Source organism: Perognathus longimembris, chromosome 16 (genome assembly GCF_023159225.1).
Source record: "Perognathus longimembris pacificus isolate PPM17 chromosome 16, ASM2315922v1, whole genome shotgun sequence".
Lineage (NCBI taxonomy): Eukaryota > Metazoa > Chordata > Mammalia > Rodentia > Heteromyidae > Perognathus > Perognathus longimembris.
In genome coordinates this window covers 2,039,146-2,183,324 of record NC_063176.1, presented here as the reverse complement: position 1 = coordinate 2,183,324, position 144,179 = coordinate 2,039,146, and the positions used below count along the sequence as shown (strand labels likewise).

The 144,179-nt window shown below is 45.9% G+C and overlaps 4 protein-coding genes across 4 annotated transcripts; 3 read left to right on the top strand and 1 right to left on the bottom strand.

The window, feature by feature from the left end:
* The first annotated feature begins 402 nt into the window (after nt 1-402).
* On the top strand, nt 403-16,490 carry LOC125364583 (albumin-like). The gene is given in 17 exon segments (XM_048364179.1): nt 403-484; nt 1,136-1,193; nt 2,095-2,227; nt 2,926-3,137; nt 3,772-3,904; nt 5,149-5,246; nt 7,275-7,404; nt 8,681-8,895; nt 9,980-10,088; nt 10,090-10,113; nt 10,837-10,934; nt 12,291-12,429; nt 13,138-13,236; nt 13,238-13,362; nt 14,603-14,735; nt 15,385-15,451; nt 16,315-16,490. Coding segments are annotated over 16 exon segments (1,830 nt in total). The 3' UTR covers nt 15,427-15,451; nt 16,315-16,490.
* A 9,404-nt stretch (nt 16,491-25,894) lies between these two features.
* Nucleotides 25,895-53,949, top strand: LOC125365003 (alpha fetoprotein). The gene is made up of 17 exons (XM_048364857.1): nt 25,895-25,967; nt 26,673-26,712; nt 27,720-27,846; nt 28,484-28,611; nt 29,542-30,130; nt 30,195-30,358; nt 32,020-32,152; nt 32,912-33,000; nt 35,257-35,386; nt 36,454-36,668; nt 38,049-38,181; nt 39,139-39,236; nt 39,742-39,880; nt 41,614-41,837; nt 44,209-44,341; nt 45,405-45,459; nt 53,897-53,949. The coding sequence occupies exons 1-16, from the start codon at nt 25,895-25,897 to the stop codon at nt 45,447-45,449; spliced, it is 2,460 nt and encodes an 819-aa protein (XP_048220814.1). The 3' UTR covers nt 45,450-45,459; nt 53,897-53,949.
* LOC125365002 (afamin-like) lies at nt 51,314-60,820 on the top strand. Its single transcript, XM_048364856.1, is given in 12 exon segments — nt 51,314-51,349; nt 51,352-51,403; nt 53,897-53,945; nt 54,243-54,308; nt 54,310-54,373; nt 54,856-54,917; nt 55,058-55,222; nt 56,063-56,100; nt 56,103-56,194; nt 56,783-56,880; nt 59,666-59,792; nt 60,577-60,820. Coding segments are annotated over 12 exon segments (978 nt in total). The 3' UTR covers nt 60,706-60,820.
* Nucleotides 60,821-69,529: 8,709 nt separating this feature from the next.
* Nucleotides 69,530-97,801, bottom strand: Rassf6 (Ras association domain family member 6). Its single transcript, XM_048364178.1, has 10 exons — nt 97,258-97,801; nt 83,152-83,230; nt 81,057-81,199; nt 76,972-77,069; nt 74,112-74,296; nt 70,776-70,877; nt 70,503-70,554; nt 70,148-70,266; nt 69,963-70,060; nt 69,530-69,867 (listed from the first exon to the last, which is right to left on the bottom strand). The coding sequence occupies exons 1-10, from the start codon at nt 97,320-97,322 to the stop codon at nt 69,792-69,794; spliced, it is 1,017 nt and encodes a 338-aa protein (XP_048220135.1). The 5' UTR covers nt 97,323-97,801; the 3' UTR covers nt 69,530-69,791.
* Between the last annotated feature and the right edge of the window lie 46,378 nt (nt 97,802-144,179).

Below are 144,179 nucleotides of genomic sequence, written 5' to 3'. Positions count from 1 at the left end.
GCCACCAAAGATATCTGTTGAGTTGCATTTTTATGAACCTCAAAACTTCAACTCTTTCAGACTCCACATACCACCTGAAGAATATGGTGATGAATAATTGATACAAAGCATTTAAACTCTTATGTGAAGTTTGATAAGGTGTTTTACGTAACTTCCATAAATTGACTAAGCCTTGTGGAGGGAAAAACAGGTCCAAGTGGCAAACTTACGCAAGGATTTAGTTAAACATATTTTTCTGTTTTGGCAAGAATATGTTGGTTTTGCAATCAGTAGGGAGCCAATGAAGGGCAAGCAGAATCTAGTTAATAATCTATAATTATTGGTTAAAGAAGTATATTAGTGCAAATTTCTCCGCATCCATCCTGCCTTCCTCTCCTGTCAGCCCCACGAGCCTTTGGCACAATGAAGTGGGTAACTTGTACCTCCCTCCTCCTCCTGCTCCTCAGCTCCGCCGACTCCAGGGGTGTGTTCCGCCGGGATGCACGTAAGACACCACGGTTTTATTTTCCTGATGAAAGAGCACCAGTAAATGATGCATCTTTACAGAATGACATTTCCCTTGGGTATTGTTTCTAGGATGTGGTGTTTGGTATTTGTGAATGCTTACGTGGTTATGGGATTAGTTTATTCCAAATGCCTTAGCATGTGAGGGGTGAGAATTGCTTGCTGACCACAAATGGCTTCTGCCTATGGAGGAAAGCTGTACAGAATGACTTAAACTTCCCAAACTAGGCTTGAAGATAGAATTCGTCTGTATCTCAAAGACCTGTGTACAATTCCATGCTTTATTTTAAAAAGCCTGTTGTTAGCATAAATAGAACTTGCATTTATGCTTAATTTTATTTTGGTGTCTTCCTTTAGCCGTTTGTTGGCATTATAAGATCATTAGATCTCATTCAGGTCTTAGGATACAGCTATAATATTTCTTATTTAAAAATCATTTCATTGGTGATTAACATTCATTTTGGTGCAGAAGGCATAGTTCACTATCATCTTAAGATTTTTCTACAGGAATCAGAGCTCAATATTCCAATGGTAATGAATAACCTGAGTTAATAGAAAGATATAGAAAAAGTAGCACCATAACTAGTTGCTGTTTTCAGTGTTTCATCTATTCTTTCTTCTCTCCCTCCAGACAAGAGTGAGGTTGCTCATCGATTCAACGATCTGGGAGAACAGTATTTCAAAGGCCTGTAAGTTCAACTACGGAAGAGTCAGACTTAGGGTTTCTTCTGGCATAGGTTACTACTTTAAAGCGCTGGCAGAGATTCATCTTCAGTGACTAAACTGGATAGATTGCATTGACGGAACTGTTCTGCCTGTGTGCTGACCAACATGGAAGCCACTGGCCATATGTAGCAATCAAATACTTGAACCATTGTGAGTGCAGTTGCGGAAAATAAGATCAGGCTGTGTTTAATTTCAATTGAATGGTGGGAAGGACAGCAATGTATGGCTCTTTTAGCAGGTTACCCTCTGGCTTTCACAGAGGGAGAAATCTTGTGGTTTCTTGAGAACATTTTAATTGTGTGTGATTTTAAGTGTGTGTGTGTGTGTGTGTGTGTGTGTGTGTGTGTGCTGTTGGGGTTATAATTCAGGGCCTAACATATGCTAATAAAGTATGCTGTCATAGAACCACATTTCCAGCTTTAATATATGTGGTGCTGGGGAATCGAACCCAGGGCTTCATGTATAGGAGGGCAAGCGCTCTTGCCACTAGGCCATATTCCCAGCCCTTCTGAGTAGTTCTTTGGAGATAAGATTCTCATGGGCTGTCCTGCCTGCGCTGCCTTGGAACTGTGATCCTCACAGCTCAGCCTCCAGAATAGCTCGGATTATTAGGTGTGAGCCAGCAGCACCCTGCTTACATGGACAGATTTAAAAGTGGTAGAAATACGTACGGCTCACATGCCTGGCCAGGCCTGAGAAAACACTGCCTCCATATAGGCCTTTTATAGTTATAAGAAATTAATAGATAATTATAAGAAAGAGACAGAAAACATGCTGTGCACACACACATTTGTTCTCTAGACCAGTAACCTGTTTTGCATCAAATTTTCCTGATGCGACGTCCTTCTCTGCTTCTTCTTTCAGCGTCCTGATCGCATTCTCTCAGTTTCTTCAGAAGTGCCCCTTCGAACATCACGTAGAATTAGTCAAAGAAGTAACGGAGTTTGCCAAGACCTGTGCTGCCGACGAGTCCGCTCCCAACTGTGATAAACCAGTTGTAAGTCCATCCGGGTTTGGAGGAGTCTTTCTTCTATCTAAGTAATTCTGAATAGTTCACAGGAAGATTCTTTTTCACTTTAAATTTTTTATTAAGTGTTTGCATTCATAACCAATGTTTCATGTTGTTTAGAGACTAAACGATTTGTTTCTTCTGGGACAGATTCATGGTACCCGTGTCTACAATTTAAAAAATACCTTTCGAGACCACACCCTCAACAGCCATAGTTTATTTTTTTTTAATGGCAATTGACCTCTTGCAACAAACTCTCTTCAAGAATGTAAAATTTGGCTTTTTTTTTTATTCGTAGAGATTATTTTGTCCATATGAGTAACAATGTCAGTTGACTGTCATGAAAATTATACAGCTTCCAGGAAAACTAAACACAGCCTGGCAAATAGATTTCCCTTTATGATTTTTCTTGGTGGGTGTTAAATGTTTTATTTAGTCCATCACATTTTTTTGAAAAAAAAATTCTGAGTTTACTTGTAATTGATACTTAAAACATACAGTCATCTCTGTTTCTGGGGCACCGTGTGATGTTTGAATGCATAGATACTTCATGTATGTATAAGCATGCCATGTAGATGATTTCGGATCATCAGTATATTAGGGCTTTCTTGCCCCTCAGCTGCTCGCTGGCTATGAAGAAAGCAAGGTGATCCTCATTCATCTCAAGACTTCTTTCTCCTACCCAGGCCACTCTTTTTGGAGATAAGGTGTGTGGCCTTCCATCTCTTTCTGATCACTATCCTGAGCTAGCCGGATGCTGTGGGAAACAGGAACCCGAGAGACACGAATGCTTCTTGCAACACAAGGACGACAGCCCGGACCTTCCGCCCTTAGTGAGACCGGAGCCCGATGCCATGTGTAACGCTTTCCAGCAAAACGAGCAGGAGCTCATGGGGCAGTAAGTAACGGAAGGTCTATGCTCCAAAAGCATAGCGTGAAGAATAACCCTGCAGGGGCACACTTTGATAGCAATGATCACACCTCAAAGCTTCCGTAACATGAGGAGTTAGAAGGTACAGCTTTAGATTGATTGTTTTTAAGGACTATTTGATCCCATAAATTTCTATACAACAAACACATGATCAAAGATTTTGTTTTTAATTTAAAAACCGGATAGGATGTGCTGCATAAGAGCAGCATGTTTTGAAATATTCTGTATGCATACATATATATGTATATATGCACACACGTATATTGTATATACATACATTACGTATGTACATACACACATATTTATATGTGTATGCATGCAGCCTACAGGTATTTTCAGAATTGGTTTCATTATAGTCAGCCACATTAAGTCATTTACACATCAGAATATTGCTCTATTTACTTATACTCCAGTTATATATGTGCACACATACACATCGAAATTTAGTCTCCATTTTAACTGAGAATGACAAATTGAGTGTGATCAATGACAAGTCCGTGGCACTTGAACAGTTTGGGGAAGGATGTTGACTTTAATTGTCCCTGTGACGTTGTGTTGCTACACAACCACGAATGTCTGTTTTCTTTTTCACAAAACGTAGGTATTTGCACGAGGTGGCCAGAAGACATCCTTACTTCAACGGCCCAGAGCTCCTCTACTATGCGGAGAAGTACAAGGAAGTGATGACAGAATGCTGCAAAGCTGAGGACAAAGCCGCCTGCCTCACCCCAAAGGTGGTGCTCCAGGAGGAGGAGGAGGGGGGAGGAGGGGGAGGGGGGGAGGGGGAGGAGGGGGAGGGGGAGGAGGAGGAGGGGGAGGAGGAGGAGGGAGAGGAGGAGGCTCTCAGTGCAGCCTCGATGCTCACCATTTTATACTAGATTAGGGAATCCTGGTTCTCCATTAGAAAGTTCCTGCATGGCCACAAGAACCTTTCCGTGTGTGTGTGTGTGTGTGTGTGTGTGTGTGTGTGTGTGTGTGTGTGTGTGTGTGTACGAGACCACAACTTGAACCCCCTATCTGGTGCTTGCTTTCCCTCCTGGGTTGGTGCTCTACGACCTCAGCCACACCTGGGAGCTTAAGTCTTGGTTATCTCTTCCCTCTCCCCACTCTTACGTGTCCCCCAAGATCTTCCCTTTTCTCTGCCGCGTCTAGTTTCCCTCTGAAGAGACCCTGTGCTGACCTGACATGACAGAAGCAAACCTTCCACTCCTAATGGGGGCCACAGGTTTTGTGCATCTTCTCAGGAGACCTTTTTTTTTTTCTTTCTTTTAACGGAGGGCAGTCAGCGTGGAGAATTTGCTGCACCAGAAAGCCAGAGGTCATTTAGTCTTTCCATGCAGGCCCCTGTGTTTCAGTCCCTTTTGGGAGAACTCATTGATTTCTTTTTGGTGGTGCTGGGGCTTGAATTGGGGGCCTGGGCGCTGTCCGCTGAGCTCTTTTGCTTTGCTACTTTGAGCCCCAGCACCCCTGGCTGTTTTCTGGTGGCTCATTGGAGAGGAAGACCTTTCTGCCCAGACTGTCTTTGAACCACGAGCCTCAGATCTCAGCCTCCTGAGTAGCTAGGAGGACAGGCGTTGAGTCACTAGCTCCGGGCCAAATTCATTGATTCGCATGGGCGCTGGTAGAGGTTGGACTGGAGTGAACGGCACTGCACTGTGATGTCGACACAGTTCACTCCTGCGGTATCGGCACACTCTCCCAGCAGAGTGCCCCCGCCCAGTGTCTCTACCTTGGTTTTTGTTCTTTTTCTTTTTCTTTTGTGCCATGAAGGGCTTCCACTACGATCACAGTGATTTCCCCCCCCACCCCCCACTCGTCTTACAGAAGGAAGTAATTTCTTGACAAAGGGAGTCCTTGGGAATTCAGGTGTCAATTCTCTCTGCAAAATCTGCTCTGGCAAATTTCGTTGGACTTGGTGGAGGTCCGTTTGGTACAGGAGTTTCCTTTTCTAACTTTTCCCGATGGCTTGGTTTTGCAGCTAGATGCAGTGAAGGAGAAGGCTCTGATTGCTTCCGCCCAGCAGAGACTGCAGTGTGCTACTTTTCAGAAATTCGGAGACAGAGCTTTCAAAGCATGGTAAGTGTGTGTGTGTGTGTGTGTGTGTGTGTGTGTGTGTGTGTGTAATTATAGGAAATGTCATCTTTTTAACGATGCATTGTTCAGTTGGCAAAATTATATTTATTTGGCAATTTACATAATATTTTCAAGTCATTATTTCGTTTGTGTAAAACACAGCTGAGAGGAGCAAACCAGAATGAAGAAATAATTGGACTGTATTTTTATATTTTTCTTCTTCTAAGTTGTCAAACAAACTCAAAGTCATTGGCTTTTTTTGTCCTCAAAAGACAGACATTTTAGTCGATCACCGGTGGCTTATGCCTGTAATTCTAGCTACTCAGTAGTCTGATCTGAGGATAGTAGTTTGAAGCAAGCCCAGGCAGAAAAAAACCAGCTTGGGACTTTGATCTACAATTAACCACTCAAGAGCTGAGGGCGGAGTGATGGCTTAGGTGGTAGGTAGATCATCCACCCCTGAGTGAATAAAGCTAAGGGACAGTGCCCAGGCCCCGAGTTAAATCTATTACCAGCACAAGAAAGAAAGAAAGAAAGAAAGAACGAAAGAAAGAAAGAAAGAAAGAAAGAAGGAAGGAAGGAAGGAAGGAAGGAAGGAGAAAAGGAAGGAAGGAGAAAAGGAAAGAAAGAAAGGAAGAGAATAGATACTTCAGTGAGTTTAACTTATAAACTCTAGGGATCTTACTTTAATGGTTATTATTATTATTTTGCAACCAGTAGTCAGGCTCTTTCATTTTATTTTTCTACCCAGTTTGACAGTGTCTATTTCTTTATGTTATGGTCATTAAGTTAATCCATTTATTAAGAATTTCCTTCAAACGCTCTCACAGATCACACTGCTGTTAGTCCCAAGCCTTTGTGGGGGGCCACCGATTTTGTATTACTTAATTGGTTCTGAGAACATCCTTCAATACTTGGATCAAGAAAATTACTATTTGTCCCTCTGATTCCTTGTCTGTTAGTCAAGAGTGCATTCATCGCAGGGAATAAACTGAACATGACAGACCTTCCATGCTCTTTAGAAATGACCAATTGAGTTAGTTCTGGCCACAAATCCTCCTATCCAAATCACCAAATCAAACCAACCAATGCACAGAGCAGACCCAGCTGAAACAAGTGGTAGTTACACAGGTTATGATTTATTCTGGGGAGGAAATCTACTTTATCCGATTTAGATAACCTGAAATGATTTTGGAAAGGAGAACCTTAGTCTATTATATCTTGCCGCAGAGTATAAAGCCTGGAACAAGAACAACAACAACAAATTGCTGGAATAAGTTTTTGTTTTAGAAGTAGGCTTAATAAAAACTTCCCCATTCTGTAGAACTTGTAGAATTTGTATTTTCAGAGCTCTTTGGAAGTCAGAATGAATGTGTTATTTAAAGAAAAGGTAGTGTATGTGTGTGTGTGTGTGTGTGTGTGACACTTTTCAGAGCTCCTATTTAACCCTTAGCAGAGACCTTTGATGTAATATATTGTATTGAAACTGCCAAGGCTGACGCTCAGAGAGGCTGAGCACTGGCTACAGTCACACTGCTAAGAAGTGAAAGCAGATCTAGCTCCAAATTTGGTACAGCTTAGACCTTTGCTGATCTTTGAATTTTGATTTTTTTTTTTTTTCCAGTCCTGGGCCTTGGACTCAGGGCCTGAGCACTGTCCCTGGCTTCTTTTTGCTCAAGGCCAGCACTCTGCCACTTGAGCCACAGCGCCCCTTCTGGCCGTTTTCTGTCTATGTGGTGCTGGGGAATCGAACCCAGGGCTTCATGTATACGAGGCGAGCATATTCCCAGCCCTGAATTTTGATCTTGTGAATCACTGGTTTTCAATCCACCACACACTCTGTGACAATGCCTAGTTCTGCCCAATGAACAAACAAAGATAACATTAAAATAAACAATAAGTTAACAGAATTTCTGTATCTAGGAGGTGCATCTTGAATCTTCTTGCTTATGTGGTATTTTCCTAGTGCTTTCACATAAAATGTTACCAGGTACTAATCTTTCATTGGGACTTTTTTTTTTTTTATTTTAGGACACTATCTCTTCTGAGCCAGAAATTTCCTAAAGCTGACTTTGCAGAAATTTCCAAGGTTGTTACAGATCTGACTAAAGTCACCAAGGAGTGTTGCCACGGTGACCTGCTTGAATGCGCGGATGACAGGGTGAGAGGCCACGGCTGTCGCTTTGGGTGTTCACAGCCTTCAGCAGTAGAACGGATGGCGGATGGTGGGGCGCGTGGTGGCCAATGGCGGCTGACGGGGCCGTCTGCCTCATTCGCTCTGTCTCCTAGCTTTTCCTCTTTGTGGTGACATTTTAAACCTGCAACCTAATTACTTAGTCACCTGAAAGGGTGCTCACGGTTACATAGCTCCTATCAGTAAGATTAATGGAGGATACAAGCTTAACCTGAAGGGAGAGGGCGGTGAAGGTAGATTTCTAGGGTACGCTGCGATAGAAGGAAAGGGGTAAGAGCAACATTGTAAGAGAAATGATGTATTTTGCCCACCCAGTGTTAATTATACTAATATTTAGCGTAGTCTACTTTTCCCTCAACTTGTAATTTGTCTCTCCTTCAAACATTAAAAATGTGTGAGCAAATCAGAATCCTCATCTATCGTAACAATTCCTTGAAAATCTAAGACAGAGATGTCATAAGGCAGGGGGGAGATCTTGACTCGTTTTCCAAATATTCGTTACACTTTACCTAGTTGCTTGGTTTCAAAACCGCAGTGAATAGTTGGAAGAATGGCACTGAATTTTAATACAAGAAAGCTTTTAAACACTCCATAAATAAGCATGTAAAATTAATTGAAAACGAAACCAAATTAAGCAAAGATTTTAAATAGGTAATAACTTGGGCTTGACCAGTCTTTGGGATTCTGACAAGCTCAGAGCCTCCCTCTCGCTAGGCGTATATAATCTACAGCTGAGGTACACTGCAGGACTTTGGCTTTTAGGATGTTTCTCAAATAGAGCCTCCTGATTTTGCCTGGCTCACCCTCTAGTGTCAATCTCTTGCCTTTGTTCTTTAGTATCGGGAATTTCAGACGTAATCCACTATTCAATGCTTCTTTGTTGAGATAGAGTCTCACTAACTTGTTGCCTGTTGTGGACTCAAATGTTGATTACCCAACCTGTTTTTGAGTATCACCACTGTGTGTGTGTGTGTGTGTGTGTGTGTGTGTGTGTGTGTGACACACAGAGTATCAGAGGGGTAGAGAAAGAGAGAGAGAAAACGGGGGAGTGTTTGAGTGGGAATATTTAAGGTACCCTATCTGCATCTCAGGTTTAGGAACAGTGACAAAGACCATGTTTATAAAAGTCATATAGTTTGTGTATGGCCTTAGGACATGAAGAAACTGTTATGCATACCCAGAAAATGCCTGGGGAAAATATAGCACTGTCTGCTTCCAACCAACGTTTTCATCTTGCTGACAGGCGGACCTCGTCAAGTACATGTGTGAAAATCAGGATTCGATCTCCAGCAAGCTGCAGCGCTGCTGCGAGAAGCCTCTGCTGCAAAAGGCCCACTGCCTTTCTGAGGTGGAAAAGGACGACATGCCGGCCGACCTTCCCCCCTTGGAGGTCGATTTCGTGCAGGACGCTGACGTTTGCAAGAACTACGCTGAGGCCAAAGACGTTTTCCTGGGCACGTAAGTAGACAAGGAGTCATCCGCGCGTAGGTTTAATATAGCTGCATTGCTTGGGAGAAGAGAGGGGCTAAGAGAATTCGGTGCCGCCCGGATTGCTTCTTCAACTTCCTTTGTCCAGTCCTTGAAGTTTGCATGAAAAAAGTAATTAGTTCAAAACTTGGTGATGAAATAGTACATTCTCCAAGCACAAGATCCGTGGTCTTCGAGATATCAGTGCCTTAGAGATATTCCTGCAAATATCACTATCAGTATTTTGCTTGTATGTCAATTATGTGTATAAATGGCTCGTTCCTTCAATCACTTCTTCTAAGAGTATCACCCAGACATCTAAAGTTGTATATGTGAATGGGCGGTGCTTATCAGTCGCCCATTGGTATCTACATATATCTGTCCGTCATTATGAAGGCAGCAACCTTAATAGAAAAGTATGGAATCTGGCCCCAGAGGATACACATTTGGTTGAAAGAACAGAATTTGAGTAGTATGGTGAAGGCAGTATGAAATTAAATAACAAATAAATATATATCTTCATTCAACATGGTGATACAATTTATACTTCTGTTGTTGAATGATTTTGACTAAATATGATGTAATGATATTCTTACTGTGCTCTTACTATGTGTCTCACAGGAGAAAAAGGGAACATATATTAAATATGTTAGGTGTATGCATATACATGTGATATCCATATATACTCATCTACATAACTTTCAGAGTTCTTGTTAGATGTCGTCAAGTGAAACTATGCGGAGAAAGAGAAGTTACCATTTGTCAAACATGTAATATATGTCTGACAGTGTATTTCTTTTGCATAGATTATGCCATGTATTTCTCACAACCCATCTTATGAGATCAATAAGGGTCTATCGACATTGGTTACAGGAGAAAGGTGAACGGAACCTTCTTGTACATGAGACTTAACTCTGTTCCCCAAGTCTCTCCCCACTGAATTTTACTACAGAGGGATTAGGCAGACGCAGGCGTTTGGGATATGACCGACTCTGCCATGTGAGCTGCACCGAGGCTGGCAAACGTCCTGCTCGTTGCTCATTCGTTCCGCTAACTCGGCGTCCACTCCCATTAGGTTTCTGTACGAGTATTCTAGAAGGCGCCCTGACTACGCTGTCAGCATGCTGTTGAGGCTCGCCCAGAAATACGAAGCCGTGCTGGAGAGGTGCTGCGCCCAGGCCGACCCCCCCCGCGTGCTACGGCAAGGCGGTAGGTCCTCGGGAAAGCCAAGTGTAACTGTCAGCTGACCCCACCTCGAGAGAAAGAAACCACAGCCACTACGAAACGAGCTGTCATGCGATTTGGGTGTTTTCTCGAGATCTGTTCGGTCTCTTCACCTTGCCGGGAATTTTGTCTTAACTGGAATGCAGTCAGAATAGTCAGAGAACAGTGAGGGGTGGAGACGGGAGGGCTGGGGAGGAACGACGGAGGGGAAGACCTCGACCAAGGTGCACTGATCGTACTAACGGGTTTGGTGAATGGGCCTTCCTTTGTCCTACCACTTAAAGATAATAAAATATCATAACCCCACCCCCCAAAAAAGAAACATCAAATAGGCACAGAACGGTTGGTCTGAAACAGAAAGGTTTGAAGACAGCGGTGTCTAATTTCACAACACTTCATCTCTCTTTCCATATTTATCTCCCTCTCCATATTCCTGAGAACAAAGCAAGGTAAGGTGAATTTAAATGTAAACGAAGAGATTTGACGTCGATTTAACAGAACTTAACAGACCCCCAAGGTTAGCAAGTACTGGAAATAGTATCTGAAGCAAGACAGTCTCGACACAGCGAGTTAACACGTTGAGTGTAATCGGTAGCTGTGGTTCTTGGGCTCTCCTCCGAGGTCTGTGGGCAGAAAGGATGAAGGGATGAAACTGTGGCCTCGCAGGTCCTCAGGGCTTATGGTAAACAGAGTTTTTCCATGTTCCAGTTTGATGAACTGAAACCTCTCGTGGAGGAGCCTCAGAATTTAGTGGAGCAAGCTTGTCACCAGTTTGAGCAGCTTGGAGAGTATAAATTTCAAAATCAGTAAGTGCTTTGGATTCTTTTTTTTGTAAAAATTGTTTAAGACAACAGAAGCCACCTACTGTATACCTTATAGGAATGAAAATACATTATCTGGGATGTAGCATGGAGGGGAATCTACCTGTGTCTGGCTTTAAAGCAGGATCTCTTTGGATGGGGAATTATTGGACTAGGAGGTTTAATAAAAAGCGTGGTGGTTATACTGAGGATGTCCCTAGAAGGTTAGGGGATGATAGGTCACAGGCAAGTCACCTAGAGCAATATTTTCTAGTGTAGGAAGATACTCAAGATGTGATATAAAAACTGAACACAAAATATAATAAGACAAATTCAGAAGGCATATGCGAATGTTACCTTTGCAGTGATTCGTTTAGGAAAAAATTGGAGGTGTAGGAGATATCGCTAAACTTGAATGGCTAGGGCCTTGTTTCCTTACGCAGCTAGTTCCTCTATGGAACAGACAGAAGGTCCTGCGAGAATACCGTCCCCATTCAGCACAGCCTTGCGAACAGGGAGTGAGATGTTTGAGATGTTTGACGGGGCACATCTTTCAATGTGAGGGTCACCAACACAAAGCTCTTCTAACTACAGACAGTAGGGGAGCACAGTTAGGAGCCAGACATGGTCGGTTCAGTGAGTGGAATACAGACATACATTGACTTTCATGATGGTTGGCATTCTTTGTGAGTGAACAGTGGGCGCGGTTAATTACATTCTCTATTTCTTTGAATTGAATCCTTGTGCCTTCTCTATGGAGTGAGATATACTTTCTTTCTATTTTCACTCACGTATTTCAAGTTTCAGAGGATACTGATGTGTAGGAAGTTCACGAGAGGATTTATTAAAAGAAAGAAGCAACGTCAAATACATCAGTTCCATTGAACTTTAATAAGATAGCTCACTTTCCTGAGCGTATAAGAGAGATCTAAGGCATTACCTGTTGCCATATGAATTCAAAGCAATGTTTAATGAGTTGTGAAATGTAAGGATTTCTTGCAACTGTGCCATTACCCTGGAGATGAATATAATTTGGTGAATGGAAAATAGCAGCATCTCAGTTGATATTGCAAAAGTTTCTCTTCTTGATTAAATCATGACAGTGTTTTTACCTATGTAAAACCCTAAGGACTTTTTTTTTTGTTTCATTTTATTTTGCCAGTCCTGAGGCTTGAACTCAGGGCCTGAGCACTGTCCCGGGCTTCTTTTTGCTCAAGGCTAGCGCTCTACCACTTGAGTGTCTGGCTTTATTCTGAGTATGTGGTGCTGAGGAATCGAACCCAGGGCTTCATGCATGCTAGGCGAGCACTCTACTGCTAAGCTACATTCCTAGCCCGGGGACTATTTTTTTTTTTTAAACAGGCTTGTCGTTCGTTACACCAAGAAAACGCCCCAGGTAGCAACTTCAACTCTTGTGGAGGCTGCAAGAACTCTAGGGAAAGTGGGCACCCAGTGCTGTGGTCTTCCTGAGGCCGAGAGACTGCGCTGCTTTGAAGACTACGTGAGTCTCTTCCGTGATAAATTCCTGCTAATGATCTTTTTGTCTTTAGATATTGACAAATCTAATTTTAGGAGCACTAGTGTGTGTGTGCGTGCGCGTGTGTGTGTATGCTAGTGACAGCCAGGGCTTGTTCACCTATATTATCAGGAATTCCTAAGTTAGGACTAAGAGTGAAAGAAGTCGTGAGTGGTTACGGATTGTTCCGGGCACGTTCTCAGTCTTTTCTTCAGGTGTGTGTTTCACTGTGTCAGTGTAAGACTGTTTCTTCCTCCTCCAGGAAACATTTTAGGATATATAACCTCAAATGACTTTTTAAGTGAGTTATTTTTTTTTTTAACATCTCAATATACCCACTTGGCAAGAGGTAGAGCATTTGCGACGCCTTCCTGTTCAGGTGTGAAGGTTAAAGAGATTGCTTCCTCGGTCGATTTTGGATTTGGAGTTGCGAGTTTTTATGTGGCACCACGTTTGGGAAATGAGTGTGTGTGGAACATTTTTGGCTGTGTGTGTGTGTGTGCGTGTGCGTGTGTGTGTGCGTGTCTATGCTCTCGTCCCTGCTGTTCAGTGGGCGCTGGTGTGTGCTCTCGTCCCTGCCGTTCAGTGGGCGCTGGTGTGTGCTCTCGGTGTGCGTGTGCGTGTGCGTGTCTATGCTCTCGTCCCTGCCGTTCAGTGGGCGCTGGTGTGTGTGCTCTCGTCCCTGCTGTTTAGTTGGCCCTGGCGGTGAACCGGTTCTGTGTGCTGCACGAGAAGAACCCCGTGAGCGCGCGCGTCACGGAGTGCTGCACCAAGTCCCTGGTGAACCGGCGGGCCGTGCTTCACCGCGCTGCCCGTGGATGAGACCTACGTTCCCAAGGAGTTCAACGCCGAGACCTTCACCTTCCACGCCGACTACTGCACACTTCCAGAGGCGGAGCAGCAGCACAAGAAGCAAATGTGAGGAGCGTTGCCTTATTGCCTGATATCAGAGTTGGTAAATGACAGCTGAAAAGGAGAATGAAGGCAAATATCGCCTTTGGGGGAAAGCATGCAAGCGTTGCCTTTATTAAGTTGATAAAATCGTCAGGAAGTAAGGAATGGCTTTTTTTCCCCCCTTAACAACATAGACTAACACACAATATGTAGTTATGTAACAAAATACCTATTTTAAAAATACAAATATCTATTTTTGTGTTACATATATATAAAACAAATAGGTATTTTATTATACTACTACATATTTTGTTATATTAATAGAAGGTTGTCTGCAAATTATTCAGTGATATTTTGGACAAAAACTACTTTAGAATAAAATCTCAGGCTGTCCCAGTAGACAAAGGTAGACTGCCTGCTAGTGCTTTTTTCTTTTTTTTTTTTGCCAGTCCTGGGCCTTGGACTCAGGGCCTGAGCACTGTCCCTGGCTTCTTCCCGCTCAAGGCTAGCACTCTGCCACTTGAGCCACAGCGCCCCTTCTGGCCGTTTTCTATATATGTGGTGCTGGGGAATCGAACCCAGGGCTTCGTGTCTAGGAGGCAAGCGCTCTAGCACGAGGGCCCCATCCCCAGCCCCTGTCAGTGGTTGTTGTAGACGTTTACTAAGGACGCGGGGAGCCGGGCGCGGGTCTTCTCCTGCGCCCCCAGCGCCCAGGCTGGTGCGGCGGGTGGCGGGGTGAGCGCGCGCACCTCATCGGCGCCTCGGGGTGCGCGACCCCCGCCCCTCCGCTCCCCGCCCCCCCCCCAGCCTGGCCAGCCGCCCGGCCCCGCCCCCCTCCCCGCCCCCTCCCCGCCCCCTCCCCAGCCTGGCCAGCGTCCAGGCCCCGCCCCCGCCCCGCCCCACCCCCGCCCCGCCCCCGCCCCCCGCCCCCAGCCTGGCCAGCCGCCCGGCCCCGCCCCCGCCCCGCCCCCCGCCCCAGCCTGGCCAGCCGCCCGGCCCCGCCCCCGCCCCGCCCCCCCGCCCCAGCCTGGCCAGCCGCCCGGCCCCGCCCCCGCCCGCCCCCGCCCCGCCCCCGCCCCGCCCCCCGCCCCAGCCTCCAGGCCCCCGCCCCCGCCCCGCCCCCGCCCCGCCCCCCGCCCCCCCGCCCCCGCCCCGCCCCCCGGCCCCCGCCCGCGCCCTCGGCCCTCTCCCCCGCGAGCCGGCCTCATCCAGCCCTCCCTCCCTCCCTCCCCCCCTCCCTTCCTCCCTCTCCGCCCCCGCGCAGGACCCTGGCCGAGCTGGTGAAGCACAAGCCCGCGGCCACCGAGGAGCAGCTGGCCGCCGTGGCGGGGAAGGTGTCGGCCTTCCTGGCCCGGTGCTGCGAGGCCGCCGACAGGGAGGCCTGCTTCGCGGCGGAGGTGCGGCCCGGCCCGGGCGCTCCCGGGGAGGGGGGGGCGGGGTGTCCCCGCGGGGCGGGGGGGGGGTGGGGGGGACGGGGGGGGGGGCCGGGTGTCCCCGCGGGGCGGGGGGGTTGGGGGGGGAGGGGAGGGGAGGCCGGGTGTCCCCGCGGGGCGGGGGGGGGAGGTGGGGGGGAGGGGAGGGGAGGCCGGGTGTCCCCGCGGGACGGGGGGGGGTTGGGGGGGAGGGGAGGGGGGCCGGGTGTCCCCGCGGGGCGGGGAGGGGGTGGGGGGGCGGGGGGGGGGGAGGCCCCGGTGTCCCCGCGGGGCGGGGGGGGGGGGGGACAGACACCGTTTATTTATATAACCGTGTGTTTACAAATAAATGTATATTGTGTGCATCCATACGCATGTACACACACATTATATATATATTATATGTACACACACATATATATACATATACATATACATATATAAATATACATGTATATAAATATACATATACATATAAATATATAAATATATAAATATAAATATATATATAAATATACATATACATATATATACATATATAAACTTGTAGCTCATGGGAGATCACTTTGTAACCACCAAGGAGCATAAGGTTGCGATTTAAAAATCCTGACCGCAGTGCTGCCCCTTCCCTCAGGGTCCAAAGACTGTTGCTGAAAGTCAAGCTGTCTTTGCTTGAAACATCACAGCCGCAGCTACCTCAGGTAACTATGCCTTCACGGAAGGAAAAACTAATGACGGTCATCATGATTAGAAAATCAAGTTGACCCTTTGTCAGGAACCATAGAGACAGGCAGGCGCCCACTCTTGTCCTTACCTTTATATGTGTGTACATGGCTATGTGTACATGCGTACGCATAAGTATACATGGATCATGATCCTAATAGTGGGTAAATTGGGAACCATTATTATTCCTGTTTTGTTATGAGACAATGAACTCATCGATTAGGGTGGTGGCTATGAAAAGGGAAGCTAAATTCACAATTTACCCCCCAGCGTATGAGTTGCCTGGAGTCCTATTCTGACTCTTAGGACGTAGGGCACAGCGTGATTCACTGTCGTGATGGCCAGCGTGGACACAGTCTAGGTATTAGGCTGATTCCGTTTGGAAACACTTGGGGGCATTTTCCCATTGTGTCAGCATGCTAAGCTTTAATAATTTTTTTTTCTTCTAATGGCAGTAAGTTCTACTTTAAATACTTAAATAGAATCGTGTCTGACCTGTTGCTTTTTAATAATTTATACGGGATTTTGAAAACAGAATGGGAAGTGGTTGAAAAGCACGCTCTTCGGACGGGGGATCACAGCTGTTTCCCAGGAGACCCCGCGTCTCACAACCTTTGGCCATGTCAAAATGCGCCGAGTCCCAGCCTCCTACGTTGAGAAGATAGCTTTGTGCGCAGTTGCTGCGGCAAGCAGCGGCTAGAGAATAGCTCTGAGGAGACACGAGGCCCTGGTTGGCCTTGAGGAGTCAGAGAGCTCCGGAGCCCAGGAGACCACATCACATTTGTTCTAACAGGTGTTGGAAATACAAATAGCCCTTAACATTTCTCCTTTGGTTTTTCAGTCTGCTGTGAACAAAAGGAGGGAAGAGAAACGAAGACTCAGAGCTTATCATCTGCTCTTCTTTGCTGTTGGTGTAAAATCAGCACTACCAGAGAAACACACATTCATGAAATATTTGACTTCATTTCTCTATACTTCAATTAATAAAAATAAAAACAAGCTTATATTGTTGTCCAGGACTCTTATTTTCCTAAGGCATATTATCATCTTGGAAATGTGGTGGGTTCTGTGGGAATCTCAGTTTTATGTCCTATTCTGCCTCTCATATCATCCTAGAGGATTTCTAGTTCCTTGTGAGCAAGCTCATGAAGATAAATACTGGTACGCTGCTGAGTGACGGATAGTAATCATTCAAAGTAACATTTTAACATCACAACAATGATTCCAAATGAAGGAATAAAAACTGGGGCCTTGGTGTGACGTGGAAACCACAGCTTGCGTTACCACTGGGTGGAAAGGGACTCTGGAGCTCTCTCAAGTCTTGCAGTCTTCTTTTCAGTATGATGTTTGCAAAACGTTCTGGTACTGGTTGGGTGCAAAAGACTCAAGGCCTTTAACCCTATGCATTCAGCAGGCTAAGATCTCTTCAGCCTAAGCCGAGAAGTCTGGAGACTCCATCTTTAGTTCAGCAGTAAAAACCCAGGAGGGAGTCGTGACTCAAATGCCAGACGTGAGCAAGAAGCTGAGCAAGTGTAAGGAGCGGAGGTTCAAGCCCTGGAATCCAAAATAAATAAATATGCATAGATAACTAGCCCTGGTACTAGGTTAAAACAAGCTCTTAATTCCTCCAGTATCCCATGTTTCCGTTCTCCTATGGGATCAGGGGCACAGGCCGCGGCGTAGACATCACTCATCACTGACCGCGCGGTGGAGGCGGAATCGCCAGCTTCTCGAGCGAGTTGTTAAACCTAACTCCATCGAAAAGCGAGGATGAGATCCATGTATTTGTTTTTGGGAAGATAAGGGGCAGCACGGAAATGGAGGACAAAGGGTGAACAAACGCAGCCGTGGTGCTCAGCTCGCTAGACACCGCGTGGGAAACGAACTCGACAACTTGGGGGAGGGGAGGGGAAAAACTAGGAGAGAGCGAGGGAAGGGTGACACTGCCCAAAAAGAAACGTCCCCTTTACGTGATTTACGCACCTGTGACCCCTCTGTACCTCACTCTTACAATAACCATGAAAAAAGAACAGGGATGATAAGTCGAAATAAGCTTCTGGAAGAGAAAGCATCTACATGTTCTACTTAGAATTCCTCCTCAAGTCTTCATTTATTATGTATTTGTTTAATTGTTTTTATTAATATGAACTCACTTTTTTGCCTTATACCATGGCCTATAATTGATTCATTGCTAAATTATATATAGTCTGTTGTTCAAACTATCCCCATTGTTGGCGGTTGGAATTTCTTTTAGGTTAGCTTCTGCAGCCTTTTGAGTAGCTACTACGCTGGCACGACTGGATGCTACCAGCCCGTCTTGTCTTTTCCTTTCCTCAGCCCTTACAACATCCATTCCTTCAAGCAGGCCTGTTTCCTCTCATTAGAGAATGGCATTACGAAGGCTAGAGCACCGATGGTGTTCATTGCCAATGCGGTTTCAATAAAAGTTAAGAACTGTGTATACATAAGTAGGCATATATAAATTTATATATGTATATATATGTATGTATGTATAGTATGTACACCTATAAATACATATGGGTATATATATGTACACATATATGTGCCATACATAATGCAGACATATTGATACTCTTTTCTGTATCTGTTACAATACACCAATACACCAGTCACCTAGGCAATAGTGTAAACATATTGTGTACAAGTGATAGACCATTTTTCAATATTTATTCTTTAGATAACTTAGATTTTGTTTTTACTTCAAATTTCTTTATCATCTACTTAGTTGATATTTAGACCCCAGGGAGTAGCTCCTTAAAACGTTGGCCTTGGAATCTCAAGAGACTAGAATCAAGGAACAGTATCATGGGGGAATAAGGGTGCTGTGTATGTGTGTGCCTGGGGTGCTATAAGTAACACAAAGAAGGGAGTTCCTCCTGCCGGGGGTTGGGGGGAGGAGTCTCTCCATCTTAACTGGAGTAGTTTGGGGACTTGAGGAGTCAGCAGGCTGAGCCACGGTGGAGCAGACCCTGCCACTCCCTTTCATGTCTGCTTCAGGTGAGGTGACTCTGTTATGTTTTCCGAGTGGCAGAGCCGAGGCTTCAAGGCACAGAGCGCCAAGCGCAGCCCCCATGGCTGCCAAGAAGAATACGTGCAGAAGTTAGGACCCCTGTTCTGTGGGGAAGATGAACCCTTGATGTTTAAATGTTTATTTTTATTTATTTTTTTGCTGGCATTAGGGCTTGAATTCAGGGCCTGGGCACCATCCCGGAGCCTCTCTGTGCTCAAGGCTAGCGCTCTGCCACTTGAGCCACAGAGCCACTTCTGGGCTTTCTTTTTCTGAGTAGTTTATTGGAGACAAGAGTCTCATGAATTTTTCTGCCTGGGCTGGCTTTGAACCCTGAGCCCCTATCTCGGGCTGCTGAGTGGCTAGGATTAGAGGCATGAGCCACTGGTGTCTGGCATAACGGATGAAATCTCATTTTGAATATCTATGCACTTTTTTTTTTGTGCCAGTCGTGGCTTGAACTCAGGGCCTGGGCACTGTCCCTGAGCTTTTGTGCTTAAGGCTAGCGCTCTCCCACTTGAGCCACAGCGCCCTTCCCTTGATTTTTAAATACTACTAAGCACTACTAGATATTTGCTACGCTGCTCTCTTTCCCACTTACTTCAGCTTTGGATCTTCAATCTCATCTTGGATGAGAGAGTTGGCCTTTTTTCTTTCCTTTCAGGAGTACTGGGTTGTGAAGTTAGGACCTTGTCTTTCTATGCAGGGCCTCAGCTGTTTGCGTCTCCTCTGCAGACTTCTCCTTGCTTTGCATTGAAGATGGACGGCAGCTGCCCTGCCCCAAGTCCAAACCGACTGTGAAGAGGAGAACGCAATGTTGACGGCAGGAGCAGTGATGTGTTCGGGCCCCGTTGATTGCTCCTTGTGTCATAAAATTAAGCGGTCATGACAAAGGAAAGCTCATAAATTTCTTCCCTCCCACAGGATGTTGAAGAACCTGTACATGGCCTTTCAGAGACGAGTATATTTTTCTCAATCTGCAAAATGCAGGTATCTTCTTGGAAGTAACACCATTTGCTGAATAGTCATAGGCAGCGATTCTAGCTTTTCCCAGTGTGTATTTACTACAAGAATAGTGTATGGTTATGTGTGCATGTGCGTGCGTGTGTGTGTGCGTGCACGCATGTGCAAGTGTATCTTGGTCTTCTCAAGCCGTAGCACAATCCGCCATGGCCTGGCTTACCTACAATCTCCTTCTTAGGAATTCCCTATAAAAAATTGGAAGAGAGCTAAACGTTTAGTCTGTATGTGAAGCTGAGAGTTTCGAAGTTACATTTAACAACTGGCCACCATTCAGTTCTGCTAAGGTCTGGCTGTCTGTGTTCCTTTAAAATGAATATACAGTGACCTAACACCAACGTGGTCTAAGAGGCGGGACCCACGGGAGATGATGACATCACAAGGTCTCTGCTTTCATCACACCTCGGGGGCTGTTCCGGAAGAGATCCGAAGGCAGCATCCTCGGCCCCTTTGCGTTCACGGGATGGCACCATCCTGCGGAATGTCTCTTCACCAGGCATCTGATCTCATGGCACTTTCTTCTCGAAAGTTCTAATTCCCCATTAGAGAAGTACATTGGCACGGCTTGTTTCTTAGTTTCAGTTGTTTTGTCACAGTAGCACTAAGAAAGATATGGAGGAGAAGAAATGCTCGACCACTAGACTGCAGCTAGCACAAGGCCGGTACGCTAACCCGTTCGTGAGAGCACAGTTCTTGGGTCTTAACCACAACCTGAGTGTCCGGCCTGTCATGGGCACATTTCTATGAGGTCCTGACCTGTGAATTGGGGTCACTTGTTTCATTGTTTCTTGTACTCTTACATCGGCTTGGGAGCTGAGAAGGGATGGATTCCACGTGGAAAATAATCACCAGTGCTTAGGATGGGTATGTGCTTCTCTTAGGCGTTTGAGGTTTGCGGTTCCCTCGGACAGCAGACGTTGATTTGAGTGTGTGAACCAGCTCAGCTGTTTGAAGGACCCGTGCTCGGGTTTCATTCTCAGCTAACACACGCAAGGGCAGCTACTGTTAACGCACACACATCGCTGATTTGGGGCTGCGTCTCTGCTTGACCCGTATGGATCCCGGATTTGCCTTGTGGACAGTGAGATGCTTTTCTCCTTTTCTGTGTGGCACGCAGACTGCTTGCCGAATCTGTTTGGACCCTTCTTGCTTTGCTTCTGATCTGGAGAGATTAAAAAGGCTCCCTTCCTCTAAACCCCAAATGCAAAATCTCCTTGATGAAATAAAACATTAACTTTTTCTTCATTTCTTTCTTTTGAGAAAAATATGTGGACAACACATGTGAAATGTGGAATCTCCTTCTCCAGATTGTAATCTAGAGGAGTGCAGATCTAACAAGAGAGAGAGTGCGTGTGTGTTCCGTCTAAAGCCAGTTAAAATGAGGAGTGTGAAAGAGGAGGGGAAGAGATTTAGAAAGGAAATCAGATTTTAGGGTTAGAGATGGGTCAGGGCTGGCCATGAAAGCCTCACAGTGTTAACAGAAGCTGAGATGGCCCATTCACGCTCAAATTCTAGCTCCTCAATACAGATTTGTGTGAGTGGTTCTATGCACATTTACCTGAATTGGGGAAGGGAAGGGGAACATCGAAATGGTGAGACAAAGGATGAAGGATGAGCCAATGCAACAGTGACACTCACAAGACAATATGTTGGAAATGAACTGTACAACTGAGCAGTGGGGGGGGGGTGAGGAAGAGGGAAGGAGGGAGAAAAAACAAGGGCAGGGGTTACACGTATGACCAGAAAGAAATGTACTCAATACTTTACCTATGTAACCCCTCTGTATATCCCCTTGACAATAAAATTAAATTTTAAAAAACTACAAAAAAGAAAAAGTGATGGGGGTTTAGGTTCCTAGGAAGCATGTAAGGAAGAGGTGAGAAGAATTCAACTTCTTGGGGACCGAGGAATTATTTGATACAGACCTCAAACTAGAGTACAGCTTTGACAAGCATTGATGGGAAAGAGGGATTCAGATGAAAACGTTCAAAAAACCCAACCAGCTGATTCTAGCGAAATCCAGTGTTCCAGGCCCTATTGCCTCTGAGCAGTTCCATGGATTTATGAAAAATCACCCAGCACCAGGACTGAAGCAATGGGAATGTATTCAGGATGTGTGTATTAGTATTCCAGACTTAGGACTCAGCCTTGCGCTATAGCACTGTTTGCAGTTAGAATCCTAACCCCAGTTCAGGGCTTCCCTTTATCTCCTCTGGTAACATCTGGTGTTTCTTTAGGTTCTTCCTTCCCCCCACTCAAGTCTCTTATCTGCTCCCATGGCTTTAACCTTGTACAAGCTGAGGATTTCAAAACCTCCGCCTTCACCATCTGTTTCCAGAGACAAGAAGCGGTGGGCAAATGCCCACGAATGCTAAAGGTACCCCAACATGCGAACCTAAGGTGCTGGACCTGACACTTGTGGGGTGAGAAGGGAGTCTGGCTTACACTAAGTCCATAGGCGCAAGCCAGGACTGTTTGGAAAAACTTGTTGGCACTTGAATGCAATATACTCCAAATTAGACACGCACCTGGCTTCCTCATGCCTTTTTTTTTTTTTTGGCCAGTCCTGGGGCTTGAACTCAGGGCCTGAGCACTGTCCCTGGCTTCTTTTTGCTCAAGGCTAGCACTCTACCACTTGAACCACAGCGCCACTTCTGGCTTTTTCTGTATATGTGGTGCTGGGGAATGGAACCCAGGGCTTCATGCATGGTAGGCAAGCGCTCTGCCACTAGGCCATATTCCCAGCCCTGATGCCTTTTTCATTTACCTTTGTTGGTTGTGGGGATCCTCAGGACTTGGCGGGGGGGGGGGGGGGGGGAGGCTGACTCTGAGCCTCTTGGTGCTCAAGGCTAGTGCTCTACCATTTTGAGCCACGGCGCCACTTCCCGTTTTTGAGAGGCTAATTGGAGAGGAGTATCACCGGGGTTCTTCTGCCCATACTGACTTCAAACCACCATCCTCAGCCCTCAGCCTCCCGAGCTGCTAGCGTTACAGGCATGAGCCATGGCACCTGGCTACGAATGCCTGCTGGCTTTATTTTGTTCTTACTACTGAACGACGCCCACCCCTGCCACTTTCCACTCCGATCACCACTGTCCAGGCTGCTGCCCAGGCCACGGGATTCCAACAGCTTTCTAACTGGTCCTGCTCTCTTCAGTGACAATGGAGATAGTCTCAAAATGCAAACCTCATCGCTACTGGCTTCCTTTCGGGGTTCACCAGTGTCCTAGGGCGAGGTATTAACTGGATTTAAAAGGCCCCTGAAATGTGGCCCCTGACAGCCATCCTGTCACTTCTCTCCCGAGAGCGACTTCCGTGGTTCTTGAACCCTGTGACTCATCCACACCGCCTGTCTTCCCATTTCTAGAGTCCAGCTGGCTCTCCCATGCCCTCCGGCCCCGCCCGGACTTGGGGACACTCAGAGACACCCTCCCCCCTCCTTATGTAGCCGACACCCATTTGATCTCGTCTCTCCTTACCTGTCACTCCCTCCACAAAGCCGGACCGCCCTATCCATCTGTCCCCTGCTGCCAGCATTCCCTGTGCAAGAACCATGCTGGAGGCAGAGCTAAATAACCAAAGAAACCCCGCACCCGGTGACGTTTACTCTGTGCCAGCTCTGTTCGGAGCCGCTTACAACAGATAATTTATTACAGACGCAGTCACGAAGTGGGTACTCTTACTATCATTATTTTCTACATCATCAACACAAAGCCTGGGTTTTGTGTGTTCAACCATTTGCACAATATCATATGGCTTACATCGGCGAAGCCAACACAAAGACCTTTGCGGCTTCTGGCAAAATCTGGTGTGCTGTGGCATGCCGCCCCTGAGTGGATGGTTCCACGGGCTTACGAGAAAGCGAACAGCTCCGGAGCGCCGGAGACGCGTGTGATGCACACTCTGTGCTTGGGATGACCGGGTGTGCAAGGACACAGCTGGATTTCGGGCTGTTTGCTGTTGGTATCAAATCACCCCACCAAAGGCATGCCGTGACGAGACAAGCATGCCAGCCTGGTCCCCAAAGCCCCGCGCTTCACTGACTCTGCCCTCGGCCTCTGGTCACATGGATGGGACAGCGGAGATGGCTAAGGGAGGGTGTGCAAAGGGGGCACAGGTGACGTCAATCCAGGGCCATACCAGAGACAAGGAGGATCCAGGCGGACAGGAAGCTCTTGCGTTATCACCTCCCAATGGATTAGCGCTCCATGCAACGCGGCGGTGCTCCTGTGTACATGGGATTTGAAGTTAGGCTTGTGTCTTAGTCGGATTTAAAGAACCACAACTGGGTAGAAGCTTTCTGTTTTCCAGGCATTACTACAGATGGCTACTTTGATTTATTTTATTTTGTTGTTGTTGTTGCTCTTCCTGGGGCTTGGACTCCGAGCCTGGGTGCTGTCCCTGAAGGTTTTTTTCTTTTTCTCTTCTTCTTTTTATTTTTTCTGCGTAGACTAATGACCTACCACTTGAGCCACAGCTCCACTTCTGGATTCTTTTTTACTAGTTAGTTGAAGATAGGAGACTCACGGACTTTCCTACCCAGGCTGACTTTTAACTGTGATTCTCAGATCTCAGCCTCCCAAATAGCTAGGATTATAGACGTGATGTACTGGTACCTGGCTTCCTTCGATTTTTGTTTTTTTGAAACATGATGAATTTAGATTATTCAGCCTTGGAGATTATGCATTGATTATCAGGAGAAATGAAACCGAATTGTAAAGTCACAATCGTGCTAAGGCTTTGGCATATTCTTCCTGTGCTTAACCAAACTGTATAGAGTTTGCTTCATAAAAGAGTACTTTTTTTTTTTTTTGCCAGTCCTGGGGCTTGAACTCAGGGCCTGAGCACTGTCCCTGGCTTCTTTTTGCTCAAGGCTAGCACTCTACCACTTGAGCCACAGCGCCACTTCTGGCTTTTTCTATATATGTGGTGCTGAGGAATCGAACCTAGGGCTTCGTGTATAGGAGATGAGCATTCTACCACTAGGCCATATTCCCAGCCCAAAGAGTACTTTTTGAATTGAAAAATGAGTTGCCTTTGACTTTTAGTTATTTCTTCATTACTAATAGGCTTGTTTTCATAAACTTGAGTAATATTCCTCTACAGGGATAATGAGGTAGCTAACTGTACCTCAGGCTAGCCATACCTAGCAGAAAAGGAACAAAAACTACAACCTATGAATGTGAGTTGTATTGGTCTAGTAATGAAGACCTTATTCTGGTGCAATATATTTCAAAGATCTTTCCATTTCATTAAATATTATTCTCTCCAATTTTAGATGACTATCACTGTACTTTGATGAACCAATACACTTATTTACACACACACACACACACACATTAGGTCATTTGGCTTTACAATCTTTTAGAATAATGACTCATCTGTGAAGCTATAAAAACTTACTGACCTGACACCTGAGCCTCTACTCCATGAAGTCTGATGTAATTAATTGGTCTGGATTACAGTTTGGGCGATAGGAATTCGACAATCTCCCCCAATAATTCTAATGTATAGTTAAGATTGAGGACCTCTAAAGGGAAGGATGTTATGAGATGAACCAGCCCTAGAATTAAGGGGGTATCAGCATAATTATCAACATAACTATCAACATAGTTTAGTGTCAACCTTGTTACCTTGAGGTGCCCAGGGCACAGCGAAGCTGAGCCCTTGCCTCTGACACTCACAAAATCACTTTGCAACAATAAAGTTATTCCAGGACTTTGTCATTAGGGTTCTGCTCTACATTTTTGTATATGCTATATATATGCTATATATATATATATATATGTATATGCTATAGTAAATACTTTAAAGTGTACTTTGTTGATGTACAAATAAAGTGAAAAACATTTTTGAGCTGAAACAGTAATGACATAATGATTAAGAAATGTATTTTTAATAAGTCTTAATTGGACAATGTGTTCAATACTTGACACAGGAAAAGATTGACTTAGTATTTTTAAAGTGTTCATGCATGTGGTCGAGTTTCATAAGAAGTTCTGCCTTTTTTTTCTTTATGGTCATGTTGATTTTTCATTGGAATGGAATCATTTTGCAATTTAGAGGAAAATTCCTATTTGAATACTTTGTGCTTTGAGAAGACTATTCATTTGCAAAATAGAATGAATTTGCAAGTTAAAATTTTTTTTTTTTACTTTTTCCAACCTGAGTAGGTCTGTGGCCTTGAATACAAAATAAAAGCAACGCCTGTGCTATTAATTATTGGCAAATAGTCCCGGTTTCAACATATGGAATAAAGTAATGCATGTGCCAACAAAAAGTTACTGGATAACAGGGCTTGCTTGTGAAGACTATAAATGGATCTCAGCATCCTCTCTGGTGACAGTCACCACCAGTGAAAGAACTGGTCACCATGAAGTGGGAGACACTCATTCTTTTGCTTTTCCTACTCAGTTCGGCGGAATCCACACCACTGCATCGAAATGGTGAGACGCCTCCGTATTTTCTTTTAAAAATTCTGTGTATTACAATTCTTAAATTTGCTCTCCTCCATTTACCTTGATACCCATTTCGTATTTAGTATTCCACACAGAGGAAAAAGATTTAACTTATGGACATATTTACATGAAAGATACAACTTTACAAGAGGTTTAGAAAATTAGAGCAGAGTTTACTATGACTAAGAATGGGGTTTGCTGTATTAACTTATGTGTATTAATTTACATGCACATTTATTTGGAAATGTCTGTCTGACTGTCTTTCTGTCTATCTCCTGGCTGCTTCCCCAAACTAGTGAGAATGATGAATGACATGCTTGTTTGTGCTTAATTCAGAAAATGGCTCATTGTTTCTATCTAAAGAAGCAGTAGTGTGATTACTTCATAACTGAGCAACGTATGGTGTAATGATGTTCAAACGATGACTGCAATAAGCCAGTTGGAGCATTACCATACAGAGGGAAACTGACAAATTGGAAAACTCGTAGTCTGGAGTTTAGTGTGAGGTCTACTACACATTATTCATTGCTTCCTAGTTTTCTCAAGGTCAAAATGAAGATCTTTGGGAAGTAATGTCTAGTGCCTTCTTAGTTCTGAAATCACACAGTTTTAACTTAAATACAAAAGGAGGTGACGGCGATTCTTCAGATGGCAGTAGAAAGCATCTCTTCATTAGTTCCTTTTGTTTTCCAGATTCTTCACCGTGTTCTACAGAGAAGCACTTGGTTAACCTGTAAGTTTTGCTTGTATACATGTGCTTTAAATATGCAGAGCAAAGATTTCAGTTAAGTAATTAAACGAAATTGCAAAGCCTCATGATTTATTAAGTTATAGAGGGAAATTAGGCAATTCCAAGGAAAGTTATCTATTCTGAATACCAAACATGCTGAAGAGGTGAGCCTTAATAAACGCTTGGGTATTAAAATTTTGTTACTTGGAATTCCATGAAGCACATCAAATCAGATTTAAAAAGTTTTTAATGTTATCGCTGAGGTGATGTGCAGAGGGTTTACAGTTACATAAGTCAGGTAATGAGGACATTTCTCTTTGAACTATGTCACCCAAACCAGAGTTTTAGCCCTAAACTTCAGATTTTGTTTAGCAACAACTATGTGTGAGCTCAGGAATTATTCCATTAGTAACAGTAGGATGATGTTACAAAGTTCTTTCTTTGCTTACTATTTAAATCTTAGACACAAGTCATAGGAGGTAAAGTATCCCAGGGTTTGTTCTTTGTGGAAAATACAATGTTTGCATGAATGCTATCTCTCTGTTTCACACTTCTGAAAGTTCTCTACTTGAAGACAGAGTTTTGAATCAGACTTTGGGTCTGCTGGGGACAGACAGAAGCAGACATCTAAAGCCGAGGTTTTTCTTAAACAAGGGAACTGCAAGGAATGTAGACGTCCTCAATTACAGGTGCAGATCATCAGTGGTTGATCGGAAGACACGCTTAGGGAATACCCAGTTACTTTGACCTTTTAACAACTTTGTGTCTATTTGTGGGGAAGGTGACAAACAAACAAACAAAACCCCAGTATTTCTCTTGGGAAGGCTAGAAATATATATGATCGTCCTCCAAATACATCAGGACACAAATAGAAAATACAGTCAAGGGAAACAGACAGACAACCTCCCCAGAGAAAACAGAAAACAAACAACCTCCCCGCCACCCCAAAGAAGTCAGTACTGGAGAAAAGTAAGATTTCTAGAAGCCTATCATTTGCATATTTTTTGCAGAGCCACCATATTTGTTGCCCAGTTTGCCCAGGAAGCCACTTTCGAGGAAGTCAATAAAATGGTAGCTGATGCGTTGGCTGCAAGGAAGAATCACACGGAGCAGCCGGCAGGCTGTTTGGAAGGTCAGGTACGTGAATAACTCAAAGCCCTGGAGCAGAGGCCTAGCGTGGAAAAGGTGTGGAGGGATTTGGGTAAGGATCAATAAAGGTTAGTCAGTACTGTAAAGACACTGTGTAAACACGGATGGCAGGCGCTAAGGTTCTGCACTCCGACTCTTGGGCGACCATGGGCATATGACTTATCTTCTTCGGACTTCTGTTTTCTTATTTTTTTAACGTAAGGGCCGACATTGGGCCCAACTCAGAGTTGTCATGGAGATTATTTCATAAGAATCGTAGGTAACTGTGACTAAGCACACAACGTGGCTCGCCTTATTCCAGGGAAAGCTACGAACATATTAACAATCAGAATATCTTATAGTACACCACGGGCGATTCAGAGCGGTTATTTGGTAAGCCAAGGCACCTTCGCTGAAGCTTATGCATCGCGTATCATCTTTGTTCTCAAGGAGTAATTTATTAAATCTTTATAATGATCCTAGGAGATTGGTGATAATGTTCCAGTCAGAGAAACTGAGTTACAGAGCAATTTAGCAAATTCCTTGACAGAACCACAAAATGCCAGAGCCGGGATTTAAATTAGACTACCTGGCCCCGGCACGAACATCCTTGGGTAGCTTTATCATGTTATATACTACACAATAGTACACGTGGGGTTCACAGGACAACATTAGTATTGCCAGACTTAGCAGGCAAACAATGATCGACTCAATCGATCAGAACAATGTTACTGTAAAGGTGTTGTACAGAGAGGTCACAGTGACCTACGTCAGGTAACGAGTACATTTCCCTCCCTGATGCAATTCATTTCTGATGACTTTTATGTAGTACTAAGTTGCTCCCTGTGCAGAAGCTCAGTAGATCTCTTTCCATCTCCACGTAGAAATGAACTTTGCATTGGTTAGAGATATCCAAGCAGGGTGCAGTAGGCCTACGGAAGCCTGTGTTGTGGTGGGGTTGGAATGGCCAGCAGACAGTGTGGGATGCCCTTCAGTCCAACAAAGCACTTCACGATGCTGGGAAAAAATTACTATCTGGGAACGCATCCGAGGTCCTGCTTTGCATCTCTGCTTTCGGCTTGTCCCGATCATCTTGTTAAGAACTGTGTGTGCACACGACGCGGCACTCTCTTCCTCTTACAGTTTCGTATTCAGTTAGGGGTTCGAGGTCACCTTACAGATTGATTTTGTGTGTAGTGACAGGGGCGGGAAATCTGAGAAGATTGGCAAGGTTCCTTACCCACCAGCAGTTCTAAGAGCTAAAGGAACCGGTTCCCCAAAAGCACCAGAGCAGGTTTCTTGTGCGCACACACAGGGCCTGTCACTTGGCTCTGGTACAATGCGGACTCCCAAGCAGGCCGCCTGTGCAGTGCAGGACACTCTGGTGACATCCACAGTGATGACCAAGGCTTCTCCTTGTATTCCGCTTGGGAGTCGTCTCCAACTGAAAATAAGATCTGATTTTCAGTTCACAAGGAGGCCAGGTGGAGTGAGTATCTATTTCTGACACAGGATTAAATACAGAGAGCACGGTATATATTCTAGGGCTAAACTATTAATTACAAAAGAGAAGCAAAGCTATAGCTTGAAGTAAACTGTAATGTCGAATTCAGGGGACAAGGCGAGCATGCTTGTTTTTTTTTTTTTTTTTAATGCAATGGTTTCGGCTGCTGGCCGTGTGTTTTACCGACCCTTGGGAGGTAGAATTGCACGTTCCAGAAGCCAGAGAGGGAAGGCGCTGGATCCCCGCGGAGGAGAGGGGGTGCACGGGGATCTGCACGGGGATCTGCATGGGGATCTGCACTGGGATCTGCACTGGGATCTGCCTGGGGATCTGCACTGGGATCTGCACTGGGATCTGCACGGGGATCTGCACGGGGATCTGCACTGGGATCTGCACTGGGATCTGCACGGGGATCTGCCTGGGGATCTGCACTGGGATCTGCACGGGGATCTGCACGGGGATCTGCACTGGGATCTGCACTGGGATTCTCACTGGGATCTGCACTGGGATTCTCACTGGGATCTGCAGTGGGCTCTGCAGTGGGCTTTGCATTGGGATCTGCAGTGGGATCTGCAGTGGGCTCTGCAGTGGGCTCTGCAGTGGGATCTGCACTGGGATCTGCAGTGGGATTCTCACTGGGAATGCACGGGGATCTGCACGGGGATCTGCACTGGGATTCTCACTGGGATCTGCACGGGGATTCTCACTGGGATCTGCACTGGGCCCTGCAGTGGGATTCTCACTGGGATCTGCACTGGGATCTGCACAGGTTCTTTCCTGGAGGGCCGGGTGGGGCGCTTTGGGACGCGTGTGGCTTGGTGATCTTAGGGCTCTGTCCCCCCCTCTCTCCCAGCTGGCCGTGTTTCTGGACGAGGTCTGCCTCCCGAAGGACGCGGGTGCGCGGGACGCCCAGGAGAGGCTGCGCTGCTTCCCGGGGCGCGGGAGGACCCTGCCCGCCCAGGACCCCGACCCCGGCTGCCTGGCCTTCGAGGAGAGCCGGGACGCGCCCCGCAACCGGTGAGGGGCGCGGGGGGAGAGGGGAGGGGGGAGGGGGGAAGCCTGGGGGGCGGGATGAGTCCCCCTCCCCCCCCCCCCAGCACCCCAGCACCCTCACGCGCGGACCCCGCAGCAGCTCCCCGAGTTTCAGGAGCCGCCCGGGTTTTCCTCTAGCGCAGCACGCCGGGTACCCGCTCCCCTGCTCCCCGTTCCCCGCTCCCCTGCTCCCCGCGCCCCGCGCCCCGCGCCCCGCGCCCCGCTCCCCGCTCCCCGCTCCTTGGCTCCCCGGCTCCCCGGCTCCCCGGCTCCCCGGCTCCCCGCTCCTCTCCCCGATTCCTGGACCCCAGGCAACCCCTTCCTCGTGTGCCCTCCAAGTTACAGAGGGGGGGGAGGGAGAGAGACAGGGAGAAAGAGAGGGAGGGAGGGAGGGAGGGAGAGGGGAAGGGGAGAGGAAGAGGCAGGGGGGTGGAGGGTTCCCGGGCCACAGTTCCCTCGTCCTTGGCAGAGATCGCCCTTGGTGAATCAGCAAGCACGTCTGAGTAGACTTCGGGAGAAGTCTCACTGGAAGATTCTAGTATCCCAGCTCCATCTGAGGATTGACTTTGAGGCCAGCCCTGGCAGCAGAGCCCCTGAGACCTTCAGCTCCAAGAACCAAAGCAAAGCAAAGCAGCCCCAGCCCAAAGCAAAGCAAAGCAAAGCAAAGCAGCCCCAGACCAAAGCAAAGCAAAGCAAACCAGCCCCAAAGCAAAGCAAAGCAAAGCAAACCAGCCCCAGACCAAAGCAAAGCAAAGCAAAGCAGCCCCAAAGCAAAGCAAAGCAAAGCAGCCCCAGACCAAAGCAAAGCAAAGCAAACCAGCCCCAAAGCAAAGCAAAGCAAAGCAAACCAGCCCCAAAGCAAAGCAAAGCAACCGCAGAGCCGCAGCTCACATGGCCTGTAACAAAACCAACCAACCAACAGAGCCCCGAGTGTCCATCAATAAGCACAAGACACAGTGGCAGACAGGAGGAATGGTGGCCTTGGACAAGGAAAGCTCAGGGACAGTGCCCCAAGCCCGGAGTTCAAGTCCTAGGACCGGCACAATGACATTAAAAAGTCCTTTTATTAAGGTTTACAGCATTTCTACCGATTTGTTTTGGCAGTAGGATCTGGTATCTGTTGTTGCAATAGAATTTGGTGTCACCCCTTAGGTCTGTTCCGCCTCTGAGCATCTTAAGGAGGAAAAACTTTGTCAGTATCTGGAAAGAAAAATGATCATTTTCTTCTCGGAATACCGTTCAAAGCACTTTGTTGCTGCTGTTTAAAATTTTTTTTTGTATTGAAATTTATTTATTTGTTGCCAGTACCCAGGAGCTCAGGGCTCTCGTGGTCTGTTTTTTTTTTTTTGGCTTCCTAACTCAAGACTGGGCTCTGGACCATTTGTGCCGCCCCTCCACATTGGGCATTTTGATGGCTCATTGGAGAGAAGAGTCTCAAAGACTTTTTTTTTTTTTTTTTGCCTGGGCTAGCTTTGAACTGTGATCTTCAGATCGCAGCCTCCTGAGTAGCCAGGAGGCCCGAGGCACCAGTGCGCAGTGTTATTGTTGCCCTAACCTTAATCTTTTAGCAAACCCACTGTCAGTTCAGTAGCAACCGTCCTGCTCTTTGTGCCTCTGTAGATCTTCCAGTTCTCTTGCTTTTACAGATCCATCGATCACACCGCCGGAAGTCACCCCTTCCTGTACATTCCTGCCGCCCTCCATTCGGCTGCTAGCCGTGCCCTAGCAATGCCCCTGTGCTGCGAAGCCGACGATACAGCAGAGTGCTTTCAAGTCAAGGTAATGTCCGCGAGCGGGTCTCTGAATCAATGTGTGGTGCTCCTGTAGCCCTTGGAAGCCAGAGTCCAAAGGGAAACGGGATTCGTGGGAACAGTCATCGTGGTCAGGATAGAGCAGTCTCTGGGATCGTGCTACGTGTGTGAAAAATAGATGTGTTGTTATTCATCCATCCGTTCAGACAGTCAGCAGTATGACTGAGGAAGTGAACTCTGGTGAGATGAAGAAATATAGAAAAGAAATTGGGAGAAAGAAGGAGCAGAAGGGGAGAAAGGCAAATGAGAGCTGTGATACACGTTTTATGTTCATTAGCCCTTTTTGTCCTTAGAATACATTCGAGGTGCATTATTGTAATTTTACAAACCTGGGGTTCACAGAGACAGAATAATAACCACAACTAACCTTTCTGCCACCGGAGTTCTTCGGAAGTGCCTAAGGATTGTGACTTGTTTGTTTGTTTGGTAACGGAGCAGAATCTTAACAGTTTTAGTCTCCTTTTCAGTGGCATAAAAGCATGATCATTCTTTTGCGATCCCTAATATCAAAATTAGGGTGTTTCTATGTTGAGCTGTTTTTAATACTTATCTAGCATGGATGCATATAAACTAAATAAGTAAATCAGTAGAAGTGTAAAAAATGTTTGACATTTCTAATATTGTAATTTAAAAATCCTACAGACTTTCATGTCTTATACCTGTTTTGCTAATTATTGTAGCAAACCAAAGAAGCTTCCTTATAACATCTTATTTCTTCTCCCTCTAGACTGAATCCATTACAAAAGAATTAAGAGAAAGAAGCTGGGTAAATCAGCATATATGCGCAATATTGAACCAGTATGGGCCCCTAGACGTGTAAGTTTAAGCTCTACCGAGGGAGACACTGAGGATCTGTGGAATTACTATGTTGCAATCCAGGTTTATTTTCCTTGTTGCTGACACTGTTTTTTGTTTTTGTTTTTGTTTTTTTTTTAATAAGTGAAGACACTTTTGATGAGGGCTACTGTGATTAGCGTCATGAAAGCTCAGGAACTGGAAGAACGTTAACAAGCTGCTAAGGTAGCACATCAACTAGCTGAATGCTGTGGGCGTGGCTTACACGATAAAGCACCTGCCTATAAAGCATGAGGGTTTTAGTTCAATCCTCAATACTGCCAGAACCCAAACAAATCTCACTGGCATCATACTTACAGAAGAATGTTAAGATTTGTAAGATTTGCTAATTCCTCTAGACAGCTAAGTACCAAAACCAAATCATATCTCCTCAGTAGACTTATGTTTCCCTCTCTGTTTCCTCCTCTACAAAGCAGGTCAATATACCCACAGAATTATTGAAACTTGTGGCTGGGCAAGAAATATTGATTATGTTGGTACTTTCTATGAAAACATTCCCTTGATTAGAATCCAACATTAAGTGAAAAGGAAAACTTTAATTTCATAACTGGTTTAAAGTCATCTTTTACAAAATTTATTGCCTTTAAGTAATGGCACAAAGGAATTACCACTCAACAGATCTGTTTTTAAGTACAATGCATATTAATTCATCATTCTCCCATGTTGCTCCCAACTCAATCTCAATCCACAGAGATTTATCCCAGAGAAGCAAGGCTGGCTCAATATACATAAATCAATAAATGTAATAAAGCACAGTACCAGAGCCAGAGACAAGAACCATATTATCATCTTAATAGATGCAGAAACAGCCTTAGACAAGATCCAGCACCCTTTTTATGGTAAAAGCTCTGGAGAAGCTAGGAACAGCGGAAACGTTTCTCGCATAATAAAAGCTGTTTATGAGAAACTCGAGAGCTAACATCATACCAAATGGTAAAAAAAAAAGAAAGTACTCTTTAACTCCATTTAAATGAAACCTTTCCAGTATTGTGAAACATCTGAGCTCCTAGCTAAATAGAAAACAAGTATTTACTTATTTTTAAAATGGCGTATCACAGACTACGGCACATGGGGAAAACCTAGATGAAAGTTTTTAGTGGTAGAGTTAGTTCCAAAGACTACAATGTCTTTCTCAAAAAGGTCAGATTGTTCCTTTCACGACCCTTCAATTCTATTAGGAATTTAAAGATTGATTTGCATACTGCTTTATTGAAACTTGCCTTCGGAATGAAGGAACATTTGTCTACAATGTTCAACCAACGTACTTCCTTCCGTCCCTCTAGAGATTCTCAGAAGAGTCTCTCTCTGTCTCTGTCTGTCTGTCTGTCTGTCTGTCTCTCTCTCGTGAAAACCACGCATCCTTTTTATGGAATTTTCCACTTCTTAATTCGTTACACTTTTTACACTTCCTGCCTGTTTCCGACAGTGATTTCACAGGTTCAGCATCAGGGTTGAACAACAAAGACCGAGTTCATCTTGATTCCTAAGGAAGGTTTTTAGGAAGAGATGAACTACCAGCAAACTAATTTTCTTTTGGTGGGGAGAATCACAGTTGTGGAGCTACTGGCTTATAAAAATTGAACTGAGGGCTGGGGATATGGCCTAGTGGCAAGAGTGCCTGCCTCATATACATGAGGCCCTGGGTTCGATTCCCCAGCACCACATATACAGAAAATGGCCAGAAGTGGCGCTGTGACTCAAGTGGCAGAGTGCTAGCCTTGAGCAAAAAAAAGAAGCCAGGGACAGTGCTCAGGCCCTGAGTCCAAGGCCCAGGACTGGCCAAAAAAAAAAAAAAACACACCAAAAAACAAAAATTGAACTGAAGTTGACAGAACTTAGGATACACGTCCTTTTCTCTGTAAACAACAATGTATTTCAGTTCTTTCTCTTTGGAGCTTTAACTATGATGATATTTTATGTACTATTTGATTTTTTTTTCTATTGGTTGTGGGGCTTGAACTCTGGGTGCTGTCCCTGAGCCCTTCAGCTCAAGGTTAGCGCTCTATCACTTTGAGCCACAGCACCACTTCCAGTTTTCTGGAGGTTAATTGGAGATACAGACTTTCCTACCCAGGCTGGTTTGAACTGTGATCCTCAGATCTCAGCCTCCTAAGTACGTAGGATTACAGGAGTGAGCCACCAGCATCTGGCTACTATTGATTTTGATAGACCAACCAAGATTGATGTTTTCAATTCTTCCCTCTCTTCTTCCCACAGCCTTACTACCAAGCTGAGTCAAAAACTTCCCAAACTCAATTTTACTGAAATTCAGAAGTTGGTCCAGGAAGTGGCCCTCCTACACCAGAAATGTTGCCAAGAAGGCGTGATGGAGTGTCTTCAGTTTATTGTGAGGAGCCTTGCTTCCTGAAAGAGATCTCTAGTTCTCTTCCTCTTTCTTGATCTCATTCTAAAGCAGTTGTTTGGGCTTGACTTGGTCACAAGTGGAATTAGGTGAATTTAGAGTAGAACGCACACTCTTATTCTGAGCCTGGTTTTTACCTTGACAGACACTTGTAAGCGTGGGGCAGGACCGCATCTGTTTCTTTCTGAAACAGATGACACCTCTACATATGGTCTTCTTGGCCAAGTTTTTTTTTCTTTTAGTATATTCGTTTTCTCATCCATTTATTTCTTGATTTGACAAATGCATTTTGAGGACTTTTTATTTGTCGGCCGTAGTAGTGGACACTTGTTTATAAAGGCCTACATCGATTTCAAGTCTGTTAGGAGAAGGCCAATGGCCTCCTTGGGGTTCGGGGCTATCTTTTGTTTCCCCTTGTCACTGTTGGATCAGGCCTGGCCCATGGAAGACTCTCTCTCCGAGTTTGCCGAAGCAGTGAAGGCAACAAAGAGAACACAAGCCGCCCAGGCGAGACAGAAAGCGATGCGTACTGAAGGGAAGTGTGAATAAAGGGCAGTGTGAGACTTCAACACCCAGACTGAGCAGCCGTGGCCACAGATCCTTTGAGTGGATCGTAGTCAGTGGGGACAGGAGCCTTGTGGCTGGACTTCCTACATGGTGTATGCATAAGAGGCTTGCCTACCTGTAGAGGTCCCTCTAGTGGGCACCCAGGAGCACTGCAGGTTGTTCTGGTCAAGATGGCACCCACCCACTGTGAGCTTGCTCTCCGTACTCCAGTGTCGCAAGGAGGCAAATGTGAACACTAACAAGGAAAGGCGCTCCTGGGTCAGAAACGTTACACGTTTTCCTTTGGTTTTGAAGCCTTCTTGGTGCAACCAAGACTCGTGTTTAGTGAGGAGGAGAAAATACTAAAGTGAGAGACAACGTAAAAGTCTTTTTTATTCTTCTTTCCTCACCCTCTGTTCCTGCTTTTCTTTCTTTCTTTCCTGCAACGGGTTGTGACGTTCTTTCAAACCTATTAAGGCTTGTTTCTTTTTCTTTCCCTGTTATAGTATAAATTTAGAGCATCTCTATGTTCCCGAGAAGATATTCTGTCAAGCAAACTAGGACGGTGCTGCAAAGTGTCCATGTTTGAACTTGGTAATTGCCTAATCCATGGAGACACTGACGGCAAGCCCGGAGATCTTTCTCCAAACCCCAACCGGTTTTTAGGAGGTAGAAATTTCAGCCAATTTTCTTCAGAGGAGAAGAACAAGTTCTTGGCAAGGTAAACGACTCTCTAAATGTATGTTCACACAAGTAAAGATTTTATGTGGCTGACCGCTTTGCGTTGTTGAAATGTGGGGGGAGGGCTATGATTTTTGAGCTCGGTATTTGAGGATATTCGGCTAGAATCTTCTGAGCCAAAAATAGATATTAGCAGCCAACAAGGCATCTACCTCATGGCAGTGAGGCTCTTACCATTACTGATCCGAATGGCTTGCTGATGAAGCCCTATTTTATTTCATATGCCTTTCTGTGGAATGAGAAACATTGTCATCCTGTCTGAACTGCTTGTATGAAGGCCACTATTGTACTTTCAATTGAGATATGGTTATTTTTCTAATAAAAATTGCTGATGGTTGCTCTGTATATTTAAGAACATTTCCTCCAAACTATAACTCAACAGGTAATACTCGACAGGCCTTTATTAGAACATTTTGTTATTTGTTGATCATTCTCTTAAGAAAATCTAAACATGCTTGGAGACATTTATGGAATATTAGTTTATTGCATAATATAATCAATGGGCATGTTCCCATTCTATTTGCCTTAAGGAAAACAAGCAGTCAAGTTAGTGCAATTTTCTTTATTGTATGTGTCCATCAACAATTATAGGAGGGACCTGTCTGCTCTTCGGGCATTACGCTTACTGGTCTCTAGGGATCTTTCTAAATTTAAGAGTCTTATTCTAATGCGGCAAGTAAAATAATGATTCCATTTTCTTTCTAATAGCCCCCGGAGATATGACTCATGTTGTGTTAAAATTAGACACAAACACATTGCTTGCCTGCTAAATGAAATTGTGCAAACTAGAACGCAGATCAGACTTCAGAGGCCCCTCATGACGCTGGGACTTGACAGATCTATAAGCTCTGTCTCATATGAGCTGCCAGCGAAGCTCTTCTTGACTACGGGGTCAATCAGCCGCCCAGCCTCTTCACGCATCCCTTCTTTGTCTCTCTCCCATCCTTCTTCACTTCTCTTCATGAGTTCATCACTAGATGACAGACAGGAACTATTTCTCGTTTACTTGTACTTGTGACCGGGCAGGCATTTTATCTTCTACAACCATGGCTCCTTCTTGCTTAAAATAATCAGAGAGAAAGTGGGCAAACTTAAAAACACATTTGTTGAATGAATGAGAGCAAATCCCACAATGAAAAACCTAAAGTGAGATGCAGAAGAAAATAAAACACCGGCTTATAGGACAATTTGAAGGACTGTTGTCTGAGTGAATAGTTTTGTCACTCATGGGATTTGAATCGTGTTTGAGATCCAGCTTTGTTTACGTACATTTCCATTTATGATATAAGAATGATTGTGGAAGAAATGGTTTCATTTTGTCTTAATTACAACGCTATGGTATTTCCCCTCCACGCTATAGCTTTCTTCACGAATATTCACGAAGACATACCAAACTTCCTGTCACAGTAATCCTAAGAGTTGCTACGGGATATGAGGAAGTGGTAAAGAAGTGTTTGCAATCTGAAAATCCTTCTGAATGTCAGGACAAGGGGGTAAGTTGTTCTAGAATTTTATAAGAATCTCAAAAAGTGATTGAGGGCAGGAGGTGCGGTTCTAGTGGTAGAGCATTTACCCAGCCTGGGGGCGGGGGGGGCGGGACCCTGCGGCCTAGGTCTGCCAGAAGACTGGCTTAATAAGTTACATTAAATATGCCATATGTTTAAAAGCATCTAGTTAGCCGAGTGCCAGTGGCTCGTGTCTGTAATCCTGGCAACTTCAGGACCTTGCGATCTGAGGCTGGTGGTTCCAAGCCAGCCTGGGCAGGAAAGTGCGCGAGACTCTAATCTTCACTTAAGTACCAAAAAATCAGGAGTGGAGATGTGGCTGAAGTCTCAAGTGGTAGTGTGCTAACCTTGAGGAAATAAAAAAAAAAAGAAGAAGAAAGCTCATGGGCAGCACCCGGATTCTGTGTTCAAGCTCCAGGACTGGTACACACACACACACACACACACACACACACACACACGCACGCACACACACACACACACACGCACCCCCCAGAGCATCTAGTTATTAATTAGTAGCTACCTACTTATATCTAAGAGATAGTATTCTCATTCTTAAATACTTATTAGCTAGTAGTCAGAAATGAACAGCTTTCTTAGGATATAAAATATAAACCAAATTTCTTTGCTGCTCAAAATAAAGGGAAAAGTTACTTTTGGTTAGCTCCAGAAAGGTAAGAATTTTGACCAGGAAAAAACCATCATCCTTTCCCTGAAGACTGAATTCTGCTCTCCGTGGCTTGTGATTCACGATGTTTTCACTCACCCGTCCCCATCCAAAGGCCATTTACTTTAGTCTTGAAATTCAACCTGGCCGTCTTTCACATTTAAAAACTTCTAAAGTGGGGTTTCAAAATACAGTAAAAGCCTGGAGAACGTTACATACAAAGTTAACATGTCTTGGGAGGGAGAATAAAATGTCTGTCATCCTGCTTGTGCTTTCAGGAAGAAGAATTGCAAAAGTCCGTGCAGGAGAGTCAAGCACTGGCTCACCAGAGCTGTGGCCTCTTCCATGAACTGGGGGACTATCGCTTACAGAACGTGTATGCTCGTTTCTCATGACTTGTTGCCAGTGACTTCAAATCGCTAGCACATGAAAGAATTTCGAACCTCCGTTAGTGATCCTTAGCTCCAGCCCCACTCCCAATTTTGGATTCGAGTCAGTAGAAATAAACACCACCACCCCGTTCTCCCAAGAGAAGGGACCTTCGGCCAGTTTCCCCCCACGCAGGCGCTGCAAGCCTAAGTCTGTGCTGTAGAGCTGGCTTCAGCCCCCAGCCCTGCAAAGTGCTGCAGACGCGCTATCCACCCTGACCCTGCCACCGTGCGTCCAAGGCAGGGGAGCCAAGGGAAGCCAGCCGTCTGCAGCGCTGGCCTCGGAGCTGCGACGCCTTGGGAAGAGGGGGATGGACGGACGGTGGTGTCACGAGGAACCCCTGTCACAGCCGGCCTGTCCCCAAGGCTTCCTGTCTCCTGGCCCCAGAGGAGGCCTCTGAGAAGGAGGAGCCAGGGGTCTAGCAACAGCGGGGGGACTGTGCTTCTTTTCAGGCTCCTGGTGGCGTACACCAAGAAGGCCCCTCAGCTGAGCCCGGCCGAGCTGATGGAGCTGTCGGGGAAGATGGTGCAGGCGGCCGCCACCTGCTGCGCGCTCCCTGAGGACAAGTGGCTGGCGTGCGGCGAGCATGCGGTGAGTGGCCGGTGCTGCCCGCGCCCTCCTCGGTGCTCTCCTCTCCGCGGGCGGCCGTCCCTGCCCTCCTCGGTGCTCTCCTCTCCGCGGGCGGCCGTCCCTGCCCTCCTCGGTGCTCTCCTCTCCAGGGGCGGCCGTCCCTGCCCTCCTCGGTGCTCTCCTCTCTGCGGGCGGCCGTCCCTGCCCTCCTTGGTGCTCTCCTCTCTGCGGGCGGCCGTCCCTGCCCTCCTCGGTGCTCTCCTCTCTGCGGGCGGCTGTCCCTGCTCTCCTCGGTGCTCTCCTCTCCGCGGGTGGCTTGCGTGGACTCGCGGTGGCCTCTGCGTTTCCTTCCGGGGGGAGTGCGGAGACCGAGGTGCCTGTCCCTAGGCCTGGCCGGTCTGGGAGGGCTGGGCACGGTGCGCACCAACAGCTGGCAGCAGCTGGCGAGGCCGCTCCCCCTGCCCTTTCAGAATGGCTCGCGGACACATGGCCACTGCCTTCAGGAACGGGGAAAGCGGATGCACAGGAGAGGGACCAGCCATTGTGTCAGCTCAGTGTTTTTTTTAAATGACTAGGATTTGAAAAAAGTATTAAAATAGAAATAGCTTCACCCTTGATAAATTACAATGGCCAATCGCGTGGACTCTGTCGTATAACCTCTCGTGACGGAGCAGGGGCCATTGGCATTTCTCTGTACAGAGTACAGACTAGGGTCAGCTCCAGGCTGGACTAGCACAAGAACACTCGGGTACGTGACGCGACTGGCTGCTCCCTCGCCTAGGCGGGGTTAGACGTGGGATGACTTTTCATTTGGTCTGCCTGCCCTGGAATTGTTTTCTTTGTTTACCCAATGTTAAGAGCAAAGAGAATTCCCTGGACTTCATTTTATCTTTACTCTTGCTTGGACTTTTTCTTCACTTAGGCCGCAAGGATGCAGATGGGGAAATGATGGACAGTGTAGGTCCTAGACAGGAAGAGATTCTAGAACCTGCTTTCACCACTCAGCATTCACGAAAAGCTGGAACTTTTCCAAGCCGGCACCTCGCAATGCAAACGGGACTGCTGTCGTGGAAACGCAGCGTTCCACTAGGCATTCCGCATTCGCCCGAGAGTAAGCCCACGGTTATGTTAACACCTGTGACAAGTTACTGTGCGGGGTTAAGAAGTATCTCTGAAACGCAGAAGGTAGAACATTCCACCTTAGGAAAGCCTTGAACACACACAAGCGCAGCCACGCAGCTACTTAGTACACACCGGCCCGAGTTCTTTCCCGTGGGCTGTACGTGGCTAGTCGTGGCTAGAGGGATCTGACAGGCTCAGGCTTAGGCTAGTCTTACGTTTAGGAAGTAAGTCTCGGCATCTCAACAGGACATTTTAACTAGTTATGGCTGGTTTCCTAACAAGCCATTTATTTATCCTCATGGGGCAGGGCAGAGATTGTCCCCCCCCCCCGCCCCGTACCTTTGGAGTATATTTCAAATAGCTGGCACCAGAGTTACAGGATTTCAAAGCTATCCGATTCCCTTAACATGCTGAGGGCAGCAGGGGCGGCGCTCGCCTGCTAAGGGCTCTCTCTAACGAAGGGGCAAATTCCGCCATCTGTACCGCGGCCGCTCGCCGTCAGCCCCCTTCCCTGTAACATTCGCTGCACGCTGCTGGGTATTGAAAATGGCTGCATGATCCTCTGGAAAGCGCAAGGGTCTTGTGGCCGGTGGGAGCCCGGCTTGCGTTCTTCTGCTGCTCCTCCTCTCCAGGCCGACCTCATCATCGGACAGCTGTGCATCAGACACGCAGCGGCTCCCGTTAACCCCGGCGTCGGCCGATGCTGCAACGCCTCCTATGCCAACAGGAGGCCCTGCTTGACCAACATGACGGCGGACGACACTTACGTCCCCCCTCCGTTCTCGGAGGACAAATTCATCTTCCACAAGGATCTGTGCCAAGCTCAGGGCAGCCAGGTGCACACCGTGAAGCAAGAGTAAGTGCTGTGCGAAGAAGCTCAGTAAGAACGGCACCAAGGGGCCGGTGTCCACCTCACACATCTAACACCTCGGGGCTATCAGAACATGCCTGTCCCCCAAAGACGTGAGGTGCCTTTGGAGCCAGGCCCTCGTGGTGGCTTCTACTGGTAATCCTTGTTCCTTAGGAGGCTGAGATCTGAGGATATTGGTGTGAAGCTAGCTTGGACAGGAAAATCTAGGAGACTGTTATCTGTAATTCATCACCCAAAAAGGGGCGATCTCTTTTTAAAATAGTTCTACTTACATATCCTCACAGCTTGTTTGGAAAGTACATTTGGGAACATTCTTGAGGGCAGGCAACTTCCTGTTTATAAAGTTGTTTATTGTTAAGATGCATTTGTGATTGAAGGAAAAATGGAAATCTCATTTTGGAGTAGTAGGGTATTTTCAGCAGGTCTGGTTGCCTCCTTTGCAAGCACAGGGACCACAGTGAGTCCTTTTATTTAAACACTACGCTAAGAAGAGAATAATCATATTTGTTCCAGTCATGAAGCCTGGGGGCGGGGGCGGGGGTCGAGACATGAAATACACATTTCAATCCAAAGTGCAATGAAATACGCGCTTCATTATGCCATTGTGCAATGGCGATGGTCGTACAAGTGGATGGTGCATTTCCACCCGCACTTGCTCTGCACGTGGGCTCCCTTCATTGGAGCAACCTGTGCCTACCCAGCCGAATCTGAGACATGTTTGCAGGCACGGTGGCAATGAGGCCTTCTTTGGCAAGACCCGTCCCCCCTGCTATCCTGCCAATATTAGCTCACTGTCTAGCATGTACAAAGTCTCAGGTTTGTGCTCCAACTTCCATACTCCTTTATCTCCCCTCCCCTCCCCCCAAGACTAATGTAGGCAGTTGGTGCTGCCATGTCTAGAGAAAGGTGTGGTCATGGTGGTGTGGAACTCTGGGCCTTGGAGAAGAGCGAACAGGAAAGACTCTTCTAGATAAGTAAGGAAAGGCTGTAGCGGGATGCCCGAGCTTGTCTAGAAGCTGCACGAGTCCATCCCGGCCAATGGGGAGCCTGGCATACCTCCCTGCCTCCGACTTGCTGTTGGAAGTTCTTTAGGCAAGCAGAAAGTGCTAATAATCCTGGAAGAGTGATGCTTCAGGATGGAGGGTGCCAGTGCTCTGGAAACGCTCTACTCAGAAGGTTCCGGAAGAATATCACTGTGTAATAGACTTCTCTTGTGTGACTTTTTTTTTTTTTTTTTTTTTTTTTTTGGCCAGTCCTGGGCCTTGGACTCAGGGCCTGAACACCATCCCTGGCTTCTTCCTGCTCAAGGCTAGCACTCTGCCACCTGAGTCACAGCGCCCCTTCTGGCCGTTTTCCATATATGGGTGCTGGGGAATCGAACCCAGGGCTTCATGTGTAGGAGGCAAGCGCTCTTGCCACTAGGCCATATTCCCAGCCCTTTTTTTTTCTTTATTGTCAAAGTGATGTATAGAGGGGTTAGAGTTTCATATGTAAGGCAGTGAGTACATTTCTTATCCAACTTGTTACTTCCTCCCTCATTTTCCCCCCTCCCCCCTCCTTTTTCCCTCCCCCCCATGAGTTGTACAGTTGGTTTACACCATATGGTTTTGTAAATATTGCTGTTGCATTGGTTTGTCTTTTTATCCTTTGTCTCTCGATTTTGGTATTCCCTTTCCCTTCCCTAGTTATAATACCAGTATATACAGTATCCAGGGTACTAGGATGAGGTACAGTGATAGCAGGGGTAAAACCACAGGAAGGGAATACAAGAGGGAAAACAAAGGGTACGGTTTCACATTGTATGTTGAAAATAATTACAACAATGATATACCACTTGTTTCCATAACATGGAGTTCATTTCACTTAGCATCATCTTAGGTGTTCATAATGGTATAGCTATTGGGCTCTTGTGATCCTCTGCTGTGACTAGCCTAAACCTGTGCTAATTATTCCCTATGAGGGAGACCACAGAGTCCATGTTTCTTTGGGTCTGGCTCACTTCACTTAGTATGTTTTTTTCCAAGTCCTTCCATTTCCTTACAAATGGGGCAATGTCATTCTTTCTGATAGAGGCATAAAATTCCATTGTGTATATGTACCACATTTTCCTGATCCACTCGTCTACTGAGGGGCATCTGGGTTGGCTCCATGTTTTAGCAACGACACGTTGTGCTGCGATTAACATAGTTGTGCTGGTGGCTTTAGTGTGGTCTTGATTGTGGTCTTTTGGGGAGATGCCCCAAAGTGGGGTTGCTAGGTCGTAGGGGAGCTCCATGTTTAGCCTTCTGAGGAACCTCCACACTGTTTTCCGGAGTGGGTTGAGCAAGGTGTCTCATTTTGTTTTAAAAAAACACAGGCTTCTCATTAACCTCGTGAAGCAAAAGCCACAAATAACGGAGGAGCAGCTCAAGGCCGTCACTGCCGATTTCTCAGGCCTTCTGGAGAAGTGCTGTCAAGACCGGGATCCGGAAGTCTGTTTCTCAAAAGAGGTGGGTGCAGCACACTCCAGTGCTCAAACTAAGTGCTGCAGCCAGCCATGTTTCAGAAGCTCACAGAGGTAATCCTAGCTACTCAGGAGGCTGAGGTCTGTGGTTCCTGGTTCAAAGCCAGCCTGGACAGAAAAGCCTGTGAGACTCTTTCTCCGATTTACTAGCAAAAAACTAGGCAGGGATTCCATCTCCAATTAACTAACAAAAAGCCAAGCTGGAGGCATGGTTCAAATGGTAGAGCACCTACCTTGAGCCAGAAAGCTGAGCAGAAGCCAGAGTGTGAGGTCTTTCTGAAAATTAAAAATTGCATATATTTAAGACATAGAATGTGTTTAAAAAAACAGGTACCTACTGTAAAATTATTACCACAATCAAGCGAATTGCCTACATTTTGTAAACCTTAAGCTTGTATTGCATTTGGACATAGCATTTCTTTGTTTTTAAAAGACACTCTATGAAGTCAGTTTTCTTGTCAATTTTATTTAAATTTATCGTCATGTTAAAGTCTGGATGCTTTGTTATATGCAAACTAAAACTAGCTCATATTTAGAAATGAATTTTCTCCCCTGTCAATTATGTAGTTAGGTGTTTCGGGCTGGGTGACCTTATCAGTACAAGCGTGGTTGGTGGGGTAGAGGGGGAACTGGCCACAGACAGACAACTGGATAGAACAAAGCAGGTTACTGATAAGTATGATGCAAAAAGATCCCGTCTCTGATTGGAGGACTCACTGAGGTGTAGGAGACATTAGCGGGTAGTGGTGATGCTCTCTCTGCAAACCTTTTAATTGCCAGTGACTGACTGGTGAGCCAGGGAGAAGCAGACGAGGGCAGATACAGATTTGATGCCTGGCATAGAAACCACATCTGTTGATCTGAGTAGACATAAGTGTCCCATCTGACTCCCACTGTCCTGGAATGCAGTTAGGAGGGACACATTTCTTGAACTTATTGAGTTATTTTCATTTATCTACTAGAGTTCACCTCAGATTGTGGGGAATTACCTCTAGATCTAATACAGTCATCCATTGTCTGATTATTTTTTATGTGTTCTTAATTTCCAGGGTCCAAAACTGATTTCAAAAACTCGTGCAAGGTTGGGAGTTTAACATACTTCAGGTAACAAGCAAATTCAGACAAAATTAAATATAATGTTGATTCTTCACAAGTATTGATCTGTAGTGAGCTAGATCCTAAGAAGCACCCTTAATTTTCCCAAAAATAAAGCGATGGAATAAGGAAGTTTTAGTTTTAATATATTGGAACAAAACTTTAGGTGAATTCAAAGATCTCTTTGATTTATCTCACATTTTTCTAATATAAAATCATAGGCCCATTACCTCTACACATATTCATTTGATTAGTACTTAATACAAAGTTTTCTTTACATTGCAGGGGGAGGAGACGGCTAGACCAGTGTCTGTGGCCTGGTGGGCTCTTCTGTTTAAGTATAACTGACAACACTGTAATGAGATAATTTAAGACTGTAGAAATAAAGAATTTCTAAACATTTCTTTTTTTCCTAACCCTTCTTACTTGTGAAAGACATAACTTTCTTAAATAGTTTTATGTACCATTATTGGAAGAAGATTCTATTAAAATACGCCGTTGCGTCGTGGTTGTTATAGGAGAGAGAGCTACCAAGAGGGGATGTAGAGCCCTGAGACTTCATCCCTCGAAGGCCCCAGGAAACAGTCCCAGGTGAAGCTTTCTTTGGAGCTGCCAGGGACAAATCGTCCCTTCCAAGACTACTTAAGTATTCCAGCAGATAATCTGGCAGTGAGAAAAGACATTACTATGCTTTTCTTGGACTCACGGAGATTGAGAATGTGGCTTTTTTTGCTTCCATCTTGTTCAGCTCTCTATTCCCAGACACTTTAACACGTGTGTGCACTGGGTTGCAGCTGTTTTGGTTGGCTGGGATGATTTTCCAACGTCTTGTTCTGGGTGTAGTCACTGTTCCCCAGTTTGCTTCTGTAGAGAAGGACGTGAGTAAAGTAAATACGATGCCAAAAATATGAACCATAAAGAAATAAATTGATAGGCTTAAACAACAACAACAACCCCCCCCCCTTTCCCTCTGTCCTAGAAGGCATCATTAGTAAAAGATGAATCTAAGACTGGGAAGAAGTCTTTCCAAGTGATAAATTCATAGAATTTACGAGTATACAGACTACATTTTCAAGGTTTTCCAGACTGAACAAAGGCAAAGCAAAGAAGAATATAAAAATGGAGAAAGAATAAGGGACCTGTGGCTTGCACTTGCTTTCCTAGTTACTGGGAAGCGGGGATTTGGAGTAGCGTGGCAGACTAAAACCAGCCAAGGCAGAAAAGTTCACGAGACCCTGTCTCTCAAATAACCAGCAAAAAGTAGCGCTAGAAATGTGGCTCAGAGGGTCAGATCACCAACCTTGACCACTGACAAGGTTCTGAATTCAGACTCCAGTAGATCTCATCTTCCAAAGAGAGAAAGATTTGAGCAAACACTATCCCAAAGATGTCTCAAACAAGCACTGATAGGACATAGGAACATGGGAACATGTTTAACATTATTTATTAAAAATGAAAGGTGATATCTGTACATGACTAATAAATGACTATCGTTAGAAAATACTGCCGGGCACCGGTGGCTCACGCCTATAATCCTAGCTGCTCAGAAGGCTGAGATCTGAGGATCTCGGTTCAAAGCCAGACCAGGCAGAAAAGTCCTCATGAGACTCTTGTCTCCAATTAACCACCAAAAACTGGAAATGGTGTTGAGGCTCGAGTGGTAGAGGGTTAAGCTTGAGCACCAAGAGGCTCAGGGACAGTGTCCACACCTTTAGTTCAACTACTGCCAAAACTATTATGCATAGACCATCCTAATTGTCAAAGAGAATATTTAAAGTCCATCTTATACATTGGTCATGGGAGTGCAAAATGGTTTAATTTGAAAACTTCTCATTCATTTTATTGTATATCCATTATATAGCCACAGATGCCCACTGTTATTTATCACAAAGAAAGAGAATATGCATGTTAATAAAAAGATGCACAAACATTCACAAAAGCTTTATTTGTAAGAATTTCCCCTTAGAAATATAAATTGGATATCAGTGGGTGAATATAAACAAATTATGGTTTAGCCACACAGTGGGATATTACTAATTAGGTTAGTAATTAGATTAGTAGACTTCCCTGCAGAAATTTTACAGGCTGGAAGATAATGGGATAATGCAAGTGCTAAGAGCAAAAAGAATCCTATCAATCGAGAGTCCTTTATTCAGAATCACAGTCTTTCCAAAACAAAGAATAAAGGTTTTTCTTCTTACAAATTATGGCTGACTAACATAGGAAATGCTAAGCAGGTTCTTCAGGCTGAAGAAAAGACAACTATAACAGTATAGAACTTAATGTTTTATATAAGCCTCACAGTAATCACAAAACAAGAAAACATATAGTCGATACACAAAAAAATGAAAGGAAAAGATTCAAAGCCTGCAACTTCAGACAACTTTTAGAACAGAGTAAAACAGAAAGATAGGAGCAAAAATCACCATAAAATAGTGAACAAAAAGGTCTTCGTATTCAAGTTGTTGTTTCAAATATAAGTGGATTAAATTCATTCTATAAACATAGACTGACTGGGTTTTTTTTTAAAGAGACAATTATGAGGCTTACTTCACTTTTAAGACTATACATAGAAAGTAAAGAGATGAAAAATAACATTTTATGCAAATGAAAAACAAAAGAGCAGTGTTGCTATGCTTCTATCAGTTAAAATAAACGTTAAGTAAAAAACTGTTAAAAAGAGACAAAAGTGTGAAGTGTGATAAGGCATCCCTGGACCAGCTAGGCAAATGTAGCTCCATCTTTAAAATAAACGGCGCCCCCACCCATGGAATGAGTTTCTAATGTTTTGAGATGTTCAAGTACACTACCGCTTTAGTAGCTAAGTAACGGTCATGCTGACCAGGCTGTGTTTTGCTTCTGTAACTCCCCGCTTGGCTTGCATCTGCAGAAAAGAACCATACATGGGTGTTGGGTATAGAAGGAGCTGACATCTGGCTGGGGACTGCACCTAGGAGGTGTCCCCGAAGCCCAGCGGAGTGGCTGGCCAGCTCATGAAGACTTTCTACTGGCTGTGCTCTGTGTCCCTCTGGTCTCTCCTAGCCGGTCACCTCATAAGAAAAGAAATTACTAGAAATAATGAAAGGGCAAGTAAGCAAGAAGATGCTGTGTGTGTGTGTGTGTGTGTGTGTGTGTGTGTGCGCGCGTGCGCATACATCATTACATATATGTATATGTCACTTCAATTGGAGCATCTCAGTATAGAAAGCAGAATTAATAAATCTGAAGGGAGAGATGGACTATAGTACGATATTAGAAGGGCAATTTGATTTCCCGCTTGCGACAACACAGACTATTTAGTCAGAAAATAAGCAAAGAAAATGTAGACTTTGCTTATGTTTTGGACCCATGACCCTAACAACTATCCAGAGACTATTCCATGCTACAAAATATACATCCTTTGTTGGATGCCTTTATAGCTGAATTTTACCAAGCATTTAAAGAACTATAAAAAAAAATCAAGGTCCAGCAAATATTTTTCAGATCATTTTATGAGTCCAGCATTTAGCTGATAATAAAACCAGACAAAGCCATTGTAAGATAAAAGTTATAGCTGGGCACTGGTGGCTCATGTCTGTAATCCTAGCGACTCAGTAGGCTGAGATTTGAGAATCACGGTTTGAAGGCAGCCCCTGCAGAAATGTCCCCTTGAAACTCTTCTCTCCAATTAACCACACAATACAAGCAAGCAAGCAAACAAAAGCTGGAAGTGGTGCTGTGGCTCAAGTGGTAGAGCTCTAGTCTTGAGCTGAAGAGTGCAGGGACAGCGCCCAGGCTCCTAGTTCAAGCCCCACAACCAGAAAAAAAAAAAAGATTAAAGATTATAGTTATTATCCCACTAATTGCTAAAGCAGACATGCTCATACCAGGAATGCCAATAATTTATACACACACACACACACACACACACACACACACACACACACACACAAAGAAATCTAAGAACACAAAATTAAAATACATGAGTTTCCAGAAACAGAGAAACAACAACAAAAAATCCTTTAAACTCTCTATTGATCAGCATTTAAATATTAGTCCCCAGCTTGAACATCAGTGTTTGTTAAGTCTGCTTGATCAGTTTGTACCGGTTTTGTCTACAATGATGCGTTTAACTGCATGACAAATACTTGTTTTTGTTCTTGATGGAGATTAAATTGCCTTGAAGTTTCTAGGGTATTTTGAACCTACAAAGTAACAGATCTAAGTAGCTTTCTACATTTTCTCTTTTATTATTATTAAACAGATGTCTTCAGTTCAATGCAAGAAAACATTTCACTGTTGTACAGTCATGTTTTGGTGGTTTGATTGTTTACAGTATATTCCACAATAAAGGAATCTGGCAGGCTTTCACTGAAAATAAGTTGCTGTACTACGATGTATCCTCTGCTTCTCTATCATACTTTTGATGCTGAGGTTCTTCTGGTCGGGCCAGACTATATAATATTGTAATTTAGTCTAAGACAGTTGGCCTTGTTTTGGATACTTCCATTGCTTGAAGACACACATGGAAAATAGACAACATATATCTCACAGTGCATCTAGAGCTTTTAATAACAACCACTTTTAGGTTTGTTTTGGATTTTTGACCTATATGGCATTTCCATTTAGTGTCCTTATTAGCTAGAGTCTGATTAGTGCTTCATTTTTACAAAAACACTTTATATGTCTATACGATATATAATACATATATACATCTTTCCTTTGTTAGGAATAACAAGGAAACTTGCCTTTGACTCCTTTTTACACTTTATGGCAAGTAGAAGGGAAGAAGTGAATTTTTAGATCATTCCTAGGCAAATTGTAAAGCTGATGAGAAACCTGTTTCTAACTATATGAAATTTCTATTTTACTAGAAATGGGAACTGTAGCCTCTTGAAAGAGAAAAAAAGTCATCAATCTACTTTTAGATGTATCCATATATTACATTTCTGTAACTTTTGTTTGTACAATAAAAATTCACATAATAAACAATGTTGTGATGTAAAAATTTATAGTCTAATATTCCAAATGACCAAAGATGCAAAAAGAAAATCTTCAAAACAATTCCTCAGTAAATTGAATCAACAGCACATGAGAGGGATCATTCATTATTATCAAGTGGAATTTACTCTAGGAATGAAAGAATGGTTCAAAAAACTAAATCAATAAATATGGTATATACTACATTATAGAACAATGAACAAAACCCATACAGTCATCTTTATAAATATGGAACATATTTCACAAAATTTGGCCTTTGATCAAAATTTTCAGCAAGTTAGGCATAGAAAGAACATAGCAAAAGTTTTATATGACATGTTTGTAACTAAAACCAAGTATTAAAAAATATTTCCATATACACACAATCCTATTATTAGTATAGATTCTCAGAATTTGAGTGATTGGTTCAAGTGATGAGGCTATTTTTAAAAACTATTTATTGTTATTATAAACTTATTTTTTGAAAGCTTTGTTTATATGAGTTCCTTTTGCTATATATTTATAGAATCTGATGTTTTCATTGTTTTATTTGTTATGCTTCTACCACATAAGATTTATTATTTTCAAGTGTAAATCTCTTTGATTATACTGGAATACAAGGTTGCATTTTCTTTTTGGAAAATTTTCCTAGTCCTTTTTCATTTAATGTTTGAAATTTTCAAGATTTTTTTTTTGGCTATTTAATAAGGTGTTGTGCATACTTAGTCTGTGGACCCATTTTCTCAATAGATACTTTCCTAGTAATAATTACCAAAAAATTATGCAATAGGTGCAGGTGAAATGTGTGATATTTCAGAAGTAGGCTAAGCAGGTTATTTTTTAACTAATACTGTCCAGGAATCGTATAAAAGTTGATTTTCCTTAACTATATTCTTTTGTAAAAATGAAGCTGTTCAAGCTTACAGCTTTGATTTTTTTTCCTTGTTCTTTTGGATTGAATCCCTAGCTCCACCTACAAAGCCTCAAGATGTAGGTAAGGAAATCTGTTCGTCTATCAAGAAGGAGTGACTAGATTAGGGTAATTATTCCTTAGCTTCTTCTTTTCTTTCCAATTTCATTCTTTACCAAGTTCTTTCTCCCTTTTCAAATTAGTCAAACTACCCGCTCCAGACCTTGCATTGTAACAGGCCTGTTCTCCAATCTACAGACAGATACAGTCTTCACACTCAAAAAATGACCAGCAATCGGTGACAGGAAATGGTTGCTTATTGACAGGATTTAGCCTTCAAAATATTACTACTTCTTGCAAGTGTGTCTATATTGTTCATGCTAACAGCAGAACAACTGATATTCAGATGTTTGCTTTGCATCTTTGGTCGTCCATTGTATCTTCCAATTAGATGGTATATACTTTTGCTTCAACTATTCATTTTGCATATTTCCCCAAGACTGCCTCAAGCAGCGTAAGCTTGGGGGTGGGCATAGATTTGGGGTTTCTGAGATCCAAAGGGAGAAACCTTTGAAGGCTTTGTGTTCAGAGGAGGCTCTTTCTGCCTTCTCTCTGGTCTGGGAATGACATCTTTCTGTAATTTTCCCAGAAGTGCCCTTCAAGGCACTGGAGACGTGGAGTGTTTTCCTCCATCTGATAACCCCTCCACGTGCCTGCCAAGGTGGCCAGCCCCAGGGCTTGCTGAGAATGATCATTGTTTGTGCTGTTGCTGTCCTTTCGGTAATGGAGCTTCAGGTCCGGGCTGGGGCACTTTTTACTCAAGGTTAGCGCTCTCCCACTTTGAGCCGCAGCACCACTTCTGTTTTTTGAGTGGTTAATTGGAGGTAAGAGGCTCGTGGGGACTTTCCTGCACAAGCTGGCTTTGAACCGTGATGCTCAGATCTCAGCCTCCTTCAGTAGCTAGGATGACGGGCGCGAGCCACTGACACCAGGTTAGAATCACCATTCTCATGCTCTGCTTCTCCTTTCCTCTTGTAACAACTTACTTCCCAATCCTTCTGGTTTCTTTCATAACTTTTATACCTATATTTTCTTCCCCCATTCTTATTATTGTTACCAAAATTAAGGTCTTGCCTATTTTACAGCGGGGTAAAACTCCTTAATAACTATCTTTCCCCCATTCTTCCATCCACCTACTTGATAAATAGTTCTCACCACTTAGCATCTGTTATGCCCTGTGAGAGGGCTTAAGCATACAAGGTAGATCATTGCTTGAACGATATGCAGAGTACAGAAATGGTCATAAACCTATTTATAAACCTAATCATTGGCTTTCTGTGATTTCCAACTCCTCAGCTTTATATATAAGACACTCATGATTTGAACCTAGGCCATTTCTATCTGGAGTATGTCCTATTACTCCTCTGGAGGACTTACTTTCTCATCAAAATGGACCATCTTTCTTAAACTACATTTCAAGATTTCTCATCTTATGTATTCTTTACACCGTTTCTCCACACAGAAAGACAGGACTCCTTATTTTTCTCCCAGAGGAACTTTTTGTTGTTGTTGGTGGTGGTATTTTTTTGTGCTTTTTTTTTTTTTTTTGCCAGTCCTGGGGCTTGAACTCAGGGCCTGAGCACTGTCCCTGGCTTCTTTTTGCTCAAGGCTAGCACTCTGCCACTTGAGCCACAGCACCACTTCTGGCTTTTTCTATATATGTGGTGCTGAGGAATCGAACCCAGGGCTTCATGTATACGAGGCAAGCACTTGGCCATATTCCCAGCCCCCCGGGGGAAATTTTTACAATTTTTTTTTAGACTCAACTCATAGGATATTCCTCCAATAACCTTTTTCTGGTTCCTGGCTTGGGAAACAAAGGAAACATAAAGTATTCTTGACAAATGCTTAACCGTCTTAAATTGGCTTACAGTCATAGAATCCCTCTGCTTCCGTGAGGTGCAGGGGAGATGTCTTTCTTGATCATTGTTATTGCTTCATAATGATCAGCACAATACTGTGTAAAGAATAAGGACTCCATAAATGTAATCTCTGTGGACACACAGAAATGTTTTCTAATTTGTATACGTGCATTGGGAGAGAAATTGTGACTTTAAATGAGTCTGGAGATCATCGAATATGAGTGTGACTGGCATTATAATGACATCAAGTATCACTATGTTGTAGCATCTCTTGTCTGACCCTGCCCTGGAATTATATAACTTATTAGTTATTTTTCCCTGCTACTTCTCTAGGATTAAATGGTAGACATCTGGATAGAAATGATGCTTACAATTGAGATTTATATCAGGGGATCCGTCAGCCTTCAATCTAAAATCTGATCAGTTTGAAATCAACTCAAATAAATTCAATGTAGTGTGAATATTCCCTGAGCACAAAATCATAATGATTACGACCTGATGTTGATTTTCATGAATTTTCTCTTCTACATTAAATATATAAAATTATTTTATACCCTAAATATTTTATTTTATATTTTGTAGATTAGCTGTCACCTATAGTTTATTGGATAAATGTGAAAATATTACCATATACAGTAATATTCTTGCTTTGCAGGTGGCTTCAACATTACCCAGAAATTTATAGAAGAGAACAGTGGATCCTTGTGAGTTGTGCTAGACTCCTTTGAATAATGAAGTTTGATGCTATTTATCGGAAACATTCTAGAACTGTGCATGCTTCTCAACCATGACTTAGTTAAATAAAAGCCATGAAAAACAAACACAACACTAATTACAAAATGTCAGTAAAGCCGTTGAGCTGTCGGGAGGCTGTAAGATTAACAGGCTGTGTCCTCAGATAATTTCTGGGCTATTCAGCAGGTGAATGTTCCTGTAAGATTTTGTTAGACATCACTGGAAATTCCGCAGATGCTCATTAGGGGCTGTGTGGACTGTTGCAGGGCTGTCATCGCAGGTTCCCAGTATGCTCAGGAAGCCACCGTTGACGAAACTGAAATGCCCGTTGAAAATGACACATTGTAAGGACAGATGCCTGGCCAACCCGAAACTTCCAGAATGCTTAGAGATGGCTGTAAGTAAACAACTTTCAATTATTATAAACACTACACTTCAGAAAGATACTCTACACTCTACACTATTTTTCATACTTAAAGGGCTTTGCTCAAGAGAAAAGCAATTCTGTATATGATGTACAAGAGGACTTACCTATATACTTTCAATACGTAATATACATGCCTCTTGGGTATATAGCATGCCATCTGGCATCCATCCATCCATCCATCCATCCATCCATCCATCCATCCATCCAGGCTAGCTAGCTGGTCAGAGAAAGTGGTTAGTATTCTGCAAATGCACCACGTGCTTGTTTCAATCTATGCTCTATTATCACACACTCTTTTCTGGGCCTCCTGCAAATAAACTCCTAAGCACCATTGTTAAACCCACACTGACCTTGTTACCTTAGGAGATGAGAACAGCAACAACAAAAAGGCTGAAGGGAAAGGGAATACAGTCACTAAGGAGAGAGTGACAGGTCATGTCCTTTTGTGGCAGGATGCAGAGCATTTCCCAGAGTGTAAGATGATGCTCAAGGGTAGGGGTCAAGAGGTTCTACTGCAAGAGCCTCATCTCTTTCCTGAAGGTAATACTTACCATTTAAATAACTTTGTCATGAGTAAAAACTACCCCTTCTCCCCACCTCCTCCAGGAGAATGCTCTACAGGAGAGGATGAGTGCCCAGAAAGTGTTTTCTCAGAAGTATAACTTGTCACAATGTTGCAGTCAAGTTGACAGCTGAAGGAAGACTCTGTTTCTTATATAAAAAGAAAGCCACTGTGGGATTTCTGCCTCCTTTTTCTAGGCTGGATCCTGAAGAGAAATGCCAGGCTTATAAAAATAACAGTGACTCTTTCATAAACAGGTAAGTTTCATTTTAGTACAAAAATGATTTCATTGAATAATTATTCTTAGGCTAAATCCAATATGTATCCGAGAGGAGCATGGTTGGGTTTTGTGGATTGCACGCATTGCGTCTTCTGCTTGCACCTGGGCCTGGTTTTGGGCTGTGTTGAGGGTGTAACTAGGGATGGGACATTCACACCTCTTTTAAGACCTTTACACTAGTCATGTGCATCTTCTAATGTGATAAACCCTACAATAGAGGTGTGTTCCCATTGTTACCTTGGGGGGAAATACAGTAGTGGGAACACTATTTGCTTCCCATTGGAAAACCACAGCTTTTACTTTGGGGAGAACGTTTTCAGCACCACAGTCATAACAAAGCAGAGACCGTTGCTTTCATGTCTTTATTTTTTCTCCTGGAAAGCACATGTGCACTGTAGCCTGTCCCACGATCGTTTGGACTTGCCTCTGGAATGAGATGTGTGTGGAAAGCCATCTTCGAATGTGGAAGGGAGATTTGTCCACGTGGCAGAGTCAGAGGAGAGGAGACAGCATGTTCTTAGAGCTCAGTGTTCTGGGTTAGAAGGGCAATCGTTTCCCTTATCTGAAGTTAGGAACTCCAGTAAGAAGGGCTTTAAAGAATTCTTCCTGGGGATTGGGCAGCGCTGTCTTGTATTTGATTTTTCTGTAATGGGAAAGAAACCTTTCTCTCTATTATCTTCCTTTTAATTTGCCTTCTGTCCTCCTTTTCCCCTTTCTCCTGTCCTTACTTGCTCTTCTTCATTATTTCTTTCCTGTGTCTTCCTTCTCCCTTTGCCTCCTTTTTTATCTAAACAAAAGCATTTTATTGTTCTTATAGCTACACTCTTGAACTTGCTAGAAGAAATCCCTTTGTCTTTTCCCAGTGCTTCTAACGGTCGCTGCTGGTTTTGAAGAGATGGCAAAGAGGTGTCGTGAGGAACAGCAGAAAGCCAACTCCTTTCCAGCAGAGGTGGGCATTTCTTCCATTTGCGTCACGAGAAGGCTAAGGAGTCACCAGGGCCGCAGCTCCAGGTTCCGCCCTCCGTTGCTGGAAATGATTTTTAAAAATTGCACTATCTGTTATTGTCTTGCCACATCCACTGCTTGTCCCCCCGCTGGTCACCAACCAAGGCTGTTAGGAGCGTTCTCTTTCTCTGAGACCTTAGGGACCAGTCGACATCTGCCGGATTTCTCTTCTTTGTTTTCCTCGCGAACTGTGAGATAGTGAATGAAAGTCCAGGATGAAAGGTAACGTTTCTCTTCTGTCCTTGGCAAGCCTTCCTTCGCTACTGCCCACACAATCCACCCTATCCCAGAAGAGAGAGCTGCGTTCACAGAGTTCTTCCCATTAGGCTTTCTATCAAATACACCATCAAGAACGATGCTGGCCTTGCCTTTATAATGAACCACAGATGTATATTCCTCTCCGTAGGTAAAATTACTAAAATGAAAATTCTACGGATGACTTGTCTGTGATACACTTTGGTAGTTTAAAGAAATTTAAAAAATCAAGAGTGAATTTTTTTTGCTGTTTTCAACGGAATTTTTCTCTTTTCAGGAAGCACCCACCATGCAGTACTTGAAAGCATTATCTTCTTATCAAAAAACTGCTTGTGAGGCGCTTTGGAAGTTTGGACTGCGCGTCTTACGTTCTGTGTGAATTCATTCTGCACTCGCCCCTTGCCTCAGATATATTTTCTTGTCTGTGTCCCGATTCTGTGTGAGCAGTTGATGGCTTTGTGTTTAGGTTCTTTCTCGTTCCCCGGGGATGGCTGAGGTGGGGGGGTTCACAGGAATGGTTCACAGTCGTTAGGACAGGATGGATAAAGAGTTGGGAGGTGGGTGACCCCCCAGGAGGAACGCAGCTCCTTCTGAGGTACACGGTGGGCAGTCTGCGGTGGGTTATTCACGCTGCCGCGCTCTCACAACAGGATGCTGTCCCCTCTACACAACGTGCGGTGCCATAACAGGACAGAGCTGCCCACGTCTTTCTTGGTATGCAGCACAAGGACAGCAGCAGCATGGGTGAGCAGGACGTCAGCCCTGCGCGTTCAAGGTGACCCCGGGCTGCCACACGCCACGCCGTCTGTGGAGCCAGCGGCTTTCGAGCTGGTCCTGTTGTATCGGCAAGGAGCGCCATCATGGTTCGCTCGATGCTCTTATGATGTTAGTGGCTCCTCCGTTGTCTTTCCAGAGACGGCGCTGTTTTCCGTCCCCAATCTCCCGAGATGAAATGTGATGAACTCACTCTCTCTCCTCACAATGATGCTCCCGACACACACGATGGACGTTGCACGGGGGACTTTGCGAACCGCGCCCGTGCCCAGGTGATGTTCCTCAAAACCGGGCCACAAAGCGCGGGGCTTTTGACGCTTGCTCGAACATTTTTGTTCCCAATTAACGTAAACAAGGCACACATGAATGGGGTTCGTTATGATTATTTAAAACTTATTTTGCCATCTTTAAGTCGTTGTACGAAGGAGGTGCCACTTCACTAAACCGCTTACGGATGCACTGCGTCTTGATCAGTGTCGGCCTTGCACATCGCCCACCCCTTCCCACCCAGCCTTATTCTTCTTAATTTTGTGGTGTATACAATGAATTCTTAACTGTATTATTTTAATCATTCACACAGTGTGTCCTGGTCAAATGATGATAATTAGTATCTCCAGGCCCTGATCATTTCTCTATGCATTGAAACCTATAGTGAGTATTTCTCTTTTTAACTGTTTAGAAAATACATGATTTTTTGGGAACTAAAATTACTGCACTGCAGGATTCTAGGACTTACTTTTATCTGTCTCTAACCTACTTCTATTTCCTGCCCCTTCCTAATCTCTGATACAATTTGATGCCCTCCTACTTTAAAATTAATGTTTTAAACTCTTATAGATGAGAGGAAAAACATGTACAATTTGATTTTAAGTGCCCGGCTTATTTCACTTAACACAATACCCTCAAGTTTAAGCCATTTTGACATAAATGATAGGATTCTATTGTTTTATGGCTGAATTATATTCCATAGTGTGTAATACATACATGTAGGTAAACATATGTTTTCTTTATCCATTAGTGTATTTATCAACTGACAGTTTGAGTTCAGATCTTAGCTTTTTGTGAATAGTGCTGTGGTAAATACAGGAGTTCAAGCCTCTCTTGGATACGCCAATTTCATTTCATTTGGGTATATGCCAGATGAAATATATCTGCATCATATACTTTGAGAAATATTCATTTTGTTGTCCATAATGGTTATACCAAATTACATTTCCAATAGTTGTTTAAAGGACTTCTCTTTCTTCTATATTCTTATCAGCATTTATTGTTATTTTTTTGCAGTACTGTGGATTACATTCAGCACCTTGAGCTTACTAAGACAGAGTTCTACCCCTTGAGCCATGCCCTCAGCACCATTTAATATTGGTTATTTTCATGATAGGGTTACACTTTATACCCGATCAGGCAGGACAATCCTTGAGAATCTTATCTCCAATTAACCACTGGAAAACTGAAGGTAGAGCTGTGACTCAAAGAGGTGAAGCTAGCCTTGCACAGAAGAGCTCAGGGTCGGCACTTAGACTCCAAGTTCAAGCCCCACACGGTTGGTAAAATAAAAATTAATGACATTATTTTAATTTTAAAGAGATCACACATGCGAAGTTGTGGCTCACGTGGAAAAGCATTAGCCTTGAACAACAACAAGAAAAGCTACAGGGCAGCACCCAGGCGCTGAGTTCAAGTTCCATTACCAGCACACACACATAGAAACTCAATCATATGAAAAACAAGCACACTTTCTCCGCGTTTACCGGATGAGCAAACAGAGATGCAGAGAAGTTAGGTGGCCTGACAAAGATTCACAGCTGAAATATGGCAGGGCAAAGACTTGCTCTTAGGATGTCAGACGTATGAGGTTGTCCTGCTGAACTGCTTCCCATGGGTCAAGAGAAAGTTAGGAGGCTGGGAGCAAGCAGAGCTAAATCAGAGTCCTGTCTATGGCCATCCCACCCTGAACGCACCCGATCTCGTCTAAGTCACAGTCCTGGCTCACTCCCTGGGACCAGTTACACTTCCCGTGCTTTATTTGACCATGTCTCAAATTAATAGACAAACATTTATTCCAAGTTTATGGATTAGGAAACAATCCAAGAGCTTTCCTGTGTTTCTACCTCCAGAAAGCCTTTCTCTATAGGGAATGCGATGGGGGAAAAGGGAGACTTACAATTGAATAAATGCAAAAAAAAATAAAATGTTCTTTTAAGTGTGAGGGCGCTAGGTGCTGAGAGCTGGAGGAGGATTGTGGACAGTTGAATCTGGGGACTCAGACCCAATATGGAGGTGAAGAAATTTTGGTAGTTGAAAGTAGTTGAAGAAGGATGGGCAATGTAGACAGAGAATGAACAGAATAGACGGAAGTAGTAAGTGCTTGGGGGGTTTACAGCTGTGAGGAAGGCGAGCTGCGGCCCCAGCTCCCCGCAGAGGAGCTGATCTTCCTTGGCGAGGAAATGGTGGCAGCGTTTACGACCTGCTGCTCACAGAGCAAAGCGTTTGCCCGTGGTGGTAGTTTGGTGAGTATGGACCACAGACCTGACAACCCCTCAGGGGTGGAAGGGTATCTCCACTCACTGACTTACGGTGATTGTCCACCTTTTTCTCATCATTGCTTTCACGTTTGTCAAACGAGGAATGTGGTTTGCCTTTTGGCTTGTGCTGTAAAACTACTAAGAAGCAGAGGAGAATAGCCTACATATTTTTTAAAGGGTTCTCTAAGTTGACGTTTTTATGTCTTCTCTACATTAGAATTGATTTGTTCGGTGATACGATTGAGAAGTTACGATCACCTTTCAGAATGAGAAAAGAAACCCTTCTATTTATTTTGTGGTATCTTTCGTGCATTCTAGGTGGTACCCCTAATTTAGAAACTTATACCTTACGTATGTTAAAGTGTTATAAAATTTCCTTCTTTCCCCAAGAGTGGAAACTCAGTAAGAGAATTGTGATTTCCAGTGTAATCTTTTTTTTTTTAGGGGCTGGTGGAGGCAGGTAGAGAGTCTCAGGAAAGAAATGCACCCTAAGACCAAGGTGCTTGTTGGATAATTCGAGTTGGCTATTTGCATCTCTCTGCTGACAATTATAAATGTGCGTACTGGATACCCAGAAGTTAATCGGTGGCCGTTCACGTTGCTATAGGTTGCACTTGGTTGTATTTCCATTTAGGGCCTTGCCCTTTGATTTCTTTGTACATTGTGCAGCCCTGTGAGTATACTTTAGCACATTCTCGCTATTCATCTAATACTTAAAACAATCTAAGTTAAGAAAATCACATCTGACTTCTGTTTCTCCCTGGGATAGGCAGCCTCCATCCTTGGAGACTTACGTGGGATACATGAAGCCCGAACCATCACCCCCGCCGTGGGCCCCTGCTGGAAAGCAAACGTCGCCTTCCGAAGGCCCTGCCCTGAGGGCCTGAGAGCTGACTAAATGCATGAGCCTCCACCAGCCTCTCAGGATTCATTTGCTTTCCATGCGGACTGGTGTCTGGCTCCGGATGAGGAACTACAGAGCAAGAAAAGCAGGTGGGAACAACCTCTTGCGTGTCCTTCTTTTCCTCAGTCGGAAGGCAGGAGGCTTGCTTTCACAGGTGTGTGCCTTCGTTGCCCTGATCCTGCTCCTTCCATGCAATTGTCTGCTCTCCTATTCATCGCAATCACAGTTGCACATGGATATTGCTGTTCCTAAGTAGAAGCACAACTTGTCTTTTGCCAGGTTCAAGGGCAGACTCAGAACACACTGGGTTCTCTTGAGAGGACGGCATGGACGTCTGTCCTGAGGATCCCGTTCGTTGTTTCAAAGCTGGAAAGGCGTAATGGGATAAGAATGGTGTTCCTCTTTTTTCAAGCAACACTTCAGATGTCAGGACAGGAGACTTGCTTTGGGGGAGTAGCTGTGTCTCTGACAAGCGCAGTAGAACCGGCCTCCCGCGGCTGGGGAAGGGGCTGGGGCGTGAATGGAGTGCTTTGCACTACTCACCCCTTCCAAGCCTAGCAGGTGTTTGGGTGACAAGGCTCTGGAGCAGAGGAGCTTCGGAAAGGAGCCCGGGCCTGCTTCAGACAAGCCGTTCGGCTTTGCCACTGAAATTCCACCCGTGCTGCAGTTAAATAACAAACTAGCGCTCCCGCGTGGCCCTATCCGCCGTGTGTGTGTGTGTGTGTGTGTGTGTGTGTGTGTGTGTGTGTGTGCGCACTTGCTGCACAAATGGGAGGCAGCTCACCTGCCGTGTGTCAGGTGCCTTCCATGCAACTTCAACCGAAGCAGCTGACAACAGGGCACGCGAGTCACCCCAAAGCCGACATCTCTGGGTTTTCAGTGACTTGTCATCCTAATGAAGCGGTCAGAGTGACTCCCAGAGGACATGCCGATAAAATGGCCCAGGCGTATGTAAGAGGAATAGCAAAGAGAGAGGTGAATTTATTTGCAATTCATGACATGTCTGTTTTCCTGCTTATAGTAAGCAAGGCCGTCCCATGTCGCCGTCTATAGAGATAACAGCTTTGTACGGATGTGTTCTGGGTCTCCTCCCCCTCCTCCTTCCCCTTCCCCTGACCTTTCTCCTTCTCTCACCTGCTTGTCCAGACAAGATTGATACCCTCCATTCACAAGAGGAGAGCAGGCATTTCCTACTCTCTCTGGTGTGTGTGTGTGTGTGTGTGTGTGTGTGTGTGTGTGTGTGTGTGTGTGTGTGTGTGATTCCTGGGGCTTGAACTCAAGGCCTGGGCTCTGTCTCCGAGTCCTTTTGCTCAACCACTTGAGCCACAGCTCCCCTTCCAGCTTTTGGAAGTAAACTGGAGGGGGATAAGAGTATCAGGGACTTCAATGCGCAGGCTGGCTCCACACTCTGACCCTTAGGTCATGGACTCCTGAGCAGCTACGATTAATTACAGGCACCACGAGCCCCTAGGGCCCAGCTATTCTCCTGCCTTTCTTAAAAATGGGTAGGGTCGGTTGCCTGAGTTCTCCTCATTTGTAGTTTTGTCTTCTTGAGGTCTAGCCCACCACAGATAGAAGATAACTAAGCTTCTTTCATCCTGTTCCCAGAGCTCCTGCTTGGAGGAGAAATGACCTCTCTCCCGATAGCCTTTTTTTTTTCTCTTCTAATTTTAATTTTGGCATATTTGTGTGCATGACACGTGATTTTTTTCCAGAAGATGGTAAGCAACCTAAATTGCTGACACTCTTTTGGTAGGGTATGTCACAGCCAGTTCATGTGAAGTCGCCAAAGGGAATCGGCAAGAGAGCCCTTGAATGGACTGCTTGCCCTACCAGCGATACGCCCGGCGCTGCAATACAGCAGGATGGGAGGTAAGAGGAGAACGAGGTAGAGTCTAAAACGACCATCTGTGCTTTGTCAAGGCCAGGAAAGGCTGGCGAGGCCTGAGGCTAAGTGAGCAATGGCGCTGGGAACTATTTTTACAGACAAGAATTGTTTGGGCCCCAGTAGTTTGCAATAGATCTCTGCTCCCCGTTCAGCCACCGTTCACACAGACGTCCTTCGCAAGTCGTTGCTCCTCGGATTGCAGTCGCAGCCCGTGGGCCCGTCAGAAGTGGAGCGTGCCGTGAGTCAAATGCATGAGTACACCGCACCCACCCAGCGCCACGACCGTCCTCGCGGGAGAGGCAATGGCAGGCCCCCCCCCGCAGACCTCCTGTCTCATGATGTCAATGAGGGGGCTCTTGCACGCGGAGGGCTGTGCTTTGGGTATGGCTTGAACGTGTCGCCTAGAGACTCAGACGTTGTAAACGGAGTCCATTGGGGGGCAGCGTGGAGGCCACAGGACATTTAGGAAACAGGCCAAGTAGACACAGTTGCGGCCTACCATACTGTCATTGTCGTTGTCACTGTCATTGGGCCGCTTGGCTTCCGTGAGCGCTGCTGGGTAGGTAAAGGGCAGCACTGACGGAGGCTGGGCTCTCCCTCATTGCCCCTTGCCGGGGGCAAACACGACACTGTATCCAGAGCTTTGAGTCAAGGAAACTTGTTTTTCTCTTCATACAGTCCCCAGCCACAGGAATTCTGTTCTCACAGCAGTGAAGCAGACGAAAACATACACACAGCCCGCGTGTTTACACAGTGTCTACCACTGCTTCTGGAAACAGTAGTCGCTGGGAGTGGCTGCCATAGAGAATGTCTGGACGGTAAAGCCCCAAATATTTACCGTCTGGCTCTTCACAGAAAGTGTTTGTTGATCAACTTATTTATTTTAAATTCCTTTTTTGGGGGGGGGTAACACATTTAGAACACATGTCCCCAACCCGAGTAGACAGCTCACTCAGGTCAACACTTGTGCTGAAAACCCTAGGCCCGCAGATGCTCCAAGGGCACTAGCGTTCTCCAGTGCACCTGCTCCCGAATTTGAACACTAAGTTCTTAAGATATTTCATGCACAGGATTACAGGAAGATTCCTGTGTGCTTTCTCTTACACCTTTTTCATAGCAACAATTTTCAACCTAATAGTGAAAAGCCCGAATAATAGTGGTCCATTCTTTCTTTCCCCCTCTTCCTTCCTTCCTTTTAGGATGTCTTCCCAAATTAAAGGGAATTACACACCCCCCCACCCCCAGCAATTTCGATTAGGCTAAAGTAAAATTGGCTAGGATTTTCAGATAAAAAGATTATCATGTATAATCATGTGTCAACTCTAACGTTGGGTCAAGTTTGCCTTGGTGTGATTATTCTGAGGCAATGATGCTGAAATTTTAATGTGTAGCAGAATCACCTCCAACATTTGTTAACGTGAAATGGAAGCGCTCCACGCAGAGGTTCTGGTTCAGAGAGTCGAGGATGGTGACTGGTCATTAATTTTTCTAATGAGTTCCCAGGTGATGTTGCTCTGCTGATTTGGGGAGCACAATCCCTGATAATCACGGTTCCCTACTTCCTCTGCTGTTATTTCCTTGGGTCTGACTCTTGGCAAGAAGTTGGAGCAAAGGATGGTAACAAAAGTAATGAAAGAATTGCAAAAGAACAAAATAATGAAAGAATCTGGCAATGTTAAATTTGAGTGCAACAAGACTGGAATGTTTAAAGCTATCCTTCTATGAAAAGGCTGCACAGGGAAGGAAGAGATGATGAAATGTTTTGGGGGTTTCTAAAGTGCTGGTGCTTGCAAGAGGACTCATTAGCAAAAGGATGACTATCTCAGAGCCCCCGGAAGTCTCCATGGAACCCACATCTCAGCATGAGGAAGCTCAGCCAGGGGGGGCTCTGGGGGCCCTGAGCCCTAAGAAGGATTAGCTGCTCTGGACACCTTCCAGACTTTCCCTCCGCTCTCTTTTCTGAGACAATGAACAGGTATGTAAACTTGCTCTACTTGGTAAATAAGAAAGTAGGCAGTCTTGAAACCCGCCTTTTGATTATAGATATTTGGAAAGGAGAGCATTTCTTTTTCTTACACAAGACAGAAGATGTATATTAAGAAGTCAGCTCACAATGGAGGAGAAAAAAGGAGAACCAAAGGCAGTGCTGGAATGTTGGGAAGAGTGAAGAGGAAACAGGAGCTTAGCAAGAGTGAAAGGTCCTGGGGTCAAGCCCTAGTACAGGCACAGAAAAGGAAGGAAGGAAGGGAAGAAGAGAAGCGAAGGAAGAAGGAAGAAAGGAGGAGAAAACGGAAGGAAGAATCTGCCATAAGTAACATACAGAGCTTATAATTTCGACTTACTGTATTTTTTAAAGATTATTTTGTACAATAAAGCAAGTAGTAGCTGGGATAATGGTGCTCACACCTATAATCCTAGCTACTCAGGAGGCTGAGGTCTGAGGATTGCAGTTAGAAGCCAAGCCGGGCAGGTAAGTCCATGCGACTCCTGTCTCCAATTAATCACTCCAAGCCAGAAGTAGAGCTGTGGCTCAAGCAGTAGATCACTAGCCAGTCTTGAGCAAAAAGGCTAACAGACAGTGCCCAGGCCCTGAGTTTAAACTACACACCCACACCCACACCCACCCACACACACACACAGCATGTGAGCATGTAGAAGATGTCAGTGGGTTATAATGCAATATTTGTTCCTTATATTACATAAGGTACATTGAATCTGGACATCCAATGAGGTCCTGGAATCAATCTTCCAGAATCCACGCTAAGGATGTTAGGAACATGGATGTTGGAGCCCTGTGTTCAAATCCCACCTACTTCTTTTATTTAAGGCCTTAGCAAATCTCCTAACCTTGTGATGGCGTACCTTCACATCTGTATAAGGAGGTTGAGAGAATAGCTTCTTCATGGGACTACAATGCTCACTGTACGTCAAATATTGACACTTTATTGCACACGATTACTTGCACGTGCAAGTGGCCGTGGGCTCTCTCCGTTGCTCCATACTCCTTGCACAGGTACCTCAGCTTACCAATAACTGCTGCCTTCTGTTCTTCATCAACTGCCTTGTAAGTGGAATTTTTCCCATTCAGTTCCTGCAAACAGTGCAGATATTCTTAACTCTGCCTATGAATATCTCATAGAGCCATGAGATAGCAAAATATATCTTCATATTAGGGAAAACCAAATAGCAATGTTTTATATTTTTTTAGCCAGTAGATCAGACTTGTGGAGAAATGGAGTATTTATTATTTCAGGTAATTCACTCATTCTCTTACATGTTTACTAATTCCTTAGTGCAATTAATTTTATTGAGCATATCATATGCACAAGACATAATCTGAGGCACAATAAGGTATACATAAATGAATGTGATGGTTTTCCACCATTAGTAATCATAATATGTTATCTAGAATTTAATTTTAATGAATGTGTAAGTGGAATTAAACATCGAGACCATTTAAATCAAGGATGACATTTTCTGACAGAAGTTTGTGATCCTGTATTATGCAAAAATAACTTTAAAGACAACTCTTTTCCTCAGAAATTGTTATTAGTTCTTCACCGCGGTGGGACAAGTTACACACAGCACAGCGGAGCACAGCCAAGGCTGCTTCTCCCGTGCGTCTGAGGATGAGGAGTGCTTCCACTGTTTCCCTGGTTCAGAATCTCCCAGAAAGCTGCAGGGCAGCGATGAGGGATACAAAGGACTTGACCAAGACGAGATGATCCACTTCCAAGACGGCTGGTGATGTGGCACCCTGCGGGAAGCCCAGGTCCCCGCTGGTTTTCGCAAAGGATCTCCGAGCCTCGTGGTTTGGGCCTTTGCTCTGGCTGCTTGGCCTTCACAGATGGAGTGAGCCCAAGGAGGCAAAACAAGGAGGAAGCCACAGGAACTTCCGTGATCTCGTCTCCAAAGCCCCTTGCTCTCCCTTTTGCTTTTTTTCTATTTAGTAGAAGTCGCCAATTACTAAAGGAATAGACTTAGATTCTGACAACCACAAAGAAATGATAGAGGTGAGAGGTGGTACGTATTAGTTAGCTTGATTTACTTATCCCACGATGTGTGCATACATCACATTGAACCCCGTAGACGTGTCATTGTTTCTTTTCAATTAATAATAACATAAAAAGCAATCTCAAGTCTGGCAGTCTAAAAGTGAGAGAGATTAAGTGCCATATTTTGGAAGGAAAAGTATCAAAGCTTTTACGGACATGTATTCAAACTCTCACAGAAGCAAAATGTGAACGGTCCTTTGACTCATTACATGGTTCTTGGTTTCTTTTGCATGTACTTGCTACATTTTGTTGGTAAGTTTTGAATCTATTTCCTAATTTAAAAGCAACACACATTTATTATGTAACACTTACTAAATACAGAGATATCAAAAAAGCATGAATTTTCCATATTTCTATGGAAGATGGAAAAGTTACTTTTTAGTTTGTGAGTGTAAGTATAAGTGTCAATGTGTACATACACAAGACATACATGCCTAATGTATGATAATTATTTTCTAGTACGTATGTATATATTCTTATTTAGATGTATAAGGATAACTTAGTTCTACAATTAACTTACATATGTAATTTTAATAATAACATAATATTCTGTGAGTAGATTTTTAAAATCACTTTTTTTTTGTTTTTACTATTTTAGGCTATTTTGTGACAATAAATAATGGTATAATAAATAGCTGCAGAATGTTTTCATATGATAAGATCACATAAAATAAGGTCACTACTAACTTATCTTGCAGAAAAATCGCGTTCATTTGTGTTTGCCACTTGCTAAGTTGCCTTCCTGTGATTTGCTGTTTTGATCATTTCCAGTGTAAGGTTTGCTGTGCTGACATGATACGATTTTGTTGTCTTGCTGTTTCCTCCGCGGTCTGCACGAGGCTGTTTGGTGCCAGCAGAGGGCGGTAGAGATCCACACGTGGGTGCAGTGTCGCCTTCCTTTCTGCTACCCAAGGAACAAAGCCCTGAGTCTTGGCACATCTGCCTTCCACAGTCTGCTTGACCAGTGGGGACCCACAGTGGCCAGGGGAGCCCCGAGAACAGCCTGACCTTCCCCTGCGAATTCTGAAGCCTTGTTTGTTTCTTGTTCCCAAGTGTCACCTTTGAGCGTTAGGAGCCTCCTATTTCCATTTCACTGCTACTGTCCTAACGTAGCTTAATAATGTAAGCAATATGCAACACTCTCTCAGGTCAACGACTGCATGGTTTCTGACTACTCATGGAGCACCGATCAGTCAAACCAACCACAAGGTATTAGGCACTATCGAGACAATTCTTATACTTAAGAAATGATTCCTATTTTTCTCTAATTGATCATTTTTGCATACCATCTACTTCCCCCCCTCCCCCACAGTGCAAGCCTTTGTGCATTTCTTAGACATTTATAAAGTAAGGTTGCTCTTTTGTCATGTTTATGAAGGGCACCTGATACTACCTTATAATTTTTCTAAGTACTCTGAACTTTAATGATCCTTCCTACCTGCCTTATTTTAGTGAGATGAGTATTTTCTTGTTCATCAGTAGGAGAAAGATAAAGGTTCAAGTCTGTGTTTTACTCAGTGAGACATTTCTGAGGACAGCAAAGGTTCACTTTCGCTTTCATCAAGTTCAGGTTTTCGTGATACTGAGAAGTAATATGGTTATCTTAAAACGTTTCATATTTCTAATATTGACAACTCATCTGGCTGGGTTCATTACACACGTAGTTATTCCTTCATACAGGTCATGAGATCCAACAACTTCATGCTAAAGAAAAATGCAAGTAGAAGCAGCATAGGGAATGGAAGACAGTTACATGGAACCCCATTTTAGTATAGAGTTCATACATACAGTTGCTCAGTGTTTTGTCCAAATGGGTTTAGCAGACTTGAGAACACCTTGCAGAACAACAAGAATTCAGCAGAGATGGAGAGCACACCCCGCCCCCCCCCCGCCCGCCTAGCCTAGTGAGACAATTTTGGTTTATCCACCATAATCCTTCAGCAACAAACAAGTATCTGCCACCATCTGGTTGTAACCAGTGCAATGCATTGAATCTCTGTGCTGTATTTATTCGCAAAAATAGAGAAGATTAACTCAACTAACCTTTCTTCATTCCTATTTCTTTACAGTAACGGGATCTGAATTCAGGGTCTGGTACTTGCCAGGCAGTAACCCTATCACTGAGCCTGGCTCCACCTTTTTTTGTGTGTTGGTGTTTCTGTGGTTTTGGTTTTATTTATTTCCCTGGTTCTGGGCTTGAACTCAGGGGCTGGGTGCTGTCCCTGAGCTCTTTTTGCTCAAGGCTAGCAGTCTACCACTCTGAGCCACAGCACCACTTCTGGTTTCCTGGTGGTTAATTGGAGATAAGAATCTCACAGACTTTCCTGCCTAGGCTGGCTTTGAACCACCATCCTCAGATCTCAGCCTCCTGAGCAGCTAGGATCACAGGCGTAAGTCACTAGTGCCCAGCATTGTGTCAATGCTTTGTTTTGCACTCTGCTCTCCATGGAGAAGGGGTCTTTTGAGCTGCAATCTCTAGATTGACCTCAACACGCAGTCCTCCCAACTGCAGCCTCCCAAGTATCAGGGGTTACAGGTGTGAACCACCACCATATGACTTTAGAATTTGGATTTCTTAAGAGTCCAAAATATTCCCCCTCCTTAAAGGCAGACTGCTCACATATTACTGAAAGTCAAAGTCATAAACCCACTTAAATATATTTCCAATTTTTATGAAAATGCCGGTAGATCTAAGGAGGTGTGAGACACCATCCGTATAAGATGGCCGACGGCTTAAGAATGTGCTTCTCATTTATTTCAAGAGCTAGAGGTTTTCCTCCCAGTCATTTTTGAGTCTGTTGATAACAGTTGGTTACCTTAAATTCCGTTTAGAAGGAATTTAAAAACTGAACCGTACCAGAGGAGGCTACTGAAATTCACGACTGCCACATGTTTTACTGTAAGAGGCATTTGGAATACACAGTATTCAAGCTTATTTCAGTGACTGAAATGCCACCAACCTCATCTTAGACCAGCTGTGAACCTTAGGTCGTCCCCTTCCTTGAAAGAGAAACAAGCTTTTCCGGCAGTTTCCTACAGATTAGGCCAGTACACATTCCAAGGCAAGCACAGACGTGATGAATTCATCACATGGTAACCTCCCTGTCGAAGTGTTTTAACCCTAGAGACTTGCTCTGCTAAACCGTTGTCTCTGTTTTGACTGTCTGTTTACTCTGTAGATATGTCAGTATAATGGCTTTTTCAGTATTGAATCTGAAAATAAGAAGAAGACATATTAAACGTTGGACACCCTTCGTCCATTGAACTCACGAAAGGTCTACGTACACAAGGGCATCCTCTTGACTCACTTCATTCGTGTCCTTTGAATCTCTCTTTTCTCTTCTTCCTTTAGTCTTTGGAGAATGGATTCCAGGAGAGAAAAATGAAAGTTAATGTACTGAGCCACCTGAGGAAAAAGCAGAACGTTCGTGTGAGAGAGGGCTGGGCCATGAGGAAAGGAGCGAAGACGGGGCGAGGGCGAAGCAGGCCATACGTCACTGCTGATTTCTTCCGCGTCTTTGTCCATGAGGAAAAGCCGAGCGTTGTGCTTGGAGGGGCCTTGCAGGAGTCTCTGCAGCAGTGGGATATCTGTCCTCTTCAGCCGCCTCTGCTCTACACACAAACGAGAATCAGCCACAGTGAGAAATGGCAGCCTAGAGAAGAAGGAAGAAAGGCCTGTTTGGCCCCCAGTAACTCCCCCTCTCCGAAGAAAACCCCAATGATGTCCCCTTTCTCCTCCCCGTCCTAGCTCCCCCCCCCCACACACCATGAAGTAACCGATCTGACCTCTCCACGAGCAGAAATGAACACCCTGGGCTTGGGTAGCAAACGTGCGCAAGCTTTCCTACCTCCGGTGGCAAAAATCATGTAAAGAGCGAAGTCCCGGGGGCTGTTCTCAATCTGTGGAGGGAAAGAAGGCACGACACGGTGGTTTGTTCCTAAGCCGCTCATGCACCTGTGTCCCTACCGCCCCCTTTCTCGGCACCCCCAGGAGCCCTGTGGTTTCTCAGGCGTGGCTGGATTTACGGGCTCCTTGGTCTTTTCTCAGAAGGGCTCATCTATGTGGCTGCTGATAAATACCTTTGATGCTATGGCCAGTTCTGCTTGGTGAGGAAGATTACCTTAAATTTTTGCAGTAGCTGCTTTATTACTTCTTCAGTTCGCATGCTACTGTTGATTCTGACCTTTGTTTCAGATCCAAAGGCTGGGGTGAAAATGGATGTCTGGGGAAAGAGAAAGGCATGAAAAGTTACATGGAGGGGGTGACAATCCTATCTTCAAGGGGCGCAGGCAGGATGTGCAGCTCCTGAACGTGAATGTACTACTCCAGATGACATCGAAGAATGCTCGCTGAGTGAGAACCGCTGGTCCACGTGCCAAGAAATCATCGGAGATCTTTCCCGCAGGTTACCTGACTCAAGGCTCATAACAAGCAAGCCAAGTGCACGTTACGTTCCGTGAAACCAACGTCGTGTATTGAAATGTAAAAGAGAACCGGGACAACCCGGAGTGCAGACTCCGAGGCTGGTCGTCGGTGGTGCCTGCGTGTCCCGTGACACTCACTTTGGAGGGAAAACAACCGTATGTGTGCTGAGCAAGCACAAAAGGCCAAAAGATCACTGGAGTAGCCGGGAGAGAGGGATAGCCAGAAATCACAAAGGCTGCGAGCTAAAGGCTTGCTTCCTCGCGTTGCATTCACGTGTGACACCTCCATGTGCTGCACGCTCGATGGACGTGTAAATGGCCCAGAGGTAGGGGGAGTGGCTTTGGGGGGGCTCACTGCAACGCGAGGTGAACCCCAAACAGGAAGATCAGTGAATGAGCGTCGCTCTCTCTCTCTCACACACACACACGCATGTGCATGCGTACACGCACATGTACGTACATACATGCGCACATGCGCATTTCCTTTTTCTCCCTCGACGCTCAGCAGTACACGCGCACATGGCGTCTGTGAAGGTATGAACTCTGCCGTGTGAATACGCTTCCCGGGAAGACATGCAGAGGAGCCTGGGACAAAGCCGTGTCAGAAGATGCCACGTCTGTGGGCCCTGTAGACGTGGCTGATCACCCCGCTCCCAGAGTCTCTGCGGCCCGGGGGGCATGATGCTCATTCTGCACAGCGGGGCGTCGGGGTGCTGCGTGTGTGAACAGCTATCGTGCGCACGAGCGCAGCGAGGAGAGGCACTGGGGGGCCCTGGCTTCTCCAGCACGGGGCGCAGCGTGGAGAGGCACTGGGGGCCCCGGCTTCTCCAGCACGGGGCGCAGCGTGGAGAGGGGCTCGGAGGCCCCGGCTTCTCCAGCACGGGGCGCAGCGTGGAGAGGCACTGGGGGCCCCGGCTTCTCCAGCACGGGGCGCAGCGTGGAGAGGGGCTCGGAGGCCCCGGCTTCTCCAGCACGGGGCGCAGCGTGGAGAGGCACTGGGGGCCCCGGCTTCTCCAGCACGGGGCGCAGCGTGGAGAGGGGCTCGGAGGCCCCGGCTTCTCCAGCACGGGGCGCAGCGTGGAGAGGGGCTCGGAGGCCCCGGCTTCTCCAGCACGGGGCGCAGCGTGGAGAGGTGCTCGGAGGCCCCGGCTTCTCCAGCACGGGGCGCAGCGTGGAGAGGGGCTCGGAGGCCCCGGCTTCTCCAGCACGGGGCGCAGCGTGGAGAGGGGCTCGGAGGCCCCGGCTTCTCCAGCACGGGGCGCAGCGTGGAGAGGGGCTCGGAGGCCCTGGCTTCTCCAGCACCGCTCTCGCGCCATCGGCTCACTCCGCATCTCCCGCCTCCACGGGCTTTGTTTAGAAAATAACAGAGAACAGCCAGGAATTGTCAAGGAAACCTCTAGCACGCCCGTGTGCAATGGATTTGGAAGCATGTTCTTCAGAACCGTATCTTAAAACCACCTGTTCGTCCTCCTATCAATCATGTTGGCCATGACTCACAACAAATACGACTGTGAAGTCACAGTTACCGCAGGGATAGGAATATCCCCCGCGGGGAGTTACAGTCATCATAACTTACCCCAAGAAATCACAGTGGGAGCCGTTACTAGGGAATCAATTCGCTAACTGAACACGGGCCTTGTCCGTGGCTTGCCGATAGTTGCACCTCATGATTCAAGTGCATCTTAGGAAAGACGTCCACTTGAGAAACGTACGCGGCGAAATGCTCGGCGCCCACCCTCGCGGGCAGACGCGGTGGGCCTGGGCTTTGTGATGTGTGTCCGGTCGCTGTGGAACGGCAGTGCACGGCTCGAGCGTGGACCGTCTCGAGTGTCGCTCGAGCCCTTTGAGTTGACCCGTGGCGGCTCGGGTCACCTGGCGTTTTCCCCTGGCGCTGAGGACAGCGTGCCGTGCTCCCCCTCCTCCCTCCCTGGAGCCCCACGGGCCGCGGTGTCGGGGAGCAGGCCTGGGGTGGCTTTGTGGCTGCCCTCAGCAGGAATGTGAATGGGGGGGGGGGTCCTGCTCCAGAGGCCGAGTGCCCCCCACCCCCCCACCCGGGGCGGCCAGGGGAGGGCCGAGGTCTTTCTCAGAGCCAGACATCCCTTCAGATGCCACCCACTTAGGGCAGTGTGTGCGTGTCCTTCTTTAAAACCCACCAGCCCACCAACGAGGACCCCCAGCCAGGACCACGGACGGCAGAACACCCAGGCCATATCACCCTCCTGCGTGCAGGAGCCGGAACAACCAGCGCGGGTGGAGAAAGAACTGGGGAGTGACAGCATCCCTGCCGGGCGCCCACGCCGCGGGGCTCCTCTGCGAGAGCCCAGTCCTCCGCGCAGTGGCTCAGTCGGCGGTGCTTCTTCAGCACACTTGTTAATCATTTGGGTTCTGGAGTCAGAGACATCCGGGTTCCAGGGCGGGATTACTGCTGAAAAGCACTGCGCTCTGAGACAAGTTGCTTCACTTCCGCCAACCTCAAATCGGACATTACCAAGGAGAGAAAAGTAACGAGTAGCTATTCAGAGACGTGTTCACTGATTCGTGGAATGATTCCTTAGAATTCTAGGGCCCAGGCATGACGGAACCCAAGCTAAATGGGAGGGAGCGGCAGGAGGGTCATTCGTTTGAGGCTGATCTAGGCAAAAAGTATACGATCCCGTCTGAAAAATAAGCGAAAGGGGGTTGAGGTCGTGGCTCGTGTGACAGAGTACTTGCTCAGCAAGCCAACATCCTGAGCGCAAACTTCAGTATTACAAGAAAAACCATTCTATTTAAAGTGAGGCTCGCTGAGCGGGAAGTAGAAGGACCGGAGGTTCAAGGCCAGCCTACGCTACGTAGCAAGGTTCAAGCGAGTATGGACTATGTAAGAAGAATCTCCCTCAGAAGAAAAAAATTACAAGCCTAGGTAGTTCACTGGGAGTCAGCACTAAGTGTCAGGCATAGCAATAGCATTGTTGTTACTGTTATTGCTGTGGATTGAGTGGTACCGGAGCGGACGGCGCGACTGTGAGCCGCGGGAAGGACGGGTAACTCACCTCGTGGTTGTAGAAGTGTCCGTTAATGGAGGCCCTGTGGCTCCGCCTGTCCCTGCTGTCCATCGCCGGCAGCCGCGTCCGTCTCCCCACCAGGACGGCCTCGCTCATGGTTCTGTAGAGCACTGGGGAGCCGGGGTCCTCCCCTGAGTAGGGCTTCAGGGTGCCGCGGCGGTAAGGCAGATCGTCTAGGAGGGACAGAGAGGATGGCCGCGCGTCACTCGCCCGCCCGCTGGCCAGCTCGGTAGGTGCGCGTGGGCTTCCTGGGCACCGCCACGCCCCGGCCGTTTCAAACGCCTTACGGGGGAACCGTAGCCGGATGGCGTCTGGGATTGCTCGCACAGCGGATCCCGCCGGTGCGTGTGTCCTAAAGGAAACGGCCGCAGTGGTGGCATCTGGGAGGCGGGAGCACGCTTTCCGCCTTCATTTGCTGGAGGGGGTGGCTGGGGTAAACTGCGCGAAGCTTCAGCGATGCGACCTCGTCCAGGGATGAAGAGAGTGCTGGTCGCAAACTGCCGTTTAACGTGGCACTCACAGGTGACAGGATCGGGTCTGAGTCCTTCTTTCCCTGGGTCCCAGGTTTACTGGAGCTTTACTAAGATGAACACGGGGCCTTCGCTTCTTTACAGAACGATAAAAGGGTTCTTGAGAAGGCATTTCAGTCGCATATAAAGCCTTAATTTTGGGGAGGGGGGATTGTCGGTTGTGGGGCTTGAACTCTGGGCCTGGGCGCTGCCCTGGGCTCCTCAGCTCAAGGCTGGCGCTCTGCCACTTGAGCCACAGCGCCACTCCCGTTTTCTGGTGGTTCATTGGAGATAAGAGTCTCACGGACTTTCCTGCCCCGGCTGGCTTCAAACCGCCATCCTCAGATCTCAGCCTCTCGGGTCGCTAGGATCAGAGGCGTGAGCCACCGGCGCCTGGCTTGTTTCTAACTCTTAGAAAAGCAGCAGTAGGCTTATGCTTTAGACTCGTGCCTACAGGAATAGATCACAGGGACGGTCCACCTCGTGCTCTTCTCAGAGTTCCGGGAGGAGATATGACTTTTCCCTGGCTAGACGATTATCCTAACATTCCTTCTCTTTAGCACCTGTGCACTCAGTGATGACCTAGAGTCTAATAATCCAAATTTGGTCGCTGTTTTATTCTCACTTCTTCCTCTCTCTCTTTCTTTTAGCAGTACTGGGTTTTGAACTCAGGGCCTCATGCTTGCTAGGAAGTGCTATACCACTTGACCCATGACTCCAGAGCTTTGCGCACTAAGTTATTTTTCAGATAAGCTCTCACTTTTTTTTTTCTTTTTTCTTTTTCCTCCCAGATCAGCCTCAGACTGCTATCCTCCTACCTCAGCCTCGGTGTAGTTGGGTCGCCGAGGTAGCCTCCAAACCTAGCTTATGAGTAAAATACCAGGGTGGGATCTCTTTTTTTTTTTTTTGTCTGAGCTTGCCTCGAACTATAATCTTCATGATCTCTACATCCTGCCTCACGACATTCAGCCTCGTTATTCTAATCTTTGCCAGTCCATATTAGGACACAAAAATCATCCCAGAGGACTGAACTGACCTGGTGTCTTGTGTGTGTAAAGAATGTCCACATGGAAATAGATGTAGCAACAGTGCATTCCGTGAGGAAGAATACTCAGCACTTCCATTGACGTCTTCTCTAATTTCCAAAATTAAGCATGTTCTTATATAAATGGGGCTACCTGAGTGTTCACTTGGGAATTTAAAATGATTTTTATTGTAATTAGAACACCATCAAATAGATGGGAGCTAGTTCATTTCCCCCCCACACACACACTGGTGTTTAAATACAAATAGAGTTTGATGTTATTGGTGGGGGGCAAGGATATTTAAATTCCTTTTCATCAAGTGGATATTCTGAAGGAATAATTGGAAAGGACTGTCTATAATGAGATGTTAAGATCATATAAGACAAACGCAAGGGAGCCCTGGTAGAAACAGCGCATGTGTTACAGGATCTGGATTCTTACAGAAACAGCAGTGGAGGAAGAATCGAGAAGGATCTGAGAATAAAAATCCAAAGCTCACCATAAGAAGGCGCTGGGGGGACGCCTATGAGGTTAATGAGTGTGTCATCATCTCAACCAGGCATATGAACCCGGCCTACTTTCTCTACATGTAACCAGCAGTGTGCCTCAGGGCTCCGTATATGAGGACTCCATTAAAAAAAATACGCAGAGTACAAAATATCAGACCAGACACGCGACGGTCTCCTTAAATTACTGCTGTCAATGTTATTATTACCACTGTCATTTCCTCATCACAACCACTAATGTCACGTGTCACAAGAACTGGCCTTTCCCTTGGATGTCAAATGTGACAGGAGAAGACTGCATGTTAAGTAGATTCTGTTTATAAAGCTGAAAAAAGTTATTAAAGTTCACTGTGGCCTCATTAGATGTGTCTGCCTCTGAGCAGCAAGGTTATCCAAATATCCGTTAACTAATGCAATCAACTTCTACAAAGATGTGGAATTAAGTTTGGGGGTTTGGCTTAACAAATGAAGTGAATGATAATCTCACATGGTTCCTCATCATTGAGGTAAATATTGAACAATTGTAGGAACACAAACTTTATTCAAATAATTAGCTCTGTCTCATCGAATGGAGCAAAGTGACGGGCTTCGAACCAACATACTTTTAAGTAGCCAGGTAAGATGCTTAATGCTTACACGAGCACTGTAAAGACTGAAGTTCCTCTGCTTCTTGGGAAATTTTTAGCAAATACGCACATACAACAAGAGTTTACTGAATCATGGCATCTAAGAGGCAAACATTTAGGGTTTCTGCTTCCCATTGGTTAAAAAAAATAAGTCTCCATATTAATAAGACATCGATACTGACCTTCCAGGGAATTCTCTGTTTCAGACATGGGGATCTGAGTTCTGTCCAGTTCACCAATGTGATAAAGGTCATCAAATTCTCCCCAGCGTGTCATTCTCCTAAAAAGTAATGAATCTCTCGGTAAGGCCATTCCATTTGCACTGAGCCTATGACCATTTTCAGATTCACAACAGTAATTGACAAGCTGTGGATCACAGTCGGTAGATTAATAATCCAAACATAACAATTTGACCGTGTTACCAAATTTAGTACTACCAGAGTGGTCAGTCACCTTGTGTTCTAAATATTTCTCATACTTTTTATTTGGCATATTAACAAAATAATTCAGTTTTGTTCTGAAACATAGGTTATACAGATACAGTGATAGTATATGCAAATAGAAACTAATATGATCCATTGTTTGTAAAGAATCTCACTAAGTTGCTAAGAGAGTGTAGATAGAAAGTGCTTATTCCACCCATGTGTACGGAGTATCTACCATATTAAAAGTATTATTATGTGAAGTTGCTCTAAAGTAATAAGATATAGAACTATCTTTAAAGTCTTGACTACTATGAGACACACAATTTACAAAAGAAGAAAGTGCACAGACCATCTCACTAGAAAGTTATGATGTTGTGTTTAATACTATTCATGTTCAAAGTGTTATAATTCCCAGACTGAATAAAACCTGACCACCGCTTACTATGACGGCAGGCTGACACTCACTGTTATGGTATTTACCTGTACATAAACAGTTGCCCATTTTGCCCTCATCTGTAAGAGGGGAATCACAGTAGTATGACGTAGAATAACATTGGAAGGATTAAAGGAATGCATTTGTGTGAAATTTTTGAAACGGTGCCCTGAATAGCACTCGGCATGTATCCAGAAATATCATCATAATTATCCTCATCGTCACCCACAACTTCTTCATCGTCATCATTGCCAGCAACATCTGTATCTGTTTTATGCTGGCTCAGGCCCAAGAGGTGGTGGCTAAAGGCATTCTTGGGCCTCTTTAGATAGAGAAAGGGACACCACTGTACTGGAGAATGGCCTTAATCCCCGGGGCTCTTCCATAAAACCCACTGTATTATGACCTAAAATATATACTTCAAGGGAAATTCTGACATTAACTCTACCAGATGTCACTGGTAGGAAAAAAAAGCATTAATATTAATGGAAGGTAAAGATGAAAATAGACAAATTTTCTCTTGACCTTTGACTTCTTTTGAGGTCTTTCACAGCTAGTATATTATTTGATAATCACAATAGTTGTAGGAAGTACGTCACATGATCTAATATATCAGGTGGTTTTTATTCCCAGCGAGCTCCACTATTCAGAATTACAAGCCAAATATATTTCATAGCTCAAGAACATAGGTAAAACTTAAACAAAGAATGATTTAATACCCTAAATTATTTAATAACTTAGATCCAAGATGAATGACTCAGATCCCAACTAATAATGTAATTCTTTTTATTTTGTATAAAATGATGCAGTCAGATTAGGCTAGATTTAATTAACAGAAAGAGAGTTAGAAATAGAAAAGACAATGCCAATGAACGCGGGGACCAGCCAGGCGACACGGCTTGCCTACTGTTCCATACGGGGGAAATAGGAGAGTTCTCACGAAGGCCAGGTGACTGACGAACAGCATAAAATCTTGATGAGTGACGAGCTTGACAGCTGCTCTCCCTTGCTGTGCTACAGTTCGCGTTCTATCTGGCAAACCTGAGGCTCAACCACGCGTGACTGAACACATTCAGTATTTGGCCTTTTTGTCTCTCTACCATCTACAGCCAAAGAAAATTGCTCTATCACGCTGGGTTTCTAGTTGAGGGTCTCTCTGCTCAGCCCTGTATATGACGAAGCCTAAGTGCAGTTATGTAGCGTTTTCAAGAGAGAACGAGTTGGAACGTGGCTACCAAGTAGTTTACTTTGCTCAGACACAAGACTGTGTGTGTTGCTCTGACCAAACTTCAAGATGCAGGTCGCTTGCGAATTTCATCTCTAAACGAGATGCAAAATCTAATGGAGGTAGACATTTGATAGACAAATTGAATACAGTCCCTTCCATCGACCGGTCTACCGTAAGGAAAAACAAATCGAAATGAAACATCATTGATGTTACTCAAATGCACACCTGTCCAGTTTCAACTCTTTACCTCATTTTGCCCCAAATATGCAAATGCTGACCTTCAGTAGATATTTAAAATGAAATAGCGCAAGCAAAAACAACCTCAATGAAGCTGGGTGTTTTTTTAAGTAAAAAAATCTCCAAGAACAAACATTTAGCCAAATACAGAGATCCAAGTATCATCCCTAAAATCATTTCATAAATCACAAGGGGTCAAAACTCAACGTGGTTTGCTGTTAAGCATCTATCATTTTCATTCGGCTGATACTTCCTCTTTGTGACTCTTCTCACATAATGAAAGCAAGCTAGCATGGCACGGACAGGACATCCCCAGCTGTCAGAGAATGGTCACCCGCTGCAGACCTGACATTCTGTGCGGGCTCAAGAGCAGAGATGTCCACAGACGCCGATGTAGGAAAGGAAACACAGGATGCATTTCAGACTGGGGAAAGGGACTATGTAGTCAACCTCTTTACACCATTTAATTGAGGCTCCGAATTCACATTCTCCTCTTGATGGGGGACGAGCAGAGTAAGAGTGAATCAGAAGAGTCCTCAGGCTGTCCATGGACCCCATTAGAGAACCAGAAGCCAGGGAAACGCCATTCCAGATTGTGACGCCCCTTCCTGCCTGGCGTTCACCTAGCTGAGTCACAACCCAATGCTATCTTGATGTTGTGTGGAAGTGTGTAACGAGTGGGATATTTCTCTAAGAATTCTTGTCAACCCAGAAAAGAGCTTGACACACTGCCAGAGTGTCTTCTTGCAGTCTAGTAAGTCTTGTCCCTGTGACAAAGAGGAAGCAAGTGTTGTTTCCTCCTTAATTTCCAGTTTCAAACAATACCAGACCACTTCTGCCACTAGGCTGTTGTTTTATAATCTTTTGCACTATATTAGGGGCCATCAATATCATCTTGTCTCAGAACTCATCCAAATTTTCAGGATTGCCAGAGACAATGTTTGGAATTTGAGAAATTAAAAATAGGTCTTGGAGTAGTAATGACAGTTGGGCATCGTGGCTCACACCTAGAATCCTAGTTATTCAGGAGGCTGATACCTGAGGATCCACGTCCAAAGTCAGCCTTACAACTTGGGCAGACAAACCAACTGGAGGTGTGTCTTAAGTGTTACAGCACCAGCCATGAGCAAAAACAAAAATAAAAATGAAACAAAGGGGGGGAAAAAGCTGAATGAAAGGAATAGGCCCCAAGAGTTCAAGCCCTTATACCAGAAAAAATACAAATAAATAAAAGAGTGATAGCTTGGCATCTCCTTGATGTCTTCCTTTTATGCCTCATACTTACTAAGTTTCCACGAGCCAAAAGCTCAAATAAAATAAAGTGTTCCAGAAGCAGCGGGCTGGTCAAAGAAAACTGGCCCTGAATTCTTAGGTCATATGAAGTGTGACAGCTAATTTTTGTGAATTTTTATGCAGTTGTATTTCTTTGTTTTTTTGAGTCAAGTTTAATCACTCCTTTAAGTGCTACTCCTTCGCTGATCAAGCGGTAGAACCTTAAGCCAAAAAGCTGGGCGCGCCCTGGCCCTGAGTTCAAGCCCCAGTACTGACTAAATCAGCACATAAAAATAACACAAATAAACTGAAAAAGAAAGAAGAGAGAGTCCTTCATTCCGAGGAGAGTAAAATGTGCCATGTTCTCCCCTGCTCTTTGAAGATGAGGCCGGGACTAACCAACGCCCGCCTTTACGTCTCGCCTTTTCCAGGAGCAAGCCAGGTCGCAGAGGGCTGCAAAGCCCAGACCCGAGCCCTCGGTGCGAGCCTCCAGTTCGGCTCTCACCCACGGGAGCTGCGGAGCCCCGGCTCGCATCACAGACGCCTGGCTTCAGAACTCTCCACTCCTGGAGATACTGTGGCCTCGTGTGACACTGAGCTCCACACGCGAGCCTACACCCTCACCTTTGAGGAAGATCACGTGTGAACTTACGACCGTGGAGGGGAGCTTACCCTCTACTGGAAAAGGCATCGGGCGGCTTCGACAGAGTCAAACAAGAGATCTGCTTGTCATCCTGTATTTTCAGCTGGATGGGCCGCTTTACACCCCAGGAAACGTCCAGCATCCCTTCCACGATGACGTTCCCGTCGTCACTCTAGGGAAGACACCGGTAACCCCCACCGTCATTTTGTGTTATTTATAGAAGACACACGCTCCTGCTGAAGCTGAGGACATGAGGCCACGAGACCTCCTCATGGGGTTTGAAACCTTTCCCGGGTGGAGTGCGTGGATTTTCAGCTCTCTGCAATTCGGTTTGCGGTTGGGGAACACAGCGCTATCCCAAGTCACGCGGAACAGCGACAGCACGGCCGCCAGAGGGCGCAACATGCTAAACGCTTGCTACCGTGGCTGGGGGTTAAGTGGAATTCGGGTGTTTCCATACTGTTTAATTTAGAATTAACGCCGGTTTAAACACTGTACTGAATGAGACGTCTGAATGAATATCTACTCCCTCATCTCTAGCTGCTGGTCACTTCTCTCTAAACTCACAAAGTTATGCAAAAGGAGGGAAACCAGGGCTCTGGAAATACTATAAAATTCACAACACATAAATGATACCTAAGGAAACCAATAGCATTGGAAGAATTCACGTTAAATTAGAAATGGCGTAACGAAAGAAGGAGCCACGGTGCCTACAACAAACAATGAGGAAATGAAACATGGATGTCTAAATGTATATTTACACGATACATTTCCCAAAGAACTGATTTTGTAATCTATTTTTTCTTTTATATATGTACATACACTTCTATTGTTACGTTAATGTATTACTGTTATGTAACTAAGAAAAGCCATAACCCAATAACATAAACCTGCTAACTTAGTAAGCTGGCTTTGATGACCCTTTGCTTCTTTGAAAACACACAGGAGAGCTAGAATCACACTAGAATCACACTGTTTTGTGTTGAAAGCCCGACTGTCCCCTCGCTAGCTGCGAGGCTTCGGAACACCGCTGACCAGCTTGAAGTCTGGGCTTCTTCTTCTGATAAATGGACATTGCAATACTTCTTTATTCATGTGACCTGGCTTCAGTATTACTGTTCACTATTTCTATGGCTCATAGCCTTAAGTTTTTGTTTTTTTTAAATTAGGGACATTTCTTTATCTAGAGATTAATTAGTGCCATGAGCGTATTATGAAGTTTCTGAAGTCATTGAACTAAACCACTAACGTGAGCTTAGTAGTAAATGCTAAAATGCTATGTAAATTTTCTTTCCAAATTGTAGATTTAAGCTAAATCATGGTGTCCCAATGTCACGTGTGCCTTCACACTTGACGATTTAAATCAGGAGGACACAAACCTAAAGTTTTCTGGGGCCAGAAAGGCGTTGTCAATGTGTAAAGTGAGGCCCATTGGACTAGGAATTGGAGGGGAAGGTGGAAAAGAAACACCGAACTCAAATCAGAGAAAAGAACCAGATCAGGGAAGGAAATCTAAGTTTACTTTGACGAGTATGCCAATGCACCCTTAAACATGTTTTTCCTAGCTTCAGGACTTTCCTGAACTCTTTCTTTAACAGTTTGAAATGTGTTATTTTTATGGTATAGAAAACACTTACTAGAATCTATTTTATTTCATTTATCAATCAAATGAAATTAGGTGTGGCGTGATTTGTTTGACTAATTCTTCATTGGTAGAGATTTAACATCATGTTCACATTTTCTCTATTATAAACGATGTCACAAAAAATCTTTCTACACACAGCACTGTGTATTGGTGAGAAAGTGCTAGGATAGGTTTCTGGTGAAAATACTGTTCAAGACATTTTTTTCCCTTAATAAATGCTGTGTTTATAAAATAGGAAAAAACATTAAAATTAGTTTAAAATGCTTTTCTATGCCAAAAGTGCTTAGAAAGTCACAGATGGTTCTAGGACTGACATTGACTAGTGATAAAAATCAGAATTAAGTTAAAGATTATTAAGATTCTCTTTTTTTCTCTTGAACCACCTGTGGTACTGAATTATACACTCTAAGTCATCCTCATTCTTTTTTATTTTTATAGAATTATTTTTTTCAGTGAATCAAACCATTTCAAGGGCTTACCTGTCCATATAAAATATGCAGACTTTTCTGGTTCTCATAGAAAATGTTGTAGGTCTTCAATAAAGTATTTAGTTGTTCCCTAAAACAAAAGAAAAATAAGAAACAAACAGTCACATCCAGTTACAATCAGGCTGAGAGCCATTTCAACGGTAAAAGGCAAAAGCACTTTCACTTCATAAAGGTATGGTAAGGTGTACAAAATGGGCAATAGGATATTGACAAATACTGAAGACGATACTTATACTCAGAGAAGGGAAGATAATTCAGGGTGAGAGCTCAGTAGCAAGCAACAGCCCTTGAGCACGTGAGGGTTGCTGGGTCTTGTTGCTTTATAACATTTCACCAATCTAAATGAAGCCCCTCCTTTGTCTCCAGGCACTGGAGGCTCACAGCTGTCATCCTAGCTACTCAGGAGGCTGAGTTCAAAGCCAGCCTGGGCAGGAAAGTCCGAGAGACTCTTATCTCCAATGAGCCACCAGAAAACTGGAAGTGGCGCTGTGGTTCCAGTGGTAGAGAGCTAGCCTTGCGCTGAAGAGCTCAGGGACAACAACAGCAACAACAAATCTCTGAGACTCATATTTCTAATTAACTAGAAAAAAGCCAGAAGTGGGATTTTCTTTAGTGTTTTTTTTTTAATTGTGGTTGTTGCTATTTGCTTCGTTTTTAATTGTTTAGAGCCTTTCTATGCCGCTCAAGGTGGCCTGCCACTTGCTTTGTAGCCCAGGCTGGCCTTCAATACTCCTTCAGCCTCAGCCTCCACCATGGGCATGGGCTACTATGGGTATTACGGGCATGCACTCCCAGCGGGGCAGAGTTTCAAGAAATTTTTCTTGACCACCCAATCTAAAAGTGCATTCTCCCAGCATTTGAGATCCTGCTTTCTTCCTCCACCCCTCAGCTCTCACCTAACCTTCTACACATTTTCCTTATCTAGCTCATGCTCTGGCTTCACGGGAGAGCAGAGTGTTGGCAGGTTGTGTTCACGTTATACCTGGGCCTGGTAGGGTTTTTGACAAATAGACGGATCAACCATTTCTGAATAACATTATCCCAATAGGCTCATCCTAAAAACCAGTATCAACAAACCAAAAGAAAAGGATGGAGAAGGGGCGTGTGTGTGTGTGTGTGTGTGTGTGCATGTGTGTGTGTGCGTGTGTGTGTGTTGCTTCAGTGTCTTGAACTCAGGGCTTGGGCTCTGTACCTGGGGTTTGTTTGTTTGTTTTCTTCTCAAGGCTGGTGCTCTACCACTTTGAGCCACATCTCAATTTCCAGCTTTTTGATGACTAATTGGAAAGAAGAGTGTCAAGGACTTTCCTGCCCTCGCTGGCTTTGAACTGAGGTCCTCAGGACCCAAGCACCTGAGCAGCTGGGATTACAGGTGTGAGCCACTGGTGCCAGCCAGAGGAACTATTTTATATAAGCATTCTATGAGTGACATGGAAATTCCAAGTATTTCCACAGCAAAGCTTCCTGGAACCTCAGCCATCTGTGTCCTCCTCACAAGAATACTGGCTCTCTGAGGGTAGGCAGGAAGTCCGGTTCTCCGGGCTTAGTGCATATCCATGTTCATGGTGTGCTCTTTTAAAACACATTGAATATTGAGTGGCAACGTTGGTATGTCCTGATTTTTCCTTCTTGTGTGGGTGTGTGCTAATCCTGAGCCTTGAACTCTGGGCCTGGGCGCTATCCCTCAGCTCACATTGCTCAGGGTTAGCACTCTACCACTTGGAGCCACGGCACCACTTCCAGTTTTCTGGTGGTTGTTGGAGATAAGAGTCTCATGGACTTCCCTGCCTGGGTTGGCTTCGAACTGCAGTCCTCAGATCTCAGCCTCCCGAGTAGCTAGGTTGATAGGCGTGAGCCACTGGCGCTTGGCTTGATTTTTCCATGTTTAAAATCACTCAACTATGCGGGTCATTTCTCACTTGCAACTTTTAATGTGTGCATTTCCGTGGAACAATTACCATGCAATTGCCATACAAAAATATTCTACGGAAGTTTTCCACTTTACTGGTCAATTTCCAAATGGGTTGTTTAATTATTAATGAATATTTATAATCTAGACATTATTCAGCACACTGTTTTTGTTCCCCTTTGCAGTCATTGCGATAGCTCCATAAAATTATACCTCTGGTAATGTGACAACAGTTCCACTTTTATAGCTCTCATTATGGACTGCCAAACACTCCAGACAGAAATTTCAGTTTTACTTGGGACCCAACTCTTGATATGCTGAGCTGTGACAGTTGAAAGCAAATGAAGCTTTATATAATCTTATTCCCTCAATTTCTGATAAAATCATATTGCACAATAGAGTACAAGTAATTTTCAACACGTTTATTCCAGAACTACACTTAGTTGGAAAATGTTTCTGTATCTGAACAACATTTTTTTTTTTACTTTTACTGAAAAACAAGTCACCCAATGATTCAGGGAGTAAGGCAAATTATGGTCCTGAAATACCTGCTTTTGTAAATTAAGTTTTATTGAAATATACCAGTACTAAGTTGGCTGCTTGCTGTCTAAGGCTGATTTCCTGCTATAACTGTAGAGCTGAGTGGTTGTGACAGCAAGTGTATGGTACACAAAGACTAAAATATTTATAATCTGGCACTTAACAGAGAAAGCCTCCCGCTCTATACTCCACTGTATAGCCCTGTCCAGGGTAAGTGGAATGCCCTGAAGTCTTCCATAGTGTTCCGCGGTGTTCTCAGGAACAGGAACTTGCTGAGTATTATGTCACCTCGATGGACTTTGGAAAATGGAAGATTACAGCCCAGTAAGCGGAAGTATAGAAACAAAATTAGCTCAGTTAATGGTGTCAGAGAATGTGAAGAATCAGAAAACTCAGAAGTTGGGTGAGTGACCATAGCAATGGTGAATACAGCCTCAGAGTGTCTTTTAGTTGTGTCTATCTACCATACAAAGGAACTTTGAAAGATGATTCATTTATGCACCCAGCCAAAAAATAAAAAATCGACTTACCGTAGTACTGGAAATAAAATGGTAACCTAGAGCATCCTGACTTGCCAGCTTGGAGATTAGAGGCACACGATGCTAAAGAAATACGGTCCAGCTGGCCATCTGGGTCTGCTGACTAATTCACATTACTCCTGCTCACAAAAGGCCCACTCAAAGGGTCATTTATTCATGCACACCAGAGTCACTCTCTGAGCATCCTCACTTAGACGTGGAAGGAGGGTAAGAGCGTTAGGAAACAGAGGCTACTCATGGCAAACCCTGGCATTCAGCAATTGTCTGGAAAGGCTTCCTGGCGAGATCCTTGTTCATGTTAATTATCTGTTCTCCACTCTCATGTTTACTGATCTCTTGTTTAATATTTCAGATAACTCTTGTATAGTATATGGTATCGAGTTTTCTTTTCCTTGCTTCCTTCTTAGTCTTACGGTCATAATTTTTTATTATATGTTACTTGTTTCTTGAAAAAGGAGTAGTTTGGAGTTGAGCTTGAGATATTCTTTAAAAGAATGATTGGTTATGTATGTACTCAAGAAGCTGGAGTAAAAAGAAAACTCTAGGGCTGGGAATGTGGTAGAGTGCTTGCCTTGCATACATGAAGCCCTGGGTTCGATTCCTCAGCACCACATAAGCAGAAAAAGCCGGAAGTGGTGCTGTGGCTCAAGTGGCAGAGTGCTAGCTTTGAGCACAGAGAAGCCAGGGACAGTCAGTGCTCAGGCCCTGAGTTCAAGCCCCAGGACTGGGAAACAAACCAAACAGCGTAACTAAGTGAATATCCAACCCCTTCCCTGGAAAGCAAGCCAGCCTTCCCATTCTTAATCTTTCAACTTGGACCCAACGTGAGCAAAGCACAAGCACTGTCACATGCTGCCCATGAACACTCGCGTCACAGACTGCCACGTGGCACCAATGTGCTTGAGGGGAATACACCCGACAGCCGCCAGAGACGCTTTTGGCCGCACAAATGGCTGCCTGTCCTGCACTTGTGTTTCTGCGGCCGCTGGGGATTCGTTGGGAAAGGGCCATGGTTCGTCAGGAAGCCAGCGCCCTGCACCTGACAGCAGCATCGGGGACCAGTCCTCGCGTGCGGTGCCGTGCTCAAGGGCGAGGACCTGGGACATTTGACAGAGGCGTCTCGAGGTTCCGTGGGAAATAAAAGCACCTGCTTTCTCGCCCATTTAGTTCTCTTTCCCTCAGTGATTTTGTTCATTGTTGTTACATTTTAGTAATGAGATGGCTTCACAATTTCGTGTGTCAGGTTCAAACACTTTTAAACTTTCTGTATACATTAAAAAAAAAAACAACAATAAAACAACTACATTAAACCCGTAAAGGGAACCAACTGAATTATTGTCTGAGATTAAATTTATAATTTTCATTTGATATGGTGCTGTGTACTTTTCAAACTACAAGAATATATGGACTATGTTCTCTCTCTCTCTCTCTCTATATATATATCCCTAAAACACAGCACTAACGACTGTCTGCTGTTTGAAAAGGTGGACTTTGGAATTACAGGGTGACAGGAAAGAACGGATAATGAGAGACTGATGGGAGGAATGACTGATCAAGATGCCTTGCACGGGTGGATGAACGCGTTCCATTGAAACCCTTCTGCACAGCTATTTGAAGATAATCATAACAGTAAAGAGAAAAGAGAGACTAAGTGAAGACTTGGTGCTCACAAGCACTGGCAGGGTTCTCTTAACGCACTTCATTCTTCACTTATTGTGCGCTCGAATCCTGGAATTAAAGTTGCGAAGGTCAGCGGGCCTCTGCTCCCCACACTGCCCCGGTGCCGGTCTCCTCCTCCCCACACTGCCCCGGTGCCGGTCTCCTCCTCCCCACACTGCCCCGGTGCCGGTCTCCTCCTCCCCACACTGCCCCGGTGCCGGTCTCCTCCTCCCCACACTGCCCCGGTGCCGGTCTCCTCCTCCCCACACTGCCCCGGTGCCGGGTCTCCTCCTCCCCACACTGCCCCGGTGCCGGGTCTCCTCCTCCCCACACTGCCCCGGTGCCGGTCTCTTTGCCTTTGGTCTCATCTCCTGGCTCAAATGACAAAAGAGGAAGGCATGCCTTTCAGCCTGAGCAGGGCGGCTTCCCTCAGCTGCCAGGTAGGCTATTCACATTTCCCTTGCAAATGAAGGGGCTCAGTTCCCAAACAGTCTGAAAACTGAGAAGGTGGGGGAGGAGGGCTCTTGTGACTGCAGCGGGAATGCAAATCTTAAACGATCAAGGAACCCAACAACTCGTCCACCAGTCCTCACCTCAAAGTCCTGGGGAGGGGCACTTGGATCCAAGGGACATTTTTTTTTTTTCCATTCCTGGGTCTTGAACTCAGGGCCTGAGCGCTGTCCCTGAGCTTCTTTTTGCTCAAGGCTAGCACTCTACCTCTTCAGCTACAGAGACACTTCTGGCTTTTTCTGTGTGTGTGGTGCTGGGGAATCGAACCCAGGGGCTCCATGCATGATAGGCAAACACTCTACCGCTAAGCCACCTTCCCAGCCTGGGTCTCCTTTTTGAAGAGGAAAAATGTCTATCTTTTCCAACAACTCTTTGAGTGTTATTTATTAAGGGTAGTGCTCGGCAGGGCACGATTATTTTTATTGCTAATGCTTGTAAAGCAGACGTGTACTCCAGTTCTAATATACGGCCATATGGCCGAATGGTTTGCTGGAGCCCAGGCTGGCCTCAAACTCACAATTCTCTAGTCTCTGCTTACCTAGTACTAAGTTTACACGCATATGCTACTATACTTGACCCTATCTTGACAATGCCTTTGTAAGAATATATCGACAATGGCTGGGAATATGGCTTAGGGGTAGCACGCGTGAAACCCTGGGTTCGATTCCTCAGCACCACATAAACAGAGAAAGCCGGAAGTGACGCTGTGGCTCAAGTGGTAGAGCGCTAGCCTCGAGCAAAAGAAACTCAGGGACAGTGCTCAGGCCCTGAGTTCAAGGCCCAGGACTGTCAAAACACCACCACCACCTTAGCCTTCTATATTGAGCCATACATTTAATTAGCTAGAACTGCTTCTCTTTGGTGAGGCGCGTGATGTTCGCTGGCACTGATGTTCACGTTGATGTGTAAGAACCTCCTAGAATCCCTTGGCGGGGTCAGACTCCTGTGGGCCTTCCGTGGCGAGGGCTTCATCTCGTTCTTAGGCCAGATCTCCCCCACCCCGTGAGATAAGCACCCGCCTGTCAGGAAGACAGTATCTCTGGGTAGCACAGATGACGCCAGAGCCACGTCTCCACTGAGTCCTTCAGGGGCTCCTCGGCCTCCTCATTCATGTTCCATCCCTACCGAGTGATTATCAGAAAACTGAAGACGTAATTGACAAAGAGGGAGCATCGAGACCCCGTCATGAGGAGACTTATGTTCTAGTCCAGGGCAATAAAGAAACACCAAAAGTTAAAAAAAAAAAAAGGAAACACGGAAATTCTACGGATGGACAAGTTTTATGAGCATAATAAAACAAGGTTGTGCAATACGGCGCTTAGGAAGAGGAAGAAAGTAGGCAAGGAGCCGAATATTCAATGGACACCCCAAAAACAGGACGGTGACAGGCCCAGGAGGCCCAGAGAGCTTCCAGGCAGACGCCGCCGACGGCATCCGATGCATGCAAGCCCCAGCAGGGGCCGCGTGGAGGAGAGAGGGAGAACGTGCTGCCCCACGCGTGGAGGAGAGAGGGAGGACGTGCTGCCCCACGCGTGGAGGAGAGAGGGAGAACGTGCTGCCCCACGCGTGGAGGAGAGAGGGAGAACGTGCTGCCCCACCGCGTGGAGGAGAGAGGGAGAACGTGCTGCCCCACCGCGTGGAGGAGAGAGGGAGAACGTGCTGCCCCACGCGTGGAGGAGAGAGGGAGAACGTGCTGCCCCACGCGTGGAGGAGAGAGGGAGAACGTGCTGCCCCACGCGTGGAGGAGAGAGGGAGAACGTGCTGCCCCACCGCGTGGAGGAGAGAGGGAGAACGTGCTGCCCCACGCGTGGAGGAGAGAGGGAGGACGTGCTGCCCCACGCGTCAGACGGGACTCCACTTGGCATCTGCGTCTCAGCGCGAGCACAGCGGAAAACCGCTGAGGAGTTTCGATGACGCGGCTCGGGTTCGAGAGGGCCGGCGGGGCTGCCCAGCGGGAATGGACGGGAGGGGCAGGGAACAGAAGCATGGAGCCCGAGTAGGAAGAGGCCGGGGAGTTGTTCAGGCAGAGGAACATGGCAGCGTGGACTGGAGGTCCACACGTGGGTAGCCTTGGAGCTGCTAGCTCACCCTTGTCATCTTAGCGACTCAGGAGGCTGAGGTCAGGATCCTGGTTCGAAGCCAGCCTGGGAAGGAAACTCGATGACGCTTATTTCCAATTAACCCTCCCCCCCCCCCGGAAAAAAAAGCCCAAAGTGCAGCTGTGGCTCAAGTGGTAGAGCACCAGCCTTTCCAGTACAAAAGCTAGGGCTCTGAGTTCAAGCCCCTGTGCTGGAGTGCGCACACGCGTGCACACGCATCCTGTCCCTCTCCTCACACACACGCACGCGCGCGCACACGCACGTTGGATTTGGAAGCGAAGCTGACTCGTGCGCTCTGAGGCTGGACGTGGAGGCGATGGGGACGCAGCGATGGGGTCGCCCCCGCCCTTCGTCGCCTGCTCCCCGCTCACCCCCGCCCCCCGCCCAACAGCATCGGCCTGTGGACGGCGGAGCGTCCGTGGCGGGCTTGCGGGCCTCGGGGAGAGAGTGCTCCATCTCTGCTCCCGAACGAATTCCCCGACGCCGGCCCCTGGCCTCGCCCGCTGGGACGCGGCCATGCCTGAGGCCCTGGCTTGCCTTGCCTTCCGCAGAAGAAATGATGTGTGTAACTGAGTCGTCTATCCCCAGTCCCCATCCTCTGCTGCCCTGTTGGGGTTCCTCTCAGTAGAGGCTTTGCCTGCACCCTGTACCTCCCTTCCTCACCTCTTACTGGCTTTCCCCCCCACACCCGCGAGCCTCGTTCGCTCAGATCAAAGCTCCTTTCCGGAGGAGCCCCCCCGCCCCCCCGCCCGGGCTCTGCTTCTCAGGCTCCGTCTGGACTCTGTTCATGGAAGGAGGTTGCTTTGCATCCGTAGTGGTCCAGGTGGGACCCACGGACCAGCTGGGAACGGACAGGCAAGTGCCCCCCCCCTCCCCAGACCTACTGACAGGGAGTGGAGACCCGCCAGCCCTCCAGGAGACTCGGCCGGAGGGAGGATCCGCGGCTGTCTGCGCTCCAAATCGAGTATTTGAGATCCTTTCTACCGGCGCGTTCTTCATTTGGGAACTAAAATCCAGGAAGTGGAGCCCTGAGCTGCTCTACTGGGGTTAGGGGCAGAAGAGACGTTTCGCCATTGGAGCTCACATGCCCAGAGATCCAGGAATAACCCACCAACGTGCTGCTCTTCTGGAGTCTTTGGATTCTGAGTTCGTTAGACTTTCTATGGAAATATTTTCACTAGGTTGGGGAAAGGTCTTACTGTTTTGAAGCGGACTCGGTGATAAAGCAGGTCACTGTACAGTAAATGTTTATCAGAAATAAGAGAATATTTTCATATCAACATGTTTACTGACTTTTCACAATATATACTTGTGGGAAAATATAGGATTTTTTTCCCCAATAAATATCCTGTTTTTAGGATATTGACTTTGTGACTTAGTAACATGTCTGTCGTGCAGCTTTTTATAATATTTTTTCTTATTTTCACTGGACCATCAGACATAAATCATGTAATTTTTTAATAATCTCTAATGTAGAAAACAGTCCTAACGTTTAAAAGAGATTATTCTAAGCAAGTATTTCAAACTCTTCTCCTCTGGCTTCCTAAAAGCTCTTAAAAAAAAAACTGTTATTGTCAAGGTGGTTTGCAGAGGGATTACAGTTATGTAAGCCAGGGACCGAGTCCACTTCCTCTTTAACAGTGTCACCCTTTCCCTCGCTTTCCCCCAGCTTTAACCTCCTGTCCCCTGCCCAGGACGTAGCGTCAAGTGAGTCCCACTGCTGCGTGTGCTCACCCTCTGTCCCACCATTTCTGTGCTTTCCCCCGTCCCCTCCCCCAAACAGATCAACTCGCAAATGAAAGGTAGGGCAAACAAAACCAGCAACAGAGGGAAAGAAAAAACTTCCTTTCCACTTCTCGGAGTTCACTCTGATAAATATCATCTTATACGGCCATACGCACATAGCTATTGATGCATAAAAACACCCTTCAGAGAGGGTGTGTCTCTCCTTCGTGAACACAAGGTGCAGGGCCTTCAGGAGAGCTGCCGTGTCTTGGTGTAAACCTATCTTCAGGACTGGCTGAGGAGTCAGTGTTGGCGCTTGTTCCTTGGATCACGGAGGGGAAGACCCTGGACTCAGAGCCTGGATAAACACTGCCCGCTGGCTCTACTGGCCAGGTAGTAGGCCACTCTGAAACACTGGTTCTTTGTGTTTAATTTGTGTCTAATGGCGCGGGCGGCTGCTGCCTTTGTTTCTATGACGGTGCGGGCCAATACACTTCAGTGGAAGAAATTACCTGGAGTAAAAATACTTTTTGCTAAAAAAATATTACATCATACCAATTAAATTTCTTTGCCAAGGACAAGAACACACATGTGTCTTTGGACTGCTCCTAGAGGAGCAGAAAACCACTGACAGACGATTCTCTACGGCGAAATCTGAACTGCGATGGAAGCTGAACTTGAACTTCTTTCTACTTGCTGGTTTGCTAAATTCAGGGTTGGCATTTGCTCACTTCTCAGCGTGCCCTGATTCCATCCTCCAAGCTGACATGAAAGCCCTTGGAAAGCAACCCCACAGAACTGACTTTGAGTTTAGCGTATTTACCAGGCAGAGCAGCAGAGAGGCAATGCCTACAGGCAGCCAACCAGCAACGAGAGCCTAATCATCCCGCATGAAGCTCATCTTGGCCAACACCTTTTGGCCAGGAAGTTTCTAATCTCTGAGAATTCCCATCCTCCGGTGCCATCAGGACCAGCACCTCTTGTACTACTGATCACATGAGTTCTCATGAAATGTGTTGAAACCAAGTTGTCAATTGTGTAGATTTTCTTAAGGTGACTTTCTATTGTTTTCACGAATTTATGTATAGGGAAATTAAAATCTCTTAGTAATTGGTCGGTTGTCTTGCTTACTTCAAAGCTTAGTGAAGATGGGGTAGACAAGGGGAATGTATTTTCCACCCTTGTGGTCTGCTCAGTATCATGGTTGGCCAGTGAGCATTGCTATAATTTCTGGTAACCGTTTTGTAGAGATTAGCTCCGGCCCCAGGAATTTTGTTTCTACCAAGAGGCCAGAAGTTCTCAGAACTTGAATCCCTTCTTCGTCTAGGCAGTTCTCAGGTTTTAGTACATTTCATCGTCACTTGGGTGGTTATGGGGTGGAGCCCGGGTCTGTACTGCTAAGAAGAACAGGATTCAGGATGAGGGATGCAGACAGTCCGTCAACCACACATCAAGAAATTCTATCTGGTAGTGTGGTGCTTGTGGAATTATGCTGTTTAGTTCATCATTTAGAGCTCTAAGTAACACTTAGAGACCAGGGTCTAAAAGAGGCACTGGATTATAGGTGTTAAGGTTACTTGTAAAGAAAATGAATGTGCTCTGACTGCAGATCATTGCCCTGTTGCTCAAGTAATTATTCATGGACCCTTTCCTCATTTAGGTCAGTTAAAAGAATTATCTGTGGGGCTGGGGATATAGCCTAGTGGCAAGAGTGCCTGCCTCAGATACACGAGGCCCTAGGTTCGATTCCCCAGCACCACATATACAGAAAACGGCCAGAAGCGGCGCTGTGGCTCAAGTGGCAGAGTGCTAGCCTTGAGCGGGAAGAAGCCAGGGACAGTGCTCAGGCCCTGAGTCCAAGGCCCAGGACTGGCCAAAAAAAAAAAAAAAAAAAAAAAGAATTATCTGTGGTCAATTTTCCAATCGGCATCATTTAGATGTATTTTTATTCTAAGCCAATAATGTTTATGAAATCAAAGATCACATGTACTAGTTATATTTTCTTAATACGTTTCATAAATGTTCAAATAAAAAGTGCTCACCTATGTGTCACTTAAAAAAGGGAAGTCACCAAGTATACCTAACTCACTTTGTTGTCCCACTTTGGGAAACAGACCAAAGGGGCTGCCGGTCCCATCTGCTAGGGGAGGGAGGAACCTGTGCCCGCAGCCACTGAGTTTCACTAGGTAGTTAGAGATCACCACACTAGGTAGTTAGAGATCACCACCATGGGTGTGCAGTACATGAACAGGGTAGATTCTGTGGGACTTGAACTCAGAGCCTGGGCACTGTCCCTGAGCTTTTTGTGCTCAAGGCTGGCGCTCTACCACTTGGAGCCGCAGCGCCACTTCTGGTTTTCTGGTGGTTAGTTGGAGATCAGAGTCTCCTGGACTTTCCTGCTGCAGTGGGCTTCAAACCGTGATCCTCCGATCTCAGCCTCCTGAGTAGCTGGGATCACGGGCGTGAGCCGCCGGTGCCTGCCCGCTTCTCACTTCTCATATTCCATCAAGAGTTCTCCTGACCTCTCAAATGGAATCTTCTACCTGCACGTTTCCTTCTCTAACCTCCTTTCCTCTCTGCCCAGTCTCCACGTTCATTCCCCCACTTTCCACCACTCAATGTATTTGTACCTTGCCTTGTACCTCTTGTGTCTGCCTTTGCCTAGTTTGTTTCAGCCTTTTCTCACCTTAACTCTTGAATTACACTCATTCTTTGATGATGTTGTTCATTCTCAGATATCGCATGTCCAGGACTGAATTCCCAATCTTCTAACCCATACCTATTCTTCATATACTCTTCATAATAGAAAACAACATTTCCTCCACTCATCCAGATCAATATCATTAGAATTTTCCTTGATTAGTTTTGTCTTTCACACCTTACATCAGATCCTTCCAGCAATCCCAAAGTCTCTTCCTTCAAATGTATCCTGCTCTTTGGTATCTGTGAGCTGAGAGCTTACGCAGACAGCAAAGTCAGCAGACACTCCAGTGTCTCCAATAAAGTGACATAGTATTTGCATGTAACCAAGCAAATCCCCGGGCAGACATTATCTCTAGATCCCTCATAATGCAGAATATGATGTAAATATTGTGAAAATAGTTGTTACACCGCGTTGCTTAGAGAAGGGTGCCAAGGGAAAGGTCTGAATCTAATCAGCATACACACCATTTGCTTCTGATACACAGATGTAGAGCTCGTGGATCAACTAAACTTGGAAATGAGGACGAACGACCTGCAACCTATTTTGTTTTCCTACCTCCCTGCCTCCAGCTTGGTCCAGGCCGTCATCTTTTCTATCTCAAACCATCAGTTCCATGGTCACTTTACTGATTCCTTTCTTGTCCCTTCTTGAATAGGTTCCTAAGAGAGTGGCCAGACTGATGTAAATCGCATGCTTAATATCTTTTCGCGACTTCTCCCCATCTAATGTAATAGGCAAGGCCGAGTCTCGGAATAACTGATGGCACCTTACCTGATGGGCGCCATCTTGTCTCTAACCGCACCTCCTCTCTCCCGTCTTTCCACCTTAGCTCCTCCTTTCCGCTGACCTCCTCCGCGGACACAGATGTCCACCCACCTCAGGCTGTGCACTTGCTGTCCGCTCTTTCTAGAATGTTCACAGCCGCAGGGCTGCAGGGATTTTTTTCCCCTCAAATACGGTCTCTTCACTGAGGCCTTCCCTACACGTCTTATATCGGACCTTTCCCACTCTACCTACGATATGGCTTACTCTCTCTTCTTCCTTAGCTTCACTCTTCCTATCGTTCAGCACTTATCTTGCGTATGGCTATGTCTTCCTCCTGCTACAGGACATGATCCTGAGAAACGGAGGGTTTTCTTGGGTTCATTATCGAATGCTCAGGGCCCGGGTCAGTTCCTGTCCACAGCCACAGGCAGGAAGTCTATGAGGAAGGAATACGGCATCTTCTCTCGAAGCCCACTTACCACTATTTTTACTAGAGCCTCTACCTTTGTGGTGTTTCCATACACATACACCGAGCACGCCGTCCAGACCTTCCTATCACCCTCTAAGACCCACGCGGACGTTTCCGTTCCCCCTTGCGTGTCATCCTGATCTCCAGTTGCGGCTTTAGTTCACGTTTGACTATGTCTCTCTCTCTCTGTGCTTCTCAATCGTCCAACCTGGCTTCTTCTTTATTAATTGGCTTTATTTCTTATGTGACTTAGGTCATGTGCTAGTACCATCCATTTCTTTACTATCCTACTTTCCCTTCCTCTGTCGGTGTTCTGGCTCAGCCATGTTTGATTCTAACCTTTGAGTTTCCCTTTTTCCAGTTCTAGGGTTTGAACTCAGGACCTTGTAGTTGCTAGGCAGGTGCGCGATCACTTGAGCCACGCTCAGGCTCGGTTTGACTCTCGTTCTATTTCACACGGAGTCTATCCTTTTTGCCTGGGGCCAGCCTTGGCCTGGGACCCTTCTGCCTGTGCCTCTTGCGTAGTTGGGATCACAAGCACTGTGCTATACGGCTTTTTTGGGGGTGGGGAGGGGGGAGGAATCCTGCTAACTTTTTGCCTGGGTTTGTGTCAACTGCCATCCTCTCCGTCTCTACCTCCTGAGTAGCTGGGATTAGAGTGTGTGCCATAGTGCCCGGTCTTCCGCATCTTCACAACGTATAAACCCTTACACTATTATTTCCAAGCAACAGAAGATTCATCTTTGTATATAAGACAGTTACAGATGTGGATCTTACATTACATAACTACCGTTAACGAGGAAACCACCGAAGAGGACACGTGTCGTGAGGAACGGGAAAGGGAGAGGCCAGGACAGAACGCACACTGGCCCCTGAGCTAACTCTTCGGGTGTGCCACGTAGGAGGAGGCTTAGCGCCTTCATCTAATCTCATTCTTCACGGTTGTTTCAACGATTCAGACAGAAGCGTAGCTTTTAATGACACTGAACCACTGTTTGTGAACGAGGAGGGACTGTCCTAGGAGAGGGTATGGCTCGGCAGTCTCCTAGCGAGTGTGTCTTCTGGTGAGTCATTTCACTGATCTTGTTGATCGAATACCATGCTTAGAAACCTTTGCGCCATGCCTCCTGCAGGTGACTGGCTAGCAGGATGACTAACGCACCGCAGAGGGGTGTGGTTACCTGGTTATGAACGTCCTCTCATTGATGAAGATCCAACAGGGATACTGGTGAGTCGTGGCAGTCATCCTTCACCCCTTCACAAGACGGTCTGAGGTCCCCCTAAAACATCAGAATAACGTTAACCACGCGCTCCTGGGATCCATTCATACATAAGTTCATGTACATTGACTATTTTGTGGCACCTGTACAGTGTATAAGAATATTTAAGGGACCTTCAAGGTGATGTTTTAAGTGGAAGAGAGATAAGAAAAATATATCAGATAAATTTTTTTAAAAAGTAAATTACAGATACAGTAGCTCAAAGCGAGGAAGGATTGTGCCATTTGGCAAGGCTGTTTCTGATGCATGTCTAAGAAAGAGTTCTCTCATGCATGAATCGGTGCAAGAAAGTAGAGCCCTTCTATTGCAGCAACTCAACCAACAGTGAAGGAACTTTGTTCCAGTCGCGCAAGCCCAACTCTGCGCCTCCAGGCAGCTGGATTCCAGCTGTGACCGGAAGGGCTGGTTGAGGGCCATGCAGCATTGTCTGTGCTCCTTGAGGCTCTGGGAACTGTGGTCCGATCTGAGTAATACCCTCCTTTACGAGTGCTGCGAAGAAGCTTCAGGGCGCGATGAGAACTATTAGGCATCATCACTTTTTCATTGCTCTATTTTGCAGAAAGTGAATATTTAACTATTACTGTTCCAAGCCCAGTGAACTGTAGGTAATAGAGCTAGAATACAAAGGTGGGCTGGAGGGAAAAGTTCAATTTTCGTGGCTCAAAGAGTTGGAGAGTGTGTGTTGGGATACTGTTCTGTTACTTGCAAATCAGCTTTTTTAATTGGGTAAGATGAATGAAAAACCCTACATACTCTAAGTCTATAGGACAACGGGAGGGGGAAGGGAGGCAAAGCTATTTTGATATCCGATGCATCTGTTTTCCCTCAGGGCACGTTGACAATCCCACCTGGCATCTTGTAAGTGGATGCGTGACTGGACTTTGCCTGTTTGCCTTTATCATCCTAAGCCTCACGTCCCCTTGGTCAGAATGGTCAGAAGGCTCTGGGCACTGCGGGGCCAGACCTGTGCTTCTCGCCCATCCCCCATTCCCTCTCAGGGAAAGTTCTTTAACTGTTCTATTTCAGCTACTGCCGTTATGATCGATACCTCGTTTCCTCCTCTGCCCCGTTGCGTGTGGAAAGAATCTTCTTCTTACTCGGGAATGTCGTCGTGTGTGATAGTACATGTTGGTAAGGGTCTGTCTCACAAAGGACGCGTGTAAGATTGGTTCCAGAAGGGACAGAAGTTTCACTAAAGGTCAGAAGCCACGTGGGCATGTTGAGCTGGCTCGAGACAGACCCAGAATGAATGTTCCAGAAGCCCCACAGGCTTGAGTGATGATTTCCTAAGATTTTTTCCCCCCCTGAATATGTGGGTTACACAGCCCTTATTTTAGCTTTCAAATCATTCTTGTCACTCACACAAAGGACTGGAGAAGCCCCCACGAAGGTGCTCGCTGACACGCTGACCCCAACCACACCTTCTTCCTCCTGGACCTAGAACCTTCGCCACCTCTTTCTTCGCTTCCTCTCTCCCTGAACTTCTCCCTTCACTTTTCTAATGGCCTGTATTTTTTTTCCCCTTCAAAATTCATTTTGTCTGCCTCTCATTTCCCTGCTCCTCATGTCTCTGTCTTTGCTAAGACTGATTTTTTTTTTTTTCTCTCGTTGGAAACACTTGTTGAGGCATTGGATACAAAACATCAGCCACGACCGTGTCCTATTTTCTTGTCACCTCGCAGACCTGGACGTTTAGTCTCCTCAGCCCCTGCCTCTGCTTGACTCCCAGATGCTGGTTCTGGTGAAAGATCATTCCATCCTGGGCTGGGAATATGGCCCAGTGGTAGCGTGTTGGCCTCGTATACATGAGGCCCTGGGTTCGATTCCCCAGCACCGCATATACAGAAAATGTCCACAAGGGGCGCTGTGGCTCAAGTGGCAGAGTGCTAGCCTTGAGCAAAAAGAAGAAGCCAGGGACAGTGCTCAGGCCCTGAGTCCAAGCCCCAGGACTGGCCAAAAAACAAACAAACAAAAAGATCATTCCATGCTCTCTTCTCGTTCTCAGCTTGCTTCCAGCCTAGCGAATCCACCCTCTCACTCGCTCCGCCTCTCCTATTGCCCAGGGCATGCCACAGCACGCCACCTGCACGGAGATGTCCCACAGACACCGCAAGATCAACATGGCGGCAACGGGCCCCCAGCTCCCCTCGCCCACCACTCCTTCCTGTCCACCCCAGCAGGCACCCAAACTAAGGTGTGTTTTTTTTCTCCTCCATCATAAGCAGATTCAAATCCAAACATAAATTTTGCTGCTGGCACTTTTAATATGTAACCGAATCCAAGACCCTAGAGAGCCGCCTCACCCCTCCCAACAGTCGGGAGAGACGCAACTCAGAGCTGCCATCTGCGAGCCAGGCAGGAAGCTGTCAGCGAAAACCAAAGGCATCTGTGGCTGAAGAGAAACTTCTCCTGACTATGAAGTAGAATTGGCAGTGGAGGGAGGAAGAATAACTGATGGAAGTGGCTTTCCAGATAGTTCCCCCTCTTTGTACTCATAAGAATCGAAGACACTAATTATTATTATTATTATGTGTGTGTGTGTGTGTGTGTGTGTGTGTGTGTGTCATGGGGCTTGAACTCAGGGCCTGGGCACTGTCCCTGCGCCCTTTTGCTCAAGGCTAGCACACTACCATTTTGAGCCACAGTGCCACTTCTGGCTTTCTGGTGTTTAATGGAAGATAAGAGTCTCATGGTTTCATGGATTTCCTGCCCGGGCGGCTCCATCTCAGACTCCCGAGTAGCTAGGAACTCAGCCCCCCGAGTCAGTAGGATTGTAGGTGTGAGCTGCCAGTGCTGGGCTAGAGCAAATGATTTTTATACGAACTGTGATCTACGCTAAAGTCAACCGTACTCAGTTTCAAAGGACTGCAGGAGATACCACAAACAGCTTTCTTCATTCTATAACCTTAGGGAGGAAGACAGTTGAGTGGAACTTAATGAAAGAAAAGGAACAGAGAAAGAAAACGTTGCTCACAGGCAACACATAATAATTGGTTAGAAAATAGTATTGACTATACCCGATTTAAAAAGTGGCTACAAAAATATTCAGACACAAGAATAAAAAAGAAACACAAAACAAGGAAAAATATTCAGACAGTTTAAACACCTAAAAGGTATGAACATGACTTGGTATAAAACTCGTTGTTGCTATTAATTGCCAAAGTAAAGTGGAGATGTGTGAGGTAAAACTACTGTTTCTTTTCCCCTTCACCTTCACTGAGATCCATAGCAAACTAAGTGTAGTGGGAGTTGTTTTCTTGTGTGTGTGTGTGTGAAGATTTTTTTAAAAATGTTAAAGACAGGAAAGGTTTAATGGTCTGAATCAGTGTTCTCAAAGCCTTAAGTGGAGGACTAAATAGAGAGGTGGTGAATGGCAGCGATGGAAAGCGTTTTCGGGGAGAGGAGAGAAGCTCAAGTCAGATGCTCAGCTCTCTCTGTGGGATGGGAGGACTCTGACTGGAGGAGGGACACGGTTGCCACGGCTACACACATGCGTTCTTTGCTTAGAGGGTGACTCAGAACATCACTACGAGGTCTGGGCAGGGGTTTATTGACTTAGATTATGCATGAAATAAGAGCAGTTATTTAATAAGTTAGGGTATTTATTTTTCCATTTTGCCCAGATGCAATGGAGCTTAAGAGCGGGGAATTGAACAGGTCAGTCACTAAGTCCCGAAGCAATCCACGGAGCTGGAAGCGCTGGTGGATCTCAGGGAGGGGAGGAGGAGGAGGGCAGCCCAGCAAGGGAGCGGGCGGATCGGCTCTGCAGCCTTCGGGGGCCGCCAGACCTCACCACAACACGGCCAAAGCTGCGCACGGGGAAATGGTAGACCCAGAGTCCACCTCCTGCTTAGACGCAGGGTGATCCCCCAACGAGGCGGAAGGACGGGCGGAAGTGAATTCCAGCCCCAGTAGACTCAAACGCACCGGTTACCGAAAGTACCTTCCTGTGCTGAGCCATGGATCCATTAAACAACTACTTATTTAAAAGGGGAAATGCGGGTTCACTCCTTTGTGTGCGATTTCTTGAGCTCCTTCTCTGTACCCACTACTGTGCTAAGGACTGGAAATGCTGGGTCTGCATCTCCTGCCCTTTGTTCTCAAGGACCCCTGGACAAAAAGCGCCACAGTGGCAATCAATCAATCAATCAATCAATACGTGAAAACAAAACAGATGCATCTTGCTTGCTTCCCAGAACCCTTCTAGCAATTGTCCCAGTGCAAGGAGAGACTCTTATGAGGTCTTTCTTAGCCAGGGACTGGAGGCTCATGCCTTGTAATCCTAGCTACTTGGGAGGCTGAGATCTGAGGATGGAGGTTCAAAGCCAGTCAGAGCAGGACAATCTGTGAGACTCATCTCCAACTAACAGTCTAGTTAATCATCCAACTAGCTTCCAATTAATCGTCAAAGAATAAGTGTAATTGGAGAGTTACGGTGAGAAAAGACTGAGATGAACTTGGGAGAGGCAGAAACGAGAGGTGCGAGGCAGGGTATCAACACATTGGGCAGAAAGTGGGGAGAGTAAATGTGGAGACTGGGCAGAGAGAAAAAGAACCTATAGAAGGAAATGTGTAGATAGAACATGCCACTTTGAGAGCTCAGGAAAACCGAGGTGCTGATGGACTATAAGAAACGAAAAGTTAGCCAGCACTGGTGTCTCACACCTGCAATCCTAGCTACTTGGGAGTCTGAGATCTGAGGATCACGGTTCAAAGCCGGCTGGTACAGGAAAGTCCACGACACTCTTATCTCCAACTAACCACCAGAAAACCGGAAGTGGCGCTGTGGTTCAAAGTGGTAGAACGCTAGCCTTGAGCAGAAGAGCTCAAGGACAATGCTCAGGCTCTGCAGTCAAGCCCCACAACCGACCCCCCCCCCCAAAGTCTTTTCTCTAAGACTGTTTTTAATTGGCCTTTACTTAAATATTGTAAAAAAAAATACAAGTGTTATAAGAAGCCTATGCGGTATCTAGCTCCCTTGAACAAAGCATGTACATTTGTATCAATGAACCTCAACAAGTAAATATACTGTTAGCGCTAGGTATCGATGTCAGTTTAAATTACAGGAGGCTTCTTATTTTAGGGAGAATTTTGTAGTGCTGAGAATCCATTACTTTTGGAAATTCCAAGTCAAAAGTAAAAGTTTTAGGAACAGGTTATATGTCTATGTCATATAACGTGACGCTGTTTTGAGTAAAACCGAAGAAATGAAAGTTTTCTTATTCGTTGCTGATTATGTTTCTATTTTTAATTCAAAACATATAGTAGCATGCCATTGTTAGCTTAGAAGTACGTGTGCAGTAAAAACAAGCTTAAGGCTAAGCAGATTAGCCTCAACATTAAACAGAGGCAAATAGATGTCTCCCAGCTGAGGGTGTGGTTCTTAACATCGATGTATGCCTATTATGAAACCTAAGAAGTATAAAATAAAATGATTTGATTTGGGTTCCAAAGTATGCAGTGCGCATAAAAGCTGAAACATGCTTAGTAAATATTTTAATTTATTTTAGATTTCAGCTAAACTACTACCCACCATCAGACCCCAGAAGGCAATAACAGAGCAGGGTCCAAGGGTTTGGCTTTAGAATCCTATCTACATTTCTTCCAGCCAATATCTAATATAAGTACAGTGAAGAATTTATAACTTAAAACCTCAAATTTTAAAAAAAAAGAGAGTCTGCTAAAACAAAGATCATGCTAACTTAGGTTCCATCACAGACATTTGCATATTTCATATTAATTAAAAATAAGGGGCATATCCATGTAATTTTAATAATATAGTATCATGTATATTATTGTGACTAAATGACACCCGTGGAAATTGCTATCAAAGCTTACGAAGCACGGACGGACACACCGAAGCACGGACGGACACACCGTTGGCCCCCTTCACTCTCGTTCTTGTTTGTAAACACGGGGAAAAGCCAGCATCATTCTCCACACAGACAATTCAATCCGGTGCCAAGGCAAGGGCAGGGGCTGCGGGGTCCCCCGGCCGGAGCCCCTCAACACAGTCTCTTTCAGGACATGACAGTGGCACAGGGTCCACCGGACAGCTTCCTTTGTCTTCTAGAAACGAGGGGTGCCTGGGAAGGCGAAGCTTCCACGTCACACACGCCTGGCTCTGCACGACGCCTTGCTCATAACTATATACGCTACCTGTGATCATGACTGAGTGAGGAGACACCTTGGTCCCCATGGAGTAACCAACGTGTGTGCAGAGGGGCCAGGGGCACTCAGCGCTGAGGCCTGAGCACCTGCACCTGCTCTGGGTTTCCACCCTGCATCTGGAAAAGGGTCCCAGTACCCCAGTACCCAGTACCCCAGTACCCAGTACCCCAGGCCCAGCAAGTTCAGCTGAGGGGTCCTCCCCTCCCTCCCTCCCTCCCTCAGGGCTGCTGGTTTCTTCATGGTGGTGGCAGGTGCTACTCAGGACACCTCCTCCTGGTGTTCAGTTCCCAGCCCCCCCATCCCCCCGTGCGGAGAGGGCTGTGCTGCCCGCTTTACAGGCAACCCAGCTTCGAGGTGGCGATCTGTCCAGCGACTGGTGAAGGAATGGGTCAAGATCTGAACCCGTGACCCCCCTGCTTCAGAATCTGCACGGGGAGCCAGCCCTGCTCCCTCCTGGATTTCCCAGCACCCTTTCATTGTTTGGTGAGGTGGGGGTCACACGTGACATCCCGGCTTCTTTCCAGCTTTCCGGGGGTGGGGTGGGGGTGGTTATTTCTAGTGATTGGTGGGGACACACGGAGACTTCGGGGGCGCCTCACTCACTGAGACCCTTCCGGTCTGGTGATTCGAACCCAGGTCCCCCCAGGTGCCCGCGTGGAGCGGTCCGTGCCGGGGTTACACCAGGGCGCACGCAGGTGAGGATCCCATGAGGCCTCCCTCCAGGAAGGGGGGGGGAGCCACGCTTCCTCCCGGCCCTCCCCCCCTCCTTCTGTCTCCCCATTTCCTCCCGGCCCTCCCCCCCTCTTTCCGTCCCCGCACCTCCATGTACCTGGACCAGGAAATGGTCTTCTGCGAAATTCACCCTGCCTGGGGTTGGGGCCCCGGGGACGCGTGCGCCCCCCCCCGGGCCCCCCGCCCCGCGCCCAGCCCGCAGCCTCACCCCGGGGACGCGGGCGCCCCCCCCCCGGGCCCCCCGCCCCGCGCCCAGCCCGCAGCCTCACCCCGGGGACGCGGGCGCCCCCCTGGGCCCCCACCCCACCCCGCCCCGCCCCCCCGGCCCCCCAACTTTCACCTGTTCTCCCTCTGAGCGGGAGGCGCTCCGGGCCGCGCGGGGCTGCGGGGCTGCGGGGCTGCGGGGCTGCGGGGCTGCGGGGCTGCGGGGCGGTCGGCTCGGCTCCGGGCGGGTGGGGGCCGGGCGGCCCGTGGCTGTCGGGCGGGCGGGGCACTGCGGGGTCCCCACGGGCGCGGGGCGGCGCGGGGCGGCCTGGCCCGGGGCCTGGTGCCGGGTGCCCGGTGCCGCGGTCCCGCCCCGCCCCGCAGCTCGGCCGCGCCCCTCTCCCCGCCCCCCTGCCACCCCCCCCGCCCCCCGCACGGGGCCGCCCCGCCCCCTCTCCCCCGGGGAGAGCTGGGACTCGCGGCCCCGGGCGCCCGGACCCCGCGCGCCGCCCCGCCCCGCCCGCCCGCCCGAGCCCGGTGCACGGTGGGCCGCCCGCCCCTCCCGCGCTCCCCGCGCCCGGGCACGCGGCTCCGGCCAGCGCTCACGCCGCGCGGGCCCCGGGGCTGCGGGGCTGCAGGTTCGCGTCCCAGGGCGCCCGGACACCGGGGGCTGCGGAGCCGGGGCGCCCCGCACCTCGCAGGTCAGCGCCCCGCACCCCAGCGCCCCGCACCCCAGCGCCCCGCACCCCAGCGCCCCGCACCTCGCGGGTCAGCGCCCCGCACCCCAGCGCCCCGCACCCCAGCGCCCCGCACCCCAGCGCCCCGCACCTCGCGGGTCAGCGCCCCGCACCCCAGCGCCCCGCACCTCGCAGGAGAGCGCCCCGCACCCCAGCGCCCCGCACCCCAGCGCCCCGCACCCCAGCCCCCTGGGCCGGCCTGGCCTCCCCGCAAAGAGCCGTGGCAGTGATGGCCCCGCGCGTGGGAGCCCCAACCCCTGCGCCCCGCCCCGCCCCGCAACCCCGGGGCTTCGTGTATCTGTTTAGTTTTCATGTGGCTCCCAGGTTTTTATTTGCACGCACGCGCACACACGTGCTCACGCGCACACGCACACACGCTCACGCCCACACCTCATTTTCAAGCTAACCGTGGCAGCCCCCGTTCCCGAGGCCCAGGCCCCCGCCGCGGGCGCGGGCACCGGCTGCGGGCACCGGGCACCGGGTGTCGGAACCGCCCAGCAGCCCCGCGGTCCCGCGGCTCAGGCCGTGGGCGCGGGTGCGGGCGCCCGACCTCCGCACGGCCTGGACTGGACGGCGAGCCCAGGGGGGGGACCCGCTCTGCGGACCCCTCAAGGAAGCCCCCGTCCCGAGTGCGCGCCACGCCCGCGCTGAGCCCCGGGGACTCGGGGTGCGGTGCATCACCGCCGCGCCCTGGCCCTGCGCGCGCCCCATCCGGAGCCACTGCACTGGGCTCTCCGGTCATGCTCCCCCTCCACGCGTGTCCCCTCGGAGCACACGCAGCCCTCCCCAGCCAGGAAACCCACATGCATAGCACGGGAGTGTGCACACGCCCGCCTGTGCAAATCTCACTTCATAACACGGGAGTGTGCACACGCCCGCCTGTGCAAATCTACACTCATAGCACGGGAGTGTGCACACGCCCGCCTGTGCAAATCTACACTCATAGCACGGGAGTGTGCACACGCCTGCCTGTGCAAATCTACACTCACAGCAGGGGAGTGTGCACACGCCCGCCTGTGCAAATCTACACTCAGCACGGGAGTGTGCACACGCCCGCCTGTGCAAATCTACACTCATAGCACGGGAGTGTGCACACGCCCGCCTGTGCAAATCTACACTCATAGCACGGGAGTGTGCACACGCCTGCCTGTGCAAATCTACACTCACAGCACGGGAGTGTGCACATGGCCGCCTGTGCAAATCTACACTCACAGCACGGGAGTGTGCACACGCCCGCCTGTGCAAATCTACACTCATAGCACGGGAGTGTGCACACGCCCGCCTGTGCAAATCTACACTCACAGCACGGGAGTGTGCACACGCCCGCCTGTGCAAATCTACACTCATAGCACGGGAGTGTGCACACGCCCGCCTGTGCAAATCTACACTCATAACACGGGAGTGTGCACACGCCCGCCTGTGCAAATCTACACTCATAACACGGGAGTGTGCACACGCCCGCCTGTGCAAATCTACACTCATAGCACGGGAGTGTGCACACGCCCGCCTGTGCAAATCTACACTCATAACACGGGAGTGTGCACACGCCCGCCTGTGCAAATCTACACTCATAGCACGGGAGTGTGCACACGCCCGCCGGTGCAAATCTACACTCACAGCACGGGACTGTGCACATGGCCGCCTGTGCAAATCTACACTCACAGCACGGGAGTGTGCACACGCCCGCCTGTGCAAATCTCACTTCATAACACGGGAGTGTGCACACGCCCGCCTGTGCAAATCTACACTCATAGTACGGGAGTGTGCACACGCCCGCCTGTGCAAATCTACACTCATAGAACGGGAGTGTGCACACGCCCGCCTGTGCAAATCTACACTCATAGCACGGGAGTGTGCACACGCCCGCCTGTGCAAATCTACACTCATAACACGGGAGTGTGCACACGCCCGCCTGTGCAAATCTACACTCACAGCACGGGAGTGTGCACACGCCCGCCTGTGCAAATCTACACTCATAACACGGGAGTGTGCACACGCCCACCTGTGCAAATCTCACTTCATAGCACGGGAGTGTGCACACGCCCGCCTGTGCAAATCTACACTCATAGCACGGGAGTGTGCACACGCCCGCCTGTGCAAATCTACACTCATAGCACGGGAGTGTGCACACGCCCGCCTGTGCAAATCTACACTCATAGCACGGGAGTGTGCACACGCCCGCCTGTGCAAATCTACACTCACAGCACGGGAGTGTGCACATGGCCGCCTGTGCAAATCTACACTCATAGCACGGGAGTGTGCACACGCCCGCCTGTGCAAATCTACACTCACAGCACGGGAGTGTGCACATGGCCGCCTGTGCAAATCTACACTCATAGCACGGGAGTGTGCACACGCCCGCCTGTGCAAATCTACACTCACAGCATGGGAGTGTGCACACGCCCGCCTGTGCAAATCTACACTCATAGCACGGGAGTGTGCACACGCCCGCCTGTGCAAATCTACACTCACAGCACGGGAGTGTGCACATGGCCGCCTGTGCAAATCTACACTCACAGCACGGGAGTGTGCACACGCCCGCCTGTGCAAATCTCACTTCATAACACGGGAGTGTGCACACGCCCGCCTGTGCAAATCCACATTCATAACACGGGAGTGTGCACACGCCCGCCTGTGCAAATCCACACTCACAGCACGGGAGTGTGCACACGCCCGCCTGTGCAAATCTACACTCAGCACGGGAGTGTGCACACGCCCGCCTGTGCAAATCCACATTCATAACACGGGAGTGTGCACACGCCCGCCTGTGCAAATCCACATTCATAACACGGGAGTGTGCACACGCCCGCCTGTGCAAATCTCACTTCATAGCACGGGAGTGTGCACACGCCCGCCTGTGCAAATCTACACTCAGCACGGGAGTGTGCACACGCCCGCCTGTGCAAATCCACATTCATAACACGGGAGTGTGCACACGCCCGCCTGTGCAAATCCACATTCATAACACGGGAGTGTGCACACGCCCGCCTGTGCAAATCTACACTCATAGCACGGGAGTGTGCACACGCCCGCCTGTGCAAATCTACACTCATAGCACGGGAGTGTGCACACGCCCGCCTGTGCAAATCCACATGCATAACACGGGAGTGTGCACACGCCCGCCTGTGCAAATCTACACTCATAGCACGGGAGTGTGCACACGCCCGCCTGTGCAAATCTACACTCACAGCACGGGAGTGTGCACACGCCCGCCTGTGCAAATCTACACTCACAGCACGGGAGTGTGCACACGCCCGCCTGTGCAAATCTACACTCATAGCACGGGAGTGTGCACACGCCCGCCTGTGCAAATCTACACTCATAACACGGGAGTGTGCACACGCCCGCCTGTGCATATCTACACTCATAGCACGGGAGTGTGCACACGCCCGCCTGTGCAAATCTACACTCACAGCACGGGAGTGTGCACATGGCCGCCTGTGCAAATCTACACTCACAGCACGGGAGTGTGCACACGCCCGCCTGTGCAAATCTCACTTCATAACACGGGAGTGTGCACACGCCCGCCTGTGCAAATCCACATTCATAACACGGGAGTGTGCACACGCCCGCCTGTGCAAATCCACACTCACAGCACGGGAGTGTGCACACGCCCGCCTGTGCAAATCTACACTCAGCACGGGAGTGTGCACACGCCCGCCTGTGCAAATCCACATTCATAACACGGGAGTGTGCACACGCCCGCCTGTGCAAATCCACATTCATAACACGGGAGTGTGCACACGCCCGCCTGTGCAAATCTACACTCATAGCACGGGAGTGTGCACACGCCCGCCTGTGCAAATCCACATGCATAACACGGGAGTGTGCACACGCCCGCCTGTGCAAATCTACACTCATAGCACGGGAGTGTGCACACGCCCGCCTGTGCAAATCTCACTTCATAACACGGGAGTGTGCACACGCCCACCTGTGCAAATCTACACTCATAGCACGGGAGTGTGCACACGCCCGCCTGTGCAAATCTACACTCATAGCACGGGAGTGTGCACACGCCCGCCTGTGCAAATCTACACTCACAGCACGGGAGTGTGCACATGGCCGCCTGTGCAAATCTACACTCATAGCACGGGAGTGTGCACACGCCCGCCTGTGCAAATCTACACTCACAGCACGGGAGTGTGCACATGGCCGCCTGTGCAAATCTACACTCATAGCACGGGAGTGTGCACACGCCCGCCTGTGCAAATCTACACTCACAGCATGGGAGTGTGCACACGCCCGCCTGTGCAAATCTACACTCATAGCACGGGAGTGTGCACACGCCCGCCTGTGCAAATCTACACTCACAGCACGGGAGTGTGCACATGGCCGCCTGTGCAAATCTACACTCACAGCACGGGAGTGTGCACACGCCCGCCTGTGCAAATCTCACTTCATAACACGGGAGTGTGCACACGCCCGCCTGTGCAAATCCACATTCATAACACGGGAGTGTGCACACGCCCGCCTGTGCAAATCCACACTCACAGCACGGGAGTGTGCACACGCCCGCCTGTGCAAATCTACACTCAGCACGGGAGTGTGCACACGCCCGCCTGTGCAAATCTACACTCAGCACGGGAGTGTGCACACGCCCGCCTGTGCAAATCTACACTCATAACACGGGAGTGTGCACACGCCCGCCTGTGGAAATCTCACTTCATAGCACGGGAGTGTGCACACGCCCGCCTGTGCAAATCTACACTCAGCACGGGAGTGTGCACACGCCCGCCTGTGGAAATCTCACTTCATAACACGGGAGTGTGCACACGCCCGCCTGTGCAAATCTACACTCATAGCACGGGAGTGTGCACACGCCCGCCTGTGGAAATCTACACTCATAGCACGGGAGTGTGCACACGCCCGCCTCTGCAAATCCACATTCATAACACGGGAGTGTGCACACGCCCGCCTGTGAAAGAGAGACACAAGCAGATCAGAAACCCAGTGGTCACCTGGAACCACCGTCAACCATGCAGGGAACGTCCTTGGCCGCATTCCCTCCACGGAAACCCACCCAGATGCTTTAAAAAAATGTATATCCTTGTCCTTTTCTTTCCAAATGATTGTTACGCAGTTGTGCAAAGGGGTTAAATTCACTTTGTTGTCTTATAATCTACTCATGTCACATATAAGATATTACGAAGCATGGGCCATGTCAAGTGTTTTTTCCCCCTGCAAGGTGGTTTTATGACTTGTCCTCTATTATACAATACGTGTAGAGCAATATCCATGTCATCATTTCCTTATGTGACAAAGTTATATTGCCACACCCCACTGCAGTGCTGATGTGCAACTGTACTTTGGAAGGTGTCTGACAGAGTGAAGGACTGTAAGTGAGCGCAGGCAGGACCCCCTCACGCCCGTGATGACCGTAGCCCTGTCCACAATCACCCAGGTGTGGAAGCCACTCGGGGCTCATTAGCCAAGGTCTGGGGAAAGAAAGGGTGATGTGCACATCTGTATAATCTGAAGCACATTGTTTGCAGGAAAATGGAGGGAACTAGAGATGGGCAAGCTAAGTACGATGAGCCAAGCTGAGAAAGACAAGCATTGCATAGCCCAGGTTCATCTGTGGAACTGAGGTGTACAAATCAGTGAATGGCGTCCGTGTGAGAGTGGGGCAGGAGAGGGGCGGGCAAGTATGACTGATACACTGTACCGGTGTGAAAACAGAATAACGGAATTTGTTACGAATTAGTTTAAGAAGGGGAGGATGGCGAGAAGATGGTAGAAAGGGCGAGAAAGGGCGAGCTTGATCCAAGCACTTCATATGCGTACATGGAAATACCATAATGAAATCCTCTGTACAATTCACATAGACAAATGAAAAGTACACTTTTCTGGTGAAAGGGAATGCACATTTAACAATTGCTCTTCTTAAAAAAAGAAAAAAAAAACGTTGTCAAGCCTTTATTACTGTCCGTAGCTCTAATTCCAGAACTAAGGATGCTAAAGCTAAAAGATCTCACAGTCAAAGCCAGTCTAGGCTACGGGGATACCTTTGAAAACATTTATCAACATTTATCACATTTTAAATATGCATATGGTTGACTATCTATTGATTGAACTCTTTACATTTATGTTCTTTTTTTTTTTTTACCTTTTTTGTCTATTGTACATGTTGATCATCTTTTTAATGGATTTCTGAGGTGTCTTTGTATGTTAAGGATAGCAACTCTTCATGGTTTCGTCTGTGGCTTTATTTTCCACGTTGTTCTTTCGCCAGTGAGTTTTGTTCATAACCTTTGTGACGTGAAAAATTTCAAATGTAGTCACCTCTCTTCCTACCTCAGCTTTATAAAAGCGTTCCTGCCTGAAAATTGGTAAATTGTTTCCTTTAGTTTTTGTTACGTCTTCATTAAACACTTGAACACATCTGAACTTTGCTCTGCTAGAAGCCATGAAAGGTAAATCTGATTTAATTGCTGCGAATCATTACAGTGTGAACTGGGTGGCGTTCGTTGAGTATGCTGACAAGGAAGACCCTGTCACCTGAACGTCACACAGAGATTTGCAGGCCGAGTGTTTCACTTGCTTTTGACTCCTTTCCTCCGTCCTGCCCAGTACATTAAGCAGGCCTGGCTGCTGTGCCCAGTGCTATCGCGCTGCTCTACATCAGCAGGGCACCGTCTCTTGCTCAAATGAGACCAATGGCCTCCCCAGTGGCCTCTGGGCTCCCACTCAGTCAGAGTACAGTGTATCAATTCTTCACCTGCAGCCCGCATAGTCTGTGTGTGTGTGTGTGTGCGTGTGCGCGTGCACGCTACCGAGATTGAATCCAGGTCACTGTGCATGTGAAGCAAATGCTCCCCAGCGATTTGGTTTCTTCCTTTGCTTTGAAGTCTGGTCATGATGACTTTTCTTGTCCCAGGCTAGCTTTGAATTCCTAATCCGCCTGTCTCTGCATCCTAAGTAGCTGGGTTGATGCCGTATTACCATGCCCGCGGGCATACTATTTCATAAACAATATTTGGATCCTATCACTGTAATTACCTTTCAAAGAGCTTTGCTAGTTGGTGCCCATACACCTGGAATGAAATGTAAACAGGAATTCTGCACCATGGCCTGCAATTCTCTGCACGGCCTGGGTTTTGTGGGCAGGGCCACTTGGCTGCTTCTGTGCTGCTCACTGGGTTCAATTTGTGCTCCCAGAACAGACCAAACCGGTTCCTGCCTTTGAACTTGGTAAGTTCTCTGCCAAGAAGGCTCTGCGCAGCTGCCTTTCTTCATTGTTCTGATTGTCCTTAACTATCACCTGCTGGGAGGAACCTTCCCCACCGACCTCTCCTTCTGAAGGAAGCCCTCTGTACCCTGTGGTACTGTGTTTATGGCGCTTATTAGCACCTCCGTGTGATTTTTTTATTGGCTTCTCTGCTCTCAGTGCCTAGAACAGCAGGCCCGTGCCAGAGACTGAAAAAATATTGCCAGGGCTAATAAATAAAAAGCAACAACAATAAATACGTATGGAGTAAGTAAATATAGATCTCAGTGTTTTCTGATTGGCTAAGTTCTCATATATATCCCTATAATGATATAGACCCTTTATAGGGAGCAAGATAGGTGTGTGTCTACGTGACAAAGAAAGAAGGAGCCGTTTGAAGAGAAGGCAAGAAGACTCGTGTGTGTGGCCTAAGTTAGAAAATATTACTTTAAAAAGCGTAGATTATAGTTGCAGTGCATCATTTCTTCTTTTTATTACCCTTGAATAGTTGTGCAAAAAGATTTCAATTCAATATGTCAGTTCTTGGTGCAGCACCTCATCTATCAGCCCTTCCATCATTTCCCCCCTCTATCCCAACCTCACCCCTTCTGTGCAGTTTCCTAGCTGCATTGTCTCATATGCACAATGACATAATGGTCTTCACCCATCATTCTTATTCACAGGCATATAGTAAATTGTACAGAGTGAAGGGTTTTGTCATGCCATTTCCATACATGCGTATCGTGTGCTTAGATTATATTCACCTCAAACCTAGATATTTATAATATGCTTATTACATGTATATATTATACATATATAACATATAACATAATATATATTATATATTGTATATATAAATTGTATATATATGCAATTTGCTTTCTGTTCTCACTAACCTACAAGGGCATTGGTTTCATATTGTTGGATTTACAGTACAATTCAAGGTCTGGTAGATAAATCTGATCATCATTCTTTCTAAAGTCTTCTCGATTGTTTTTGCCTTATAAAGCCATGAATAATTGCTCACTATAGAATACTAGTAGTATTTAAGCGCATAATTACTAACTTGATCATAAAATTTTTTCTCTTTAGAAAGTGGCTGTAGACTAGCAGTAGAATTTATAATACTAATTCATGACTTCAGGTCCAAGGGAGAAAGGCTCCTAAGGCAGGGATTTTTCTTTGAAGTCTATCAAAGGCAGGGCTGGATCTACCGTAGCAATATCTTTCATATGTAAGCATCTGCATTTCCTTTGGAAGGACTTACCTGCACTGTACTGGGGCTTGGCTAGAATGCCTTGTTTCGGTCAATGGATCAGAACCAAGCAAAGGCTTGAAAATCATTTATGTGCCGAGACTCACGCTCTCATTGTCCTGAAAGCCCGCAATCACCGTACCTGCGGTCCTAGGCTAGCTGATGGAGTGACAAGGATTCTTGGGTCCAGTTACCCCATTTCTCCAGCTGACACCTAAAAGAAAAGTCCTCAAGCTAACTGGTAGTTGACTAAATACCTACAAGTGAGATCAGCAAAGAAGAGCAGCCAAAGTCCCCAAAGGAGCAAGCCCAAATGACCTCTAAGTTGGGGGGGGGGGACACATGCAGTTCAACTACCTGATCCATCTGGTGTGTTTTTCATACACACATACACACACACACACACACATACACACACACACCATGAACACACTTTTCTATATATTATTTATTGCAAACTCAGAGAAATCCTATCACACCCAGCAATGAGACAGAAAAGAAAGAGCAAAAGAGACCTGGGTCATTTTTAGGCTGAATTATTTCTATAAGCCCCGAATTCACTCTTGAAAAGACAGAAGTAATTATAATGTGAAGAAAGTACTTAGAAGATAGGCCTATTCTAGTGCAGCAGGTCACTCGAGTCATCGCCTCACTGTTCATTTCCTTTTTGAGGCTGTTCTCAAGACCTAGGCCCTGGGCTGCATTGCTGAAATCCCAGCTCTGAACAGTGAGGGGCTACTAACCAAAACTCACCCTGGAAATGACCCCAGGGAAAGAGGCCAGCTTCACAGTGAGCTCTCCAATGCGGAAAGCTGAATATACAATGGAAATTTTTGCAATAAAGGTTTTCATAAATTATGGCACCTATAAGAGATACGTTCTCTTGGAAAAGTCTCAACATTTATCTAGAATTGGATGAAGGAACTTTACTTCCTGTTTCTTAGGAAAACATGGAATTTGCTTTTCGATGAAAGCAGAGACTTTAGAACTCTGATGGAAAAGTTCTTTGTTGCTAAAATTAAGATAAAGGAAGATAAATTCCGTTTTTAAAAAGACAATAATTTTTATTATTAGTTGAGCTCGTCTATGTTTTAAATTTAATTTTATTGTCTATTGTCTCCCCAAAACTTTTATAAAAGCAATGCCATTTCTTATGGGACACAGTAATGTTAAATGTTTAGGTAGTGGATGTATTTTTTTTTTTTTAAAGAGAATCATTGATTTCCTAAGCAGGGACTTTTTAGTCCTAATCATGAGTGTGAATGACCCACAGCTGTTGCTAAAATATGTAGGACAAAAGAATATTTGTATTTATTGAGAAAGAATGGAAAAAGTTTCAAAACCTTTTCCTTCTTTTAACAGATGTGTGTTTGTTTTGGAGGTACTGGAGTTTGGACTCAAAGCCTCAAGTGTGCTAAGCTGATGCTTTGCCACTTGACTCATTCTGGCTGTTTGCTGATTAATGGAGGGTCAAAGTCTCATGGACTTCTTGTGTTTGCTGACTTCCAGTCATGATCATCATGTCCCAGACTCTCGAGGATTATAAGCGTGGGTCAGCAACACCCAGCTTAATGAGATTTTTAAACTATAAAACGATGGACTCTAGGGGCTGGGAATATGGCCTAGTGGTAGAGTGCTTGCCTCACATACATGAAGCCCTGGGTTCGATTCCTCAGCACCACATGTATAGAAAATGGCCAGAAGTGGCGCTGTGGCTCAAGTGGCAGAGTGCTAGACTTGAGCAAAGAGAAGCCAGAGACAGTGCTCAGGCCCTGAGTCCAAGGCCCAGGACTGGCAAACAACAACAACAACAACAAAAAACCCCAATAACAATGGACTGTTTTCAGTATACTTTTTTACACAAGGTTTTATTGTAAAATAGAACATGGACACATAATACTTTTATTAATGTTTAAAAGGAGTCAATACATAAACATTAAATAAGCTTTCTTCATCACCTATAAAGGGTGATATGTGTATATACATGAACAAATTGACTAATGGATGGTATTCCTAGGGAAGAGTCCAACAGTGTAACTCCTTTGATGACATTGACCAACGCGCACTGTTTTTATAACCTGACTTCTGGCATTGCAACCCCCTGTACAACCACTTGATAAAAATAAATAGAATCGAATCAAATAAAAACCTTGTTCAGTTAGAGTTCCTAACATGGTAGACACCTGTACGTGTCCACAGAAGCAAAAGTTCTTTGGAGATTCTCGAAAACCGTAGAGCATACAAGGTCCATCGGCCGAAGGGTTTAGCCTCATGTATCAGAAACAAGGAGAGGAGTAGGACCTGTAAGAGCAATGGCGTCGCATGTACTTGGAGATGGTGACACGCACATGGACGCATGAGTCACCCAGAAACGGTTCGTAAAGGAAAAATGGAAGAACCACAACCACATTCAGGGATTTCATTTCTCAACTCTCTCAATTTCCCTTGCCTGTAAAATGTGAATACAATGCTGTCCACATTATTGCGAATGAATGAATAAGTTAGCATTTGCAAACTGTAGGTACAGCGCAGGCACCCGGTACATTAAAGCGACACATCTTTCACTGAAGGAGTAATAAATAATTTTAGATTTTTGCAGTTAAGTAGTTAGTCAAGCATTGTTAGTGTACTTCATGCAAAGGCAAAAAGAGAGAGGAAGTAGAAGGGAGGAGGTCTGAAAGAAAGCAAGTAGTTTGGCATTTGTCCTTTGTGCATTCGTGTGGTTCAATAGTCTCTGCAATTAAAGATGACGTGTTTTTAACTCTGAACTATTCACTGTGAACCCGTGCAAACTGAGTGTCAATGGGATAGCTACTTTTATCATGAGGCAGAAAGAACACTGGAGACGAGAGAGCAAATGCAACTTGAGTTCTGCGTACCTTAGCCCCTCGGCTTCTCAGAGCCCTCGTTTCCTCCACTGGGAAGCAAAGGTGCGGACGGAAAGTTCACAGAGTCGCATCCTGCGAGAAGGTACGAGTGGACTCAAGGAACGACTTTAACACTCTAAAAGCTCTGTGTGTGTGTGTGTGTGTGTGTGTGTGTGTGTGTGTGCCTTTCCCCTCTCTCTTAGTAAGGGCAACTGCAGTTGAGAAAGGGTAGCGTTGTGCAAGCTAGCAGCCCAGCTTTCGAGGCCCACATGGGAGATGTAGAGAGACAGCTGTGACTGATGACGTGACGATGGGACAAGTTCACGAGATGAAAGGCCTGCGAGGCCCCAGTGGCTCGTGTCTGCGATCTACCAGGCCCCAGTGGCTCGTGTCTGCGATCTACCAGGCCCCAGTGGCTCCTGTCTGTCATCTCAACTACTCAGGAGACCAAGATGTGGGAATCACGGCGTGAAGCCAGCTTGGGCAGGAAGGTGTGTGTGACCCTTACCGCCGATAACTTCCAAAGGCCAGACGTGGAGCTGTGGCTCAAGTGGCTGAGCCCTAGCCTTGGACAAGAAAAAAGTTCAGGGATAGCACTCAGGCCCTGAGTGCAAGCCCTGGGAACACACACACACACACACACACACACACACACACACACACACGGTGTTACCAGCTGGAGGGCTGCATCGCCTTGGCCTCCCATCACTGACGGTTAATTTTCGGTAACATGAACATGAATACACAGCAAGAGCATGACATGATGTGCAGAGCTAAGGCTTTAGGACAAGGCAGAACTGACTCCAACCCCTAGCTCAGCAAATTGGGGCAAAGTCATTAACTCATTCTGTATAATTGAGCTCCTTCCAGGTTTCCAGAAACGCACTCATTTCTTAGGACATTATAATTAGCAACAGACACCTGGAATTCCTGCCCTTGCCGACCTCAGAGTATCGAAGAGGAGGCCAACTTTCCTCTGTTCCACGATGGCCGTGTGAGCCCACCTTGAGAGATGTCCTCCACTGTATTCTAAGTGGAATGGGAGGAAAAGCATTCCAGTCAGGAACAGCATGTCGGAAGCCTTTGTGGTAGGAAAGAATCAAAGGACCTAGCAAAAGCAAGTGAAGCCCGAACAGAGGCATCGAGAGGCGAGGGAAGAAGCCTCCGCTTGCTGGGGTGTAAGCAGGGAACAGACCACACAGGTTGCTGTGTGGATTCGTGGGAGCACGTGGCGCTGTCTCACAACAATTTCCCCCTCATTAAACGGCAGCTACCCGTGTCACGTCAGAGCTGCAGAGGCCGAGACGGTTCGTGGAGCGACCGCATTTCAGATCTACCCCCGCCACGTACCTTGTCATCCCCGCAACACCCAGTGGGGCTGTACTTTAGGTTTCTTTTGTCATTCATGAATATGGAAAAGCCCGTTGGTAAGAAAGGTATCTTGGAAAGGTGGGATTGAAGGCGTGGAAGAAAGTCAGTGTCGTAAGACATGATTTCCCCCCAGACATGTCTGGGGATGTGACAGGCCATTCCCCGCGTCTGTCATTTTCTATCCTGCAGGCAAAGGAGCTCACCTTCCAGCATGCTCCTGCAGGCAGAAACCTGAACAAGAAAACGAGATGACAAAGATCTCTCCCGTGGTATCAGCAGAATCGAGTTGGATTTCAGAATGAGGTAGCTTCGCCTGTCTGGTGCCTTTCTACAGACTCCAGGGAGAGGCCCAGCAGCTGGGGAACTGTGCCACTCAGAGAGGAGGGAAGTGGCTCTGCACCCCCGACAGTCGAGGGAAGTGGCTCTGCACCCCAGACAGTCGAGGGAAGTGGCTCTGCACCCCCGACAGTCGAGGGAAGTGGCTCTGCACCCCCGACAGTCGAGGGAAGTGGCTCTGCACTGCAGCCGCGGTGTCTCAGCGGCTTCCTAACGTGAGGAGCAGGGATAGGAATGAGATGATGACCACTCCACAGGCGTCTCCTAACGCTTCAATGACCAAGCACAGTGACGCTGTGAACTTCACGCTTGTCACAGAGTAAGTGTGCATGGAGGTTCACTAGCACAAAATGCCTGGGCCGGATGCCAGTTTTGTCCTTCCTTTCTCCCAGCGTGTCCACATGAGCGCACAGGCACATGCATGCGTGCGTGCACACAGAGGGCGCATCTGATGGCGGCCATGCGGAGAGGTGTATGTTCTTAGCGTGGCCTGACATGAAAAGGGCTTGGGATTTAATGAGTGTTCAAGGATCGCGGTGGTTCAGGGCAGCAGACAAAAGGAGGACAGTGTTCTAATTTCCGTGAAATATTTCTGGGGATTAGTCCCTCCCTACTAGTGTGCAAGGTAGAAAGAGGGAGGCGTGAGTTCATCTGAGAATGGCTCGCCTGTCTTGTCTCCAGTTCGTACAGGAACATCCATGCACATCCCCCCACCCAGCACCCGGAGCCCAACTCCAGAAACACGAAGGCACCAAGGAAAAGCCGGGAAGACGGGCAAGGTGGACGGCAGGCAGTTAGCTTTGTGGGCAGACCACGGCTCCCTGCCCGCGCTTGCTGGCTCTTGGAGGTTAGACGTTTCCAGGCTTTGTGCTTCTAAGTTATCTTTCCTCTGGGTACAATTTAGCATCTTTTTTTTTTCTTTTTGCAACCATGATTCAGCTGTTAGGAAAACATTGTCAACTTCAGATCCCTGTTGGGCCAAGTCTGTGGAGTCGGAAGCTGTGAGGCTCTCAGTGCCCTTGCCCTCCCACTGCCCGGCGCTCTCCGTCTTTCCTGTCAGGCACTCACCCCGACGGCCGGGCTTGTTTGCCATCCGCTTACAACGCTGCAGGAAGGCACGCTCCCAGATGCTGAGGCTGAAGTCCCTGCACTCTGGAGCAACTACCCAGGTGTAACATGCACCTAACGAGAAGCCTAACACACACACTCACACGCACACACACACACACACTCCTACGTGTTACCTTTAAGTCCTCGTCTAACGGGGTTTCAACTCAGCAGGTCAGCGAATGGTTACGATGCATTTGATTGGTTCATTTGCAGATGTGAAATAGAATTGTGTCTGATTTTTTTTTCAACGATCGCTATTTGCCAGCAAGTCGAGTCACTACTATTTAAGAAAATAACTACAAGCATGAGTCAAATATTATATCAAGTAAAGAACACCTTCTCTGTGATTAAATGTCATGTAAATCTGTAGCTAATATGGATAAATACATTGCTGTACAATACAACAAAAAGAATGGAGTTTAACACACTGGCCGCGTCCAGCTGGCTTCATCTCAGATCTGAGCCTGCAGTGCCCACTAGTGACAGAGTCTGAGATTATCCCTGGAACCAATGAAGCCACTACTGCTGTCCATGATGATTGGGTTTTATTTTTTTTTAAATCACATTCCTTTGGTTGGTGAAAAGGCCCATCACTTGGATTCTCCTGCCCCAAGATAGGACACAGGAGTGTTGGGAATCACAGGAAGGACTGAAGTAAATTTAAACACTAGAATATGTAACATAAACACAAAGCTTTGCATTCTCAAATATAATCTTTTCTCCTCCCTGTTGTTGAGCTCTCACTCTTATATGTTGCCGAGAGAATAAAGAGAATATTAACAATTAAAATTGCTGGACATAGTTGCTCTTGCCTGCATTTACTGTATGTCGACTTACATTCCCTTGGATATATGCCCCCAAGTGCTCCAGTAAAATCTTATGGCAGTTCTAGTTTTCATTTTTCGAGGAACTTCTACACTGATTTCCATAGTGGTTGCCTCCACCCACACCCCCAACATCCTTGTCAGCATTTATTATCATTTTTTTTTCTCGATAGCCATTCTGATAGCCATTCTTGATAGTGGAATCTCAGTATCATTTTGATTTGCATTTCCTTTGTGGCTAAGGATGTTGAACATTTCTTTGTGTGTTTACTAATCATTTGTACACCTTCTTGGGAGAATTTTATGCTGAATTCATTTGCCCACGTATTAATTAAATGATTCTTTCTTTTGATGTGTAATTTTTAAGCTCTTCCTTTAAATGTTCCAAGTATGCTATATCCTTTGATGAATAGTCGCAAAGATTTTCTCCTAGTCTGTATATTGTCTCTATTCTGGTAATTGTTTCCTTTGATATGCAGAGGCTTTCTAATTTGATGCAATTCATTTTCTCAGTTCTTGTTTTGATTCCCTAGGCAATTGAAATCTTATCTCTTGTTTCCCCTATGTTTTCTTGTAGTAGTTTCAAAGTTCAGGCCTTACATTAAAACACCTCAGACAGTTTGAACTGGCTTTTGTGCAGGGTGAGGGATGGAGTTCTAGCTCTAGTCTTCTGTATGTGAATATCCAGCCTTCTCAATATCATCTGTTGAAGCAGCTATCTTTTCTACCACAAACATATTTTGACATGTTTGCCCAAATTTAGGTAGTTATAGCTATGTGGGATTGTTTCTGGACCTTCAATTCCATTTGTATTTATGCCTGTTTTGTGCTAGAACCATACTTGAAACATTTCTTTTTTCTTTCTTTTTTTTTGGTACTGGGGAATAGAACCCAGAAATGTTGCACTTGCTAGGCAAGTGCTTTGCCAAAAACATCTCTTTATCAAATGATTTCCAATGGATCATTCGAAGTTGATTGATCATAATCTCGTCTTGCATAGTCTCATTTTCTAATTTGTCCATACTTCCTTTCCTGATTTTCCTCTGTTTCCAGCATCACTTTTCTTTAGACAAGTTTGACCATTTAGACACACATGTCAGTCTTCTTTCTCTTTCTCTCTCTCTTTTTTTTTTTTTTTTTTTTTTTTTGCCAGTCCTGGGCCTTGAACTAAGGGCCTGAGCACTGTCCCTGGCTTCTTTTTGCTCAAGGCTAACACTCTGCCACTTGAGCCACAGCGCCCCTTCTGGCCGTTTTCTATATATGTGGTGCTGGGGAATTGAACCCAGGGCTTCATGTATATGAGGCAAGCACTGTTGCCACTAGGCCATATCCCCAGCCCCTCTCTTTCTATTTTTTAAAAAATACATATGCCTATGTCATTCATAAAAATAAACGAATTTCTTTCTCATAGTAAGCAATCTTCTGATGGAAGTGGGTGTGAATTCAGAGCTCCAGGAGGGAAAGGCAGGCCATTGGAAGCAGTTTTGAGTCAAGTTCTTGTTTATCTGATATCCTTACTTTGATGTTTTAAGATTTCTTTATAAGTTAAGTAGCGCTAAAGCCAGCCATGTAGGAGTTACCAAAGGACATCAAGAGGAGACACGCCCAGATGCCAGCGGGCACTGGGCTTAGAGAGGGGTCGTCCTGTCTTTAGGAACAATCGAGTGGCATCAGATCCGGGGCAGGTCAAATGCTGCTGCTCTTGACAAGGGAGACCACTGGGAAGATGGGGTCACAGCTGTACACAATTCTCTGAAGAGTTGAGGAAACCTTAGGGGAAAATGAACGAGAAGCAATCAGTCTGGTGAGACTTCTCTCAACGCAATTTCCTGCTCTTGGTTGAAAAGTGACCACGATTGGCAACGTTCGCACGAAAATATCAGGAAAGGAAGCTTGTTTTCCTCGAATTTGACCTAAGATGTATTTCTGAGCGTTACACAAGTGGATGAACTGTAAGCTGGTTGACTCAGCACGAGGACCTTCATTCCTTGTAACTTTCCCTGGTGACATCTGAATTATGAAATCTAGCTGTGCTGCAGAACTGCTCCGTGAACACCACACGGGTCTGCAGACAGCTGGCTTCCTATCCTCTAGTCCTTAGTAAAACCCCTGCAAGAAAACTGTGTGGTGTAAACCAACTGAACAAGTCACGGGGGGAGAGGAAAAGGGGAGGGGGAGGGGGGAATGAGGGAGGAGGTAACAAACAGTACAAGAAATGTACCCAAGGCCTAACGTATGAAACGGTAACCTCTCTGTACATCACTTTGACAATAAATAAGAAAAACAAAAAGAATAAAGGGTAAACCAGTGCAACAGTGATTCTCACAAGAGAATATGTTAGAAATCAACTCTTCAACTTTGGGGGGAGGGGAGGGAGGAGAAAAATGAGGGAGGAGGTAACAAGTTTGACAAGAAATGTACTCACTACATATGTAACTGTAACCCCTCTGTCCATCGCCTTGACAATAAAATTAAACTAAACAAAAAAATAAAACCCCTGCAAGAATACAATGAATTCCTCATTAAAAAGAATTCCAAGCACCATGAAATATACTCTACTGGTAGCTGTATATCAGGAGGTTTCAGCCTCAGAAAACCTGAGCCGATAGATACTGAAGAATAATGAGGACTTCTTTTTTGACACCTGGATGGAAGTGAAAAATCAAAGAAAGATCCAGCCACAGACATGTTTTGGTCAGGATCTTGGCTCTCATCCTGTATTCCCCAGCCAGATTACAGCCTCATGGTCACAAAGATGGTTGCCAAGAATCACACAGAAAGTCACATGGGAGATGGGAGGAATGCAGTTGGAGGACAACCCCAGGCGAAAAAGTTAGCAAGATCCTGTTTCACAAACAAGTCGGGCAGGATGGTTCTTGTCTTTCATTCTTGCTACCTGGGAGGTGGTGGTAAAAAGATTGAAGTTAACTCAGGCCTGGTTGGGGGGGGGGGGGAATGTGAGACCCTACTAGCAAAATAACAAAAGAAAAAACACGCTAGAGATATGAGTTAAGAAGTAGAGAAACTGCCCACTAAGCTCAAGGCCTTGTGTTCAGACCTCCGTAACACTGACAAAACCCAAGCCAACTCACCAACCAACCAAACTACCAAAAACGAAGATGGCTACCAAGCAGCTACCGGGGTGGTCTGCCTTCCTGACCATTTCTGGGTACAGAAATGTTCCTTCTGTCACTCTCTCTAGATCTTTACTGAGAGGAAGCCACAGTAGACGGGCCATTCTTGTGAGGGGTGTGAGGATATGCAGATTTGACTTTTGTCTGGGGCTGGACGTGGGAGCTGAGCTCGCTCATCCAGGTGCCTAGCCATTTACCAACCCGCCGATTTCCTTCAGGAAAAGCCAGCTGGGCTGAGGAGGAGACTCAGGAGCACAAATGCCGCGCGGGGAGGCTGAGGATTTTCCATTTTCATAGTGTCTCTGTAAGAAATGATATCCCTGGGAAAAAATGATGTCCAGTGAAGTGAGTCAGGATCATGCTTTCTCTCATGTGTAGAAGATGGAGCTAGATACAAATACACCCATGCACATACGCAGGAGAAGGAGAAGACAAAGGGAGGGGTGAGCGAACTAGAGAGAAGTGTGGGCAGATGGTCGCCCTATTCAATGGGTATATGTGAAAATGAAGTCAAGTAACTGGAGGGGCAGTGGGAGCGATGGGGGCGATGAGAGGTGACGTTGATCAGGATGTATTGCACTCACAGACTGACATGTTGAACTTAAACCCCTTGGTATAACTAAAAGATAATTTTAAAAAAATACTTGAAACGGAAAAAGAAATTGCTATTTCATTCTACCGACAGGTGGCAGTCTTGGGCTACAAACGCAGGCCGGGGACGGAGGCTGTCACCCCTGAATCCTTAGCTTCCTCACTAGCAGGCAGGAGGCTTTTTGAGCGAGTCATCACCCTTTCCTGTCCTGGCATCTGCGTTTGTACATGAAATGAACAGTCATCCCTGCAGCATGCTGTGAAATCCAGCGCAACAGCGCACACTGGACGCTGACTCCGTAGAGCTTGCCGCTCTCTACCGGGACACAGGATTTGCTTCTGGAGTGTCACAATGATTCCTTCCCTTGTAGAAACAATATGTGCTATGCAAAACTAATAGATAATGTGTGCTATTGGAAACAAAGATTAAAAATAAAGAAGACCCTCCAGGCTTTCTCAGTACTCCCAGAGAATGTAATTCAGAGAATGTAATGATCCCAGAACAGAGTTTGGCAGCTTCCTAGTCGGTATGGACGTGTTCCCATTGGTAGAATGAACCACAGTAAGACCCAGAAAACTCCTAACAGAGCAGTCATAGTTTGATTGATCCTTGATTCATTCAGGAAATTGGAAAATTGAATGGTTTTAATTTGGCCGTTAGCTCTTTTAGCTCCTTTATATTGAACTTCACTTTGTAAAAGACATTATTATTTGTAAGGAAATGGAAAGACTTGGAAAAAATTATACTAAGTGAAGTGAGCCAGACCCAAAGAAACATGGACTCTATGGTCTCCCTTATTGGGAATAATTAGTACAGGTTTAGGCAAGCCATAGCAGAGCATCACAAGAGCCCAATAGCTATACCCTTAGGAACACATACGATGATGCTAAATGAAATGAACTCCATGTTATGGAGACAATTGTTATATCACAGTTGTAACTACTTTCAACATCCCATGTGTATCTGTAGCTTCTATTATTGATGATGTTCTTGTATCTTGTACCTACACTATCTATGTAATCTTATCTGAGTATATTGGAAACCGTGTATACTGGTATTAGAACTAGGAAATTGAAAGGGAATACCAAAATTGAGAGACACAGGGTAAAAAAAGACAAACAACTACAAAAGCAATACTTGCAAAACTGTTTGGTGTAAGTGAACTGAACACCTCATGGGGGGAAAGGGGAAGGGGGAGGTGGGAGGGGGGTATGAGGGACAAGGTAACAAACAGTACAAGTAATGTATCCAATGCCTAACGTATGAAACTGTAACCTGTCTGTACATCAGTTTGATAATAAAAATTTGAAAAAAAGACATTATTATTATTATTTTAAATTTAGATTTTATTGTAAAGGTGATGTACAGAGGGGTTATGGCTGCATAAGTAAAGCAGTGAGTATATTTCTTGTTGAACAGTGTTAACCCCTCCCTCATTTTCTCACACTTGCCCCCTCCTGACAACCCTCCCCTCCAAGTTGTAAAGTTCATTCCCAAGTGAGTATTGCTGTTGAGTTGGTTCACCCTTGGTCCCATGGTTTCTGTGATTCACCTTCCCTTCTCCAAATCAGATAAACTTATATATAAGACAAAGGGTGCAGAAATAAAAAAAAAAAGACAGGGACAATAGAGAATAAACAAAAGGGGATAGGGAGAGTGAAAAAAGAAAGAACTACAAAGAGTATAATACAAAAACCATTTATTGGAGTTCATTTCACTAAGCATCATTTTATGTGGTCATATGCACATAGCTATTGAGCCCTTGTGATCCTCTCCTAAGAACATCCTAGACAGATTCTAGCTCTTACAAATGAAGTCAAAATTTCCAAAGATCCAGAAACATAATAAATCAAAGGAAGGTTGGGCAAATGGGATTGCATCAAACTTAGAGCTTCTGCATGGCAAAAGACATAGCTAGTAAGTTAAATAGAAAGCACTCAGATTGGGAGACAATCGTCACTAGCTATGCAACAGACAAGAGCCTCATATCTAAAAGATACTGAGAGCTCAAGAAATTACCCCCCCCCCCAAACAAATCATCAGAGAAACAACCACTCCATTAATAAGTGGGCTATAGACTTAAAGAGCGACTTCTCTAAAGAAGAAGTAAGAATGGTCAATAGACACATGGAGAAATGGTCAACATCTCTGGCCATAAAATAAATGCTTTGAGATTCCAGTTAGAATGACCATTATCAAGAAATCTAATAGCAACAGATGCTGGAGGGGATGTGGCTAAAAGGGAACTCTACTATACTGTTGGTGGAAATGTTAACTTGTTCAACCACTCTGTTAAGCAGTATGGAGGTTCCTCAAAAGACTAAACATAGAGCTCCCCTATGACCCAGCAATCCCCCTTCTGAGCATTTACCAAATGACCACAAACAAGGCCACAGTAAAGCTATCAGCACAACCATGTTCATTGCAGCATTATTTACCATTGCTTAGATAAGGAATCAGCCCAGATGCCCCGCAGTAGGTGAATGGATCAAGAAAATGTGGTATATATACACAATGGAATTCTATGCTTCCATCACCAAGAATGACATCACCCCATTTGTAAGGATATGGAAAGTCTTGGAAAAAATCATATTAAGTGAGGTAAGAGAGACCCAAAGAAACATGGGCTGTATGGTTTCTCTCATTCATAAAATACTTCGTGGAGGGGCAGTAGTTTTAGTCATTTGTTTTAAGACCCACCTGGAAGGGATTAGACTAAACTCCTTTAGGAAATCTGAATCAGCTTCCCAATCTGAATGAAAGACTTACTGGTGATTGCAGCAAAGAAAGTTTTGCTTTGTTTCACTATTGTTCTTACACATTTACAGAAGTGGTATACTTAGTGAAATTTGTATACAGTTTGGGTTGTGTAAAACATGGTTGGGGCAGTGGAAAACATTTTAACTTGGGAAACAAAAATGTCTCTCAAATCTTGGCGGCACCATTTATCCGATGTGTCACTGTAGAAAACACCTGCACATCTCTTAGTCTCTGTTTCTGAATCTGAGAAAGGTGTATCAATACCTGCTTGCCAGAATTTGTGGAATGATTAGAAAAAAAATTGTGTGGTTGTCTTTCAGAGTAGCCCAAAACAGATACTAAGAGCACAAAAGAATTCTTATTTACAAAATTGTATCATACACCTACAATTGTAAGGCTATATCTGTTCCAAAATGCAAAGTTCTTAAAATTCCATTGTTGTTTTTGACAAGTTCCACACCAGATCACAAAGAATTTTGCTGCTAGGTCTCATGGTTTCAAGTCCAAATTAGGAATTTGCATGCTTACTCTGTGCTACTGAGAACAACAAATAAGATCAACCCATTAAATCTGTAATTCTCAGTTTGGGTTATCTATTGCACTCTCTTGTGAAAATTTAAAAGATCTCAGTCCTCTAGCCTACCATAAGCAATTACAGTAGTTCTAGTCTTGAACCAGGTATTAGTGTTTTTGTTGTGTGCCCTGCACTGCAGAGAGACGCCATTGGGAGTGGATGCTTCTCACACACACCCAGGGGTGCATTCAAATGGTTCGGGGTCTCGTTCGCATGCTGCTTTGATCCAGGCAGCCGGTGCTTAGAATGCTTTTTAAAAAGTGTATCCTCCCTGCTTCTATCATCAACCCAATTCTGGGGGAAAAAAGAAAAACTTTTCATCAAAGATACTCCCCTGATGTATCATGTCTTACCCTTGCCCATGGGACCACAGTCATCTTCGTCCCTGAGAATAGCACATCACTTCTTCTCCAGGAGTGAGGAGTGTTGTCAGTTTTGCATTTTGTTCTCAGAGCTGGGACCCACCCCAGAGCTTCATGCATGCTAGGCTCCTAAAAGTAACTTTAAGTGATAAGAAACGTATATGTCTGCTCCCAGAACAAGGACATGTGGTATATACAAATACATAAATATACGCATATATATATACATTTATCAAAAAAGAAGCTATTAAATTATCTGAAATAATGTAGATAAGCTCACAAATTTGATTGCTTTGCAAAGTTTCTACAGACATACTTTTTTTTTTTTAAGAGTCCCAGGGCTTGAACTCAGGGCCTGGACGTGCTCCCTAAACCTCTCTCTGCTCAGGGCTAGCGCTCTACCAATTGAGCCACAGCACCACTTCCAGCTTTCTCTTAGGAGTTTACTGGAGATAAGAGTCTCACAGACTTTCCTGCCCAGGCTGTTTTGGAACCACAGTCCTCAGACCTCAGCCTCCTGAGTAGCTAGGATTACAGGTGTGAGCCACTAGTGCCCAGCTACAGACATACTTTTAAACAATCAAAAGTCAAGAGTATTCACTGAAGTAGTGTTTGTTCCGATTGAAAACTATCAAGAAGCGTTGCTCTTTCTGTTACTTGGATTTGAATCCAATTGTTGGGGATTTGAATTCCTAAATCATCTTGAAACCAAAGAGTCTTGTCTGCAGGTATGTTGCTAACCGTCACTGGCCTATTATTAATTGCTCTACAATTGACCTTGAGTTAGGGCAGAGAAGCAGAAACTTCATACAGACATACATATATATATGTATATGTATGTCTGTGGCTTACCAGTATTTGCTACAGGATCTTCAATATCTTTTTCTTATCGTCTCAATTTTTCTAAGAATTCTTTGAGCCTGGCATAAAGCCCAAGCTGGGGCTTTTGAGTCGGGCGTTTCTTTGTTTGGAATCCCAGTCCTTCCTCTTGGTTCTCTTTGAGCCTAGCACATGGTGCTTTGCTTATTTGCATACGAACTTGTTCATTAGGATCTCAAGTAACAGGAAGTCGTAAGGTGCTTGGTTCTAATAGTGGATCAGCAATTTGATCACGTGATCCAGGCTTTCATGACCCTGTCTCCCGCGACAATGTTATTCATTACCACAAGGTGCTAAGTACCCGGCCTTCACAGCGTTATGTCCTTGGGAGGAAGATTATGTCTTTAACTTAACAGAAGAAAAAAGGTCCCCAAGAACCTTCTCAGTAGACAGCGATGTCCTCTCTCAATTAAGAAAATGAATTCAGGTGAAACCTTAAGCCAATCACTGACGGAACTGAACAGATCTTGATCTATGGTAACTAAGAGGTTGAGGGAGGAGGTTCTAATTCTAGGATTAGCCTAGGCTACAAAGAAAGACATTGTGCCCAAGTGGAGGGTGGGGAGGGAAGCAAGCAAGCACTTCACACTGTTGAAAAGCACTTGGTCAGCTTAGCATCCTTTTGGAAGAGATAGAAGAGGCGGCTCTTGGGTTGATAGTCCTAAGCCTCTACTGAGTCTACAGTTCAATCTCATATTGTTATAATTAGACTTTGATCTGTGGAGAAATAGCAGAAAATCTTATCTGCAAACTCATTTCTTCATGTGAAAATACAGTTAGAGGGAGAAGAGAACAAATCTGACTCCATTGTATCAAACTATCATAGGAATTTATTGCTTCTATGAATGCTCTATCACAGATTTTTTTCACTGGTGGTGACCGTGTCTCGGTGTTTTAAGAAGCTATTTCTTTACATATAGTAGATGTTCAGTCAATGTGCTGCAAACCAGCTCCAAACATAAGGTTTTGCCTGAAGTGAATTGACAAAATTATAAGACAAGACCCTTGTTTTGGTTTTAATACATGCTTATTAAAGTGAACATTTCTAGACCTTAACGTGACAATGAACTTCCACTTCACACTTGCAGCTCCTAAAATATACCAAGCAGTGTTGGCAAAGTGATCTCATGGTTGGCGTTCTCCAGCATATGCAGACTATGCGGAGATTCTTTTGCTTTCCAAGCCCAAAGCCTTTCCTCTGTCTCCAGCCCCAGAGCCTCTGAGAACCACTGGCCCTCAGTCCCACACCCCAGCTGAACCCACGTCTGAGTCAGAGCCGAGAACAGGAGGGAACGTGGGAACTTGTGTGAGTCCTTTGCATGGGTCGACCGATTCGCTTTACAGACAGCTCATGTCTCAGTTTAAAGAGACGGAAGCAATGTGTCATACTAAAATTTCTTAGAAATGAAGTACCCAAAGGTGTTTGGGGCCAGCCCAAGGGAGGTGAGAATCAACAATGTTGAAGGGAGCGGGGCATTGATCAGGATATATTGTATCCATAAACTGCTGGGTTAAATGGCAACTTCTTTGTGTAAGTACTTAGAGATAATTAGGATGTTGGTAAGTGAATAGCTTCCAATAAAGGACTTTCGGATGGAATTTCCTGGACTGTGGTAGCTGATTACTACCTACTCTCTGTCTCTTTCAGTATCTGGAGGTGAGACTTTTCTCTGGAAGGCCCACCCTGGGTGAAGGAAGACCTATCTTCTCTTCTCATACACGGGTGCCACAGGGTGGAAGGCTTCTTGCAGGCCCAGCTCCTCTAGGAAGTGCTTTGGCCTGGCCCTCTCCCGGGAGGAGGTAGCTCTGTGAAGACTGACAAGAAGTCCAGGCAGTTCCAGTTAGTTACTCTTAGACCTGGGGATTCTTAAAGTCTTTCCGTCGAGGAAATCGAGGGCCTGGATTTCCCCAGCGAAGGCCTTTTGTGGCTCGAAGTTGCCTTGGGCTGATGGCTGACTTGCTGGGAGAAACCCTGAGTCACAGGACAGCGACCAGGACGGCAGCCTCCGAAGCCGGGTTTGGGTTTAGACTCGGCCACTCCTAGGCCTTGGTCTTCAGGCAAGCTGCTCTGCGTCCTCCTGTCGCCCTTCCTCTCTCCCTCCGAGAGTCCCAGTGGAGATGAAACGAGAACAGCACCTGCTGTCGAGAAAGTATGGAGCAAGTAGAGTCACTAGCATCCCTCCCAATTCAGACACTAGTGGTGTTAGCATTGGGAAATGAGACTCGTGACACAAATGGCATCAGCTTAGACAATGGCTCTAGTGGGGACTAAAATTTTCTGTGTAACCATTTGATGTGGTCACTATTTTGCATTCACTTTTTTTTCCCCCCAGTTGTGGGGCTTGAACTCACAGCCTGGGAGCTGTCTCTGAGCTCTTTTGCTCTACCGCTTTGAGTCACGGCATCACATCCGGTTTTCTGGAGATAAAACTCTGACAGACTTTCCTGCCCGGGCTGGCTTTGAACTGTGATCCTCAAATCTCAGCCTCTTGAATAGCTAGGGTTATAGGCATGAGGTACTGGTGCCTGGCTTACATTCACTTTTTTTTTTTACTTTGCAGATATCTTATTTATAATTTATTTCTCTGTTGTCAAATAAAACTAAATTTTTTTTCTTTTAATTTCTTCAGATACACAGGTAGAAGTGTTATATCTATGTCAGATATAAAGGGATTTCTTTGGTCATTAAAAAAAAAACAACTACCGAAAGCAAGCCATTTACAATGCCAGAACAAATAACCAACTAGCATGGGAGTTGTAAGGCTGCCAGATTCTGGAAAGTTAGATCCTAATATTCATTTCATTATTCTGGGTACAGTCATCAGATCATGTTAGCATGTACTCTCTCATCTTGTGCATCGTGGCGATGCGTGGATCTCAATGAGCAGTCTCTCATATTAAGGAGGATTGAGTGATAGAATTACTAGAGGACAGCAGAGATCATGATATTGAGGAATCATCTCTACTCAGGGATTAGACAGACTCGGCAACAGACCGTATGCAAACAGAATAGCTTCTTAAATCCTGCAATCTGCAGCTGGTATTACTCAAGTAACACGAGAGTCTCTGATATCTGGAGACCAGTGCCGTGTGGGCAAAGAGTCCGTGAAACCTTGTTCTGCGCTTTGGTCTAACAGGGAAACAACGTATGTCACACGTACAGGGTAGCTTCTAGGCTACTTGGCGTGGATTCTCAGTAAGGAAGTGGGTTTGGCAGCAAACACCTTAGAAATAATGACAGTTGAGTGGCCCTCGCCTCCTTGGCATAGAACCCCAATCTCTATTTTCTTGTCTTGAAAAGAAAGATTGGTGTGAAAACAAGTACACACACCAACAGGTTTCAGTGAGCATCGTGAGATTGTTGGGAGAACATATGCCAAGTGTTCAGCCCAACGATTATTCACACTTAACTATACTTCAGCGATGGGTTTTTTCTCCCTAGGTTGCTCTGAGTAGATGAAAAGCATCATGATGAAGAGAATTCCTTTCCTGGTTCACACCAACCCAATTTTTTTTTTTTCAGGGAAGTCTACTTTGTGTTTCCGTTAACGGCTACTAATCCTGGAGAGACTGGAATGGGATATCCACCCTATTTCTGTCAGGACCTGTGAGTCAGGTTGACACACGTTGTCCCCTCTATTATACTGTTTCTGTTTGCTGAGGGCATTTCCCCCTCAACTTCGTGTTCTTTCATAGGTGAAGGAGCTAGAAGCCCGCAGGTTGAAAGACAAGCTCCTGGAAGGAAGAAATGATTTGCTTAAGGCCATGAAGCAGGGCTTGGCACAATGAGGAGTTAGCCAACTCTCATACTCCCTTCCCATGTTCTGGCCGAGTCCAGCGTCGTAAATGTGTTCGTTACCTTGCTTAACCCTCTGACAATCTTTTGGAAAGGAACTTGTATAAGGAAACCAGAGGCGTACAGTCTGTCCGCATGCCAGCTCTTCAGAGCCAGTATTTGTTCAGGACTCACTACAATGAAAAATTCAGGAACTTAAACCTAAAAATTATTGTCTCCCTGAGGAATGTAAGATGTTCATAGTTTTTGTTCTTTTCTTTTTCTTTAAAGGTTCTTAATTTTATTATTTATTTTGGCCAGTCCTGGGCCTTGGACTCAGGGCCTGAGCACTGTCCCTGGCTTCTTTTTGCTCAAGGCTAGCACTCTGCCACTTGAGCCACAGCACCACTTCTAGCCATTTTCTATATATGTGGTGCTGGGGAATCGAACCCAGGGCTTCATGTATGCGAGGCAAGCACTGTTGCCACTAGGCCATATTCCCAACACCGATGTTCATAGTTTTTGGAAGAGAAAGATGAACTTCTGCTGAATTTTCCCTTTTTTTTCTGTTTGTTTGTTTGTTTTTGCTGGTTATGGGACTTAACTCAGGGTCTGGGAGCTGTCCCTGGGCTCTTTTTGCTCAAGGCTTGTGCTCTACCACTTTGAACCAGCACTTCTGGTTTTTGAGTAGTTAATTGCAGATTCGAGTCTCATGGGGACCTTCCTGCCCTGGTTGGCTTCAAACGGCGCGATCCTCAGATCTCAGCCTCCTGGGTAGCAAGAATGACAGGTGTCAGTCACTGGCACCTGGTGCATTTTCCCTTCTTATACATTTATAGATGAGCGTTTGTTTCTATGGACTTGCTATTGACTTATTTATTTTTTACTGTTACCTAACCTCAGAAACCTTTTCTTCCTCTGAGGGTGGTTATTTGGGCTCCATGTGTTGTAAGTTTAGCTTTTCAGTCTTAAGAAGTCATGGGGCTGCTTTAATGCATGCCGAGCGCTTTGTTTCGTGATCATATGTGCCGACTTTGATGGAGGCTCTTCCAACCCCTTGTGGTAGTCAGAATTTCATTACCCTCATAAAATACCTGAGGCAATTCACTGGCAAGGAGCAAAGGTTTATTCTGATTCACAGTTATGGAGGTGTTTGTCCTACATCGGTGGGCCCATTGCCTTGGCCTCTGGTAAAGACATTCTAACTTGGCAGGACCTTGACACTGAGACCGAGCAAACCACTTCCATCAGGAGCCAGGGGACACGTCGCAGTGATGTAAAGAACTTCCCGTGGACCCCACCTTTGACACCCCCAGAGCGGACATAGAGGACCAAACCTTTAGACACATGGATCTTTGGGGGGGCGTTCATCCCAAATCACTGCGCCAGGGGAAACTGAAGACCACGTTGATCCGATTGTTTGATCTAGTTGTTTAAAGACTTGTGGCAGAGTTTTCATGTTGTGAAACACTTGGAAAATATGGAAGAAGCGTCTCTGTAATCGGCATTGTCTGGAGCCAGAGAGGACAGGAAGGGAGTCCGAGATCCTGTCCTCAGCCACCACGATGACATTTCTGCAACCCTGTGTGTGCCGGTGCGTGGGTGGCGGAGCACACAGAGAAGCGTACCATGCTGTTGCAGGTCTGCGAGACGCCGTGTTATTCTAAGGCAAACGCATCTCTTCAGAGCCTCTATTGGGCTCTGGAGCATTCATATGGAATTGGCATGCATGAAAGTAGCTTAGATGACGTCTAGAGGTATTTGTGAATGGACAGCCCAGGTGGGGTTAACTTTCTTACAGGAACCCTAGGGAAAATGATTCAGCTTGTAAACCCAGGGTTAAACCCATGCTCTAGCGTTCGTATGACTTTGAGAAAGTTATTTGAACCTTGTTCTACCTCCCATCATTACCAAAATTAATATAAAAATGTCATCTATAGTGTAAGCTTTGTATATGGTCATGATTAACATCCCGCAAGTGTTAAATCCTATCTTTCCTAAATGATCCAACTGTTTTAAAATCGGCGTTAGTTCCTCATGTAATTAGGGGTTATTACCCTCATGTAATTTAATCGTATTCCCTGTATATGGTCATCTACTGAAGTATGAAGAGAAAATAGCTACAAAACAACAAAAAAACCCCAAAACAAATCATAATTGCTGCCTATGTAGTCGGCCATGGCCAAGGCTGCTATTGACCTGACGGATCGTGGTTTTAAAACAACATTGGGGCTGGAGGCATAGGTCAAGTGGTAGAGCACCTGTCTAGCCAGCAGGAGGCCCTGGGTTCTATTCGCAATATGAAAGAGAGAGAAAGAAAGAGAAAGAGATAGAGAGAGAATGTATAGAGACAAGAGACAGAGAGAGACAGAGGGGAAGAAGAGAGAGAGAGAGAGGAAGGGGGGAGGGAGAGAGAGGAAAAAGAAGAAAAACGCCTGGTTGTTATTTTAGCCATGTTCCAGTGTTTTATGCCTGTAATCTTAGCAGCTCAGGAGGCTGAGATCTGATGATCATGGTTCCAACCCAGCAAGGGCAAGAAACTCCTTAAGACTCTCACCTCCAATTTACCACCAAAAATTTGGAAGTGAAGCTCTGACTCAAGTGGTAGAGTACTAACTTTGAGGAAAAGAAAAAAAAGCTCAGGGACACATGCAGGCCTTGAGTTCAAGGCCCAGGACTGGCACAAACAGGACATAACAAAACAAAAGTCCTCATCAGACATGGGACTGTATCATCATGAAGCCGGAGGTCCATAAGCATAGAGGCCGACAGCCTTCTCCTCTGTAGTGAAGGCATGCCTTGGTCACTCTGTGCACGGTTCTGTGCTTCTGAGTTCACAGAGCTTGGCAGTTCTTCACCTGGGACTCAGATCTTCTCCCAGGAGGTGATCGCAGCCTGACTGCCCACGTAGGCGACGCGGGAAGCCCGTCTGCCCTGTTTCTGCCTCCTCTGTGAGTCAACCCTAGACATTCCAGATCAGGACAGCCAGTGGCTACCGCCACCTTTCTTCATTTCAGGAAAAAGGAAGCACGATTATCAGAGGACAGACTTTCCATAAAAATGTCAGAAAAAGTGGCATTTGATTGTGTAGGTAACCATGAGACCATTTCTTTCCTTTTCATTTTCATGGCTACCACTATTGAATTGATTTGGTATTGCCAAAACTCAAAGCAAAACAAATAAACAAACCCCAAAGCTTTTTAAAAAAAAAATCAGTAAATTAAGAATTCTTGATTGGATGGAAGATGATCAACAGGTAGCCCAGGGCCTGTGGTGTGCTGGAGTAGCTGAGATGAGGTTTCAATAGGCAGATTCTTTCCTGTTGAGCACACAGAACAATATTAGATAGTCTATTATTCTCTTATTTGAATTGGCTGAGGTAACAAAGCTGCTATTCGTGTTACCCGTTCTTTAGCAAAAGACCAAAGGACACATCTTAGGTCAACAGAAACCTCTGCCGGAAGAAAAAATGCAAATGACTCATTAGCATGACAACTATACATTAAGGAAAGAGAAATTCCCTAGTCTTAAGTTGGGTCTTGGTCATTAATCCATCTATGATGTCCATTGCTTATTTTGTCTGCTAACAGTTTGATGGATTCTTAAATCTATGCCTCTCCTTTCTCTCGAGAGGAGAAGTTTTGCTAGCTCACCCGGAAATGGACCGATGGGAGCTACTGGTATCTGGGCAGCAAGGCGGCAATCAGCACGTGAGAAATGCTTTACTTTCTTCTTTCTCTTTGCTAGCTCAAGTATAAAATGGCAACATTCTGCAAATCTCAGCTCTTACCCTACTCAGTATCCTCAATGGAAAATAACACTCATCATAAAAGCAGATAAAGCTTGGTTAACAATCACACTAACCAAATATCAATAGACAGCTCCACTGAACTCTACCAATACTTGATTTGCATAGATTTTGTTTGTCAACAATACCCATCTCCTTATGCTTCATTTCAAGGGAATGTGTGAATCTAGAACTATTCTATTTCCCTTGAGAATCTTAGGCCCCCTTCTTCTCCCTCTGTTTTATTTCCCATACTAGAGATTGAATCAGGGCCTCACGTTTGCTAATTAAGTGCTCTACTCCTTGCCACCTGAGCTATGCCTCCAGCCCAAGAATGTTAAAGTTTTTGATCTCCCTTTTTTTCTCTCTCTCTCTCAAGATTTTAGTCATCTTGGTGAAAGGTCATACGGGAAAATATAGACCAAAAATAATCACCAGCACATTCTTTTCAAAGAGTCTACCAAATGACAGACTCGTATATCATTGTCCTCTTGGAAGTCTTTTTACAAGTCTTAGACACAGTTATTGGGTGTGGTGGTTCACACATGTAAGCTCAGCACTCCTAAGGCTGAGACAGGAGGGAGCCATCAGCCACATTAGTAGTCTGAGGCTACCCTGGGTTATATAGAAAGAACCTGTTACAGTTAAATAAATACGTTAATAGAATAAAAATTACCCAACGTAGATATTATTTCGCAAAGGGGGAATTAGTTCTTGGGCATTCAGGAAATACCTTGGTTAGTGTTGATATTGGGCTGTGAACTTAGGCTGTGCTTAGCTCTATGGACAGAGTATTCGGGCAGAGCTCTAGGTGCTAGGTCAAAATAGCGCATAGATCAGCAAGAAGGCAGGTCACAGGGGGCAGAGTTTGACATCGGAGAGGCACAGGTGGGCTGAAGTTTGAGAGTACCCAAGGGACACGGTAAGGAGTCGGTACATACACTGGGAACTCAGTGAAGGTTTTTGTCTTTGTTTTATTTTACTGAGCTTGTCCTGAGGCTTGAACTCAGAGCCTGAACACTGAGCCTTTGTGCTCCCAGCTAGCATTCTACCACTTGAGCCACAGCTCTACTTCTGGCTTTGGATTATTTTTGTAGTTAATTGGAGGTAAGAGTATCAAACTTTCCTACCCAAGCTGGCTTCGAACTGTGATCCTCAGATCTCAGCCTCCTGAGTATCTCGGATAGGATTACAAGTATGAGCACTGGTGCCTGAACAAAAAAACATAAAGAAAATATATGTATATCCATATATATGTCTATATAATGTAGCTAGCTTGGCAGGCCGTTGCATGGAATATAAACAAGGAAACACTAGGAAGCTGCTATAGTAATCTAGGTAAGGAACAGTAGTGTTTGAACTCGCGTAGGCACTCTGAAGGTGGAGGAAATCAGGCAAGTTTGAGATACATGTAAATGTAAAAGGGAGAGGACTTGTTTCTTGGTGAAGTGGCACTGTAGCTGAAGACCAAGTCTTGGCTGTTAACTTGAGTAGCTGGGTGGATAATCATATTCTGTACCCAGATGAGGAAACTTCGGGCTGAAGCTGGTTTTCTGGGGGTGGCCCCTGAGAGCTGTAATATTGCTTGGGCCACAATATCCTAGGGAAGCCTGGGACACTGGAAAGGGACAGCGATGGTCACACTGGCTACTGTGAAAGTGTACATCTACATGTTCTATTCGGTGGCTGGTGGGTTAACTGCCTGGGCAGATGGCACGCGGAGGCAAGGAGATGGGCACGAAGAGAATTGAGCCTCAGAAGCGTGGCAGGGTGAGAACTCAGTTACTGTCGGTGACGATTGTCCAACACCACGGCTGGCAGTCCAGCCCCAGCCTGCCGGGTGCCCCTGAGCAGAGATCACGTCGTCGTGACCTCCCGTGTAGTCTCAACGCCACGTTTCCTGAGGGCAACCCGTGATCGATCCGGATTCGTCTGTGTGCTGTTTGTCTTACAGTCCTTATTTATCTGAGAAACACTCTCGTACTTGTTCTGTAACTCTAGTCAGCACATTAAGGCTTCCTGATCGTGGACTACTTTCTCTGTGTGCTGAGACCTAGGAATAAGGAACAAGAACTGCTCATTCTTATCTCTCTAATGTTTGTTTCAACAAATATAACCCAAATGATTCATTTAATAAAGTGAACTGAAGACAGATCTTATCAATGATTCATTGCCTTCCATATACTCATTGCCAAGGGAATTTTAATTTTCAAAGGAACATAGAAAGATTAGATCATATTTTAATGGGTCGCTATTACATGTAAGAGGTTTTAATAGTCATAGAAAGCTTCAAACGGGAGTAATCAGAAATTCACGGTTGCCCTCAGCTGATTACAACTGTCACCTTAGAAAAAGTCGTAATCTATTTGCCCCTGGTTAATTTGAAAGGAAAAATCCTGTTATAATGACTTGTCTTTCATTGGAAAAATCCATTTCTGCTGTTGGTATATCTAGAGTGGAATTTCTGGTCACAGAGTATGCTGATGTTCATTATGGGATTTTATGGAAGAGAGAGGAATTGGTGCAGGCGTTTAGATGGTGCAGAGACTGAGTCACTTTAAAGAACTAAAGGGAGTTCAATCAGGCCGTATGCTTGGGTGTAAGTGGGGCGTATGATAGAAGATTAGAGAGTGTGGTGGGGGCTATTGACGGAGGGCTTTGGTCACACTAAGCTTGAGGCTAGACCCCAAGAGCAACAGGACAGCCATCCTCAGGTTTTAAGATCCATAGCGTCCGTTCCCTCTGTGTTTTAGAAAGATCATCTCTGTGTGGAGAACAAAAAAATGAAAGAAAAAGAAAAGCACTGGAGCTTTGTAAAGCTCGTGCTATCTACTTTACGCCGCACGAATATTCGCAGTCCTCTGGAAGTTTCCAAATGCCCAGAGCCGTTGTGCTTGCAGGGGCACCGAGGCCCGTCGGGCGGTATTGCGTCGGGACGAAGCAAGTGTGAGGCGCTGGAGGAGCAGGCGTGGCTCCTAGGAATGGTGAGCAGCGGGAAGACGCCCAGCAGACGCGGGCAGAGCGCGGGGCTCCCTCTGGGCCGAGAGGCGAGGCAAGCCGGCACGTCCACTGCCTCCGAGCTCCCCTGGAAGTGAACTCAGAAGACTGGCACGAGGAAAGCCGGGCAAGCGCAGAGGAAAGACAGAGCTCGCCTTTGCGCCAAGCGGCATGGAAGGGGACAGGAGGAGGACGTTCTGCCAGAGGAGGCCGACGCGACTCTTGCACGGTCTGGCTCGTGCGCTGGTGCTCGAGTCGTCCTGGAGAACACAGGGGCTCCGCAGTCAGGAGCGAGCAAACGGATGCTCGAGCTGTCTCAGTGTGCTTGAGTCTTGCTTAGAGTGGGACCAGCGGCTCACCATGGGAACATGTCCCTCCTCCTTTCGATGGCACTCAGACAGGGAGGTAAGAACCTCTTTGTCACCATCTGCATTTAAAAAGATGTGAGAAATAGAAAAATAGAAAGTGAAGCAAGCAAAAGAACGAGTTTAGAAGACTGGCTGCAGGCCCTCCACCTCCAGGGACGTGGTAGGCCTAGTGGTTTCAGCTACAACGACCGTGTTATATCATTTCCTTCTCAGCTGCGCCTGTTACTCTTTTTGTTTAAATCCACGGGCATGTGTTATACCAAACTCTTGTGTAAGGATCACTGGTGGAAAGGTGTCTTCCTCTCTTTCAAGATCAGAGTTAAAGTCCCTCATATTTACTTTTACACTCCCAGCACTTAATCCGTACGAGGTGCTCAAAAACAATCTGCTCGGCTGGACATAGTGGCTCATGCCTGTGTTCTTAGTTACCTGGGAGGTAGAGATCAGAAAGGTTGTAGTTCAAGGCCAACCCATGCAAAAAGTTAGAAATACTCTGTCTTAATAAAATGGTGTGTTGGCACACCCCTGTGAACCTAGCTTGACACAGGAAGAATAAAGTAAGAGGATTGAGGTCCAAGGTTGGTTAGGACAAAGAATTTGAGAGCCTACCTGGAAAATAGCTGAAGTGAAAAAAGTGGAAGTGTAGCACAAATGACACTTTGCTTGCTTGTGGAAAGTGAGAGTCCTTGAGTTCAAACCCCACTACTCCTTTCCAATAAAAAAACTTCGGTTCTTGAACTTATGTGTGTTGCAATGAGACTAGGTATATATTCAAGTAGTTTAATGCAGGGTACTGTGATTCTTGCTTTAATAGAGGCATAAATAGTGCTGGCAATATATGTTGGAAACACTCCTCTGAACACAGAAAAAAATGCACAACCCAGAAAAAATATACAATCTACTTAATGATAGGAAAACAAAATATGATGTGAAGCTCAAAGATACATTTGAGATTATGCAATTACTTGTTTCCAACAATTTCAAGCTAGTTACCAAATACTATTCGTGGTACAACCAGTGCCATTTGTATAAGCAAAGTTCATCTTAATCTACAATCTGGGCCTCAGACTGTAGCTTCTCGTTGTTGGGTAGTGTCATAGTTGCATGTTAAAATTTGAAAAACTGCTGTTTTGCTGTTCTTTTTAAGCAATGTTAGATGTTATCTGCATTGTAGATTTCCTAAATGAGAAGCGAGGACAATCACACCTTATGAGTATTTTGTGAGCCCTTGGCACTGAAATGCAAGACAGCCTATGTGGGGTGATTTCACTAAATAAACAACAGAAGCCAAACACTACAATCAACAGTGCAGGCTAATTATCGGTACCCTATTTTCATCAAAGATCAGGTCTCTTGTAGAACTCAAAAAGGAGATACAGAATTGGAGTGCTTCCCGAGAACTGAATTAAGATGAAAATTTCTTGGACATGCTTTCAGAGAATCTAATCATAGTTCACATTTCCCTTGAAAAGAAAACTTCTCAGACAAGAAGTATAATTGAATAGGTATTTTAATTAATGCTCTTAGCATGTAAAATATATTGAAATAACCCACTGTAGAACAAGAGGAGGGAATGCCCGCTATGTCTCACCCTGGACTAGAATTGCTTCTGTGGTCAACAACATCAGCCCTGCAGGTTTCTGCTTCCTCCTGTGTTTAATGAAAGAGCTGAATTGTATCAGTTTCCTACAATCCTAAGAGCTGAACTTCTCCTTAGTGTAAGACATAGTTTGCAACATTTCCTGCTATCCAAGAATGAAATGCAAAAGCAATGTACTCTCTGTAGACAGTGTATAACTCAGTGTAAGTCCATACACTATACTCTATAAGGCAGGCAAAAATAAAAATGATTTACAACTAAATACTATGTACTTATCATAGGAACTCACTCCAGTATGGATACACTGAGCACCTCATGAAGCAGACAGAGGCTTGACTTTACTTTTAAGAGGTTTACATTTGAGAGAAGTAAGGAAGTCAGCCCAGAAGTCTGAATGTGGATGCTTGAATAAAAAGCAAAGATGAAATTAGTTTGTATGTGACAAGAGAAGGGAAAAGGAAGGAATAAGGAAATAGAATATTTCTTTGATAGCTGTTTTTGCTGCTGCTTTTTTTAAAATTAAATTTTATTGATAGATGATGTGCAGAGAGGGCATAGTTACATAATAAAGTAGTGAGTACATTTCTTGCCCTATTTGTTACACCCTCCTTCTTTTTTCTTTCCCTTCCCCAGTTCAGATAAGCATATATACAATATCCAGTGTACCAGAATCATATACAGTGACCACAGGGGGTACGTCAAAGGAAATTCACCTAGTACATTAAACATTGACAACAGCAAAATCCTCCTGTTTCCATCTCTTGGAGTTCATTTTGCTTAGCCTCATCTTATATAATCATATATGTATGTAGCTGTTGAGACCTTTTTATGTTTATTTAGTAATTGTTTGGTTTTAGAGAGATGATCTAAAGTCGCTGACCAAAACATGTAGAAATACCATTTGAAAAGAAGTTTGTTGCTTTACAGACATGATCTCTACTGTTCTCCCCTCCCCCTCCAACAACCACATATCGGGACACCATGCGCCTTTGTCCTCTGTGCTGTAAGCTTGTCTCGCTCAATATTATTCATTCAAGATCTGACCATGCTGCTTCTTAATGGTTCCACTGCTTCATTAAAACAATGACAACAACAACATTGGCAGTGTGAGCACATTGATTCAAATACCACGGGGTGGTATGAGGAGGTGCCAAGGGGTTGTTGATTTAGAGTGGTCAGGGGCCCTCTTTGGAGAGGAGACACTGGCCCAGGAAACAGACAGAAACACTAAATGAGGACAGGGAAGAACGGAGAAGTGAGGGAGATGGTGGCCTAGGCCAAACAACTTCAAGGAGGCTGGCTCAAAAAGTCTTGAGCAGAACACACAGCTCAAGGTGTAGGGGGGCAGAGGAGCAGGCTAGCGAGGACAGGAGGAATAGCATCCAGAGCTTGGGAAGCCACTGTGTAGACTTCTGACTCTTACAGTTAGTGGCTTGCTGGGAAGTGATTGGGCCATTGGGAATGGCAGGAATAGCAGGGAGCACCTGGAATTCTATCCTCAGAAACCTCCCATGGAATCACTCAGTAAAATGAAAGTATTCTAGGACGCACTGCTCCTTCATCTTTTTCACTGTCTTGCTCCTTGGGAGTTTGGACTCTGTGGTTACACCAGCTTAATCTCTGTCTTGTCCCTTTTCTCTGGAACCAACTTTCTGTCACGATGTATCTCCAGGTAAATCCAACTGCAAGAAGACTCTCCAAATATGAGTGGAGGAAAACATAAAACCACGCTTCCTGCTTTCTGTTTGCATTCACAAACACTAACAGCAAATGCTAATGAAATAAAATGAAAATTCAGCTCCTCAGTCAATCTCAGAAATTGTTTGAATGCTAAATAGACACAGTTGAGGAAGGGCTGCCCAATAGGACAGCACAGTTACAGTCACAGAGCATTTTAGTGTCACAGAAATATCCCTGGGACAATGCTGCTCAAGAGTTTATCCCATCTGCACCTAGCTGTCCGTGTTCTTACGCTTTCAATAAAGCCAGAAAGCTGCCTTGCTGTCTCTTCCTCCTCTGAATATCACTTTATTTTGGGTGCTACGTAATTCTTCAAAAGAGTATCTACATGGTCCTTTCTTCTCTTTGAATTCACTTCTATAATTCCTTCCTCCTTTCTGTTCTATGAAAACAATTTTTTGTTTGGTCACAGGCACCAACGATCTTTTGCTAACTTCACTGACCATGAATCAACCAGATACTCAACCCAGTTTAATCTGGAGATGTTTACTGAATTTCTGGGCCACCAATCTCCTGGTTGCATTTCTAGCTCTCTATCTTCTGATTTCTTCTCTTTACTGTTGGCATCCACTCCCTTATTCATCTCACACAACCTTATTGCTTTAAATAACATTTTACACTGAGAAATTCAACTTTATCATCTCTGGTTAGACTTCTTTCTAGATCCCATATGGATCCATCCAGTTAATTGCTTCTTCACAATTACTATCTGTATCTAACAGGCATCTCAAATGTAGCATGTCCAGAATCAAATCCTTGTCTTCCCTCCTACCTACAGCCCTGCTTTTCCTGAAAACTTTGTGTCTCAGTAAGTCTAATCCTTGTTCAAGCCTACATCTTGATGTGAGTCATGACTCTTCCCTTTGTCTCCCAACTCTATTCCGGTCTATCAGCACATTCTCTCTGTTTTGTGTTGAATGTATGTATACCTAAAATGCCACCACTCCTATTTCTTCTACTATTATTGAAGTAAAGGCCGCCCTCATCTCTCACCTAAAGTATTTCTACAGCTTCTTAATTCATCTGGCCTGTCTACCTACTTCTTCCCTCATCCCCTTATTCAATATTTTCAATTAGAAATAGATTTATTCTGCATGAGTAAATGAACGAAAGAGTGATTTAAAAAAATTCAGCCTTTTAGAGTTCACATACTAGTCCTCTCTGAGTTGGATAGTATATCCCAATTGACAGACAGAGTGGCGAAACCAAAGGGCGAAGGTCAACTGTTGCCATGCTGACCTTGACTAGCTCAAAGCTGGAAGGATCCCAGGTGGAGACAGAAGAGCTGGGTCTCCAAGGGCACAAAGGTTCAGACACACACATATGGCGGTGACTGAAAGGATTCCTCTTCTAATAACATCTGTTCAGTGAACGGTAGGAAGGAAGACCGCCAGGCTGTGTGAGGAAGTGCAGAAGCAGTTCTGGGCCCATGGACAGAAAG

Coding starts and splice junctions, on each gene's coding strand:
- Rassf6 (XM_048364178.1), bottom strand. CDS start 97,322: ATGACTGCCACGACTCACCAGTATCCCTGTTGGATCTTCATCAATGAG. Junction 70,878..74,111: donor GACACTTCTACAACCACGAG/GTGAGTTACCCG, acceptor CTCTTTCCCCAG/ACATCCATTTTCACCCCAGC. Junction 70,267..70,502: donor CATGATTTTTGCCACCGGAG/GTAGGAAAGCTT, acceptor GTTTGTGTGTAG/AGCAGAGGCGGCTGAAGAGG.
- LOC125365003 (XM_048364857.1), top strand. CDS start 25,895: ATGAAGTGGGAGACACTCATTCTTTTGCTTTTCCTACTCAGTTCGGCG. Junction 25,968..26,672: donor CACACCACTGCATCGAAATG/GTGAGACGCCTC, acceptor TTTGTTTTCCAG/ATTCTTCACCGTGTTCTACA. Junction 28,612..29,541: donor GTCACAGTGACCTACGTCAG/GTAACGAGTACA, acceptor CTTGGGAGGTAG/AATTGCACGTTCCAGAAGCC.